This window comes from Carettochelys insculpta, chromosome 25 (genome assembly GCF_033958435.1).
Source record: "Carettochelys insculpta isolate YL-2023 chromosome 25, ASM3395843v1, whole genome shotgun sequence".
NCBI classification, from domain to species: Eukaryota; Metazoa; Chordata; order Testudines; family Carettochelyidae; genus Carettochelys; species Carettochelys insculpta.
Genome location: NC_134161.1, coordinates 10,005,315 through 10,149,493, shown reverse-complemented (window position 1 = coordinate 10,149,493; position 144,179 = coordinate 10,005,315).

Genomic DNA, 144,179 nt, shown 5'->3' with positions numbered 1-144,179 from the left:
CATATCACACGAGTGCCTGTGGCCACACTTGTATGTCAAGGCCCCCTTATGCTATGTACTGTATACACACATAAGGAAGAGATGATTACCACCAAGGACAGCTGGTTGTCTCCAAAATGATCCTATGGAAAGATTACAATGGTTGAAACATTTTGTGTTGGTTCTCCAATTCCTCTGTGTGTCATGCTGCAGGGAAGGTAGGATTGGGTAACCTGAGATGGTTGCTCTGTGTTGGGCCTTTGATGTTGCTGGGACAGGACAAATCAGGAACAGTTCTCATCTGATTAAATAGGGGATGCAGCCAAACCCCACTAGTATCCCTCAGAAACCTGGAAGATGCAAGGGGAGAAGCTATCACATAGGCACCTCTCTGTCCCACATACAGATATAATACTGTGAAATGTGTTGGGTATACCTAGAGATTTGCAGCAATCTGCCCCACATCTATTTGCCACAAAGAAATTTACCCATCTGCCCATGGATATACTCTATGAAGTTGGTACAGATGTTGCTGTTCTGAACTGTTCAACTCTTACCCCAGATGAGCAATGAGAATTTCTTTTGGGGGTATTGCACCCCCTTTAGCTGCTTGAGATGAGGATCAACTCTTCATCCTGTTTTCCTGCTGCACCATTATGAGGTCTCGCACACCCAGGAAAGTGTTAGATTGCAGCCATTTCTGACTTTTTCCATGCTTTCTGGATCCTCTGGAAGCAGCCTTTGTTTGTCTGGGCCTTTCTTTGCTTAGCCTGGGTGAGGCAGATAGTCCTCAATAAATTGTCATGTCTGTTAAGATAAACTTACAGATATCCAAGGAGAAAAACGAAACCCAATCAAAACCATCCCAACTTATTTCAGGTTCATCAAAGTCCCAATAGTTGATTTTTATTTACAGATAAATAGGGTGATCTGCCACATCTTGCACCATTCTGTCAGAACAGCTGCCTCCCACCACTGAATTTATGCCCTGTTTTACAATGGGCTGCAAGATCTATTGCTGCCGTATAAGCCAATATCTGAATTGGATTTCTGGCACCAGACTGGCACAACACTGATGACCGTAGTGGTCTCAGGATGAGGGTGAAATATCTCCTCAAGCTGCAAGATTAGTAAACAAGCCAATCACTTCCCCAGGCAACAGCAATGTCATCAAATTGTCTTCCTACTGTTCTGCATAAATTGAACTGGACAAACATTCTATCCACAATTCATGAGATCAGTTTTAGTGTTCACTGTCTCTCGCTCTCTTTTTCCCTCTATTCCTTTCACAATGTCACCTTTTTCTTTCTTTTCTCCAAGTCCCAAGTAATTTACTTTCATAATGTAAGACCCAGTTCTGCCCTGGGCCCTGCAACCTAATTTCCTTGTAATGAGTTGCACAGGGAGAAATCAGGACAGAATTAGGACCTTATTATTTAGAGAGCTGTAAAAGAGACAACGAATTGCTGTTAGTGGCACTAACATCCATATTTCCTCAGTGCTCAAGCCACATAACTCACATGATCAATAAGAACTGGATGGATAAAAGTCCATTCTGTGACAGAAAAATCAACCATGGTCTTGCTCCTTAATTTATAAGGGCTCATGGTTTTATCTTGATGCAACCTCTGTATGAATACTGGTTTTGGTGGTGTACTAAGTACACCAGTTATGAAGGCTGGGGTAATGTTTCTGTAATTGCTAGGCTCAGGCTACAGCCAGCTTTAGACTTCATAATTATAGCTGTGCCAAACAGACTGTCAGACAGGATGGACAGAGCATTTTAAAATAACTTGAAACCTGACCAACCACAGTGAAAGCAAAAAGTAAAGTACTCTGTTTGGGCCAATTGCTATAGAAAATTAGCCCTTTGCCTACTTCTGTAATTGTCAGTGAAAACAAAAATAAGAAACTCAGGATAGTTTCTCTTGCTTACTCTTGGCTTTTAAGTTGAAATGAGAATGACTTTCTCCTTTAAATGCCCTTTCAGTACTTCAGTTGGCTGAAAATACAAATAACAAAGAAGCAGAAGCTCAACTAACCTTATTTTTCTTATTTTTCCTTTTCAACTACAATATATTGGTATCCATTGGGAGTCTTTTCATTGACTTTATTGCTTCCGACAGTAAATGACTTTGGAGCATGTGAAAGTGGCCAGCCTGAGCTCCCTGGAGAATTAAAGGCCTGATTTCCATATACAGTAAGGATCCTTTATACTGCTAGGATCATGTAAAGGGGCTTTAGTATAACTGACAATCAGGATCTGCATCTTCTCTTAACCCACAGGTAAAGCACTCGAGCATTGACATAATGCTCACACCAACTGGACCAGTATGGGCAACCCTTACTGCTTGGTTTATATATAAAGTCATATTAACTAAAGGTGTGATTTTTTTTAAAGAATGATCAAACTAAACCTGTGCAACTTTGCAGGTTAGCAAGATAAGTTGATATAGCTAGTTTGAAACTGTGTTCACACAGCATTTGACCTTGTTTAACTTTGACTTCTCACTTGAGACTGCCATCAAGAACACCAAACATTGGCAGCTGGGTGGATGGTCTTGTGCTGTGAACAAGAATCCAGTGGGACTTAAGATGAGACCACCAAACTCCCATAAGCCTCTGCAGGCCTTTTTGCTTAAAGCAGGGGCTCCATATATCATTGTGCCTGCATATGCATGCCACCCTCAGTTGATTTTCTTTATGTACTATTTCTAGCTTATTAAAAGCTATGCATGTTCCTTGCAGCCATTGCTCTGTCAACCACATCTCATCACACCCATGTGTGAAAACGCCTCATCAAATCAGGCACTACAAGCTGCTTCCATATACAAGTGGTGTTCACATGAGGGTTTTAAGTTAATTTCCGCTTAGGGCTACAAGTTGTTCAACAGTCCCTAAACATAGCATTAAGAAGCAAGCATCACCCAACAGTTGTAGGTGTATTCTTAAAAACACAAGTAACATGTATGTAAGGCTGCATAGAACAGCAGAGGAGTTAGGCATCAAGAGTTAATTCTGTGGTCTATACTTTTAAAACAAATTCCTATCCACCCCTTTGTACATGAAGTTCATAAAGAAAATGAAAAATATGGGCACGACTATCCATTTTGGTGCAGCTGGGGTAATGATTGAAACATGGGCAAAAAAGGCATGTTTCTTCCCACTGCCACTGCTGTGAATCAGGAATAACACCACTGAAGTCAATTGGGTGACACTTGTGTAATGTAACAAAAGTGATTTGTGACAGAGTTGGTAATAAATGTGCTGACTGCATGCCTGGTGAGCAGCCCTCCAGCTGGCATTGGGGCATAGGGAACATTCACCGAATTCAATCATAATAATGGACAAATTCATAAAATCACAGTGGCAATGGAACAAAAGGTGTTGGCATTCCCTGTGAACCATTTAACCAGCTCTCAGCAATGATTGTATGACAATGGAACTGCCAATGACAACATTGACAAGACTTACCCTAAGCCATTCATGCTCAGAGAGGCCAGCCATTGCCAGCTTTCCCTTGCTTGCAAACTGCCTCAAAAGATGCTTCATGGGACATTATAGATAAGCTCTACACTTACAAGACTCTGCATGCCTCATCTTCCTTATTTGCTATGGGTCAAATCTATTTCTAGAGCAACTACACCAAAGCCAATAGGCTTGCACCGGGGATTAATTTGGTCCAATGTCTTTATCTCTGCAGAGTTACACAGTCACAGCCTCATTTTCTCTGCTGAGGAATTGTCTAGCCCACAGCACACTCCAGAGCCAATGTTTGATTATCCTTGATTTACAGGTTCAAGCCCTCTGAAGTACAGTGCTAGGGAGATAAAGCATTCTGTGGCACTTTGGGCTATGCAGGAGCTTTAGATTTGTGCAGTAATCTTCATCCTGCATCTGACAGGGGAAGGTCAACAAAAATAAGCTTTTTATATTTGGAAAAAAAAAGTTTTCTGTTACATTAACTCTCTTGAGGGTGGTAGAAAAGGTTTTCTGGCGAGCAAGGCTACATGCTGTTAGCATATGTTGGTATAAGTGTGATGAGGAGCCTGAGCAAAGCAGCCCCCATCTGCTGAGTGCTTCATTATCTGTAGGTTGTACAGAAGATGCTTGCTTGTGTGTTTGCTTATGGTGTGTCCATTTGATTTGGAGCTTATCTAGGGGTGGGGAAACTGGGCCAGAGAAAGTAAGCACTCCAATACTTCAATCAAAGCTGGAAATTGAAGCTTTGCAAGGATTCAGAAATAACGTCTAATCAACATTATTGCATTTTTGTGTCATGCTTCTGAACCAATGGCCTGATTCTCATTTTTTCTGAAGCCCTTCACACCCCTGTGAGAAATAAAGCAGGCTTAAAGTGTGCATTACATATATTTGCAAGTTCTTTAAGGCCCCTTTGCACTGCCAGAGTGCAGTAAAAAAGGCTTCAATGTAAATGAGAAGATGGTCCTTATACCCTAAGTCAGCAAATTATTTACATGGGCACATGACTTTGAGCGTGCACTTAAGTCTTTGCAGAATCAGGGTATCACTGGATGATGATAGTGATGATGATGATGATTTGCACTGGGGCACTGCCCAGAGGCACCAAACAGTATACAGGACCCTGTTGTGCTAAAGCGTAGGAAGGTACCTTTACAAGGGCTTGGTTTTTGCCTGATTGGAAACATCGGAAATCTTAATTAGCCAAGTAATGTTTGAGGTTGACAATAATGATAATAAATAACATACTTAGCACTTTACTTAGCACTTGCAAAGTGGAATGCACAAGTGCTAAATATTTATTATTAGCAGTAATGATAATAATAAATCTAATAAAATGTTCTCATGAGTTTTCCATCCAGCCGTCTGAACTCAAGTGGTTCAGATAATTTTGATAATTCAGCCAAATGTCATTCTTATTGTCTGATCTGAACAATCAGACCATTTGAGGGTTAATATCACATGCTACTTAATGAGGCCCAATGCTCAGATCAGGAGTCCCAGAGTGTGGGGTTCAAAATTCCAATTCTGTCACAGCAACCCTGTGCGTCAACTCATTTTCCTTCTCCACTCCAAGCATATCTGTCTGTGAAACGTGGACAAGCATATATATTTCTTTCACAAGGCTGCCATGAGGCTTCATGTGCTTGGGGAAATTCTGCTCTTGGTTACATTGGTGTCAGTGTGGAGCATCTCTGTTGAAGTCAAAACAGTGTAGGCCCAAAACACAAAGGCCATGTCTACACTAGCCCCAAACTTCGAAATGGCCATGCAAATGGCCATTTCAAAGTTTACTAATGAAGCGCTGAAATGCATATTCAGCGCTTCATTAGCATGGGGGTGGCCGCGGCACTTCGAAATTGACGCGCCTCGCCACCGCGCGTCTCGTCCCGACAGGGCTCCTTTTCGAAAGGACCCCACCTACTTCGAAGTCCCCTTATTCCCATCAGCTCATGGGAATAAGGGGACTTCAAAGTAGGCGGGGTCCTTTAGAAAAGGAGCCCCATCGGGACGAGCCGCACGGCCATTTGAAATGGCCATTTGCGTGGCCATTTCGAAGTTTGGGGCTTGTGTAGACGTAGCCAAAGAGGTCTAAAGATGAACCTCTCCTGAGTTCAAGGAGCTCAAAATTCCGGCTTAAGCTCACCTCTAGTTCTGAGGCTCCTTAACTGTACTAAAATCTAGCATGGTCCTTCTGGACACAACTGATGATGCAACATTCACTGTGGACTCAAGAGTTTACTCCCTTTCTTTGGGTAAACAGAGTCTGGATTTGCTGGCTGCAAAGGCAAAAGACAAGGTTTATCAGCTCTCCCTAGAGTGGTAGACTGAGGGTGGCATGAGTGGGCAGAGGAAGAAGAATTTCTTTCTGCAGAAAGTTGGCTGGGGTTAGGCGTATGTGCCGCCTTGGGTACGTACTTCTTAATCAGAACACATTAGTTAAATAAGAACTGTTTGTTAGACACAGTGAAAGTGAAATTTATTGTCACCAAGGGCATCTTGAAACATGCCCTGGCCCAGTGTTACAAGAAAAAAAAATGCTAGTCTCCTTTTTGGCTAGGTCAAGTGACCTCAAGTAATTCCTGACCTGCATGAAAACCTGCAGATTTTGCACTTTCATTAATATTCACACAAACCTGTCCTCCCTTCTGTTCAGCATTTCATGGTCCAGTGAGCAGGACAGCATCTTCCCAGAAGGAAGGTGCACTCATCGCAATTCTCCATTCTTTACATTCTGCTGAAGTGTTGCTAATCATAGACAGGAGAAAGATTCCTGTCCCTGTTTCTCTCTCTCACTCTCATTAGCACACCTTTAGTTTTCAGTGAGATGGCTGATGTGCTCATTGGACCTTGAAGGGATTAGTCAGTTTGCCATCCCTTTAGGTGCCTAAATACTTTTAAAAATCTGGCCTCTGGGGACTCATTTCAGCAGGTGCAGAGTCTCTTCAGCTCCAGAAGATTTCTATGGCGCTTTCAAGTACTCATTGCCTGAGGAAAGCCAGGCCCACACTAATTGCCTCAAGGTTGGGAGCACCCAGAATCTCCGGACATTTTGAAAACGCTGGCTTAAGTGACGGACCCAGCAAAAGGTTGCCAGCTTTTTAATATCACAAAAGTGAACACCCCTGTCCTGTCCCTTCCCTGAGGCCCTTTTGTTGTGGTCCCATTCTCCTCCAAGGCCCCATCCCTCTGTTGCTCACTCTTCTTCACCTTCACTGCACTTGGGCAGGGTGTTGGAGGTGCAGGAGTGGGGTGAGGGCTATGATTGGGTGAACAGGCTCTGGGGTGGGACCAGGGTTGAGAGGTTTGGGGTGCAGGATGGTTACAGGCTGGGGCAGGGGCTCAAGGTGTGGGGTTCTGGTGGTGCTTACCGCAGATCCTGGGAAGCAGCTGCCAGGTCTCCATGTGGTTGTTTCTATACATGCCACCTCCAGTCAGAGATGCCATGGTAATGAGGCAATTCGAAGCAGGCTCGTGAGGTGCATATTCAGCATCTCATTAGCATAATGGTGGCCATGCAAATTTCAAAATGAAGACTTTGAATTGCAGATTGACAGTGTAGAGGGGGCCATCTTCGAAATAAGCGCCCCACTTCAACATTCCCTTACTCTGATCTAATTTTTTGGGAGTAAGAGAATGTTGAAGTGGGGTGCTTATTTCAAAGCTGCCCCCATCTACAATGTCAGTCAGCAATTTGAAATTCGCGTGGCTGCCATTATGCTAGTGAGGCGCACAATATGCACATTACCATCTTACTAGCCTGCTTCAAATTGCCTCATTTCCATGCCACCTCCAATGGGATGTGGCATGTGTGGAAGCAGCCAGTCTCTTAGGCACATGGCTGCAGAGGGAGGCTCCAAACGCTGTCCTCCCATCTCTAAGCACTACACCTGAAACTCCCATTGATTGCAGTTCCTGGCCAATGGGAGCTACGGAGATGGCACTTGGGCGGGGACAGCGCATGGAGCCTCACTGCACCTGGAGGCATCAGGGACCTGGCGGCCACTCCTGGGAGCTGCAGTGAGCAAGGGCATGTAGGAAGCCTGCCTTACCCCCATGTCTCCACTGCACCACTGACCAGTGTTTTAACTGCCAAGTTGGCAGTTGCAACCAATCTCCCTTTTTGACTCAGCATCATGGTCAAAAACCAGACTTCTGGAAACCATAGCCCACCCTCCCACAAGGAGTATGCTCTCCAGACTCCCACTAGGCCATGCTGCCTGCCAGTGGGCTAAAACAACAATAGGATGTAATTTAGCATGTGAATAACAATGTCACAAAAATATCCTAATGGTGAGATGTGTTAAGCTTCACCACTTGGTTTATTTCAGTAAAATAAACTAGACACAATACTAGAGAACTTGCTGTAGGGGCAGTTCTGCATTGGAAGTGGGGTGGGGGGTAGAGCAGGTGACCTAATAATTATTTTTTCATGACAATGATTCATTTAAACTACTTGTTGAGCAGCTGAACAGCACAGTAGTGTAAAAGTTCAGTCCTAGCAGGCACAGAACAGTTCTGACAGATGCTGAGTCGCCATAGGACAAGGGGTTGGTCAGTGCCACGCTGGATTAGGCCTTAAAATCCCAATCCAGGAAGACACTACAAATGTGTTTCACTTTAAGAATGCACTTTAATGCTTTGCTAAATTGGGGCCCTAAATGAACATTTTGCACAACTTGTTTTGTTCCTCAAGCATTTGCTTTTCAAAAACCTTTGAACTACTGACATTTTGGATCCCCTCTTGGCCATCCCTGGATCTGACACCTCCCACCCTGTATGGTTGAATCAGTATAATTCTGTGTTTGCACAAACTGACTACCCCCAGTGGCTGTGTCTACACGTGCCCCAAACTTCGAAATGGCCATGCAAATGGCCATTTCGAAGTTTACTAATGAAGCGCTGAAATGCATATTCAGCGCTTCATTAGCATGCGGGCGGCAGCCGCGCTTCGAAATTGACGCTCCTTGCCGCCGCGCGGCGCGTCCAGACGGGGCTCCTTTTCGAAAGGACGCCGCCTACTTCGAAGTCCCCTTATTCCCATGAGCCCATGAGCTCATAGGGGTAGTCAGTTTGTGCAAACACATTTAGGCTACGTCTACACGTGCCCCAAACTTCGAAATGGCCATGCAAATGGCCATTTCGAAGTTTACTAATGAAGCGCTGAAATGCATATTCAGCGCTTCATTAGCATGCGGGCGGCAGCGGCGCTTCGAAATTGACGAGCCTTGCCGCCGCGCGGCGCGTCCAGACGGGGCTCCTTTTCGAAAGCACGCCACCTACTTCGAAGTCCCCTTATTCCCTTATTCCCATTTGCATGGCCATTTCGAAGTTTGGGGCACGTGTAGACACAGCCTTAGGGCCCCAATGAGCCCATGAGCTCATGGGAATAAGGGGACTTCGAAGTAGGCGGCGTCCTTTCGAAAAGGAGCCCCGTCTGGACGCGCCGCGCGGCGGCAAGGAGCATCAATTTCGAAGCGCGGCTGCCGCCCGCATGCTAATGAAGCGCTGAATATGCATTTCAGCGCTTCATTAGTAAACTTCGAAATGGCCATTTGCATGGCCATTTCGAAGTTTGGGGCACGTGTAGACACAGCCAGTGGGTGCTGGTGATCAACCCCACTCACTCCCGGATGGCCTGGAAATGAATTAGTTTCTATTCAAATTAAACAAGGAAATGCTTTTCCAGGAACCAAGAGGTCAGTTGTGGCTCCAGACCGGCCTGTAAGATTTGGTCTTACTAGAGAAGTGTGGACATGATGATACACAGAGTACAAGATTAACAAGCTTTGACCAAGCTGTACTTTGAGGGAGAATTCCACTCAGCATCTTTCTCTCCCACTACCTTATCACAGAAAATCACTATGTTTACTCTGAAGCTAGTCTACACTACAGAGTTCTGTCAAAAGAAGTCATTATCGACAGATATTTCCTGACAGAGCCTCTGTCTACAGAACATGTCCACACCTAACAGGGTCTCCTCCTGTTGACGGCCTCTGTCAGCACAGAGTGACCAGACTTCTCAGCCCTCTGTCAATAGAAGAGTCAACTGGAAGCTCTGCAAACAGGGCTGCTGGGTGAACTGGAAGCTCTGTCTGTCAACAGAGGGCCCCCTGGAGCATCTACACTATTTTTCTGTCAACAGGATCTGTCTACAGAGGTATTGTGACTCAAACTTTCAAGATATAATCGGCTGGGGAAAAGGTTGCGTTCTGTTGATGGATTCTAGACAGAATGCATATGTAGTGTGGACATTTCCTAGTTTTATAGACAGAAAGCATCTTCTGTTGACAAAATTTTGTAGTGTAGACACAGCTTGAATGAAGTTTAGATTATAGGTGTGTCAGCTGAAAGAGAACACAAGTGCTGCCCACCCTCAGCTCACAATCTGTACCTTTCTGCTGGTGAGAATAATGCTGCTTTAAAGTTTTATATTGCACAGTGGTGCAGAATGGCTTTTTTAGTTAGTCATGCTATTCTACACTTGTAAGCAAAAGGACACTTTGTCACGTGATGTGACTTTGCATGCGTGGTACACGCTGGTCAGGCTGCTTGGAGTATGTCATTTTAAAATATTCTCCATGCTTGTTGGGGCAGGATGGAATTATCCCTTGACCACAGACAGCCAGAAAGTCACATTCAGGGCTTTCATGAGCATGCAATGCATGAAATCCATACCTAGATGGCCTGCTTCCGGTCTTAGTAGTCCCCAGGGACCTTCACTAATATCAAGTCCCTACATCAAAAGTGACAGCTCCTGCTCTAACGAGTTTATCATAAAGAGACATTAAAGTGGTAGGAGAAAGGAAATATCTCAATTTCAAAGAGGGGACAAAAGGCACAGAGAGAGATAAGAAGCGTTGTTCAAGCAGGAAGAAAGATGTTTGAGAGGCAACGAAGAAAGTGTCTAGATGTCCAAAATTTACTCAATGCCTCTCAGCTCCTACTTTGACACCTATGGTCACAAGAGCTCAGTAGTGCCAGCAGGCTTGATGCTGAGGTCTTTTGAAAGTCTGCCACTCCTATTGTAGGGGTCTAACAAACGTGAACATCTGGACAGAAGTGGCTTGCCCAGGATCACACAAACAAATAGTGGTAAAGTTAGGAATTGGGGCAGATTTCGCAAATGCTAATCCAGAACCCTTCCCTTCAAGAACTTTCTTCTGCTCACTGCAAACTCATACAAAAACGTGAAGGTAATACCATTTCCTGCCCTCCATTTTGGGCTGTTTTGCAGGAATTTGGGCATAACTTCTTCTTTTTTTTCCAAAATGTGCAGCAATGAATCACCCCACCCATTGCTGTCAGCTATCTTCATCTTGCCACATTCTTAGTCTATTTTCTCCTCTCAGTGCAGTTTTCTGCCTAATGTTTATCCTCAATTACTGTGTAAGTAAAACACACATACACCATCAACAGCAAAAAAAGGCATTAGGTGAAGCAGCAACGCCAGTGTTAAATGAATGTACTCCTAAAATCATTGTCTCAAGCTGAATGAGAAACTATAAGACATAAATTACTTTAAAGAATATAACTGCACTCTGGTGCCATAACTTTTAACTGATTTATGTTTTATAGGAAATAACAATTGTAACAAGAACAGAACATGCTTTTTAATCTCACTGTAATGTTGATATTTTTAAGCACAAAAAGTAGTTCAAATAAGTATTTTAGGATATGGCAGACACTAAATATCTATCAGCCACAAATCATTGTAATTTTGTGCAAACATTTATTTCCAATTGACACCTCTGATGCGAGCAAGACATACTTTTCCCTCTGAATTTCTGAATTGTCCAGGGCCAGAAAGAAAGGACCAGTTGTGTTCTCTTTATTGCCCACATCCACGCTTCATGGCTCAGAATACAGAATGAGCGAAAAGGGCAGTATCAGCTGTGTGCCCATCTGCCTTGAAGTGATTTGATATCAGTGACCATGTGTCCATCTGTGTTGAGAGTCTTTGCCAAAGGTAACTGTGTCTCTAATTTCCATCTGTCTTCAGCAGAGAAGGGCCAGAATAAAAAATCTAGGGATGAACTTCCCAGAGTTTGGAAAAATTCTAATCAAGAACAAGATCCATATTCCCAGAGTGTACCCAATGATAATCCTGTTCTAAACAACTTGAGAGAGTCAATTGAGGATCAGTTATAAGCTTAGTTATTTATCTTTTGTCCTATAATTGGGCTAGTTCTGAACAAACTTGAGCTTTGGGTTGCGGATAGAATGCCTGCTGGGTCTGTATTAAGGGTAAGTGAAATTTTTTTCACTAACTATTTTATCCATAGAAAAATGACCTTTCTTCAAAAAATGAAACTTTTGGTGAAAGCTTGTCAACATTTTCAAAACAGTTCTGAAATTCTCCTTGATATTTTTCACTGAAATGTATTTAAGCTTGAGGGTTTTTTGGGTTTACTAAAAAATCGCATGTTCTCAGTGAAAACTGAGTTATTAGTAAATGGAAAAAAATTAAAAACGGTACTGAAAATGATAGCAAGAAAAACTGAGAAAAAATCTGCTAACAATCACTGTTCAGCATGACATTATTGTAGCTTGAAAGAAAATAGTCCACTATGTCCCATTCAGGTCATCCCTCATTAGGGTAGGAAGGCTTCCTGCAGTATGTAACTTCTCAGGCTAAGCAACTATATTTTAGAGTCAAATTCACACACCCCTGACTCACACACCTCTGTATTCGTGCAGAGTAGTACCTGACTCTGGCTGTGTCTACACTAGCCCCAAACTTTGAAATGGCCATGCAAATGGCCATTTCGAAGTTTACTAATGAAGCGCTGAAATACATATTCAGCGCCTCTTTAGCATGAGGGCGGCCGTGGCACTTCGAAATTGACGCGAATCGCCGCTGCGTGGCTCATCCAGACGGGGCTCCTTTTCAAAAGGACCCCGGCTACTTCAAAGTCCCCTTATTCCTATGAGCAGATGGGAATAAAGGGACTTCGAAGTAGGCGGGGTCCTTTCAAAAAGGAGCCCCGTCTGGACGAGCAGCGACGCAGCGAACCGCTTCAATTTCAAAGTGCCGCGGCCACCTGCATGCTAATGAGGTGCTGAATATGTATTTCAGTGCTTCACTAGTCAACTTCAAAATGGCCATTTGCATGGCCATTTCGAAGTTTTTGGTTAGTGTAGACACAGCCTCTGTGAGCTGTTCCACTGATTTTTGTGGATTAAACTGTATTTTTAGAAGAGTTGGCACATAACAGTTTCACTCCACCAGCATCACAGGAAAGGCATCATGCCTTAAAGGATTGCTTGCAAGCTAACATGCTCACAAGCGCACTTTGCTAATGTATTATTCCTCTTCCCCCTAATCTAGGTCTGTCTTGTCTTTTCAGATTATAAAATATTCTGGTTTGGGTCTGTCTATCATACTCTGTATTTGTACAGTACGATGGGCTCCATTCTTGGTTGTTTCCTAGTCACTGTTGAGGGAAAATTGGTCCTTTAGATGGCATATCCTTTCTGATGCTCCGAAGGAACAGAGAACTATTTTAAATTATGTACATAAGAAGGAAAATTACTGTCAAACATTTAACTTTATGCTGCCCCCATTTATATTTTGTATCCTGTCTGAGTAACTGGATGAAGAGAACTGGGCTGATGTTTTCTGGTGTTCTGTTCATAGAGGTGTTCCCTGCCTATTGAATCCTTGTCATAGGGTGTGTCTACACTTGCATCCCTCTTTCGAAAGAGATATGCAATTGAGGTAAATGCAAATGAGGTATATATTTACATATTTGATACCTTGTTTGCATATTCTAATTTCAAAAGAGCTTCTTTCGAAATAAGAAAGCCAGTGTAGACGCTGCTCTTTCGAAAATAAACCCATCTTTGAAAGCATCCTTCTTCCCTTTATTTAATGTGAAGAAGGATTCATTCAAAGATGGAGTTTACTTTCAAAAGAGCAGCATCTACACTGGCTTTCTTCTTTCGAAAGAAGCTCTTTTGAAATCAGAATATGCAAATGAGGTTCCAAATGTGCAAATTTATACCTCATTTGCATTTTCGATTTACCTCATTTGCATACCTCTTTTGAAAGAGGAATGCAAGTGTAGATGCACCCATAGGCCATTTCTACACAGACCACTTCCTTCGGAAGTGGCATTCTAATACACGGAGCAAAAGATGCTAATGAGGAGCGGATGGAAATTCCCTGAGCCTCATTAGCATAACATCACGTGATTTGGAGTCCAAAAGACCGTTCTTCCGGACTCCAAAATGCCATGTAAACGTGCGGCCCTGGTTTCCGGAAGGAAGTCCTCCTTCCAGAGGCCCCTTCTTCCCAAAAATTTTTGGGAAGAAGGGGCAAAAAGCACATCCCCCCAGGGCCGTGCTTCTACATGGCATTTTGGAGTCTGGAAGAATGGTCTTTTGGACTCCAAATCATGTGATGTTATGCTAATGAGGTGTGAGGAATTTGCATCCACGCCTCATTAGCATCTTTCGTTCCATGTATTTGCATGCCACTTCCGAAGGAAGTGACCTGTGTAAAAATGGCCATAGTGTTTTATCTGGAACACCACTTTCCTAAAATACATAACAGAATAGTTTAGTGCACTGAAAACTCTCTTCTTTTCCTGCTTCTGCTTTCAAGCGTTGGAAGAACAGCCAGACTATGAAGGAGAAGAATCTCTTCTTTTATTTAGCAGTTTCAGTCTGACAATTTGCTAGAAAGTGGTCTGTCTTTCATTAGAAATGTTATATCTTCAGGACATGTGATAAAGAACTATGCAGCAAAAAGAAGGGGGTTAATTGGACATTTCAGATAAAATAAAAAGCAGAGAGTTAACATTTTTGTGAGGAACAAGTAACAATAAAAGCTAATGGAGTGTCTTTTTTAGAAAAAATATTCAAAGAGAATAAAAATGGTGTAGGATTCATACACATCACAAAACGTTTACGTTTTGTATTTCTTGCTAATTTTACCTCATTGCTGTCTCTAGCTTAATGCGACTTCTGAAATAGTTGTGACTGGGTATGAATGAGCTATTGAGACATTAGACACACGCTTTCAGTTCAACTAAGGGGGTTAGATGAGCTATTCGATGGACATCTGTGGATACCGTGACTTGATCATTTTGACCTTCAAGGATGTAATGCTCTCTATTATGCCTGAACAGGAGACAAAGATGTGCAGCTCATTTAGTGTCCTAAAGTGAAACATGAAGGAGTAATCAATAGGCACTTGCTATCAGTTTACACTTAGCATGCCCAGGACTGATCTCTTGATCTTTTCTCCAAGTTCTTTTTACCTCTCCTTTTCTCTGTCATTCCTGACAAAACCTGCATCCTTCCTGTTGATCAGCTCCATATCCTAGGAATCATGTTTGTCTCAGATCCTTTCTCTTTGTCAACTATCAGGATGCGATCAGACCTTACCACCTCTCATATGATAAATACTTCCAACACCTTTTCTCTCTGTCCACTCAGCCAAAACCTTCACTGAGGCCCTCACCAGCTCCCACCTTGGTTTCTGCAAACTATTCTCCTCCCAGCTTCCTGACACCCAGGGTAATACTTTTCAATGATGAAAAACACAGCTGCTCATCTGAACACATCACTCCCATCCTTCAGTCCCCATTGCTCCCACTCCGACTTCCTCAGTCACAAGCTTCTTGTCCAAACCTCCAAAGCTTTTTATACAGTCCTACTTCCTCTACTTACCTGCACTAATCTGTCATTTCCCCTCTTCCCCCTTGGATCATGCCAACCTGTCCTCTTTTCTCACAAACATCCTCAGCTTCTGTGCCATTACTGGTGCAGAGAGTAGTCTCCCTGAACGCATTTGCAAGGCTCCCTCCCAACATTTATTTCCCATCCTTCCAGATCCATTTCCACAGTGATATGTGATAGAAATGAAATGACATTTAATTAGCTATGCTGAGGGGCAGTTGTGGAAAGTCATCTATCTATCTATCTATCTATCTATCTATCTATCTATCCATCTATCTAATCTAAAAAAGTGCACATTTGATTTTCTAACATAAGTTCCTAACCTGCTTAGATCCCGATTTAGCAAGTGACTTCCTATGGAAATTTGCCCACATGCAGTTCATGGCAGGATGAGGGTCTTAGGTTGTAATTTTTTTGGGCAGGAACTTTGTCTACTTCTTGTTTGTACAGTCCTTAGCAGAATGAGATCCCAGTGCTGAGCACTACCACAATATAAGGACAAAATGGCGGTTAGCAAATAATAGATAATGAGACATCAAATCACTGAATATACAATAATGATAGACCCTGTCAGAGAGTTCTTTTCTTTTATCCCCACAGATCAGTAAAATGTAGGGTCATCATTCATCCCATTCTTACTGGGACAGTCCTTTATTTAGACTGTCTCACAGACATCCTGACTTTTTTGAGAAAATTGGCAAATTGTCCCATATTTTGCATGGCCCCTGTTCACTGGCACCTGACGTCTTGCAGCAGCAGCTCCTGCTGCCAGGGAGCGACTCTGCTGGGAGCTGCCCCATTCTCTGGCACCCCATGGAGGCAGCCCCCACTGCCAGTGAGCTCTGCCAGGGGGTGGCCTCTCAATTCCTTGGTGCCCGCCGACTGGGAGGTCATGGAGCCCCTATCCTCTACTCTCACTCATCAGGAGGCTGTGGCACCTTCATCCCTGGTGCCTCACTTTGGGGCAGCTGCCCCCATCTCTGAGGAGCCCTGACATGGAATGGCAGACCCCCACCCCCAGAGGCCGGTGTCCCATATTTGCCATAGGGCAGTGTGGTCACCCTAGTCAAATGCTGCAGTAGACTCAGGGACAGATTCTGCTGTCACCTATGCCTGTTGAAACTCTGGCATATCTTCACGGATGTCAGTTATTCTAGGTTTACAAAGATGTAAGGGAGATCAGAGTCTAGCTGCCAGTGAGCAGCTCCTCCTCCTGCTCCCATGGAATCACAAACAAATCATGTTTTATTCTCTTTCAGTTTCAGTCCCTAGCAAAGCAGTGTGATTGCTTGGCATTGCTGCAGCTGGAATTTTTACTCACATTTCTATACCCTGTTACTGTTTTGTGAAATCTCCTCAGCAATGTGCTGATTACAGAACTGAGTCTTCAAGCACTGGCATTTACAGATGATTTCAGATATAAAATTGTTTATTAGTTCAATATTTGCTGGATCTGAACTCTAAATTCAAGGTATATCATATGGATATATTCTTTGGGATGCAAAATGCTTGTATGCAGAGGCAATTAGACTGAATATGCAGTTGAACACCAGCTCAGAGATACGTGTGTGCTGCTTTAATCACAGTTGTTCCATGACACATTTTGTGCAGTACAGAATGTGGGAGGCATAGCACAAGCTTTAAATAAGACATCAGTATCTTGTAAAGATGATAGGAATATGTACACAGAGAGAGATTGCCTATTACGTGTTTAAGAACATCACCCCCAAGTGTGCAGGGTGTGTGTGTGTGTGTGTGTGTTGGACTGGCAAAATGATGGAGTAAATTGATATTTTCTCCTCTAATATGTGTACACACACACACATGGAAATTAGAGGGCAAAAACTATTAAGCCATCTTCTCCATCGTTTGGCCAATGAAAAATTGTTCTACCTTGTTCATTCTTCTTCTTCTTGTCAGTCACTCAATAATGATTGGGACATCTTCATGTCACTCTCGTGTTTGTGAGTGCGTTGATAACTGATCGGCCCAATTCTGGTGCTGCAGATCTTATCACAGAAGGGGCAGGTGTTGGTAGCTGTGGGAGGGGTGTAGGATAGTTTTTGATGCTCTTTTCATCTTCTCCACCTCTCCTCATCTGGAGCATGGTGGGACTTCTCAAATTGTGCCACCTCCTCACAAATTACCATTCTCCACTGGCGACAGTCTTGGGCAAGGTTCTCCCAAGTGTTGACACGGATGCTGCACTTTTTAATGCATGCCTTCAGCATGTCCTTATATTGCTTCTGTTTTTCTTCCTCCAGCTAAGAAGACAGAACCTGTTTTGCTACATGCAGATCAGACACCATAACCACATGACTAGTACAACAAAGTTGTTGATGCTGGTCATGTTCGACTCTTCTAGGATGCTTGTGTTCTTGTTCTTATCCTCCCAAGAGATATTTAGGATTATCCTGAGGCAGCATTGATGATGTTGTTCAAGTGCCTTCAAATGACACTTGAATGTTGCCCAGGTTTCACATGTGTGCTTTAGTGCTGGAACAACCACTGCGTGGTATACAAGGAGCTTTGACTTGGGATAGATGTCCCAGTTCTTGAAGACCCTTTGTTTCAGGTGGGTGAAAGCAGAACTTGCAGGCTCTGACGAGGATGGATTTCCATGTCAGTGTCGACTGTAGTTGAAGGATGACTTCCGCTGACTTCAATAGAAGGTACATGAGATTGTAACACCTTCATCTTTTTGATGTTCAGCAGGAGGCTGATATTTTTATATGCTTCAGTGAAGGCACTTAAGATGGTCTGAAGGGCTGTAGGCAAAACAGAAGCAACCACGTTGTCATCTGTGTGCTGGAGCTCCATGATCGAGGTCATGGAAGTCTTGCTTTTAGTCTTCAGTCTCCTGAGATTGAAAAGCTTCCCTTTCATTCGAAGACAATCTTTACACTATCTGGAAGTTTGCCATCAAGGAGGTGAAGGGTCATGATGATGAAGATGCAGAACATTGATGGTGCAATAATGCAGCCTTGTTTGACTCCTGCTTTGACCTCCAAGGGGTCACTTTGGGGTCTGCTGTTGCTCAATACTGTGGCAGTCATATTCTCATGAAGCAGCCTCAATATACTAATGAATTTTTTGGGGCAGCTGATCTTTGTGAGGATGTCCACAAAGTGCTATAACTGAATAAAATACTGTGCTCAGCTCGATGAAACTCAGGTAGGTATAAGGCTTGGTTTCATTCATTACATTTTTCTTACAGTTGCTGGATGGTGAAGATTATGTCTGCCATTCCTCAGAATGGTCAGAAGCCACACTGGGAGAATTTCTTCTGAGAGTGGCAGGAGTTGTTTTGCAAGGATCTGAGCTAAGATTTTCCCTGCCATTGCCAGGAGGGAGATCCCATGATAGTTTCAACAGTCCAACTTGTCACCCTTCTTGAGGAGGCTGATGATCAGCGTGTTTCTGAAATCTCTCAACATCTTCTCCCTATCCCAGATCTTGAGAATCAGGAGGTGCAGTTGTTTGTGGAGCTCTGTCCTGACTTCTCTGAAGACTGGTGAGGATTCCATCTAGACTGGTTGCCTTGTTGCACTTCGTTACTTTGATGGCAGCTTGGACTTCACTCAGGAAAGGACGTGTTGCAAGATTGTCTCTTGGCAGTTGCTGAGAGATTTGTTCAAGGGATTCTAGGGCTATGGTGGAGGGGTGGTTCAAGAGCTCATTACAGTGCTTCCTCCAGCACAAAGTCATGGCTTAGTTGTCTTTCAATAGTTGGGTATCATCCTTTGATCTCAGGGGATTCATTCCATGGTTTCTCAATCCATAAAGAATTTTGGTAACATTGAAGAAACCTCTTGTATTGTAGATGTCTGAGAGATGCTGGAGTTCTTGCACCTTCTCAGTCCACCACAAGTTTTTCACAGTGGTGGACTGGTGTACATGTGTGACCTTTAAATGCCCCTGTAGCCTCTTTGCTATCACAGGAAGCAAGGCCAGAATGCCTCATGGAGGGATGAGCCTGAGGTAGGTCTAGGGGATCAGTGGGCTGGGATAAATGAGTGAAACAGGGCAAAGACAGGAGAGCGAGATCTTGCTGAACCCACAAAGGAGGATGGGTATTGGGGTGAGAGGACACTGCTTATCCAAATGAAGTGGAGAATGAAGATCTCCACTTCCGCTTTCAGATTCATGGCTCTGATCCTCTGCAGCCTGCTCACTCTCTTGTCTTTAGGAGAAGACGGATGACAGCTTGTTTCTCATTATCTGTTTGGAAGGTGTTAGACTTCTTAAAATCTAATGCCTGTTGTTTTTTGGTTTTGGTTCAGTTATACCAGTTTTTCAATGACAAAAATAAAATTGAAAAAAATGATTTTGGAAACAAGGATTGATTTTCAGTTGTCAGTAATTTTTGTTTATGCTTTCTCAACCCGTGTGGGTTCCATGTCCCATAAAAATTTTGAAAACAACATTTTGGGATGGAATTTTTTTCTCAGCGTTTCCCATGAAAAATAATTGACATTTGTTCGCTAACCCTATTTTAGTACCAACTAAATGAGAGCAAGAAAGGCAGATGGGTGCAGGAGGAGGCTAGGAAGAAAGGATGATCGAAGGAAAAAGATTTATCAAATGACAGGCATAATCAAGAAAGGATAAGTTTAGCTTATTAAATAAGAAAAGATCCTTTATTCTTGATTCCTAGACATTTCTTGTAGAAAAGTTTCATTTAATCCTCCTGTTCAGAGAAGAAAGGTTCAATAGGGACAGTTATTAGGCACTAACTAAAGCTCACTAGTGATGTGTTAACTAGCTGAGCAAGTTGAAGCCAGCTGAATCCTCTTAAGGGATCATCAGTCAGATTAGTCAAACTCTTATTCAAGTCTAAGGACTGCCAGAGGGAGGCAGGCAGAGGAGGAGGGATGTATGTAGAAGGGGATAGAGTGATCTCAGCACATTGATTATAGCCTTGTAGTGCTGCAACAATTTGGTGCTCTTGTTTTCTAAAATTACTTTACTTTCCCCATGTGCAAACATGGATAATTATTGGATAAATTTAAGGGGGCTGGCAGATAGCACTCCGAGGTCCAGGATTTTCAATCATAATAGAAATCCAGAAGGATGTGGCATAAACCAGAAGGTGTTCGCCATGATTTCAAACCACCTTTAAACCATTACTTCATACCATTGTTGTAGTCTCTTGAACCCAGTCTTTTGAACTGTGTTAGCCACCTCATAAATTAGTACAGCTTTATGGCTGAAGAATGAGACTGTTTGGACTTGGCTGATTTCTGTTGCTGAAGAACAGCAGGAAGTTGAACCATGAGATTCTTGGCTTGCTGGTCTATTTTCCATAGCTGGCATTCAGCATCATGCACCCGAAAAGTATATAACAAACCCCTACTTAGTCAGAAATAATGATAGCTGCCTGCCAGCGCAACTCTAAAGAGAGAAGGTTCAAGAATAGTCTCTCTTCTCTGTCTTCTCAAGCATTCCTTCAGGTCATCAACTGCAAACAAAAATAAATTATTCTGTGTATATTAGGTACCATTGACAGCCTGGCCATCTGGTGGCTGAAAGACTGGCTCGAACAACATGACTGATGTGTTGCGACGAATGTTCTGCCTCTGAGGCCTGAGGGATCCAGGTATATAGTTGGGAAAATGCTGCATCCCATAGGAACAGTCCAGCCAAAGAATGTGTCTGGGCTGTTTGAAGGATGCCTTAAACACTCAGAACGAGGAGTGCCCCAATTATAATTACTGGGGATTTCGGAAGTGATACTTCCTTTCTTGGTGCAGCGGCACAATCACTAGAAGCAAAGATGTTCATGGGCATGGTTGATATTTACATATGCAGAGCTGTACAAAGTCCTGGAATGTAACTGAGAATTGGGTCCCTTGCCTTTGTGGAAAGAACTTCAACTCTGGGGCTCTGAATCAGAGTATGAGTAAGAGAAAGAATTGGTACTGTGTGTAGCTCTGTTAAATACTCAGTTTTTCTGTGCTTTCATTACCCTTCTTTAAACTGCAGAGACTAATAGGACTAACCTCCTTTTTAGTCCCAGGTTTTAAACACAGCTACAAAGACTCAGGTAGATCCTCTGTGCACAGGTTGGAGAAGAGCAGTTTTGTTAGGAGCTTCCTCGATCTGGATATATAGTTTAGAGATGATATTTTCAAAGGAGGTCAGAGTTGGTTGAACTCCATGTCCACTGAAGATAAAAGGTAATTTTCCCACTGACTTTGATGAGACCAATTTGATCAGAGCTGAGTGCTTTTGCAAGTTGCAGTCATAATCTAGGTGGCATTTATCCACTATGCTTCTGAAAGTATAGCTCCTTCCTCTCGGACAAATTCTCCTTTCATTTACAATAGTGCAACCCCAATAATATCAATGAGTTTGCACTAGGGTAGTATTTCTAGTTGTTTTCTTAGGTCCTTGTAATCCTGCCTTTGAAGAAGTGATACTAGTACAAAGAAAAAACATTGATTTATCAGTTGCTATTTGGGGATGTATCTTGTAGCCTAGAAGGAGAGATTTTGCAGCTTTGGCTTGTGTACCATTGACAATCCATTAAAACAAATACAACCTCTCAACCACCAGGCAAACAATCTTGCAAAAAAGCACAAGAACACACTAAGAACCTGGAGGGACCAGTTTAATTATTTTGGCATCAACAAGATGGGATGGGTGTTAGTGTCTCTTCTGCCCCTTGGCTCTCTGTCTGCAGAGATTAGTGCAGGTTAATGACAAAGGATAAACAAAATGCAATACAGGACATGCTAAGCAGGTTTGCCTCAGGTCTCTGTAAAACAGTGTAGAGAAGTTCTGTTTTCTCATTTGTTAAGGTGTATTTAATATAACTCTGTTAAAAGAGGAGAAAGGAGCAAAATGGGGGAGAGAGAGAGTGCTACAAGCCATTCACTTGGAAACTGACACACTTGTTATTTTCTGCAGTTCCACTATGGTGAAATTGTTACAAAAGGCACTGCAGTACAGGTTGCACCTCCCTGCACCAGCACCCTTGGGATCTGAACAAGGGATTTTGCCAGATCAGGGGAGGTTAATGCCCCCTGGTTCCCCACTCCCTCACCACCGCCACTGGCCCTTTGGCCTCAGGAGAGTTCCTGCTCCTCAGGAGAATTACTGCTCCCTGGTGTCTCATGGCTGCTGTCTTCCCCGTGCTCCAGCCCCAGCTCCACGTGGCTGCCAGGGGACACTGGATGCCAGCGCTCCAGCCTTAGCCCTGCCAGATGCCAGAACTTCAACCTTGGCCCTGAGAGTTACCTGGACAGCTCCTGGGGGTCCTGCTCTCTGCCTGCTGCAGCCCTAGGCCACTTAAACCTGTTCCCTGCTCCATGTGGCTCTCCGCTCCAGACACCAAGGGCTGTGAGAGGCTTCTCACACAGCCTCTGCCCCCTAGCAAATATCTCTCAGCCCCTAATGGCTAGAAACCATAAACCAGCCAATGGGACCTGAGATATTTTGCAAGGGGGCAGGAGCAGTGTGCAAACCCTCCCCCTTGTGCCAGCATCTAACTGAGAGAGCTACATGGAGAGGAAGCTGCTTAAAGCAGCAGCTGGTTTTTCTGTGCCCAAGGCTGCCTGTGGGCTGGACCCAGCAGGTTGGTAGGCTGGATCTTGTCCACCCTCTGTGTTCTGTGGCTCATAGTCCAGCATTTATTTCTATCTCTGTGTCTCTAATACACCCATTCCAATAACTGAATTTTCCATTCCTTCCCTTTCTCCCTTGTGAACACTTCTAATAAATAGAACGGAGCACACCCTCACCTGCCATAAATCAGAGTAGTTATAATCAACTTCAGGTTATGCCAGCTGATGGTCAGACCTGTGTATGTCATTCAGACTTTTGATCTTGGCTTTCTATGACAGATTAGAAACTTTGGCAGTTAATTAGTGAGGTGAATGGGCAAAAAATTATTCTGATGTATGTTTTCAGAGGGCCAGTCCACCTTTACGTGTAACAGGGCTTAGAGCCATCACGCTTGGGGTCGCTCTTTCTATTCAAATCTGATTCACTGCATACCTCTTATGACTGCTCATGGGTGCTGGAGAAAAGGCATCCTAACCAGAGGTACCTAATTAAACAAGCATGTAAACGCCTGTGGCAAATTTAAGTCTCCCTGCTATTAACTTCAGTTTCCATTATTATCGTAATACATTATGAATTAGAAAGTGATTTAATTGGGTTCCATGTGCCAGGAACAGAAAAGGGGGAGGAGAGGAGAGAATGTCATGCAGATAAGTGAAATGGAAGTATGTAAGGCACTTGTAACAAAAATGTTCACGGGCTTTAAATAGTAATAATGAAAGCCAAATATTCTGTCAACACTTATGATTGACTCCTTTAATCCCAGCTGTTCTGTAGCTGTTCCCCAGCATCTGACTGTGAATATTGTTTGGTTCCTTGTTAGTAATAGGACTTGAGCCATGTATTTGTGGCTGAGCATCTGAAAGCTAAATTAAAGGCATAGAACAATTATCACCCCGTTGGTTCCAATATATTTTATGATTTCACGAGGGTGTTGAGATTTTGCGAGCCCTCAAGCCACACAGGTGTCAGAACATCTAACAGAACTCTGACTCCATCAGCATACAGCTGGTTTGACATGCAATGCGGTCTATTGGCTAAAGTGCTAGAGAAGGATCTAGGAGACCTGTGTTCTAAATTATGTTGGTCTGCCACTGACCAGCTGTATCATATGTTGAGCTATGGTCTCTCCAAAACAGGAAATGATACATGGTAAAATAAAGAGGAAGACAAGGATTTCAACTTTTGTTTCCTTGCTGAAATCAGAAGGAGAGATTCCCCCCTGTTTTCTTGGGGGAAGGAGGTATAAATAATACATTGCTTTCACTAATAAAGGGCATGGAGTTCTCAGGGCCTTGGTTGTATGCTACAGAGATTTCTCCCGCTAGAGGTCACATATCCAGAATTGCTCAGGGCCAGATTTCCCAGAAAAAATCAGATTTTCAGATGTGCTCAGCTTCCCCATAGGAACCTAAATTATTGCCAGATTTTATAAAGTGTTCAAGACCCAGTATCTCCCATCACGTACCCCATCATATTGTGGTGTTTTTAAACTTTAGCCGAAGGTCACTGGTAGAAATCCAACTCAGCATGTCAGTGACTGAAACCTGTCAGGATTTGTTGATTGGTGGCCCATATAAAATGTGAACAGCCCATGTCTCAAACCACCACTACAATGAGCAATGATGAACCATCTTGTTGGCAGGCTAGGAAGGGAAGCTGAGGGTTGAATGAGCAATAGACACACTGGGGTTCCCCCTCTCATCCTTGGAAACGATATTTCTGTCAGGAACAGTGCAGAATTCAAGCAGATTAACAAGCACTATGGTTGCCCTTAACCTACCTGTTCTGTGTCTCATGGGCTACGTCTACACGTGCAGCCAACATCGAAATAGTCTATTTCGATGAATAACGTCTACACGTCCTCCAGGGCCGGCAACATCGATGTTCAACTTCGACGTTGCTCAGCCCAACATCGAAATAGGCGCAGCGAGGGAACGTCTACACGTCAAAGTAGCACACATCGAAATAGGGATGCCAGGCACAGCTGCAGACAGGGTCACAGGGCGGACTCAACAGCAAGCCGCTCCCTTAAAGGGCCCCTCCCAGACACAGTTGCACTAAACAACACAAGATACACAGAGCTGACAACTGGTTGCAGACCCTGTGCCTGCAGCATAGATCCCCAGCTGCCGCAGAAGCAGCCAGAAGCCCTGGGCTAAGGGCTGCTGCCCACGGTGACCATAGAGCCCCGCAGGGGCTGGAGAGAGAGCATCTCTCAACCCCCCAGCTGATGGCCGCCATGGAGGACCCAGCAATTTCGGCGTTGCGGGACGCGGATCGTCTACACGGTCCCTACTTCGACGTTGAACGTCGAAGTAGGGCGCTATTCCTATCTCCTCATGAGGTTAGCGACTTCGACGTCTCGCCGCCTAACGTCGAAGTTAACTTCGAAATAGCGCCCGACGCGTGTAGACGCGACAGGCGCTATTTCGAAGTTGGTGCCGCTACTTCGAAGTAGCGTGCACGTGTAGACGCAGCCATGGTCTGGCAATCTGGCACTATGGCAGTAAGATCACTTTAAGGAGAATGTAGAGGGGAAGGAAGGGAGGGAAGTGGAACAGGAATAAATTTGGATGTTTTTAGTTTGCTGAGAAACAAAATACCCAAGTATGCCTAGCTCTGTTTAAGTACATGTAGGGCCTCTATCCAGAGATGTCCCAGGATCCATTTATACATGCCCTCTGTGGGTCAAATACATCAAGCATATGTTGCAGGAAAAGTACTCATTCTACTGCCCCTTGTCACCTTGCTGGAGAGTAGACTTATATTTGTTGTGTTTGTTTGTTGTTTACTTATTCCTCTCTCGTAGCATCTGTTCACTGAGGAAGACACAGAAAACTGTCAATAGAAGCTTTAAAAGCCCTCATTATGTGACTTACTGGATTCACTTTTTCTCCACATTTCTGTATTTGTTGGACTATCCCCTCACTACTTAACCCCCAACCATAAGTAGGGTAAAAGCAACTCAGTGTAACATATGGAATCCTTCCCCAACACTTTCACACACATTTTTTGCCAAAACACAGGCTCTAAGAGGGCTAACCACGGCTGATTTACAGCCAGTTTAATCTTTATTTTTTTTTTGCCTCAACAGCTCATTTGCTCCCATGATGCAGAAAAGATACTAAAAGAATGAGAGTGGGGCAATAATAGTTGTGTTAGCTACTGACATAGAGATCAGAGGCAGTATCAGCTACGTCTACACGTGAAGCCTACATCGAAGTAGCCTATTTCGATGTGGCGACATCGAAACGTCTACACGTCCTCCAGGGCTGGCAACGTCGATGTTCAACATCGACGTTGCGCAGCACCACATCGAAATAGGAGTTGCGAGGGAATGTCTACACGCCAAAGTAGCACACATCGAAATAAGGGTGCCAGGCACAGCTGCAGACAGGGTCACAGGGAGGACTCAACAGCAAGCCGCTCCCTTAAAGGGCCCCTCCCAGACACAGTTGCACTAAACAGCACAAGATACACAGAGCCGACAACGAGTTGCAGACCCTGTGCATGCAGCATGAATCCCCCGCTGCAGCAGCAGCAGCCAGAAGCCCTGGGCTAAGGGCTGCTGCACACGGTGACCATAGAGCCCCGCACGGGCTGGAGAGACAGCGTCTCTCAACCCCCCAGCTGATGGCTGCCATGGAGGACCCCACAATTTCGACGTTGCGGGACGCGGATCATCTACATGGTCCCTACTTCGACGTTGAACGTCGAAGTAGGGCGCTATTCCGATCCCCTCATGAGGTTCGCGACTTCGACGTCTTGCTGCCTAACGTCGAAGTTAACTTCAAAATAGCGCCCGACGCGTGTAGCCGCGACGGGCGCTATTTCAAAGTTAGTGCCGCTACTTCAAAGTAGCGTGCACGTGTAGACACAGCTACCATGATGTAATGGGGCTGAAGAAGTGAAATATTCACAGAACCTGCGAGGGGTTGCAACTGCTTTGGAGGATAGGGTCATAATTCAAAATGATCTGGATAAATTGGAGAAATGGTCTGAGGTAAACAGGATGAAGTTTAATAAGGACAAATGCAAAGTGCTCCACTTGTGAAGGAACAATCAGTTTCACACATACAGAATGGGGAGAGACTGTCTGGGAATGACTACAGCAGAAAGGGATCGCGGGGTGAGAGTGGAGCACAAGCTAAATATGAGTCAACAGTGTGATGCTGTTGCAAAAAAAGCAGACATGATTCTGGGATGTATTAACAGGTGTGTTGTGAACAAGACACGAGAAGTCATTCTTCCGCTCTATTCTGCGATTGGTTAGGCCTCAGCTGGAGTATTGTGTCCAGTTCTGGGCACCGCACTTCAAGAAAGAAGTGGAGAAATTAGAGAGGGGCCAGAAAAGAGCAACAAGAATGGTTAAAACTCTAGAGAATGTGACCAATGAAGAAAGGCTGAAAGAATTGGGCTTGTTTAGTTTGGAAAAGAGAAGGTTGAGGGGGCGACATGATAGCGGTTTTCAGGTATCTATGAGGGTGTCAGAAGGAGGAGGGAGAAAACCTGTTCTTCTTGGCCTCTGAGGATGAAACAAGAGGCAATGGACTTAAACTGCAGCGAGGGAGGTTTAGGTTGGACGTTAGGAAAAAGTTCCGAACTGTCAGGGTGGTCAAACAGTGGAGTAAATTGCCAAGGGAGTTTGTGGAATCTCCATCACTGGAGATATTTAAGAACAGTTTAGATAGATGTCTGTCAGGGATGGTTTAGACAGTACTTGGTCCTGCCATTAGGTCAGGGGGCTGGACTCGATGGCCTCTTGAGGTCCCTTCCGGTCCTAGTATTCTATGATTCTATGACAAAAGGTTCAGGTTAGGAAGCATAGATGAGAAGGGACCCAGTCCTATTCCTTTAGAAGACAATGGGCATTTCGCCATTATGTGCAGAGAGAGCAGGTTCAGGCTCACAAGGAGGTAGCCAGGAGCAGAGAAATGGGCCCAGGTCCTCGTGGATGAAATTCCTCTGGACAAAGAGCAAGACCCGACTAAGTACTCAATAGGGATTTAGTTTGTGCTAGCCCTCTCCAATGAGCAAATTTCACTCTGTTATTGGAGCAAAGTCACAGTGGGTCTGCACCTGGGGTGGCTCTACTTCCAATTTCCAAGTTTTGTAACATCTTTTGCTCTGCAGAGTAAGAGCCAACACTGCTTTCTTTAATCTGGAGTTGTTGTGGGTCTCTCTAAGTCTAGCCTAAATTAGAGAAGTCCCAGGGCTGCTCTGGTTTATGTTCCGCTTCTTATGACCCCATGCACTGTAGGAAGTAAATTATAGTTGTAACACAACATCCTCCAACCATACTTTCTGTTCATCACTGGCCTAAATCTTCTCTTCACTTATGCCAAAATCAGGAGTTGAGAGCAGAGCTAAAGGCCCCTGAACATCAAACCAGAAGGGGAGGCCTCCTATGCAGCGAATATGTTTGGTGGGATATTTCTCAACGTTAAATGTCCATTTTTGTTGCTGGAGGGAAAAGAGGATTTAGTGCTTCTGGGAATTGGGCCACTGACTTTTTTTCTTTCCTGCCTCAGAAGACAGTGATCACCTATGTCATTATTAGGGACAGCTGATTCAAGAAGTATGTATATGGATGCTAAAGTCTTTTCTTATTTTAGTGCAGGGGTGAGGGAGAAGTGGAGAAAATGTTTCATATCACAAGTGCTGAAATAAGACAGATGGTACAGTGTGAGAGGGGAAAGCTGAGAACAAATGCTAGTATGACGGAGATGTCCTGTTCCCTGGGGTAGTGTGTTTTGTTAGGAAACTGCTATAATGCTTTGTTATTTATCTTTTGTTCTCACTGCAGGAGGAAAATAAACATTTCCAACTCCGAGACATGTCCCCAGCTACCTCATTTGTTTTGTTTTGTTTTGTTTTGTTTTAAAGTACTTTGCAGGATGCCAGATTGCAGAAGAAATAGATGTTTTATGATGCTGAGACCAGGTTAGCTGGGGTGAAAGCACAGGGTTAAAAGGAATCCATTATGTGATGGTAGAACAAAGAAAAGGGGCACCGGGATGATCTGCCTCTCATCCCATCTTAGCTATTGAGGCAAGTGTCCAGTTTTCTTCTTTAATTAGCTTCAATTATGTGAGCACAAAATTGACAAGGTATGTTGAACAAACGAACAGTTTCTATCAACTAACTCCTACCTGGGAGATACTTGGAGGCTGATAAGATTGCAGCATGATGTACAGGAGGTTCTGCCCTGTAGACTTAGCCACTCATTGTCGGATATATCTGGCATCTGTGCCATTTATGGTATTAGTTTTTAATTGCTTAATCACGGCTAGTCTTTTCATGTGAACTTGGTAATACTGTTTTCATTCTATATCTCTTTATTTAAAGGGTTTTAGGGCAAACTTTCTGTTTTATCAATTCGTTGAGCCATCTAAATTACCATTCTGCTTCAAATACTGGCCACTAATAGGAAAATAGGAATTGCCAAGCCAGAATACATCAATGATCCATCTAGTTCAGTACCCTGTCTCAGATAGTGGCACAACACTAGCTGCTTCAGAAAGAGGCACAAGAAATCCAGAAAGAGGCATTCATGAAATATTTCTTCCCAATGTCTTCTGATAGAGGTTGTCAGATGTCCTGAAGAATGAGGGTTTAATAATGGCTATTTGCTTGCAAAACAATATGAAAATTGAATGCTATTTACATAAATGCTACTATTGAGCAAAATCCTAACAGTCTTAGTCTAATCAATTAATCATTGGTATTGACACTGAATTTTGTGAGTTTAGGGAAGTCATTTGCCTCTGTCTGCCTCATTTTCTCCATGTGTGAAACAGAGATAACAATGATCTATGGCAATAACAGTAGCTCACAGAAATTTTGTTTCACTCAGTTCAGTAACATTGGTATGAGATTTTGCAATGCCAGGTGCAGGATGGTTCTATGATATGGCATTAGGCTGGGATACAGGAAGTGAGGGTACACCGGTAAAAGTATGGAATTTGTTCCTGGACAATTCAGAGAAAATGGTGAATTGTACTCAATCCTTTGTTCATTGTGAATTGTTTGCCCTACTGATCTAAGGTTAATATTATAACCAAATTAAAAACCCCTTTCCACTTATTTAAAAATTGGAGATGAACTTCAGAGAATTAAAGTATTAAGAATCTGAACCTGAATATGACTTGCAGCTGCTTCTCATCTCTATAATGGACTAAACAAAAGCCAGGAATTTCAGATTGGGTACCACTTTACTAATGAAATAGAGTATCTTGCACCTTGTATTGCCATTTAAAGCTGTGCAAAGCGAATATACTGTAGATATCAGTTGCTACCTCTGGCAAAATTGAATGGATACTTATAATGTGGCATTTTACATATAGTCTGTAAGTGATTCTAAGGTGCATGGTAGTGGAGAATGAGGTCTATCGGCTTTTTAGATATTCATTATTATTTCAAGTAACTTGCATGCCTGTATACAATACTTTTCAACTGTAAATCTTTTAAACATTTTTTGTCAAGCATTATCCAATCAGTTCTCTTAATGGTGTAGCTAATTTTTATTATTCCCATTTTGCTGATGGAGAAAATGTGACACAAATGGGTAAAGTGAGTGACTTCCTCAGGATCACTTGAGTGAGACAGCTGGGAAGAGAACCTTAACTCCCACTCTTCCGATCTTACCCCTAAACCAGAAGTTCTCAAATAGGGGGTGGGGGCGCTACAAACAGGCACCAAGGTTAATGACCACCTTTGCAGGTTCTGCTATAGGGTAGACTGTAGGGGTGAGCAAACTTTTTACATTGGGCCCCACTTTTTGTCCCTGCATTTACAGGGCCCCCCAACCTGTCTAATGTAATCCAAACTGATGGAAATTTCATTTACGTTCACATGAAGGGGGAAAAAAAACTTTTAGCACATGTAAGAAAATAAGTATGTAGAATGTAAAAGCTTCATTCATATGTAAATGTGAATTCATATAAATAAAACAGTTACATATTTCAACATTTTTTAGATGGATGAGCCTGCGATGTGGCAGACACTTATGTTACACTCTTTTGAAACATCATACCCCTCCAAGGGCACCTGCCCCACACTTTGTTCACCCCTAGGGTAGAGGGTTCCTGAATGGGAAAAGCTGAGGAAAAATTCAATACTGTGAGAACTTAATTTTCTTTTCGAAATAACCTTTTTGATGGAAAATTCATGGGTTGTTCTATTCATAACACAAGAAGGGGAATTTCCACTACACTGAAAGCTGACATGTTTGATACCAAAGAGGAGAATACTTTTTCCACAAAAAAATAATCAAACCATGAAGCTCATTGCCTCAGGCGTCACTGAAATCAAAAACTTAGCAAGATTCTATGTCTTACAAGAATATTCAGAATTATATCCAATATTTCCAGAGGCATACCCAAAATCTCATAGTTAAAGTGATAGGAAGACTCATGCTTCCAATCTTGAACCTGCCTCTATAAACTACTATATATATGAGAAGGAGATTTAGCATGGCAGACAGATTGCCTCACATCTGCCTAATGATCATTTTCTTTATCTTTGGAAGCATCTGGTATTGGACATTCCTGCAGCCAGGATCCTGAACTGGATGGATCATAGATCTAATCCCCACTGGCAATGCTGTATGTTTAAATATACATGTGAAGGTCTCTGTCATCCATTTTCCTTGCAATGTGTGGAGTTATTTTTTGTCTGTATAAAGTTGGCTGCATTCTGCTCTCAGTGGCTGTGATGTGCATCTGGTATAATTCAGCTGATACCAGTTGAAGTTATTCTCAGTTTACACTAGCATATGGGAAAGTGGAATCTGGCCCTATACTGTAAAATTTGATGGCAGAAAAATCCTTTTTGAAGGATGTTAGCAATATATATTTCCACTCTTTCATGTAGTGAAAACTAAAAATATGTCACCCCTAAAAAATGTGTCTGAAATTAGTCCACTGGCAACTCTCAGCAGGGGCTCAATTATTACACTTCAGGCGTCCTTAGGAAAGAAGATGGTTCTTCATCATCATCACCACGACCACCACAGGCTCAGCGCCTGTTGGTTTCTGATGCCTCCTTCACTATTTCTCTCCTTCTTTCCCTGTCCAGTGCAGAGCGGCTTAGTTTCTGTAGACTAGCTCTGCACCCCAATCTACAATATCATCTATCTGTATCTGTGGGGTTCTCTCGAATGCCAATATCCTTCTCTTTCATTATCACCCATCTTGCCACTCATCCGTACAACATGCTGCTGAATACACACATTTTCAAGATGCTCAGCTTCATTCCTAAGCTAATCACTTTGCTTTTTTCAAGTCTTATCCATTGCCTTTAAACTTGCTCTTGCTTTTGCTATTCTAGTTGCTATTTTCTTCGTACAGTCTAGATCATATGTTGTGTTGCTACCCAGATACATGAACTTCTCTACGTTCTCTTGTTCGATGCCATCTACACTGATCTTTCTTCCTATTTCCTTATCTCCAAATACCATTGGTTTTGTTTTATCCATGTTCATAATCAGTCCCTACCACTTCCCTTCCTCATTTTGCCCCTACACTACTCTCACTAGCTTTTTTTCATCTTCCTTGATGATAACTATACCATACACAAACCTCAAGTTGTTCATTCTCATCCTGTGCAGCAATATCCCTTCTACCTCTTCTTTGATCTTGTCCATTGTTCTCTCTAGATGCTTGATGAACATACTCAGCAATATCAGATCTATGACTCAGACTGCTACTCGTTCTAAACCAACTTCCCAACTCTCCTCATGATCTCACTCCTGCCTCTGCATTGTCACTGATATCCTTCAACAATTGTATCAGTCTGCTATCCACTCTGTATGACTCCAGCACTGCCCAAATCACTTTCTGAGCTATACTGTCAAATGCCTTCTGAAAAGCAATGAAGCAATTGTAGATGTTCCTGTACTTTTGTCAAGCTTTCTCTGCCATCAATCTTAGTGCCAATATCTGCTGTATGGTACTTCTATCTTTCCTGAATCCCGCTTGCTCATCTGCTAGATGTTCTTCTATCTGCAATCTCAGTCTCTCCATCAGTATCATCATCAGCTCCTTGCCTAGATAACTCATTAGGGCAGTCATTCTGTAGTTTTTGAACTCCAACACACTTCCTTTCTTGTGTATTGTCATTAGCATGGATTTTGTCCATTCCTTAGGTGCCTTCCCTTCTTTCCATGCTATATTATGTGACAAAGCCCTCAACCACCCTTTAAGGGTCTGCACTTCCAGGCAGTTCCTTGTGTGCCTCAGAGACTCACAGAAGTCCCTTTTGTTTCCCTGGGACTTCGTGAAGGCAAGGGCCTCACTTTACCAATCCATTTTCATCACAGGCCAGTCTGAATTTGGGGAGGAGCAGATCCCTCTCCACCAGCCTTGAGCTGCTTGGACTCTGCCCTAGCTGGTCCACACTCCAGGGGAAGTGGTTGGGGGAGTCCAGGGCTGCCCACTGCCTTGGAGTCCAGCCCAGAGACATGAGGGAAAGAGGGAGCTAGTGGGGGCTTTTTGCCCCTGCCCCCTGGCAGTGACATTTCCCTGGGCCTCTTCACCCACCACTACCCTCTGGGGTCTTTTCCTCCCCCCGTACCATGTGTCTGGGGCAGCTGGCCATGCTCTGCTCCGTTCTGGTCTGGTCTTCTCCTCCAGCCTCCTTCTCTCTGGGCAGCACTCCCCTCCCTTTCTGCTGCCTGGGGAAAACTTTTTATAGAAAGTCTGGAGCCCTTAACTGGCCACAGGTGATTTAGTTACGGCCTGTTGCTGGCTGACTCCTGATGTGCCCCAGCTGCTTATCCAGCCTGCAGGATTGCACGCTTTGTGATCCTATGAGAGGAACAAAAAGGGGGTTCCTCCATCAGACACTGATCAGCTGCAGTCTGTGATCTGCCATAATTACATAGTTGGTGTATTTCCTGAATCATACTTTCTCCACTGTATTTGATCATCTGTCCCGTGAGCTTATCATTTCCAGGACTCTTGTTGTTCTATGGTCGTTTCACAGATCTTTCTATTTCCTCCTTCGACATATCAATTGCATTCTCAGTGTGCAGTGAAGATATCTCTTTCAGTTCTTTGATCAGTCTCTCTAAGACACTTGGGTCCCATGGTGCTTTGTACAGATTGGGGAAGTATCTCATCCATCTCTGCATAACCTTCTCCTTGTTCATGAGCACCTCTTCATTCTTGCCTTTGGTTGCCATCTGCTTCAGCTGCCACTTCCTGTTAATATTGCTGATCATCTTACACACCTCCCTGGTCTTACACTTGCCATAATACCTCTCTGTATCTTCACACTGCTCTTCTAATCATTTTGCCTTATCCATTCTGGCCACTTTCCATACCTCATTGCATTTCACTCTATATTTCTGTTCCACCCTCTTGGAAACAACCCTTCTGATCTTCAACGCTCTTCTTTCTCGGACCAACTTCAGCTCCTCCTGCGTAATCTGCTTCTTATTGATCATGTCATCTTCCAAAACTGTCTCCTCAATTGCCTCTTTTTTCGCTGTGCCTATATCTTCGACTCTCTTGTCTATGTCTTCCTCTGTGCCCGCATTCCTGATCTTCTCTTTGAGCACTGCTCTGTACACATTCCCTATTTCTTCTTCACCCAGCCTTGCCATGTCTCTTCTTTTCTTAATTTGTGTCTTATACTTTGAGTTTCATCTTGATGTTTGTGATCACTAGACTGTGGTCTGAGTCTACATCTGCTCCTTAGAAGGTTGGGCACCTCTGTAGTGATGTTACCCATCTCCTTCTTATCAAGATTGCATCTGTCAGGTTCTTGGACTCCCCACTGTTCAGTCACCATGTCCACTTCCTAAAGTCCTTTTGCTGGAATCTCATGTTGCAGATCACCATCTCATGCTCCTTATCAATTCTAGTAGTTTTCTTACCTTGTTTGTTTCTTTCTCAATATCCAGACCTTCCCATGACTTTCTCCCAACCTTTGTTATCTGTTCTGACCTTCATGTTCCAATCTCCTCCAATGATCAATACATCTCTCTTTGGTATTTCCTACAGTGTCTTTGTCAAGTCTTTACAGAATAGCTCAATCTCTTCCACTGTACTGTCTGACATGGGTGCATGCCCTGGAATGACTCAGATGTTGAATGGTTTTGCTTTGAATCTCGCTACCATCATTCTCACACTCACTGGTTTGTATCCCAACAATGGTCCTCTAGCTCTTTTGCTAAGAAGGAATCCTACTCCTGCCTCATGCTTTGTTTCATTCCCTGACCAAATGACTTCACAACTGTACAACTCTCCTGATGATGTCCAACGCATCTCTGCCAGTACAAGCATATCGCATTGGTATCTCTCCATCTCCTTTCAAAGCGCTTCTAACTTTCTGGTTGCCCACCCTGTTCAGACATTCCACATTCAAATTGATAATATGTGTTGGTTGTAATTTTCCTTCAGTAGCCAACTTATTGACCCAGTCCTGATCGCTCAATTGGTATTGTGGACCCTGTTTATCTGGGCAACGTTCGAGCCAGCATCTTTTAGCAGTTAGTTGTACTGGCATCAGATTTCATTTGTATTGCTGTTTTATGATCAGTGCATTGTCACTCATCTGACAACCCTCCTCCTTTATCCGTGCTTGGGACTGGCATGTAACCACTAGAGGCTTCATGGTGGAGTTTAGAAGATGCTTGCAAACACTTTATTCTTTGCCGGATGCTGAAGAGCAGTGAATCTTTTGCTCCAACCTTATGGCAGGACAGTATATGGAAAGGTGAGATGCTTTTCAAGAGGAAGTCACCTCGAGTCTTTTAGGGTCCATGTACAAGAGCAGTCATGCAGAAGAATCTGGCTCCACTGTTTTGCCAAGTGATACATTGGACAGAGAGACAGGCAAGGTAGCCTCTAGCACAAAAACATAATTGAAAAATACAGAAGGAGTCACTTCCAGGAATTGTTTGTTACCGGATGATAGCAGTCTCTTGGCAGGAGGCCAAGATAAAAAGGCCTCCTGGTTCGCTTTTATCCTGGATATAAAAAGGCAAGGCACTCAGAAGCAAATTCCACCAGGAAGTCCAAGCAGACTGTCTCTGCCTAGTTCATGCTGTCTGTCTCTGAGTCGTATTTAAACTAAGTTAATCTCTGAGGCACGTATGTTGCAATCAATACTGTAGTATCCAGGTGCCCTGGAAAGCAGCATGCATTAATATATGGAGATATACCTATCTCATAGAGCTGGAAGGGATCTTCAGAAGTCATCAAGTCCAGTCCCCTTCACTCACAGCATGACCTATCACCATTCCTGCCAGATATTTTTTAAATCTATTGGTCCCAGATCCCTAAATATCCCCTCAAGGATTGAGTTTACAACCATGGGTTTAGCAGGCCAATGCTCAAACCACTGAGCTAGCTCTCCCCTCAAAGGGCCATATTCATAACCACAACCTAACTCCTCCCCGGCTCTCTGAACTTTGAGCACAGTCACTACTTTCCTTGACCTATCCTCCCATACCTCTTCACCCTGCATTCATCTGCCTCTCCCAACCTCTCCAATTCTTGAATTTTCTACAGGCAGAATGGCACTAGGGCCACATTTTCTTACCATTGAGCATTCAGCAGATGATTCATCTTGTCTCTTGTTGTGGCTTCCAGGGTCCACTGACCTGAGTAGCCAAGATCCCTGAGATCCAGCCACAGTTCAGTTGTGTGTGGGTAGTTATTTAATGTGTCCAGCACTTTGGGTATGTGTGTAAGTAATTGGGCCAGACTTGTGTGTGCTTGTACATGTGTGTTCAATGTGGCTGACATTTGGGATATACATATGCGTGTGTGCCTTTTCAAAGGGAAAGGCACTTGAGGGGAGGCAAGAGAAATAGAATATGTGTTTAGTATGTTATAATGGCACCAACTAACTGAAACACCTGCTTCAATGGTTCTAAGCATGACAATAGCAGTCTTGATGTCTACTTGCCAGGCAATATATTCTGGATAAAACAGATTCTACAGTGTGTGGAGAACAGAGACACAGAAGGAATTATGCACCGCAAATACATGAATAAAAATTCTAGCCACACTTCTATGAAAACCTAAATTAAATCAGCTACTGAAACATTGAGGGGAAATTGCTCCCTGACATGCTTGTTTTGCTTTTATTTTAATTGGAGTGCTATCCAAGCTCTTATAAATAAAAGACCACAACTGGAAAAAAGAGAAGCTGTCAGGTGAGATTTAGAAGGAACTGGTGATGCACAGAATGCCAGAATTGGAAGGAACCACAAGAGATCATTGATTCCAGTCTTCTGCACTCACGACTGGACCAAGTGCCATCTAGACGATCCCTGACATGTGTCTGTCCAACCAGCGCTTACATTTCCAGTGCTTAACCACCATGAGAGTTGGGAAGTTTTCCTAATGTCCAACCTAAACGTCCCTTCCTGCAATGTATGCCCTTTGCTTCTTGTCCTGTCCTCAGAGCTTAAGGACAATAGTTTATCTTCCCTTTTAGGTATGTGAAAAGGGTGTTTTAAAAAAAAAAGAGAAGGGGGAAATGTATAGAAAAAGCTTGTGGTTGGGGGGGAACCCTGATGAAAACCCCCAAATTAAAAATAAAATAAGGAACAGAAAATAGGTGTGGAAGTCACTATTGGCTTCTCTGAGGAATTCCACAGGTTGGGAGGTTTCTCCGGTCTTATCTCCAATGTCAACCGCATTGTGCCTGTTTAGCCTTTTTCTCTGCTCTGATATATGTACCTTTTATTTAACTGTGTATGTGCTTAAATTTCCATCACTTCTCAACTTTCCTCCCGCATCCCTAGATTTCTTTTCCTTGATCATTTTTAGTGGCAGTCTTTGGGCTGTTACCATCTGCATATCTCCAGGGAAATGCTGAGATATGGAATTTATCATAAAAGCACAAAGGACCTCCTGCCTAAACAGACTGATATTTTACAGCTGGGGCTGGCAGAATGAGTTAGTTGTTTTCACAGACATAATTCAGCTATGTAGCTTTGTTTTCCCACCCCTTACTAGTAAATAGAATTGGCTGCAAACTCCATGTGCCAAATTGATCTCTTATGTCACTTCACTGACTTTCATTGTATACACTAGGAATCCTCTTGAAAAGTGGGTGCTGCAGGTACTCAGAGGGATAATTGAAGGCAAATCTACCACATGTTTAGTGATGTAGGATGTCTACACATCCAAACAGAGAATTGGCTTTTCATTTCCACATCTGGGTTCAGACTTAAGAGTGAAATTCAGCCCAATGTGGAAAGAGAAATGGGCTTGATGCACTCGTGTAATGTAAGTAGCTAGAACTCCACACAGGGCTGAATTTCATTTTCAGATTGTTAGGAAATGGACACCAGCTGACAGATAGCTATTGGCCTATGCAGATATGGATACACAGATGAAGATAGACTGATAGAGGCACAAACTGAACAGTTCTGACTTTATCACAGTCCACTTGCATGCCACTAAGTCAAAGACTTTGAGAAGATGGGAAAGAAACCAATGCCCCCTCCTTCACTTGACACTCATGCCTGAGCATTATCCAGCTGCTGCCATTTGTGCCTGTGGCTCTTCATTTGCCATCACTGGGCCTTTTAGTTTGCGCTTGGAAATAGAATAGCTGGGAGGGAGCTTTGCCATAATGTTTCTATGGAAACTGTTAGCTCTGCAGCCAGTTCTCCAAAGGGCACAAGCCATGAATGCCTCTGAATAACTGTTACATTTATACACTCCTGAGCCTTATCCCTGGACACCAGCAGATCTCTGTATTGGTTTCCTAGGTGACCATTTTCTCTGCATTGTGAATGGTAATGGGCAAGTTAGTAATGCTAAGTGGTGCTTTCTCCCCTTCTTGCTGCCGACAGTGAAAGGCAATCGAGTGGCGATAGATCCCAATATGGTACACTTCTATTCCCAGAGGAAACATGTTAACACAGACCCCTGGTGCCACATGAATGGGTTTCTACAGGACCTGTGGTGACAATCCACTTCTGTCCAGATAGTACCTGGAGCACTGGCATTGTTTTGCAAGTCAGTACATGGCTCATTGTGCTGAGCTAGCATATTCATTTTGTCTCTCACGATGAATTCCAGCCTGCCTGGTGTATTCCACATGCATGACAGAAGGAAAATCACCATTTGTCATCAGCAGGTTAATTACTGGAATAAGTCATCTAGGGAATTTGTAGAATCTCCGTATTTGGTGATATTTAAGAACAGGTTAGATAAATATCTAACAGGGATGACATAGATGGTGCTTGTTCCTGCTGTGAGGGCAGGGGACTGGACTTGATGACCTCTGGAGGTCCCTTCCAGTATTCTAGGATTGTATTCCCAGCATATGTATGGTAGGTGGAATGCACCCAATATACAATAGATATTCCATATTCAAGCGAATAGATTGCACCTGTGGTGCTGTTAAATACTCCATGCACCTTCCACTGGAATGGGTATACTGTGCTGCTGACCACTCCAGGGTCATCCCATTGGATAAGCCCATGTGCCTTCAATTAGACATCTTTTTGCTGCTAAATATTCCAGGTGCTTCCAGTTAGGGCACAACATGCTCCTGAATGTCCCAGATACCTCAGACTAGAACACCCTTTTGCACTGTTGAAGGGTTCTGGAACATTGAGCTTGAATGTGCCTATAGGTTGAACCTCTCTAGTCCAGCACCCTTGGGACTTAACTGGTGCTGAATGACAGAATTTACCAGACCACAGGACATTAATACTGTCTAGCACAGGGGTTGGCAACCTGCAGCTCCAGAGCTGTGTGCAGCTCTTTCAGGAGTCATTTGTGGCCCCAGTCACTGCTGCCGCTGATTCCTGCTGCTGAAACAACAGTCAGTTGGTTTAATGGCCAGATTCCCTCCTGCTGGCTGTTAAACCAACTGACTCTTTGTTTAGCAGTGGCAGGGCAGTGAGCTGCAGAGGAGTCAGCTGTGGCAGCCAGGCTGTTCCTTGGCCAGCAGCCAGGAAGGGAGGAGGATCCAGAAACAGGGGGGCCTCCTTCCGCAGCACCACATGGCTGCTCCTTCCTGCCCAGGGTACGGGTGCAGCACCAGCCCAGCCTTCTGTAACCTGTGGTGTAGCCACTGGTGAGGCCATCCAGCTCTCTCCATTTCCTGCACCAAGCCCTGGGGCTGATGTGCTCCATCCCTCGCAGGCACTGGAGGACTGTGCTGGTAACAGGGTAGCCTGTGCTGCAAGTGGGTGTCCTGTGTGGGTGGGGGTCAGAGGGTGGTTTACGCGAGGAGCTGGGATGGGTACAGCAGAGCAGAGAGCCTCATGGGAGCTCAGTGGCTCAGTCCAAAGGCTCAGAGCACAGAGAAGCACCCCTTCCGCACTCCCACCCTGGCTTGGCTCAGCGAGCAGCCAGGAGCGGGCAGGTAGGGATGAGCTCCAGCCGTAATCTCCACAGCAGGCATCACACAACAGTCTGAGCACCCCAAGGCAGGAGGTGAGCATGGCTGAGCCAGCAGTTTTGGGGGGTGAGGGGCTCCTTGGCATGCTGCCCTGAGGTCCTTCTAGCTAGGGCTTACAAAAAGTATGGTTTGACATTATTTATTAAGGACTGTCTCATATTCATGTGCATAGCAGCTCTTGAAGTATTGATTTTTGTAACCAAATTTGAAAAAATGGCTCTTCTCATTATTTTATGATTGCAGACCGCTGGTCTAACAACTTTACCAACACTTTCACTGCTTACTGGGCCCTTAGAAGACATTTGGGGTAAATTACAGCGAAATAACAACACAACACTGAGCAGGACTGGTGGCTGTAAACAAACTTTCTGGCATCACAGGAAACGTGGGCACATCAAAAGTGGTCATCCGGCTAAAACTAAAATGATGCCAAATTACAGATGTTGCCAGGCGAGAGTGTGCTGGATTAAAGAGTTTCAACCTGTACTGTGCCGCTAAAGGCCAGAAGCCCTACCATTTCTTGGATTCCAATACAGACTGAACAGGTACTGACCTACCTGCAGTGACGCAGGATGATAAGCAACATAAGGGTCAGGATGGTTTTGGTTAGTTGATGTAATGAATATGCAGCAATGCTAAATTTTCTTTGATACTCTCTCTCTCTCTCTCTCTCTCTCTCTCTCTCTCTCTCTCACTTGCCCTTCTCAGTCCACATGCAGCTTCTTTTTGAAAATTGGTCTTGGGGTTGAGCATCTCAATGAGGACAAATGACATAAATCCAGATGTGATTAATCAAATTCTGAGGGGGATTTCTTCCACACATTTATACTTGAAATTCCTTAACACTACTTTTACCCATATTGCAAAATTCATTTAAGAGCATCTAAGCAAGTGTAATTTATGCAGGGGGTCCTTGTTATAAGTCCAGGTTAGGTACCTAAATAATGCAATTTATAGTGAAATGACTTATAAAGGAGAATTAATATCTATAAGGAATAAGTAATTAACTTGAGATATGTGCCCAACACACATAGTTCACACACGTGTGGTATATACAATGTACCTATAACCCACAAAAAACAATAAATAGAAATAGAATAGAAATAAATAAAGATAAATAATAATAAATAACAATAAGATAAACAAATAAATAGAAAAAGATAAGCCAGCTCCCTACCAGTTCCCTGTGGCTCCCCGCTGGCCCCCTGCCTGTTTCCGCTGGCTCCCCACAGCTCCCCACCTGTCTCTGCAGCTTCCACCTATCCCCAGAACTCCCTGCTACTCCCCGAGGCACCTGCCAGCTCCACACAGCTCCCTGTCAGTCCCCCATGACTTCAGGGCTCACTTTCAGGGCCCCTGAACTACAGAGCCTGCCATGTGGCCACCACAAAGTTCTTTTATGTTCATGGCTTTTGGTCCCATAACCCCTAAACAATGTAAGTGCAGAGCAGTGTGACTTGTAATGGATCTACTTTCCTGAATTACTTAACGATGTATATAGGAAACAACTTATGGCAAAGCGACTTATAACTAAGGCCCCCCTGTATGTGAGAAATGGGAAGAAGGTATAAATTTTGGTAACCTCTAACTTACTTTACCCCTACCTTCTTGCTCCTCCTATGTAGGTTAGAGCAGTGACATCAGTGCAAATAAATCTGTTAGTGCGAGGGAGTGTAACTTACTGAAAGAAGGTGGCTTATCTTTGGACTGCAGAACTTGTGGCTAAGCAAGCCCTGACTATAGGTTGAGCCTTATCTGAGCTGAGTCAAGTGAGTCCCAGATAAAAAGCAAGGTGCTGCAGTAAGAGGGGGAAAATCCAGGCGATGGAGTTATGTTTGGAGCCATTCCAGAGAGTGAGGAGCAAATAGAATGAAAATTAATTCAGCCATTTTCTTCCTTTACTGCTGACTTCTGAACAGACTTGATTTTTACAAATGTATGCATGATTTGAAATTGTTCCAAAAGGTCTTTGTTCAAACTTCTTTCTGCCTTTGAGTTGCTCATGAATGGTGCTTTTTGTGCTAGCTAATGAATCTAGCTGTGTTGCAGAGGTCAGATATATTCACAACCTCCCTACCCCGCAAAAAAAACCAAACAAACAAAAACCAACCAAACAAGAAACACATTGTGGGCCTGTTTCAGTGACAAGGGCTCCATTTTTTTAATTCAAGAAACTGTGTTTTAATCTTGTTTTGACAGGTTTCCTCAGCTATGTGTTCCTTTGAAGCTAATACTTCTTTGAACTGTGTGGGTTAATGTGGCAATTAAACAAAAGTCTTGAAAGTAGGGTAATTTCTGAGGCAAAAATCTTCAAAGTATGGCATTCAGCTCCCTTAACAAGATACTTTGATGTACTTGTGAACTTCAACATACAGGGACTCTTAGGCTTAGATTCACCACTATCTTGTTTATTGTGTTGTCATTTTTACCTATGCAAGATGTGAGCAAGTGCAGGTTTAATGCTGCCATCAGTGTTAGCATGTGGAGAATTCCAATGTGGCTACACTTTATATCAATTTTGTCTGGGTGCAAATAGTTTCAAAAGGCGTGGAGAAGGAGTCTGAAGAAGCTTACACAGTTGAGGCTAAATCTTGCTCTGAGTTAATGGGAACTCGATATTTCCAGATATGGCCTCACTCCATATATACTCATGGATGACTGAAGAAATACAGCTACTACTGGAAGGAAAAATGGAAGCTGTTTGACAATTCATGGCCACAGTACACCAGAACTTTAGATAGAACATGGAAAGAATGTTTTCAGTTAAATCTGTAGGAGGCTTTAGGGGAGGAATGTAGCTGTACAACTCCAAAGCAGGCGTGGACACCCAGGTTTTAATGAATATACCTTGATATTAGGACTCAAAAAGACAACACTTCTTCATCATGGCACCCATTAACTTCATGCTCGGTTCTTGGATTCTGACTCAGAAAGAGGAAAGTCAGCTATTGAATCATTAGCACACAGGTTGTCTTTAAAGGTTTTCCATCACAATACACTGACCTGAGATGATTTATCTTGTCTAATTTTAAATACCCCCAAGAGACAGAGAGAAGCCCGATTTCCTTGAGCATTCTAAGAGCTAGATACAGAGGAAAAACAGCAATGAGAGGAATGGAATGCAGTGTCCTGTCCTGTCATAAAAGCCAACGACACTTGTCCAGACAGGTAGAGAAGTCTACAGTTACTCACAAAAGCCTGTGCCTTTTTTTTTTTTCATCCAGTAAAGCGCCCGAAGGTAGTTATGTGATCAGAGTTGTGCTCTACACTTTCAAAAGCGCCCTGGAGAATCCAACTCTGTTTTGTACCTAATTGCAAGGGCAAGCAGGAGTGTTTCCGGTATATGGCCTGTGACCACAGGCCGAAGGTTTGATGTTGCAAGATTAACCTAGTGATAAAGATAAAAGTGAAAATCCTATACATTTCAATAACACTACCCATCTGAAAGGACTTCATAAACATTGCATGTTGGAATCCAATCACCCGTCACTGAAATGCCACTAATTCAACAATGAAATGTGGAAGTTATTTAACAATCCACAGCAGAAGTGCACAGTTCAACAATATGTAGGAACTTAAAATAGGAAGATTAGAATATGTTATCAGATGTATGCCATGAGCCAGATGCTCATATGGGCTACGTCTACACGTGCAGCCAACATCGAAATAGCTTATTTCGATGTTGCAACATCGAAATAGTCTATTTTGATGAATAACGTCTACACGTCCTCCAGGGCCGGCAACGTCGATGTTCAACTTCGACGTTGCTCAGCCCAACATCGAAATAGGCGCAGCGAGGGAACGTCTACACGGCAAAGTAGCACACATTGAAATAGGGATGCCAGGCACAGCTGCAGACAGGGTCACAGGGCGGACTCAACAGCCAGCCGCTCCCTTAAAGGGCCCCTCCCAGACACAGTTGCACTAAACAACACAAGATACACAGAGCTGACAACTGGTTGCAGACCCTGTGCCTGCAGCATAGATCCCCAGCTGCCGCAGAAGCAGCCAGAAGCCCTGGGCTAAGGGCTGCTGCCCACGGTGACCACAGAGCCCCGCAGGGGCTGGAGAGAGAGCATCTCTCAACCCCCCAGCTGATGGCCGCCGTGGAGGACCCAGCAATTTCGACGTTGCGGGACGCGGATCGTCTACACGGTCCCTACTTCGACGTTGAACGTCGAAGTAGGGCGCTATTCCTATCTCCTCATGAGGTTAGCGACTTCGACGTCTCGCCGCCTAACGTCGAAGTTAACTTCGAAATAGCGCCCGATGCGTGTAGACGCGACGGGCGCTATTTCGAAGTTGGTGCCGCTACTTCGAAGTAGCGTGCACGTGTAGACGCAGCTATGGTGTAAATTAGAGTGATTCCACTCAATGGGACTACTGTGAGTTGCATCATTTGAAGATCTGGCTTTTGAGTGAGAATTTTGGGAAGGCAGAACACATTTAACCAAATTGTGATGTCCCTTATAGCAAAGCCACATACAGTTGGGTAGAAGTGATATATCAGTGTTAAATTTTAAGGCAACCTATAGGATTCTATAGTGGGGTATCATTCACTATTACATTCAACAGTTTGGTTTTAAAATTCAAAAAAAGAACTGTTTTCAAGTTGTCTCAGAAGGGTAGCTGTGTTAGTCCTGTAGTTCCACAAAAAACAAGCAGTCCTGTAGCACCTTATTGACTAACACATTTATTTAATAGATAACGAGCTCTCATGGGTAAGAGCCACTCCTTCAGTTTTAACCAAATCTGAAGAAGTGGGTTTTACCCACAGAAGCTCATTACCTGTTAAACAAATTTGTTAGTCTTTAAGGTGTTACAGGACTGCTTGTATTTAAATTGTTTTTACAGTAATTTCTACTGAACCCTATGGAATTCCTGTAGGTCCTTTGTAGTTTCGTCTCTGTTAAGTGCTGTGGGAACTTTATATTCAGGGTTAGGTATATGACAAGTTTAACTCTTCACTTCAGTACATACTGCGGTTTTTAAAGATCAAAGGCTTGCAAAATGATGAAATCAGGGGCAGTGGAGGGTGCCTGGCAGTTTGCAGGATTAAGTTACAAGAAATAAGGTTTACTGCTCTTGTGCACAGCACTACCACATCATCTCTTTATGTAATGAATGCGATCCACTAAAACACAACTCCAAGCAACTCCTGCATAGCTCAAGGACAATTTCTGAGTTATGATGCAGTGTGATACTGCTTAGCTTATGTGGGTGTGTGATGTGACCAAACTTTCTACTGTTGAAATAAGCACATAAGTTTCAGCATGACAGAGAATTAGGCTACTGAAATCTTGCCACACCTGGAGAATGATGCATTTTAAGGGCAATTTGCTGATCTAGTGTAGCCCACACTCCCAGATGGAGGGAATACACTTTTTTTCCTTCCATCATCTACTGGCTCAGAGAAATGCAAGCTGTGGCAGGGTCCATTAATTTTTAATTTAGCCCTCTCCACATTGTAGTGCTGTTGTGTTTTATGAGCACATTATGCTGAAGTGAAGGCTTGTAAAACAGAAAAATTTAAATTTAAAAAAGCACACTCATTATATCTAATATGCATGCTAAAGTGGAAATACACAGGTATTTATAACATAGACGGCTATTAATTCTTATTATTTATTCTTATTTCATCCATATAACTCAGCTGAAAATTGAGACATAATTTATACCAGAAATCCAGAGGAGTTAAAAGCTGAAGACTTCAATTTGCAGGTGTCATAGATGCTAGGATAAGCTCTGCAGATGACATGTGGAATCTGCAGAAATATCAGTACCATTCTATTAAGATAATTTACCATGCTCTGTTCCCCCCTTTCCCAACTACCAATCCTAGCACAACACATTTACTGTATATGAATGTGTCCCCATTCTGTCCGTCACACAATACCATGCTGAGATAGAAAACTTTCTCCATATACCTTTCCTACTGCCATCCAGGCTGAAAGTGGCTCTGCTCTCCAGGAAAGCAGGCAGTCTCACTATAATATATGCAAGTGGCAGTTATAGTCATAAAACTGTGTTCATTTTACGTCCTGATGGTAAACATGCAAATGATATCAGGCGTTTGCTCTTAGCTTCTCAGCTCTCTGGAACTCTCATATTTCCTGATTTCTTCTCTGGTTCACTTCCCTAGTATTCCATTAGCAGGAAGGCACCAAAAAGATCTTTCCTGATATAATTATATCTGAGATGAAGGGCTGGTAGGAAAAGCACCCCAAAGAAAGTTGAAATTTAGAACCTTTACAGGAGACCGTGCTGGAATCCAAATGTGTTAGGATAGTGAATGTGGGGATTTTAGTCAACAGGGACCGTCTTGTTTTGCCTAGTGTCCATTCTATTATTGTTAATCATTTAAGTAAGGTTAGGGAGCTGGTCATGGTTCAGGATCTCACTATACACTGCTAGGCACTGTACAAATACGAAACAAGGATGGTCCTGCCCACAAGAGAATCTTCATCCTTTTTTCTTTGCTTTTGTCAACCTACTAGTGACAATTGTTTAACAGAAATAAACTGCACTTGTGCATTGCAGGCAGAGCCTTGAGTAGATTGCCACCTCTTTTGTTGTTATTGTTCTTGTTCCAATCTGACCACTGTATGAATGTCCCAAGTTTGTCCACATTGAAGCTACTGGATGTGCAGACCATGCAATTATAGGGTGCAAGCTGTACACACTGAAGAGCTCCAAACACAGTCAGTGTTTCAAGGTTAAAGAAATTGTTTCCACCCAGTTACAGTCATGGGCAGTAGGTCAAAGAATTGACAATCATCGCTGTTACTGACCTGTGGTTATTGGCTGAGATTGCTGGTGAATTTTTGCTCTCAGACTTCAGAGAGCTAAATGTCTTCTGTCTACTACACCAGTGTAAATCCAGAATAGCTCAGCTGAAGTTTGATACAGGTGATTTACAATGGTATAATTCTGGACAGAAATAGGTCCAATGACTGAAGTTTCCCCTAAGCTGTGTGGCCCATTAAACCCTGCATATGGACTTAGGGCTGCAGTAGGGAGAAAGATCTTAAGATGCAGGGGATGGCAGAGGAGAGCCCCTCCCCACTGGCCCCAGCATGGAACTGTTTGGCCCCTCCTCACCATCCCCAGCAGGAAGCCGCCCAGGTAAGCCCAAACTACAACCCCTTGCCCCACATTGAGCTCTTTCCAGCTGTCAGCACTTCCTGCACCACAAAGTCCTCATCCCCAGCCACACCACAAAGCCCGTACCCCCAACCCAGATCCTGTACCACCTATACCACCTTCTGTGCCACATACCTGTCATCTCCATCCCCACCCCATCTTAGAACTCACCCCACCAGCTTCAGCCTTCACACTCTGCATCCCCATCCTCTGCTACAGCTCTGAGGCCCCTCCTGCACTCAGAACCCCCACTTCATCATGTGAATTTTGTTATGTGCAGCAATATCAAGGTGATGTGTCAAACATTACCTCCACACTGGTGCATATAAGAAAATTCTTTCTGCCCAGGGGTGGGAAAAATTAGAAGGAGCACTGTCCATGACAGTTAAAGTTAATAGGATTGTCTGAGAATGGAAGTAGGCTGTGTATGGGCTGGGTCCTACCACTCCTGTTTTCTGAAAGGTGGGATCTGAAATGTACAGATAAGCAGAAAGTCTCATTCAGATCTCACTTACCAGTCTGGAGGTTTCAAATCTGATCCACCTCTTGATTCCATGCATATTCAGGAAATCACTGAGACACATGATTGTGTGTATTTAAGGTCCATTGACTTAGACAGTGAAGTATGTGCTCCAGCACTTTCTTAAATTGGGGCCTTATGTGAGATTAATGGAGTTCTATCATTGGAAAACCCATGTGTGAGCAAAATCAGGCCAAGAAAGTCCACCTTAGTGACACTGGTGTGTATAGTGAAGTTAATGGAGAAAACCCAGGTTCACTCTCATTTGCATGGTGAGAACAGACTCTAGCTCAATGTCTTCACCAACATCTTTAACTATAGTTGCCAGAAGCAAGTAGAAGAGGAATCGAAAGAAAGGAGGGCAAGGCTACAGCTTCTGTGGTCTGAGGTAAACAGTAATTTTCAAGAGGTAAATATTATATTAGAATTGTTAGAGAGCCCAGACTAGTACAGCACATTGCAAGCCACAGGCCTTAAATAAAGAGATGAAACAAAACCGTTTGGGCTGCACAAGCCAAGAAGCACAGTAGAAAAACCTCTCTCTACAAATTGTTGAAAACGTAATGCGATGTCTCCAAGCTTCTAGCTATGTCTAGCTAGTCTGTACTGCTGTAGAAGTCTTTTTAGCAACATTTCAGCTCAGTAAGCTGTAGGGGAGGAAGCTGTGCAGTCAGAAAGCAGATGAAGTCTGTGGTATTTTACTGTCCCTCTTTGATATTCTCTGCTGTGGAATATGCATGCCAGCTGATCCATTCTCTCAAACATTGCTCAGCTCTGAAAATAATTTCTTAACAAAAATGGCTCCAATGGCTGCAGTACTTTCCTCTTTTGCCCTCACTCAACTTACCTCTGGCATGAAATTACTCCCTGATTGATCGTCTCATTGATAATAATTTTCTTAAGCATGATACCTTGTGTAACTTCATTGTATTCACCGAGCATTTATCTATGATTGGCCACCTACCATAAAGTACAATGCTTCTCCATAAGCCATCTGAATAGACACCAGCTTCATTACATGTTGTACAAGTGCAATTTTTCAATTGCTCTGTCATTTATCACAAATGTATGCGTAATCCCCAAGACTGTCTTTCTATCTATCCTAATCTATTAATTTTTAATAGGGGAAGTTATTAATTCTATATTCAAATGGGTAAAATAGGACTGAGTTAATGAAATAATAAAGATATTCAAGTACGTTAACGAATATTCTCAGTGCTTTTTGTGTGGTGGTACTTGCTGGTACTAAGTACCAGCTCTAGGCAGCTCAGCCACGGGTTTGTCTGGGGAGTGGAAACAGGGAGCTGGCTGAGTACCAGCTCCTTTTTTTTTTTTTTTATATTACCAAGAAAGCCCTGTTTATTCTAAGGTTTAATTCTGCAATCATTATATAGGGGGGAAAAAAAGCAATCATCCTCTGAAACCAGTGAGAGTGATGTCCCAACACAGAATTTTGGCCTTAGACCGGGCTGACTTTATGGATTGTGAGCAGTCATAGTTTGGGGCTGGCTATATAAATAAGGAACTGATTAGGTCCACAGACAAGTAATATATGGTGTCAAATGGCAAAATGTTGCCTATTTTATTATATTTTAGTGACTCTAGCATTGATATAGAGGAGTACATCGGTGGCTTGAGGATTAGGGCCTTCTATTTTACTCCAAGGGTAGAACAGCATGGGCTCTTCAGGTCAGGTTCCTCCCAGACCCCTCTCCCTTCACTGCTCAGCCAAGGTGTGATATTACTGCCTTGAAGGGGAAGTCTGTAAGATTCAGATTAATGGCAAGTTGTCCTGCATACCCCATTAATACTTGCTGTCTTCTTCTTAGGTAATTATTTATGATGAAGATATTTATATTACCATGACTGACTCTGTGCAATATAGACAGACTGGATGTCTGCCTTGATGTACTCAGTGCCAGCTTAGCTGTATTGTGCAGACAGCAAGCTCATGGCGTTGGGAATACCTTTTGTCATCCATGTGAATACAAGCATGCAGCACCATGTGGTCCTGATCTGAGAATGGCACCGTGAGGTATACTGTACAAATATATACTGTTGTGAAGAGTGAGGGGGGCAGGTAATAAACAGCATGGAAATCCTGGGGAGAGAAAGGACAAGTGTCATAGAAGTAAAATTATGGAGGTGGTCAGCTGGGACTGAGCCTTGAACTTCTGGATCCTAAACAGCATCCACCAGCATGTGAACAGATGGAACAGAGCGTTTAGAGCAGAGCCCACAACACTTAACAAGCTCTAGAAACAGTCTAGCTATTACAGAGGGACAAAGAGCTGGACTCTGCTCACGTAAGTTTGACAAGTTTGTGTACATATAAATGCACCCCACTGCCCCCAACAAATATTATTCTCTCTGCTTTTGTGATGGTTTCTCTGCTGAGATTGCCAACAAGTGATGATTGTGGTAGTGAAGGTTGTGTACTAAGAAACAGGGCCACTGAGATCTTGGCCAGGCCAATCCAATGCACCTCAGCTAGTGCCTACCCATCAGATGCTAAGCAATCACTGACTTGTGCTGGATTTCAGTTGGCAACCTACAAAGGGCATGATATGAGATGCTGAGACCTCTCAGGTTCCACTGAAGTCCAAATGGACTCAAGGGCACTCAGCGCCTTGTGTAATTGATCCCAAAATTCTATTACTGATCCCCTGAGTGTATGAAGATCGTTCATAACAAGTCTCACAACACCAAAGTGACAGCAAATTAGGTGCAATTTTGTGCACATAAAAATAATTCAGATATAATCTGGACTAAATTAAGCCTGCTACAATAAAGGCCATTAATAACAGAAAATGAATTTAAAGTCATTGATATAAAGCGGAGCTAAATTCAGAAGCCATTAACACTGTCTGATACTGATTCAATGCTGATGCAAATCAGGAATAACCACCACTGAAATCTGTGGATTTAAACATATCCTCAACTGGTGCAAATCAGTGTAGTTGATGGAGTTGTAGTGATTTACACCAGCTGGAGGATCTGATCCATTACTATTTGCATTACTACAGATCTTAAAAGCTCCAAATGAGATCAAAGCTCTACTGTGCAATGCACCATATGTGCCCATAACAAAAGCAACCCTGGATCCAAAGGTCTTAAAATGTAAATGATAACACTCCCCTTGACAGGCTTGTCTATCAGTTTTACAGGTGGGAAAGCATGGTGTATAGAAATTAAGTTATTTAGCCATGGACTGTGAGGATGTCTGTGACAGAGGAAGGAAAAGTCAGAATTCCTGATTGTCCAGCCTTAGCCATAAGGGCATCGGTACCATCTCCTATACCACGCACTGTAAAATGAGTTCAGGAGAGATGAGAACAGGTCTCTTGAAGCTGGGAAAATTCGTTAACTGGGCAAAATGCTCATTTACTTTTGCGAGGGCCTGATCCTGCAAAGACTTACTCATGTGTTTAACCGTGGAGATGAGTGTGGTTCTGTTAAAATCAGTTGTAAAACTCCTTCTCCTTTATACTAGGTCAGAGAGAAACCTTATAATTAGGATTACATGAAAATTTTTCATCAGAATTTAGGGAGGGTGATGGGGCTATAAGAAAATAACCTCTCTGCTTTCTATGAAACTTATTCTTTTCATGTACAAGGTGAAAATGAAAAGCTTTCAGCAGGAAAACAAATTATTTTTATTAAAATCCTGACATTTTCCTGGGGGAAAAATGTTCCAACAATCTCCCCTTATAAGTAACCCATAAAAACCAACTCGACTTCAGTGGGACTCCTCCCAGACCATAAATTTAAGCACATACATTATTGTTAGAAAGATCACAGCTTGGCAGAGGGCTTCTTTCTTTGCTCTTTACCCTTTAGCCTGAGAGGACAAAATCTTCCTGAAGAGGAATTTGGTGTGAGAAGTGTCTATTCTCAGTGAAACATGCTGTTACTCTCAGCCATGTATATTTTATTGAGGTCATTCACAATATCAGATTTCTCCCTCTCCTCTCCCACCCTTCATGTATTACAATTTTATGAAACTGACATTTGTGACTCCTTTGCTTTAGAAAAATAAATTATGTGGGAGAAACTGACAGCAAAATATTTGTCTAGATTTTATTAAGCATGAGGAGAAAAGCTATATAAGATGCCAAAAAAACAAAATAAGCAGAATCAAGTCTTGAGACATCAGAGAGGCCTCCGCTTTCCCACCACATGCACAGGTAGTCATAAGCAAATGGCAGGATAATTTTAAAGCTTAAGGAATACTGGGTGAATGATTTTTAAAAGTTGAGTTGTTTTTCATATAATCTCTGACTAAATATACTGTAATATCTATGCGAGTGTATCTCTCACTGTGCCATACTCTAATATCAACATAACCATAACAAAGGAAGAACTCAAAGCTACCTGTCCCGAGAGAATCTTATGGAATCCCCTTTAGCTGACATACATGTATGCCCTATAACACATAATGGAGCAGATAATCTTTCTAGCCACTAAATAAACATGTACATATGCAAAGCTAATTCAGTTTACTAAAATAATTCCTGATTCCTTCCATGACTACTCCAAATATTTGAAATAGGGGTGGATCTAAACTGTTTAACTATACATTTACATCTAAACTTTCTCTCCATTTGGGAACATCTGGATCAGGTTATTCATCATGAAAGCTACAGCAGTAAATTCAGACCCCTCTTGGCTTGAAGTTTTTCAGTTCAGTCTCATTTCTCATCTTAAATGTATGCATTTTTTATTCTATTGAGTCAAATAAATTCTTAAGGTAAAATCCTGACCCCGTTGAAGTCAAGTGTAAATTTTCCAGTAATCTCAAAAGGGCTGGTAGTTCCACATTAACTGTAATGCACACTGCAAAATAACTGAGAATCAGCTTATATTGAAACTGTATTCGTAAGTTGAATCCATTCAGTTGAATTGGAGCTATGCAGCTTATATAATTAAGAACAGGATTGTCCCCTCTGTTTATATTCCTCTGCTCTGGAGAGCAATTGGCAAACATTAAATAAATAAGCAATCCTGTGAAACAGAGATATTTTAAATCAATTTTATAGGTATAAACTGAGGCACAGACATGAAAAAACTTGTATGTAAGCACAATGGGTGCAACGCATGTCCATCCAGAAGGTTGGCACAAGTCCTGTGCATCAAGTGACTGGCATTGATATGTTCTCCTAGACTAGCAATATGCAACCTAGGTTATTGAGTGGGCCACGTGAGTGGCCCTCCTTCATCTCAGTGGGCTGCCTGGTTGTTGTAATCAAGAGGATCTTCCAGAATAGTGTAGTTTTGCTAACTGTGCTTGCATACCTAGAATTTGCAAGGTGTGCTCATTGAATCAGAGCAGCACTTTGATGGGATGCTGAGGGAGCGCACGTGTCTCATAGTCAATGTTGTGTGCAATCAGCATGCACCTCACTTCACTTTCTCTTGCTTTACGTTTGTGTCACTTTAGTAATACTGGCAGGAAAAAGATTATGCAGACAGAAACAAGTGGAATCTGGCAACCCTGCATGAGAGTCCCATATTGATAAAGTCCTGGCTGGGATGATTTAGTTAGGGTTGATCCTGCTTTAGGCAGTGGGTTGGACTGATGTTGAATCAGGTTTCCTCATCAAACTAACGTCTTGTGCATTTAATAAACCTAGAAGTTTCATTCCAAAGCTAAGCAAGGCCCCCTATGTCTGACCAGACAGACACCTGCTGTCATTTTCCTTGTGTCTAAGCCTGCACAGCTGGACCAGCTAACAAACTGAAGATGAATCCTGCACTTTTTGCCACCCTATCAGATGAATTAAAGATGTCATGGTTACCATGGCAATATTGTTTCAGATGCTGATGGGAGAAACAGTTGTGATTTAATTTTCGAGCATCAGGTGTGTAGTGTCTCTTCCTACCCTCCCATATAGATTTTTCTGGTTATATCACAGCTTCTTGGCTGTGATTCTTTTCAGATGCAAATTGCCCAATCAAAGACTTAGTGGATCCTGAGGATGTGTTGATATGTGAGGTGCTATACTGAATGAGAGGGGCCTGCATGAAAATCTCTGAAGCAGCTAAAGTGCTTTTGCACATGGAACAGGCTTCAGTGGGGAGGACAAATGGCGCTTAGCCTACTACAGACTTTGCTTTGTGGGGTTCTTTGCCTGCAATCATGTCCTGTATGATGCAAGTGTAATGTAGTGTTCTCGAGACAACAGTGATGATGGAAATGAAGATTTCTGGATTCAAAATTATGAGATCCTTTCTGTGAATTAAAAGACACTGGACCTGCTAGCTTAAAAAACTGCAACATACTTCTTAACCTTTATGTTGTCCAATCTCTAGAAGATGACGGAGTCAGACTGCGTGTGTGCTTACTAAACAGGCAACAAGGACCACTGTAAAATGGAAGCTGTCCATCTCCCTGGTAAGCTGTAAAACCAAGGCCAGAACAATTTACTTGCAGGATTCTCAAACTATTTTCAATCACACCTGTATTTACATTATTTTAGATGGAGCTTCTCCCCCTCACAATAGTAGGAAATATACTCACCTTGTCCTTTGCAAAATCCTTCCTAGAGATACATTTATTTGAGGCAGTCCACAGGCACTAACCTACATGTTACTATGGTGTTTTGACCATGTAAGTCATTAGCCTTGGTTTCTCAGCACCACTTCTGTGTCAAAGCAGAGGCAAAACTGCTCTGCCTTCCCCAGAAAGTTTCTTGCACCTTCAGCCCAGTTAAGAACATATGACTTGTCCAAATGCCCTGCTCGAATCCCTGAGAATTGGGTTCTGTATAAAATGGGACTTGGAAATGAAGGATTCTGGCCAAAGCCACCACCCACTTTGACTGAAGTTGAGTAGTAGTTGAATGGAGTTGCCAAACAGTGGCTTACTGTTGCAAACAATGCTGCTATTTACATTGGAACATTGAACTGGGTCTCAGAACTGGATGCAGTGTTGAAATGGAGAGAAGCCCTATCCCTGGGGCATCATGCTGTTCCATCCTCACACATCCCTGCTGCCAGTGTCAGTGGTGGCTTCAGAGGGGTGGCTTGGGGGAAGCAGACAGGAGGGGGCCAAGTACCCCCAAGAGCCCAGGTACCCCTGCCTCAGTCCCTGTTGTGCATATTTGGTCACCTCCCTCTGCAGGATGTGAGGCACATCAACTTGATCCTGCTGCAGAGAGTCATCCATCTGGGTGACCCCGACCAGGTCGTGACTGGATTCGCTGCCCTGGGGTTCCCAAACTGCATTGGAGCTCTCAATGGGACCCACATCCCATTCCGTGTCCAGATTATCAAGTGGCCAAGAACATCAACCTCAATCTGGATGCTCTATGGGTTTTGTCAACAAAATTCTGCAAACTATACATAGCCCCAGAGTTCACAATTGACAAGAATATTCTTCTTTCCTATGGCTTTCCTTTGTGTCACTGCAAATAGTCCCCAGTGGATAGTCGTATTAGGCTACATCTACACGTGCCCCAAACTTCGAAATGGTCACGCAAATGGCCATTTCGAAGTTTACTAATGAAGCGCTGAAATGCATATTCAGCGCTTCATTAGCATGCGGGCGGCTGTGGCACTTCGAAATTGACGCGTATCACCACCGCCCGTCTCGTCCAGACGGGGCTCCTTTTCGAAAGGACGCCACCTACTTCGAAGTCCCCTTATTCCCATGAGCTGATGGGAATAAGGGCACTTCGAAGTAGCTGGGGTCCTTTCGAAAAGGAGCCCCGTCTGGACAAGACGCACGGTGGCGAGCCGCATCAATTTCGAAGGGCCACGGCCGCCCGCATGCTAATGAAGCGCTGAATATGCATTTCAGTGCTTCATTAGTAAACTTCAAAATGGCCATTTGCGTGGCCATTTTGAAGTTTGGGGCACGTGTAGACACGGCCTTAGTGTGCAGCATCACAAAAATGAAGCAGCACATAGCACCTTTCAGACTAACAAATTTATTTATTAGGTAATGAGCTTTCATGGGTAAGATCCACTTCTTCGGATTTGGAGTAGGTAATTAGCATCCAGAGTTTATATAGTGTAGGGAGGAGGAAGGAGTGGGGGCAGGGAAAAGATTGGTGTCAGTGCAATCCATCAGTGCTAGTACCACGCATAGTTCCAGCCTGCCTAATGCACAGTACAGCACTGCTGTGCTCCTGGTGATATAAATGTTATTTGAGCTTGAGTTCTCCCTCTCCTTTTTAAAAATAAAGTTTTGGCTATATTTATCTTTTATCCTTCAGCTCAGCCCTTCATGTTGAGGATGTTCTTGTCAGACATGCAGAACAAGCTACTATTATAGGAGGATTTTGGTTTCCTTCTCCAGAAGGAGATTTAATAGAAAGGAAAGCATCTCAGCTGAAGATGTGACTTGTGTAAGGAAAGAACAAGCAGCATGGACTCTTCTGTGGTACAATTAGTTGAATTCACTTCTTTTGTGGAGAAGAGTCAGAGAGACAGCCCTTGGGACTGAGTTCTCTCTTTACCTTTGAACTGGCAGTAGCACGTCAAACTTCCCACATCCCATGCTGCTCCATCAGTGTAGTGCACCGGTGTTCTAGATAGTAGAGTACACTCTCCATAGCCTACTGATACCTTGGCCTCTGCTTAAACTGCCACCAAGGGGAATGAATATGGCTGTATGTTTGGGTCGGTTGTACATTATTTATTGGTCTGCGCCGACATATTACATAGGTCAGCAAGTTATTCACCACTGTGGCCCAGTTATTAGGCACTCAGGAGAGGAGTGAGATTGTCTAACTCCTGCCACTGACTTTCTGAATTGTCTTAGGCTGTGTCATCTTGCCTGTCAGCCCTTCAGTTTCTACATATGGAAAATGGGGATAACACCCACCAGGGCTTTGGAAGGGAAGTGTGGTTATTAGCCGCCACTGATCTCAGTGACTTTGAATTGAGCTGGAAGAGGAAAGGCTCCATAGTGTAACCAACGTCACACCTACAGTGTAGCTTCTAATACCGTTCTTGGAACAAAAAGCAAAGCTCAATGGAATTGTATTTAATTGCAGTGGAGCTCAAAAAAAGATATTACAGATCTTTGCTTCTGGCTGCTTCAGCAGATGAGAACTGTACTGATGCTTCAGATTGCTTTGGAGACATCCCACATAGCAGAAAATTGCATGAAGAGCACCAGGAGCAGGAAAAAGTTGAGGTTGGACTATTTCCTCTGTGATGAGATGGGGGCTAAACAATGAAGCAAAAGATTAAATCTTTTTTTCACACGCAACGATCTGCAACATTCCCTTTTCCTGGAGCAGCCTCACACCCAGATTCAAACCTGCTTTTCCTGTTTGATGTACAATGTACAGATGTGCAAAAAAGGCTAGGGAATACTCTGCCTCCTTCCTTCCCCCACTGCAAAGGAGAGTGAGCAACATACAATCATGGGAGCTCCTTATTAATTATTTATTCATTATACATGGACAGCATTCCAATTAAACATGATCTTGTGTCAAGGAATTTACAATCTTTGGCCCTGATCCTACAATGACCCCTGCCTATGGGTTCAGGGATTTGCCCACATTGAGTTTATTGAAGAACTGGTGCATAAAAGACAAAGGTTAAACGATTGTCTCTTGAGGAAAGTTATATTGGTATACACTAGGACACACTTGCTTTAGCTGATGTCACTTGGAAAGGGGTTTAAAATAAACTTAAGCTGCTCTTATATCATAATAAGTGTCCAGATGGTGGCTGAGGGGGGCAAGTTATACAAAAAATATAATTAGGATACAGAAAACTTTTCTGTGTAGATAAGCATGAAACAAAACACACTGGGGGAGTCAGAGAATGGTGATAACTTACTGCATTGCTTACATATGATTTGAAAGAGCAATCCAACCTGCTTTGGCATAGTGAAACAACTGTGATTCTGTGGCCCCTGTAATAATGGACCTCTGTAATAGTGAGAATTCAAACTTTTTTATTTTAGTGCTTTAAAGTGGTTGGACAACTGGATAGCAGACACGGGCATTATGACTGTGTTTGCTCTCTGACAAGATGAAGAGCACCGTCATGCTCAACCATTCCATCTGTCTGGAGATGAGCTCAAGTTCTCCAGTAAGCAAACATGGCCCTTTTAAAAAAAAAATCTGCTGCATCTTTTTTTCCCCCCTTTCTAAATGAATCTTTGCAAATAGCAGCATGTTTACCCCTAAGGGTTATGGGAAAAGCTCTTCAAATCAGCTTCCGCAGTGGAGATTAAAAATGGGTTCACTGCATCTCTGAGGCAAAGGCGGAAGGCATTGGAGCAAGCAGTTGTGGTCCAGGGGAGTCATTCAATATGAATGTCCAACATGCTAAAAGGATTTTGCTTTTAAAAATGATCAGAAGGTGGAACAGTGAAAATATTTGGATCCAGCTTTGCATTCTGTGGGCGATTTGGTTCAGATTCCGAGGCTAGAATCTTAGCACACAAACAGCTCTTTGAACTGCATGATGCCAGCAAAGATTAGTAGCAATGTATTCAACCATTCCACAGAAGAGTCACTGATGAGACCTTTACCCAGTTCTGCACCTAACACACTGAAGTCCACGGGGACACAGGAATCTGTCCATGCACAGGTTATTATAGGGGAGAGCTAATTATTCTCAACCCCCCAATGGAACCCCATTTTGGACTTGCAAATATCCCCGTATCCCACAGCACATTGGTCTTATCTAGAGTTCTGATGAAAATGCTGCCTAATGATGAGGACAAGGGACTGAGAGTCAGGAAGCTGTGTGGTTCTCTTTGTGATGATCTCTAAGCATTTATGCTGTCAACATCACTGTGAGCTCTTTATAAATCTTGATAAATCTTCAGATGAAAGTCACAAAGTACACAACATTTTGTGAATTTTTGTGAGTTAAAACACCGGCAGCAGAAATTCAGAATAATTTAGCTGAGCTCACAAAGTATATTAATAATACTTGAGTGAAGGAGGGAACAAATCCATCTCTGCTCATTTATGGGTTTGCTCCACTTTGATTTCTCTGTGTCCCTCAGCTTAAGATGAGAATAAAGGATTTGTGCTACTCCTCCATCAAAGATCTAAAACAGAAGAGTGCAAGAACCCAGCAGCACAATGTAAATAAGACATTCTTTCCTCAGCATATTGATTCTATGGACAGCATAAAAACATTACCTTTAAGAACCTGAATAAATCAGGATAATTGAAAGAAATTTGGCCTGAAATCCCATTCATCAGCCTTGCAAAGAAAGTTTTCACCCGTATCACCTAATTCAATCCTTCTATTTGGTTATGTTTCAAATGCTTATTTAAAAGGAGTGTTAAAATTCCACCTTCTAGTAGAGGGAAGCTTTTTTTAAAAAAAAATCTTTTCTTTTAACACAGAAGTACAATATAAACTCTACCCTGACCTACCTAAACTCTGACTTCTGTGCTCCTCCTAGAAGAAGAAGGGGGAATAGGTCTCTGGTAGATACCAAAATAATTCCTTCCTTTCTTTTTCTTCCTACCCTTAGTACAGCTGTGGTTAAAAATCAAATACAATGATGAGACTGGCCACTCAATTTCCAAGGCTTCTGCTTCTCAGCTGGGATTTCAATTCTAATTTTCAAAGCTGCTGTGCATATAAATTGTGTCACTAGTCACCTCCTGTGTTAATTGGTGAACCATGGCACTTTACAGTGGAAAATTCCTCATTGCCAGCAATTGAGTGGAAATGTCCCGGTACACTCAGCAGCACAAATGCGCTGAGAGGCTAGAGTGACGTGAACACAGATAAGCCTGTCACTCTTTGTTTGCACTGCAGATTTATCAGTCCCTGGAAAAAGGTGACTTTGATTCTGTGAAGCCATTTTAGTATAACATGGATATTTTTGCTTTCCAGAGACTTCTTCACCCATCTCTGCTTTGCTTGGCTATTTCAGTAAGAGAAGTAGTGTCACACAATAGCTGGGAACTTGAAATTGGGAATCCAGGGATCTGTCTTCCACATTAAGTTAACTAGGGCTTGATATATGTTCAAACTTTCTGATTACATGCTTGCTCGCCACGTTAGATTCAGTGGGAGCTACAGGTGCTTAGAAAATGAGAAAATGACCACCGTGCCTCAATTTCCCAACCTGTCAGAAGGGGATAATGATGCTTACCTGAACAGAAGTGTGTGTGTGTGTGTGTGTGTGTGTCGTGGGGGGGCATATATTAGTTTGTTAAGTGCTTTGAGGATGTAAAGGCCTATATACGTAAAAGGTACTAATAATGCAGGGCTAGTCCATGATAAATCTGTTAGAAATAAGTGTGAATGAAGAGAAGAGCTCAAAAGGTTCAGTAGTTTACATTTCTCTGAGCCTACTATACAGATAAGGATGGAAAACTCCTGAGAAGGTGGCTCTTTGTAAGATTTCCAGTATATTCTGGAGCTGGCTAGATTAGGAATATGGCCGAATGCCTTTCTCATGGCCTGCTGGTCCATTGGCTGCTGCCTGTGGCCAGGAGATGAAGAGGAATGTAAAACTGCAGCATGTCCCAATTGTCATTGAAACCTTAGTTTACTTTAGATAAAGTTTTATCCATGCCCTGTGTAAATGTTAAGTTTTAGGGGAGTGCCACAGTTATTGTTTAATAGAGCTGAGCAAAAAAATGGTGAAAGAATAGTTCATTCTCCAATAAATGCAGTTACAAGGTTAATCAAACTATTTGCAACTTTAACACAAATTTGTTGAACATTTTCAGACTTAAAAGCAACATTTTCAGACTTGTGGTTTGGGGTTAGAGCCACAAGAGGACTCAGGCAGAATTCACAAACCTAGAGGAGGAGGAAGTGGAGCTGCCCTGACTACCAGGCTATCTGGCATTCTGGTGGGGCTCTCCCTCCGATTGAAACTATTCCACTTTATACAATCTACTTCAGTAGGCACTGAAGCAAAGAGAGATCATGAGAATGACTCTATTGTCTTATGGTTCAGGTACTCATCTGGGAGGTGGGGAGATAACTGGGTGTCTGTCCATGCCCCAGTGAATAATATTTTTATAAAAAGTGGAACAGGAGAGACGGAGAAGAATTGCTTATCTCAAAATAGTCCATAGCCTGGTGTTAAAGCACTCACCTGAGCAGGACAGAGTTTGATTCAAGTATCTGTTCCAAACTGAAGAGTTGGACTTTAGTCTCCCACACCCTGGCTACGTCTACACGTGCACCCAACTTCGAAATAGCTTATTTCGATGTTGCAACATCGAAATAGTCTATTTCGATGAATAACGTCTACACGTCCTCCAGGGCCGGCAACGTCGATGTTCAACTTCGACGTTGCTCAGCCCAACATCGAAATAGGCACAGCGAGGGAACGTCTACACGCCAAAGTAGCACACATCGAAATAAGGGAGCCAGCCACAGCTGCAGACAGGGTCACGGGGCGGACTCAACAGCAAGTCGCTCCCTTAAAGGGCCCCTCCCAGACACACTTTCATTAAACAGTGCAAGATACACAGAGCCAACAACTAGTTGCAGACCCTGTATATGCAGCACGGACCCCCAGCTGCAGCAGCAGCAGCCAGAAGCCCTGGGCTAAGGGCTGCTGCCCACGGTGACCACAGAGCCCCGCAAGGGCTGGAGAGAGAGTATCTCTCAACCCCCCAGCTGATGGCCGCCATGGAGGACCCCGCTATTTCGATGTTGCGGGACGCGGATCGTCTACACGTCCCTACTTCGATGTTGAACGTCGAAGTAGGGCGCTATTCCCATCCGCTCATGGGGTTAGCGACTTCGACGTCTCGCCGCCTAACGTCGATTTCAACTTCGAAATAGCGCCCAACACGTGTAGACGTGACGGGCGCTATTTCGAAGTTACTGCCGCTACTTCGAAGTAGCGTGCACGTGTAGACGCAGCCCCTATGTGAGAGCCCAGACTATTGTGGGGTGAGGGTGAGTGGGTGGGATGAGGGTGGTGCAACCCCCTCCTTCTCTTTAAAGGATCTTGCCCTTTGTTTCCTTTTCTTTTATTAAAAAAAAAAAAAACGCTTGGAAATAAACTATGGTGTTGCACTCGAAATTCGTAAGGACCTTTTTGGCATTGCTGAAGAACCAACATGTCCTTTATTCACCCAGGTTTGTTATTCAATATTTATTTGCAATAACACTTTAACACCTCCATCTAATCAGGGACCTGTTGTGCTTGGTGCCATATAGACATACAGTGAAAAGATAGCTCCAGCCTGAGAATTTGGAATCATAAGATCAGGGCACAGCTGTGTGCAGGTGACTCCAGGGGTGACAGTAACTTCAGTTTCTTACAAGTACTGTCATATGTCAGGGTAGATGTATGGGAGAGTGCAATATGACAATACCTGTAAGAAATTTAAGTGAGGGGATGTAGTGTGGGGGAGCTCAGGGAGGGGCTCAGGGCAGCGCGTTGCAGAAGTCAGGATGGGAAGTGTGAGGAGAAGCTCAGGACAGAGAGGTGGTGTGCAGGAACCAAGGTTGGAGGGTGGAGCTTGGGGCAGGAAGCTAGAGGGCATGGGGGTGCAGGTTTCAGGGTTGGGAAGTGTGGGAGGTTCAGGAGTCAGGGCAAGGGGCTGGGAGTGTGGGATGCTCAGAGCAGAAGGTTGCAGGGGTGCAAGAGTCAGGGGAGGAGGCTGAGGGTATGGCAGGCTCATGGTAGGGGGCACGGTGTGTGAAAGGATGAGTGCGGGGGGGAAGGACAAGGGCAATATTTTGGGAGGGCAAGGTGGGGGCATGCTGCTGCTCTTCTTCCCCTTCTCCTGAAGATCAAGAATGCACACAGCCTGTGTGCATTATTCCCCTGCCCTGCCCTGCCCTCAGCAGCTGGGAATGAGAAGAATGAAGCTAGCTGTGAACTTTCCCTTTGCTCACTGGCAGTCAAAGGAAAGGGTAGGGGAAGAAGAACAGCAGAGTCCTGGGTACATGTAGCTACAGCTCCCAGCCCCCTCTAAGGGTGCCCTAGAGAGTGGAGGACTTGGGGCTGGGGAAGTCCCAGATGGGTGGGGTACAACCCCAGCCAGCCCATCACCTGCCAGGCTGCCTGCTGCTTAATGTGCTGCAGGAGACCCCTAGGAGCTGTGCTGTGAACAGCTGCTTTTCTGCCCGCAGCTGAGTGCCCAAGTTGGCTGGTGGCTTTTTGCCAGAGTGGTGCACTGGCTGATTTTCGCCTCTGCGTGACTCAGCAAGCAGAAGACACGGGGTAGCAATTTGCAGGCTGCAGTCTCAAACCTTTTATTCTGTAAATCTGGTTTTGCACCCTTTCCTTCCCATCTCCCTAGAGACTGAATCCACTCCTGGATCTCTAGCTAGTCCTTTGAGTGATACAGGGATAATTTCTTGTCTAGCCCTTTATCGTTGGTATACTTGAAAGAACAACCTCCTTTATCTGCCTACAACCTCTCTCCTTCCATAGTCTTCCAATAGTATCTGTCATCGCTCTCATGGCAGATCTAATTCACCATCCTCATTTTACACACCTCTGCACAGCAGTCTGTTTGCCTAGGTGACTTTCAATTTCCTCTGATCCCTATTTTCTGTGTACTATAGTAAGCGACCCATAAGTACTCCTAATACATTGCTGTGTAGGTAACTGTAACAAACTGCAGGGACCAATAAAATTTCTCAAATTATCCAGTGCAAAGTATGTGTTTTACAGAGTACTTCCTTATACTATAAACATCTCCCTAGAGGCTGGCAGAGTAAGGACTGTATGATCCATGGGTGCTTATCTTAGATGTGTGTGGGAGCTACTATCAGAAGTGGCCTTTAACTGCCCTGTCAACCTGGTGCAATACCCCTTCAAACTCAGCAAAACTTGGCAAACCAATAAATTCCAGCATGGGGTTTTAATCACCACCATAGTTTCCCTAAGAGCTTGGAGATAAGACTTGGGTGAGGGTTTATCAGATGTCTTTTAGGCAGCCATTAAGATGACTGGAGAGCACCATATGGTTCTAAATATGGAATATATATTATATGTTTATAAAGTATTGGTTTGACTGACTACATTGCAATGTTTGACTGAACTGGGCCAGGATGGAAACTCTATCAGGATATACTATGTCATAGGAGATGACTCTGTAGGTGTTTCATGGGTCTGAAGGCCTGACCGGTGCCAAACTTCCCTCTCTGCCCATCCCCTCACATGCCTCTCATGTGTCAGCAGTGGCTGTAGAGTGGAATAAAACTTTAATGAGCTTCAAAGATTCAGGCCAAGTTCAGTTTTCATTTTAGTAATGGTTCCCAGTCTTGTGGTACAAGATCCAAAGTGATTTGTTGTCTCCTCTCCAGGACTTGGCATTTGTAACAGTGAATGACCTGGAGGTTGGCTTAGTAAAACTAGACAGGGGATGCACTTTGAATGACAGTAGGCAAGATACTGATTTGCATACAGAAAGCAGAAGCTTTTATAAAGTGAAGATAATGCACATTGTAAAACAGTTACAATGACATTCACTGCAGCCATGAAAACAATTTTACAGCAGATTAAACACACTTAGAAAGAGAAAAGAGATGAGTGCGAAAGCAATAAGAACACTAATTTAGGGTTTATTCAGCAGCAGAGAGGAAATATATGGGAAAATACTTTAACTGCCCTCTTCGGCCCTGTATTTTATGAGTTATGTGAGTTCTACTTTTTGCTATTTTGTTGGGTTACTAATATTTTAATTTGGTTGTCTTTTTGCTCTCCTTGAAATTACTTGAACGTTAATGAAAACTGAAAGACCTGAGATGATCTAGGGTTTGAAAAGAGACTAGATCAGAGCTGGAAGGGTTTTTGTGTTTGCATTTTTGCAGAGAACATCTTATGGAATGAATTTAATAATTTCTCCTTAATTTCCATCAAATCTTCTGTGAACAGATAGATTTATTAAAATCTGTTCATCAGAATGGTCTATACATGCATATTTCAGTCTATAGATTGCTTGAAAATGGTAATCATCATGACAATTGTTTTGAATATTTCTGGCTGGTTATCCCTGTAATATTTTTTTTCTTTTCCCTAATTCAGTGTATCCTGAACTGGGCATACAGAAAGGCTGCTAAATACTTCTGGCATTAATATAAATGGGAAGATTCACATGTGTGATCACTTGCTTATACAAATGTTTGGAGAAAACAGGCTAAATGCGTCACAGAACCACAGAAATGAATGATTTAAAGTGTTTGAATACTCATGATACTTTTCCAGTGTTCAAGTTCTAGAATGGATCAATAGACAATGATTAAGTGAATTAAATATATGGTGGTCACTGAGGAAATGGTCAGAGTTTGGAGTCTGGACTATATATTTGCAGGAGACAGGTTTTCATTATTAGATAATAATTAATGAGAATTTTAATGAAACAACCTAGATGTAATGGGTCTAAACTAAAAGCATTGTTGTGGTTTTAGAGAATGCCATGAGTGCAGACAGAACTTTCCAAATCATCTGCCCTGAGATATTTATAATATAAGCCTAACAAATGCAAAGCATGAGACAATTCAAATGGTAGCAATTCTGCTATTGATGGCAAGGAATTTTCATCAACTTTTACAGAATCCCTATATCACATTGTTACTAAAGATGGGAACACAAGTTATAATGAATAACTTGATAAACAACACCTTGCTGTTTTTCTGTGCTTGTTTTCTAGAAAAAAAGGGCTGGGACTCATGGCCATACCATCCCACTCCCTCCTGGCCCCAGGTGGCTTAACCTCTCGCAGCCCCAAACTAACCCCCTATGCGCCCTCCCCTAAAGCCTAAATTTGAGCAAATATTTACAGGTGTTTTTTTAGACCCAGCTCTAGTTGTGAGCATTGCCAGTCTCCATGGTGAAAACACTGTCAGGAACTAGCCAAGGCTGTTCAGATTGACAGTTCAGCTAAGATCAGTTGGCTATATGGATACAAACAAAGCACACAGCTTGCACAGTGCCTTGGTTAATATAAAGTGGGTAATTAGTAATGGAAGAGCAACAAAACATTCAAGCAATTTACCATAAAAATAAGTTTCGTAATCCTGTGAAGGGAACATGAGAAGGAATCTGCCAGAGGAAACTTTCAGAGCACAAGATTATTTGGATTATCAGTTTTGTAACCTGTTTCACATCTCTAAACCATTTTGGTGGTGAGGAAAACAAAATGGCAAGAAGAAAACAACTGGGTCAGTGTGAGTCTCTTTACAGAGAGACCCTAATGTCACTGGTCTGGGGGAAAGGTGCACTCAGTGCAGGAGAGTTGCATGAAGACAAGATAATTTATCTAGTAATAGGAAAATTTAGACATGAGACTGAGAGTTTCAAAGTTTCTAGGAGATTTAAAAATTATGGGTCGAAGCTCCCATTCACCTCAAGGAGCTAAATCCCTGGGAAAATCCCAACCACAGATTGCCCCTCCCTTTCCTCTTGTGCTTAGTCAGCTGCCTTTTGATGTGACTGATGGAAACATCTAAACATTATTTCTTTTAATGGTGCCCAGCATCATGGCATTTAGACACCAAAACATTCACTGGAGCCTAACACTCTCAGTTTTTTTTTCCTTGGCCAGGTTTATTTTCCTCCCTACCTATCTTCTTTATTCATACTTCCCAGAATTGTCTAACTCTAGTGGCACGGGGTAACCAATTAAATTAGCATGAGGTGAATGAGTGGATGAGAACTTGCAGTGCTTGAGCAGTTCTGCAACCAGAGATGGGAAGGTGGTGACAATGGTTGTGGGGAAGAAAATGAAATAATTGCATTCATGCTGATTTGATCAAACTAGTACTAACTGCGCTGGAGAGAAGGAGTGCACAGAATTTTGCAGCTGAGCCACTCTTCCTGTAATCTTCACCTCTGGACCCTGTTGCTCTAAAAAACATGGCAGAAACTCCTACCCATCCATACACACCCACTGATGTTAATATGGGCTCTTATTTTTGTTCAAGGAGACAAATTAAGTGTGAAAGGCACACTGATGCTTATACAGTCCATGTGAAGATAAGAGTCCACATCTGTGCAGGAGGCAACACTAAGTTAATGTCTCTCCTTATTCTGTTCTTCTCTCACCAGGAGTCAGCAGTTTGGAAATGTTTGAGGGGATCTCCCCTCTAAGAGCAGCCTTCACTATGCTGCTCATAGTGGTTTATACAAAAGTCAGCCCTGGATCTTCTGATAAGCAATTAGTGTGCCCTCTCTGGAAGATTTTTCTAAATTTGTGCATGAAAGTTTAATTTTTCACACACATTTTGGGGGGAAATCAAACCTTATTTCTACTCTTCTCCATCTCACAGCCCTTGACAGCTTCTCTATGCGTCAAATCCCTTTGCATGCATTCAGCCACCCAGATCTCTGTGATTAACCTGGGCCTGACAAAGCAGAGAGCAGAGTCTAGCTCTTACCATCCAGTCTTAATGTTCTTGTTAACTTAATGGAAAGTGGTCCTGGGCACGATTGCCTTAAGGGGTCATCTGTGATGGGCAGTGCAAAAAATTCCGCACTCACCCAGCCCTTTTCTTCTCAAATCCAAAGATCTCAAATCATTTTACAGGTGCCAGTGAATTAAGTACTTGTGATGTAAAACAGCATTATTGACCAGACTTCATAGACAGGAAGATTGAGGTTCAGAGAAGTGACTTACACAGAGGGTGAGTGGCATATTTAGGACACAGGTCTCCCAATTCCCAATCTTGGTATAACACACTGAGGCTACGTCTACACGTGAAGCCTACATCGAAGTAGCCTATTTCGATGTGGCGACATCGAAATAGGCTATTTCGATGAATAACGTCTACACGTCCTCCAGGGCTGCCAACGTTGATGTTCAACATCGACGTTGTGCAGCACCACATCGAAATAGGCGCAGCGAGGGAACGTCTACACGCCACAGTAGCACACATCGAAATAAGGGTGCCAGGCACAGCTGCAGACAGGGTCACAGGGTGGACTCAACAGCAAGCCGCTCCCTTAAAGGGCCCCTCCCAGACACACTTGCACTAAACAGCACAAGATACACAGAGCCGACAACGAGTTGCAGACCCTGTGCATGCAGCATGAATCCCCCGCTGCAGCAGCAGCAGCCAGAAGCCCTGGGCTAAGGGCTGCTGCACACGGTGACCATAGAGCCCCACACGGGCTGGAGAGACAGCGTCTCTCAACACCCCAGCTGATGGCTGCCATGGAGGACCCCACAATTTCGACGTTGCGGGACGCGGATCATCTACACGGGCCCTACTTCGACGTTGAACGTCGAAGTAGGGCGCTATTCCGATCCCCTCATGAGGTTAGTGACTTCGACGTCTCGCCGCCTAACGTCGAAGTTAACTTCGAAATAACGCCTGACGCGTGTAGCCGCGACGGGCGCTATTTCGAAGTTAGTGCCGCTACTTCAAAGTAGCGTGCACGTGTAGACACAGCTTGAATGATGTAACACCCTTCTTGTGGCTGAACCACACAGAATGTAAGAGCCTGACTGTCATTACTAGCTGATTGGGTTACTCTTAACTCAAGTGACAGAGTCTTTTGCTTTTGGTGCTGAAGGTCCTAAAATTAAGACTGCACAGGCAGCCCAAGGGTAGAAATTACTACATTTGTGTTAACTGCTGGACTGTGTGCCTCTCAAATTTCCATCCACAAGCAGTTGATTCCACTGTTTACACAGGTATTTGCTGTTTGACGGTTCAGGATTATCGGGCTACAGCATGCTCAGATGAACACAAAGGAGAATTCTTGTTAGAAACAGAGGAGGGGGGAAGGACACTCCCTATCCAATCGTTAAACATTGTGTGCTTACAATCCACTGTCCGCTTTGTTTAATTCAGCACACATGTACGTGTCGGAGGTTTCATTGATTCATCAGGATTGCAGAGCATTTTAGTTAATATTAGTCTTGTACATCTGACAAGCTACTGGCCTATTGCTGACATAGCAAAATCATCCATAAACGCTCGCAACAACAGGGCATCATTCACTTTCTCTTGCATGTATGTTTGTTTCTGTAGTAGATCATCTCTAGGGAGCATGTGGATAACAGTCATGTTCTAATGTGATGAACTACCTGGTGTGCATGCATGCACACTACCACTTTCGACTGGATGGATTCAAAAGTATTCCACTGTTTCATAGGCACAATACGATTTACAACTAATGGAAACTTTCCTGTTGCTCAAGGTGGCTGTGAAATGCTCTTTTGGGTTAGGTAGGAGGATTTGAGCCCTACCCCGTTGCCACTGTGAAGATCTTCATTGACATTGAGTGCAGCAAAGCAACTGTGTAACTCCTAGGAGTCAGTGAACAATGTGGATACTTACATCATGCCTTTTGAGGGATGCATTCAAGTCACGCCACTTTTATTGGAGACATTCAAAGTGTGTTACAAAAATGAGTTCAATATCTCTATTGTACAGATAAGAAGGTTAAGATACCAAAGGCTGAGTGACTTGCCCCTTATTATTCCTCGTCAGTAAGAGCCATATGAATAAAACCCAAGAGTCCTGCTTCATGCTGTACTGACTGATGTCATCTGAGAGTGGGTGGGCAAAGGTGTTCCAAGTCATACAGTAGCAGTGGACAATGATTGTGTTGTATCTGTCTCCAAAATGGGTGTGCAGAGACCATCCTGCCTACACTTGCCACATGTTGTACCATTCCAGAGAAGGATTGATGCATGCAAGTGAATATCAGTATTTTCTTAGAGTCTCCCTGGAAAAAGCAAATAATTTGCACAAGTGGGTAGTGCAAAGGAAATACTCAGATGGATGAGAAACAGGTTGTAGAGCTGCATAAAGCCATTTAAGATGCCGGTGTTCCTGTGTTCAAGTAGGAGATAGAGCAAGGTGAACAGACACTGTGCCAAGGTCTGAGTCACATCTGTCTTCTCCTTCTTGGCTTTCAAACCCCATTTTAAGAGCAAGATGGACATTACCCCTCACTCTGTAGCTCTGGGTTCTTCTTACATAGGGCAGCTACGAAATGACATTGTCATTCATTCACTGGCACACATTCAGTCATTGTCCTCTTCCTCTGTCTTCTGTTGTGTTTTCCGCATTTTACACAGAATCACCAGCTATGTTCCAATAGCAGAATCACTGTGATTCTTGAGGATTTCAGAGGCAAAAAATAACCCAGCCTGATTTCCAGATCCCAGGTTGAATCTAAAGTGTTTTGGGATGGAATGATGGTTTGATTATAAACTAATCATTTTTGTTCGGAGGTAAGTCATAAGAATGGCTATGGCAGGAATGAGAAATAAGCAATCTGCAGGCTGGACATGGTTCACCAAGGCTAGCCCCTGAAGGGTGGTGAGATACTTTATTCACTAGAGTGTCCACAGGTACAGCTGCCCATACATGCGCTGTAGTTTGCTGTTCCTGGCCAATGGGTGCTGTGGGAAGCAGTGGCACAGACTGCACCACACTTTCCACAGCTCCCATTGGCTGGGAACAGCAAATCATAGCCAATGGGAGCTGTGAGAGGCTTTACCTGGTAAATAAAGCATCTGGCAGCCCACCAAGGGTTAACCCTGAAGCAGGCCCTTGGTGGGGTGGGGAGGGCAAAGGGAGCAACTGCTCTGTTGCCTGGCATTTCAAAGGGGCACCAGAGCTTGGGCTGCCACTACTGCTACTTTGGCACGAGCAGCGGCATGAGCTCTGGAGACCTCTGAAGTGCCAGCAGCACTGCTCCACAAGGTGCGTGGAAGGTGCAGGGCTGATGGCTGCCCCTGGCCTTGGCGTTGCCCCTTCTGAAGCATGGAGCTGGGGCCCGCCTTCCATCTTGTTTCAGGGCCACAGTGATTGTCAGCCCAGCTTCCCTGAAGAACTGTATCTGGCCTGCAGTCTGCTTTTTGCCTGCCTCTGGGCTATAGCACAGTATCATGTCTTCCAACACTGAACAATGGTGTTTCAGAGGGAATGAACAGAACAGGTAATCATCAGGTGATCCATCACCCATCATCCACGGCCAGCTTTTGACTAATGGAGCATGGTTTTGCATCCCTGACCATCCCAGCTAATAGCCATTGATGGACCTATCCTCCATAAACTCATCCAGTTCTTTTTTGAGCCCAGTTATGCTTGGTCTTCGCAATATCTCCTGGCAAATACTTCCACAGGCTGAGTGAGTAATGAGAAAAGAAATACTTCCCTTTTTATTTATTTATTTATTTATTTATTTATTTATGTTCAAACCTGCTCACTCATTTCGTGCTCCCTAGTTGTTATGTTATCACAAGGAGAAAATAACACTTCCTTATTTACTTTCTCCACACCAGTTTTCTGATTTTATAGACCTCTGTCATATCGTCCCTTAGTTGTCTCTTTCCCAAGCTGAAAGGTCCCAGTCTAATTAATCATTTTGCATATGGAAGCTGCTCTATAACCCATAATCATTTTGTTGTCCTTTTCTGCAGCTTTTCCAATTCCAATATACTTTTGTCAGTAGGGGAAACCAAATCTTCGCATAGTATTCAAGAAGTGTGTGTACCATGGATATTTATACGGAGGCACTTATCTTATCTGTCTTCTTATCTACCCCTTTCCTAGTGATTATCACCAGTGTGTTAGATTTTTGACTGCTGCTGAACGTTAAGTGGATGTTTTCAGAGAACTATATAGAGGGACTCCAAGTCACCAAAACAGGAAAGGCTTGGAACCTGTTCCATACCATTTCTTTTATATGGGTATTAGAAGTGTGCTTTCAAGGAGGGTCAACACATGGTAATTGCACACAAAAACAAAATTAAATCACTGATCAGAAACTTCCCAGACAGACATGAGAAAAGTCACCATTCCAGAAATCAAGAGACCAGACAGTACTTTGAAAAGGAAAACACAATTTTCTTCAACTTGTCAGTTGTACTGCTTATTAAAATACTCCATGGCCATCTGAGACAGAGCCCAATTAATGTGATTATGTAAAACATTGTCTGTATGACTTGCAGATAGATATTTTGCATCAGAAAGAAATGAAAGGGATATGTAAGACATTCCTTTTCTAGGGTCTTTTCTTTATCTCTCGGGCCTTTGTGATTTAGGCTTTTGGTTAAAGTACATTTTAAGAGGTAGAAAGAGGGGAGATAAGTTGGGATACCACACCACTAACTCTAAGGAAAAACTTAAACCCCTTCTTTAGAACCATACATATGGGGAGAAGGAGGGAAGGAAGCAGATAAAAGCTTCTGCAACTTAGCTGTATTAACAGGAAATAGGCTGATCTAGGTCTATCTGTGAACATAAAGTCTGCATTTTTATGCCCAATGTGTAGGTAACTGTTCCATAAATTGCTGTTGATTTTCATTCCTACAAACTCCTAGAGGAATAAGGAAGCATGAGCAGCCTGAGACATGTTAATAAGAAGAGACGCCTGGTGTTGAAATTTCAATCCCTTTTCAGTGCAAAAATGAGGCATAACAGTAAATGACAAAAAGGAAAAGTCAGACTTGAAAACTACCAGTGATGTCAGATGTGCTCATTTCATTCCCTGAAGTTGCATGTGATGATATTTGCTGACAGGTAATGGACACGAGCTAAATCATTCCCTTTCTTCCCCCTTCAGACACAATCACTTATCATTTCTAAAAGTAATGGATCTGCCAGACTGAAAAATCCCACAAGGTCCTGATAGAATCAACCTCTTGACTTTTATCTCACCTTCTCCCATCCTTGAGGAGTTTAAACTTTTCTCTGTGTTCCATCTCAGTCATTCTCAAATATATTAATGCATGTTTGCATGTATACACATGTATGTTTGCATGTAAAAACACAAAGAATATAGGAATGTGCATGCTTACATCCACTGATATGAATGCATTCACACATACAAGTGTGCACACATCTACATGCTTCGCACATGCTTACATCAGGAAAGTAAATATATGCATCCCCACCAAGCCACAGCAAGGGCTATGTACTTACTCCTTCATAGATCCAGAGACATGTACCTTCTTGCACCCGTGCTACCAACCCAAATATGTATACAGGAATTCATGGCTAAATGCATTCACACTGCTCATTGGACTTGCACAGAGATGAAAGGTGGCTCAGTCTCTCCCAATGTGGAAGTGATTCTGTGTCTGTCCGTGAAGGCAGGAGGACTTGGGACTCATGATTCATCTTTACCATATTTTCATGCAGCACAAAGCAAGCACAAACCAGTTAAACACAATTGCCATGACTAAATTTGGAAAAAATGAAGAACGGTGCATACAGCCAAAGATTTAGCAAATTTAACAAATATTCATAAAAACCCTCCAGCTGTAAAAGCAGGCAAATGGCTGTGATTAGCAACACTGCTTCTTGCCAATAAAATAATCTGCCCAGGCTGCTCATTTATATTTTCAGTCTCACTGACAATGTCAAGGTCTCTCTAAGAATCTATTCCAAATACTCTGTAGGGGTAACTATTCAATCATCCCCAGTCTAAGCACCTTGGACAGCTCTTACAGCTCAGCAAAGGCCATCCTGAGGTACTACAAAAATTTGATTCCTATCAGAGAACCTGGTCAATCTCTGTAGGAGCAGCTCCCTAACCCACTTTTCCCAGTCCCATTACAAGTGTCCTTATTTGATATACAACCCAAGCAATACTTCAGTTGCTTGGATCTGGAGTACAAGCTTATTCTTTCTGTGAGGACTAGGTATCTAATAATATCTGCATGGAATGCGTTCTTATTCCTTCCATGCAGACATAATAGCATTGCTGAAACTTTCCATTTCACGGTATCTGTATGGACTATGTTCAATACATGAGAGAAATCATTCTCACACAACCATGTATTCGTTCTCATGGAGACTATAAAAAATGGCTTAGCAAATAGGGTGTTGGACAGAGAGACTTGGTCTCTGCTCTCAGCTCTGACACTCTAACATTTAAGATCCCTCTAAAGAAAATCTAATTTAAAAAATCAGAAATGAAAACTTGCCTCTGCTGAGTTGTTACTCCAGAAAGGCAGAAGAGATCCAATGAAGTGCAACAGGGACTTCATTGCTCCTGAATGTATGTGGAAGGCAGTTAGCTGTTATAATGATGGGCAACAGAATGATGCCCTGGGACAGGCAGACAGCTCTGCCACTGACCTGCTTCATGACCCAAGGAAAGTCACTTTACCTCCTCCAAAGCCATTTCCCCCTCACTCTTTGTCTGCCTTCTCCATTTAGGCTGTAAGCTCCTCAGTGCAGATGTTGACAGTGATTAGGAAGCTGGAGTTCTGTGTCTGCTGTTTTTCATACTAACCAGTATTGTCTCAATGCTTCCTGGTTGCTGCAGCCACCTGCTATCTTGGATATTAGTGCTCTGAGGTGGAGGGACCAGGGCTCATGTTGATTATGGTATCTGTGCAGTGCCTATGACAAGCGGGTCCAACAATAGCTGACAGCACTAGCTGCAATGTACATAAATGATAGAATGTTCCTTGTTGCTCTGTTAATTCCATGAGATTTCCCCCTAACCTTGTGTCATTCATTGTAGTTTGGACATGAACACTGTAAAGGAGAATTGACAGTTCTTTGCAGCCCTTTTGACCATTAGCAGACACTCCTGTTTATATTGCCACCAAGCTGTCCTTTTCTACTGTATATCTACTCTGTAAACTCAATCTCTCAACTACAGCAGGTGCAGCTGCAACACTGCCTGTAGCAAAAACTGCCTGACAGCCTGAAGAGCGATAGAGGAGAGCAGAGCTAGGAGAGCAGAGGAGAGCAGGAGACAAATATAGTACATCCAGTCACGATGGAACCCCTCAATCTTCTTAGAATAACTCACGAGTTGGATGGTATATAGGTCTGTGCCTCCCCCTCGTTGCTTGTTGTATTTACAGAGGAGTTGCAAACAGTGATCATGTGGCAACTGAGTATAACTAAAATGTATAACCTTCCTATGCCAGCAGTCTGGTTTTGATGTATTGATTCCTCATAATCCATAACAGCAGATCTTTTATTCCAGTATTTGCCTGCATTCTTTGTACTTCCTGTTCTTATTTCTGCTCACATCAGGCCTGTGATCCAAGACCTTTGTGCCTCAAGAGAAATAAACTTGAGCCAGCTGCCTACTGGAGCTGATTTACTAGTCCGTTTTACTTGGAGGAAAAAAACCAAAGTGACTGGCTATCTCGGTACTTATATGCCCGTTTCCTCTATCACACTCTCCCACCTGTCCATTCATAAACATGATCTCAGTGCCAAGAAGAAGGAAAGACCAGTGCCACATGTTGTAACTGGAAGATGAGCTTGCAATAAAATTAAAGATTGTTCATCCCCAGTCTCAGAAGTAGCACCTTCCCCCTCTTCAGCTCTAAGACAAATCGAAGCTTATCTATGGGGCTACATTTGGAACAGAGTTAACTTGTAGAGCCTTTTATCATCAGTAATAGGTTCCATTTTCCTTCCCACACTCACAAGATTGACAGGAGTTCAATTCTTCGCCAGCTACAAGGATATTCCATTTGATTCTGTCCCACAAAGTGGCTTGTTATAGGAAGAATACTTTTGTCCCAAAGAAGGTGTAATTCAGGGCAGCCAGGGTAATTGCAGGCTTTAAGAAGGGGTGTCATGCTGAAGGGTTCAGCACAGTGGCGTATTAGAATATAAAAACAAAAAAGCAGTCAAGTCTCAATTTAAAGATTAACAAAATAATTTATTAGGTGAGCTTTCGTGGGACAGACCCACTTCTTCAGACCATAGCCAGACCAGAACAGACTCAAGATTTAAGTTACAGAGAACCAAAAATAGTAATCAAAGTTGACAAATCAGAAAAAAATGATCAAGGTGAGCAAATCAGAGAGTAGAGGGGCAGAAGTGTGAGGGGGAAGGTCAAGAATTAGATGAAGCCAAGCATGCGGAAGAGCCCCTATAATAACCCAGAAAAGATTCTGCCATCCCTCAACTCATCTCCCTGGAGCTGAAGGTAACAGTCTGGCTTTTCTTACTAGTCTGCCATGAAATGAGCATCTATCCTTCCATTTAACTACTTCTCCAGTTGGTGCATTTGCTCCAGTTCTGGCAGGGCAGAGCTGACAGAGACCACTGTAGTTCCTTGCTGCTCAGTGTGGGGTTTTTATGTCCTGTCACAGGCAGCCTTTTACTTGGTGCCCCTGACTGGATGTGTAGGATTTAGATTCAGAACTCTTCTGAGCAGGGTTCCTGTCTGTCCCATTATTTTCTGCTAGTTCCCCAACATATATTTGGGTATACTGAGAAAGAGCAGCAACAATTTAGGGGATTTTTTTAAATTATAACAACCCTTGTGTTGGCAAGTATTACACAGAGTACATATGGGAAGCACTATGTGGGATGCTCTCCTCTCATGAACAATGAGGATTAATGGAAGTGACTTATTAGCTACTAATTCTTACTGCAAGCACCTGGCTACAACAGTCATTAAAAAAACAGCTCTGGCATGATGCAGTGTTCTGATATGCTAATCACATTTCCATATGGTTCACCATTTTCCTAAGTATCATCTGAACTCCGTAATTCAAAGCAAATACATATTTATGATTTGAAAATAGCTGGCTGAATAAATTGGACATTTAAGTAACTTCTGTTTCCTTGTTAACAAAAAAAAAGTCATTGTATTATTGCTGCTAAGTAGCAGTAGGGGAATTAATATAATTATTTTATGGAGGTTTTTTCAGTTTCACTCTTGAAACATTTATATGGATGCTGGGCAACTCAAGTTGGAAGAGAGGTGTGAATAACAGGCCCTGGAAACTTAGTTATCCTTTTATGTTGTCTTCAAGATGGTGAGGCTGTTACAGCTTCATTGACAGCTATAGAACCTCACACTTCATCTTCAGGTCAGTAAATAGATGGATAGAGAAGCCTTCAAGGACTAATTTTCAGACTAGGTAGAATCCCACATTCACCTGAATGCTTGTTAAGAACCCCTGAAACTCTTCATGCACCAGGCCTGTGCTACAGAGCTATATTAGTACAACCACATCACTCACGTGTGAGACCGCTACATTCAGAGCAACGTAATTATGCCAACCTGGCAAACCCCTCTCCCGTAGACAATACTGTGTTTTGGGGAAAGCTGACATAGTTATCCCATGGGGAAATGGATTAACTATGCTTTCCTGTCAGCACAGAAACATCTTCACTAAAACGCTCTTTACAGCTCCATGTGAAGACAAGCCCTGTTTTTTTAGCCAGTTCCAGTATGGGAAAATTACACAACACAGAAGTAAATTCTCTGTGTAATTTGTATTGAGTCAATTTTCTTCTTTGCTTCCAATCTATGTTCCAGATTGCCAAGAGCTCCTTAATAGAGAAGTATTCTAAGCTTCATTGATCATATATACACTGCATGAATATTAAGAGAGCACTCACTAACTTCCCCTAATCCTGCCCCAATGTTCAGTGCTGTTCATGTAACACTTGGGATGGTTGTGATTAACATCTTCTTTGGCTTTTCTAAAGCTGTGGTCAGGAATGTGGGGGTCACTACATTATGCTGAAGCATTCATATGAGTCACTTAATAAGCGACTGTATTCTTGCAAGAGTTGGGTAAATGTGTGTTGTGAATGAACTGCCTTGTGTGGATGTAACTGTGCATGCATACTTTTTAAAAGTCAGATTGCTCTGGATGTGATGTGATACTGATTAATAAGTGGGGCTTGAAGTATTTTTAAAAGACTTTTTATGGGAATAGCTCTCTTAGCAATCAAGAGATATAAAGATCTCCAGTTTAGTTGATTTCTGTATGTATTAAAATGCATAGTATGCCTTATGCTCAATATATTTTTAAGGGCATAAAACATGTTTACAGGATTTAGAGCTTGAAACACTGCATATCTGAAGCTTTATTTTTCCTGTGTTTTTCTTATAAATATCAATAGAGAAGTAGCCCTGGATAGTAAATCAAATAATACAAAGCATTCATGTTTTTTGGGCAGCCATGTGTGATGTAATTGTGTTGTAGAGACCAAAGAGTTATAATCTTAGTGACCTCTGGGGCCTGCTATCCCATAAAATGTTGACGGTTTTGGAAGAAGAATGATTTAATATGGTGCAGAAGCACAGATAAACATTTTATTTTGTCTTTAATGATAGTGGATTATGAAGTTAAACACAGTAGATGACAAGATTCTTCATGAGTCTCAGGAGATTGGACATCTGTTCATTTAAAATACCGTGGTTTTCTATGCTGTTAGGAAAAAGACAATCAAATGATTTACTGTATGTTAATGCTACACATTGTGCACTCATGTCCACCTAATGTCAGGTTTTACAGTGTGTAGTTACTGCAGATGTTACTGTGTTACTGTGGATGTTATGGCACCAACTGAAAACATGTCTACACTGGAGCTTAAAAATGTGATCTCCAAGTTGGATAGGCATACCCACTTTATCACTGACCAAGCTGAAGTGCTAAAAATAACTGTGCAGCCATGGGTACACAAGCAATAGGATGGGTTTCAAAAGTACTGTAATTGGAGTATGTAGCCTGTCCCATAGCTTGTGCCATTGTCATAACAATGCTATTTTCACCATTCTAGCATGATCAGCACTAGTGTGGGAATGACTACAAATTGCATCCCTGCCTACATTGTAAACATATCCTGAGACAGACAGTTTGGCCAGCGTGGGATGCATGTGCCTCGTAAATTAGTCCGGACTGATGGATATTATAGATACTTACAAATGTAGGGATGCCATTAGAAACCAGCTGGTGGTCCATTGATGAACTACAGACAGGCCTGCCAATGGAGGTGGAGGGCAATGAATGCAGTTGCCCCCTGGCCTGTTGTTTCAAAGGGGCCTGGATCTGCAGCTGCTGCTACTTCTGCTGATGGCCCCACTGACTACAGATAAGCAGTGCCATTCTCAGAAGTGCCCCATACCTTTCACTCCATGTTCAAAGGTGGTCTCAAGTGGGTATTGCTTCCAGTAGATTTGCAGTAACTACAAGTCCAAGGAGCATCTCTGTTCAGGAGCATCTCTGTAACAGGAAATGTTACCAGAATAAAGGGTAGTTTGTCTCCTTAAAACCACTCTGCACTGCTACTGCTATGGCTCAGCAACGTCATCCTATTTACTGAGGTCCTCTCTTACACATCTGCATAGGGAATGAAGTCACTCCTTCCTTCCATACTTCACTAACTCAGACTAGACAGAGAAAAGCATGGAAGACAAAAGGAGGTGAATTTTTAAAGTGGCAAGGTTCTTAACATCCACAGCACCAGTGAAACCCCATGGGGTAGGTGGACCTTTTTTGAAAAAGATGTCATTAGAATTTTTAAGTAAGCTTTGTTTTTACCCCTACTCGTGAAACTTCAGCATGTGAAAAGTCACAGTTTCTGAAAGGTTACTGAATATTTCATAGCCTGGATTCATGAACCAGTCTTCTACCAAACCCCAGGCTCATTGTGCAGGGCAGAGTAAATGAGTGAAAGTGAGCTGCCAGGACTTCATTCCACTTGAGTGTGCTCCTGATGGCTGCTTCTTGCTTTGTCTTTGAGGTGCACTGGCTGTATTCTGAAGTCTTTTCTTGAGCACGCTGAAGATAATTTAATATTTAATATCTCTTATTTATTGCCCTTGGAGGCTGTTAGTGAAGCACTGAATGATGAGAGGGAACTGGCAGCATGTGGGTGTATGCAAGTGGCAGCTGTTTCAGCTACTCTGGGAAGTTTTTTATTTCCTTTGCTCTTCTCCACTCTTTCAAGTAGAAAAGTTTACCAAGTTCACTGATTGCTACAGAATGCAAACAAAAAGACATCTTTATATTTTTCACCCACTCACTAAGTAGATAAGATTTTGCATGCTCCTTTAGCACCTTTCCACTGGGAATCTTAAAGTCCTTTGTTGTTAAGATCTAGCCTGTCCAACAGAGGCAGGCTAGTGTTATTTCCCATTTCACACATCAGGAAACTGAGGCACAGAAATGCATAGTGGCAAGTGCAGCTAGGAAGACGACTACAGAAGTAGGAATATAACCCAGATCATCTTGATCCTACCCTACAGCATGACTGCAAGGTGGTCCTAGTTTGTTGTAAAGAGAAAGTAGGATACGTTATCACCTGTCAACCTGAAGGGTGCAGAAATTCTTTGAGAGGAATTCCACATGCACCTGTTCCCTAAATGCAGCCACTTCTGATGTTGCAAGCAACAGTTTAAAAAAAAAAACAACTTTCCCAGCAGTGAAACTGTGCAGTCATTTGTGTAAGATGAATGACATGTTGGAATTTGGCCAGCAGAAAGACTGAACATTCCTCTTGTAAGAAAAGTATCATGGTACTGTACCTTTTAAGAGCCAAAAGTAGTGAGGACCTCAGTTTTAGAAATGTCCTTAGCTCCCTTCTGTGGCATTTGTTCAATAGTGGTCCAGTCCAACCATGCTTAGCCTATGAGAGCTGGTATAATCACAGTGTGTAATGGCACAGCTGGTGGCTTTGATGTTCTCTGTTGATATTTCTCTATTTAAAATATACTTGCAGTAGAAAGCAAGTGTATTGAAAAGACGGCTGGTAGTATTAGGCTAATTACTGTTTATCATTGCTCACACAAGGAAAGGGTAAACACGCCTTTTGGGAAACAAGCATGGTAAATGTATCTATTCTTGTGAATAATTCAAGAGAAACATTGACAAATGAACAATTGTGGGCAGAAAAAATTGGAGACTCACAATGGTTTTCATACAATTAGTTTACTCTGAATACAAGGTTGCTGGATAAGCTTGATTCAGTGGTGTTGAAAAGGGATGGGTGAAGCTTTATATAACAAGGCACAATGACCACCTTTCTTGCCTTGTCTGCCTTGTCTGCATACTTTGCATCATCATTACACAGCATGTAAGAAAAATGAGGCATAAGCTCTAATGAAATTGTTAGTCTTTGAGATGCCACTGGTCTCCTCATTGTTTTTGCTTTAATAAACTAACACAGTTACCTCTCTAAAATAGTATGCCAGGAAAGTGCCAAACCAACCCAACTAAAAAATGGATCAGTGGAATCAATAGGTAGGGTGGAAGGAGACAAGTCTAAGTACAGAATTGGTATTGTCTGTCCAGCTTGCCTACTCTTAAATTAAAATGGGAATTAGAGAATGGTAAACAAATAAAAATTTTATTGCTTAGAGGTTTCTGCAACACAGGGCAGCAGAAAAAGGTAATTTATCCAATGTCCTGAGGATAGATTATTAGCTAAATGTAGACAATCTTCTCTCTTTATTTTATAAACTATTTGCATGGACGGTGCAGTACAGGAGTTCAAGTACCTTGGCAGTGTGATAGCCAATGATGGCTCCCTTGATAAAGAAATCAATGCCAGAATCTGCCAGGCCAGCCGGGCACTAGGACATCTTAGAGTGCGAGTGCTGAATCAGCACAATATCCGACAGTCCACTAAACTGAAAGTGCGCAAGGCTGGAGTCCTGACCAGTCTCCCGTATGGCTGTGAAACCTGGACCTTGTACGAAAAATATGTAAAACTGCTGGAGCGCTTCCACACACACAGCCTGAGGTCAATACTGCACAATCGATGGCAGGACAGAGTTACGAACCTGGAAGTCCTGGACAGAGCAAGAACCACAAGCATCGAAGCCATGATTCTGAAAGCCCAGCTTTGCTGGACAGGGCACATCATACAAATGGAGGAGTCAAGAATCCCTAAGCAACTCTTCTACGGTGAACTCTCCCAGGGCAAAAGGAATCAAGGTAGGCCTTACAAGAGATACAAATACTGCGTGAAGGCCAATATTGCTCATGCTGGTTTAAAACCAGATCAGCTAGAGCAGCATGCAAAAGACCAAACAGGCTGGCGTGCTCTTGTACAACACACGTATGACAACTTTGAAGAGCAGCAACACGTATGCCTCATTGATGATCGGGAGAGGAAAAAAGCGACAGCAGCAGCCTCACCAACAGAGCCAGGACAATTCCCTTGCCCCCACTGTGAATGCCCAGGCCATCCAAAGCTTGGACTCCTCAGCCACATGTGAGTCCACAACCGATGAGCCTGTGCAAGCTCAAGATGTCATTGTCGGACCCGACGGACTACCTACAGTTTATCCTTGAAAATATTCTTGTCAATGAGTACATTTCAACCAGTGGTCAGTTCAGTAGAGATATTGCTCTTCAGTTTTAAACAGCTTTAAAAACGTTACCAATATTTGGAGGTGGAAAAATAAGAAATCCTTTAAGACAGAGGAATGGTAAGTGGCTTTGTAGTTTATTACGGCTAAAAGGTGTTAGATTATAGTTCCAAAGACTCATATTCTGTGTAGAGAAAAGTGCAGCAGTAGTTCAGACCTCTCTGCCTGACCCAAGGAGCTTCAAAATTGATTGTATACCTTACTGCAGGGTCCAATATTGGGATGCCTCTGAGAATGCTGTAAGGACACATTTGACAGATGTGGGATATTCTGCCCCAAATGCAGGTGTCACTTTGGTCTCTACTAACTAAAGAAGAGCCCGACTAACGCATGACATTTCATAGTCCTTCCATGTGGCACTTTCTTTCTGGAAACATGAAAGCAAGAAGTATTAGACAGTTTTTTTAGTCTTAACTTTACCTAACAGAGCACAACTTAGAGCTCACTCTTAACTGCAGCGGAGTCCAGAATCTGTATTCAAAGGGTGACCCCTTGAACTCTCCAGCCAGACCTGTCACCCTTACAAAACACTAACAGCTGTCCTTCCACATGGCACCCCTAGAAGCAACAGTATGGAGGATGGAGATATGAGAGGTACATCTTGACTGCTCGTTTCTTTCTTTGACATCTCCACTGATGCCAGATGTGCAGGTTGTGTGAAATGGATTCCTTGCCCTGGACTGAACTTCACCAACATGTTACACATAGTTATCAGACAATGCTATTCTTTTGGAAGCATTTGAACCCATGAGTTAGAAGTAAAAATCTTGATAATCTATTTCGAACCTCTTGAGTTCATTCTAGCTGGTTATCTTACCAACGGGCAAATGAAAGGTATTGTCCAGTGATTTGTTCTTCTGGACTTGTATTTACCATGGACTGTTAGAAACACAACCCCAGTGTCTAGATCCTAGCTGAATTCCTTGGTATGATTTTCCCACCATGCACCATAACCTGGGCTCATGTATTCAGGAACTGCTGGTGGTTTATGAATGTTTAGCACAAATAACCAACATTCAAAAACATTTCTTCTCCAGTTTTTGCTAAACATAATTAATAACAAAACATTTGGGAGTGAGCAGCAAAGACATTTTACAGAAACACTTATTATGCAAATAGCTAAATGAATTGCATATATTTGCATCTGATTAAACATGATGTAGCACAAGTAGCTAAAATGGAGCCAGTTTTATAATATGGTTGCTAGGAAGGCCAAACAATGACTCGGGGGAGGACATGTAGGCTTCAAATGCAACACCTAACCCACATAAACAGCTCCCCTTGAAGAAAGGAAGCTTTGGGTCTCCAGTGAGATGTTGCAAGTTTTAAAAGAAGTGTAATTTTATAATAAAGCAAAGGGTATAGTGTGACTCCCTGCCTTTTAAAAGGCTCTACAATTCTTTTTTATGATCTCTGCTTGGAGTGATACTGCCTGCATCTGCTGTCCTTCCCTCCATGCTGTTTTTTTACCCCTTTATTAAGTTATTAGCTCTTCTGGTTTCTTTAACATAGGATGCTCTCTTTTAATTCAGCTGAAAAATTGGTATCAAATTATTTAATGGATCCTTTACTGCAGGACAGTTATATTATGGGTTAATAGCTGCTCCCACATTCTACCATTCTCAGTTTCACCCTGCCTATGGGTTGTGACCCCCATTAGTAGATTGTGAACTCTTTGTGGCAGGAACTATATTTTATTTCTGTTGTACAATGCCTTCCACAATAAGACCGTGGTCCATAACTTGCGCTCCTGGCTAGTACCACAGTGTAGATGATAGCTAGTATTACAGCATGTAGCCAACCAGGCTCGGGTTCCCCAGAGACGAGGCTGCACCCAGAAGGCGAGTGCTATATTTGGTTTATTGAAAGCGCGTGACACCCACGGCAGGAGCCCCGGAGACGCTGCAGTCACCCGTGGGGGAAGACCCGACGCGCCAGAGCTTCGCTCGGGGAGAGGCTCAGTAACAGGCCTCCTAACACTAGCTGATAAAGCTGAGCTCATTAACATAGGATTGCCTAAAATTGCCTATGCATTCCTTATCACTATCTTTTGTGGCCTACTGCCAGCGTAGCCTTGAAATCTTGGCAAGCGCAGCTTGTTCTGCAGCTGCTCTTATGGCAGTTATTTTGCAGCTTTTCACCTTGCACAGACTGGTCTGTTTAGATTCTCTTGAGGATTCACAGAGGGGTCGATTTGCTCTCATGAGACCATTACAAACTCTTCTCACACCCTACACAGCAGATACAGTATGTTTAGGAAACAGTTAACTGTAAGAAGTCACTTGTCTGTCTTACACATGCTTTTACCCTAAACCTCCATTTCTACAGTTTTGCCAACAAGCAGCAGTCTAGTAATCCCAGGAGCTCTGCAGAAGAGTGGAGATGTCTGCACTTTCTCAGAATATAATCTCCAAAGCAGTAAAATGACAACTGGAGCCTTAGGTTTAGGTTTTAATGTGGCTTAAATTAATGAGACTTACCAGGTTATGGGGGCAGGGATAAAACAAATGACTGCAGACCTCATGCAGATAGCAGCGACAAACAGGTGTTTTCTCCAACAACTGTGGAGCACAAGCAAGGCAAATAAAGCCTTTAAACCAACAAAATGCATGCTCTCTTTCCTGGAGCAAGTGATACCAACTCATGATTTGTGGTGAGTCTCGTGTCATTTGGTGTTTTAGTTAAAGTACAAATTCTGGAATCTTTGAGGTAACAGACTCTGAGCTTTACTTTAAAAGAAAATGTAAGTAGTGAGCCCTCCTGGTGGCAGAGAAAAAGCTTGAACATGAAAGCTTTAGCACCAGAAATACTCGCTCTTCCATGTTAATAGAAGCAATTACTGTAATTAATAGGCAGCAAGTTTAAAAGAAAGTACTTTTTCACACAATGCACAGTCAGATCTGTGGCACTCCTTGCTAGAACACATTGTGAAGGTTAAGGCTATGATGGGGTTCAAAAAAGAGCTAGATAAATTCTTTGGAGGATAGTTCCATCAATGGCTACTAGCCAGAGTGGGAAAGGTTGGTGTCCCTAGCCTCTATTTGTCAGAAGCATGGGGTGGGTAAGAGGGGATGGACACTTGATGACTACCTGTTCTGTTCATAGAACCCTAGAATCCTAGGGCTAGAAGGGATCTTAGGAGTTAATTTAGTCCAGCCCCCTGCCTGAAGCAGGATCAGCCCTAACTAAATCATCCCAGCAGGACTTTGTCAGGCCAGGACTCTAGGCCTCTAGGGATGGAGATTCCACCACCTCTCTAGATAGAGCATTCCAGTGCTTCAACACCCTCATGGTGAGACAGTTTTTCCTAATATCCAACCTGCACCTCTCCCGCTGCAACTTCAGACCATTGATCTTTGTTCTGCCATCTGTCGCTACTGAGAACAGCCTCTCTCCATTCTCTTTACAGCCTCCTTTCAGGCACTAGAAGGCTGTTATCAAATTGACCCTCACTCTTCTCTTCTGCAAAATAAATAAGCCCAGATCCCTCAGCCTCTCCTCACAGTTCACGTGCTCCAACCCCCTAATCATTTTCACTGCCCTCTGCTGGACCCACTCCAATGAATCCACATCTTTTCTATACTGGAGTCCCAGAACTGGACACAATACTCCAGATGAGGCCTCACCAGTGCTGAATAGAAGGAAATAATAACTTTTCTAGATCTGCTGGAAATGCTATTCCTAATGCACCCCAAAATGCCATTAGCCTTCTTGGCTATAAGGGCACACTGTTGACTCATATCCAGCCTCTCAGCCACCATAATCCTGGGGTCCTTTTCTGCTGTACTGCTGTACTGCTGCTTAGCCAGTCGGCACTCAGACTGCAACAATGCTTCAATCCTGAGTGCAGGACTCCACACTTGTCCTTTTTGAACTTTATCAGATTACTTTTGGCCCAATCCTCCAATTTATCTAGGTCACTCAGGACCCTATCCCTACCCTTCAATGTATCTACCCCGCCCACTAGCTTAGTGTCATCTGCAAATTTGCTGAGGGTACAATCCATCCCCTCATCAAAGTAATCAATAAAGATATTGAATGATACCAGCCTCAGAACTGATCATTGGGGCACCCCACTTGAAACTGACCACCAACCAGGTATTGAACCATTGATCACTACCCATTGGGCCTGACCATCTAGCCAGCTTTCTGTCCATCTTACAGTCAATGTATCAAATCCATGGGAGACTATATCAAAAGCTTTGCTAAAGTCAACGTATATCATGTTCATTGACTTCCCCATGTCCACAGAGACAGTCACCTCATCATGGAAGCTAATCAGGTTGGTCAGGCATGACTTGCCCTTGCTGAATCCATGTTGACTACTTTTGATCACTTTCCCCTCTTCCAAGTGCTTCAAAATGGATTTCTTGAGGATCCCCTCCATGATTTTTTTGTGGACTGAGGTAAGGCTCACTGGTCTATAGTTCCCTGGATTGTTCTTTCCTTTTTTAAAGATGGGCACTATATTTGCCTTTTTGCAATCATCCAGGACCATTCCCAATCTCCACAAGTTTTCAAAGATAATAGCCAGAGGCTCTGCAATGACATCTGCAAATTCTCTCGGTGCCCTTGGATGCATTAAATCGAGACCATAAGGATTTGTGTGCATCTAGCTTTTCTAAACAGCTCTTAACTGTTCTTTTCCCACTGAGGGCTGCCCACCTTTTTCCCATACTGTATTGCCTAGTGCCATAGTCTGGGAGCTGACTTTGTCCATGAAGACTGAGGCAAAAGAAAAACATTGAGTACTTCAGCCTTTCCCACATCATCTGTCACCAAGTTACCTCCCTCATCCAGTAAGGGCCTCACTCCCTCCCTGATAACCCTCTTATTGTTAACATGCCTGTAAAAGCCCTTCTTGTTGCTGTTCACATTCCTTGCTAGCTGCAGTTCCAGCTGTGCTTTCACTTCCCTCTGAGGCATCAGTCATTGGTCACTGTCAGAAGACTGAATGCTGGGCTAGACAAACCTTTGGTCTGACTCAGTGTGGCCGTTCTTATGTTCTAAAATAAGGTAACATTTTCAAAAAGCACCTCCATCCTACTTTCTTAAGTGACTTAAGAACATGTCATTGACTTTCAGTGAGTCTTATGTCTCTCACTCCTGAAGTTATTTTTAAAATGGAATTTGGGATCCTAAGACACATAAATACTTTGATAATGTTACCTATAGGTTAAACTTGGCTTTCCTACACCTCTTGCACTGAGCAGTGAATCAGCCATGACTGCACAGACAAGAAGAGCCTTTTAGACATAGTTCCCCAATTAGTTGTCTTTCCCGTTCAATGTTATGCATGGCGTAGGCTGACTAAAATGTTGTTTATGGTGCTGCATTCAGTATGACTTGTTTATAATGACCATAATAATCACTGTAACTATTCACTGATTTCAACTGCTTTCAATGTATCTTTTAAGCAGACCATTATACAGCTTGCCATGTTTCTGGGCTGCTTATTATGTAAATCAGGCAACAAAGTGTTTTATGTTTCATGGGTAAAATGTGTTTTATAAGATAAGGTGTCTGTTTCTCTGCCTCCCCCCATGTCAGAATAAATCAACATAAATGGACAATTGAACCTGAAGCTACTACCTATCACAAAAGGAGGTGTGAGGAATTCAGGACTAACACAATAATGAGAGAAATGTCTGTTCTGTAACCTCAGATTAAAAGGGTGGGAGTCAATAAAGGAGACTGAATTTCTCCCCTTTCCCCAGAAAACTCTTTATTGTGGGGCAGAGAGTGTTATTGATATTTGGTGCATATCAAACAGAATATGAATTGCTCATACTTTGTGGAGCAGGTTTTCAGATTAAGTACCTTTAGCTGATAAAGGCATAGTCATGAAAACTACAGTGGTATAATGGGTTTTATTATCAACTTCACTCAAACCTTAATGATTGCCGTTAAGTGGATTAACTTTCCCTTTTCATTGGTAATTTAGATGTAGTGATAACACTTCTGTACCAAGCTAACCTAAATTTGTACACTCGTCTTTTCCTGAATGCTCATGGGTGGTCTGCAGCTTTTAAAAGCCTTGCATGCTATTGCCCAGCTATATTTCTCTTCTCTGAACACTAATTCCAGAATTAAACCTACCTATTAATCCTAATCTCAATCTTAGTGTTCATACCCTCCAATCCCAAATTTAGTCAAGGCTCTTATTATACATCCTAAGGAGCTCAGATATTTTCTATGTTTTAAAAGTGGTAGATACAATGTTTTTTTAGGATACTTCCACCACTTGATGAAATACTGAGACCTTGTCCCTAAAAAGAAGCTTTCAACTAGCTGATTTCCAAATTGTAAATGTGCAGAAGGCATGTGATCAATTTAACGAGGAAGAGGAGAGAAGGAGAGTGCTATGTGCTTTAAATATACAATAGACATAAATGTATCTAGTCCTCTATTTATGAAAATAATTTAAAAATATAAACCATAGAAATATAAAATATATGGACCCTAACACAATAGCAATGCAGTATTAAAAAACTGGAAATGAAATTGCCTGGTCTAGTCTTGGTATTCAGAAAAATGTAAACATTTCAACAACACACATGTTTATTCTAAGAAGTTAAAGTAGAATTGGGGTGAAGACACAAAGTTTGGACAGTCACCCAAACTTCTCCAAAGTTTGAAGATTTTTGCCTCTGGGCTTTTTGGGTTGAGGATCATTCTTGTTACTCATAAGACTTTTTTAAAAAGGCTTTAAAATGAAAGGGAAATAAACACACAAAAGGAAAGTTAATCTGTTAATTAGCCACGACCAGAATAACAGACTGAAAAAGAATTTCCATATTGGAGATATGTAAACATTGTATGGAAGAACTGTTAAGCACATCTGTTTACTTAGGTGTGATATTTCCCATGAAAGGGTAAGAGACATTTTCTGATCTAATTTACAGCATTGCAAATTCATTTATTTTACGGGAGTTACCAGTTCAGCTGATGCCATGTGTGCAGAAATGAGTCAGGGTTCAAAATCATGAGATTTGCCTCTGAAAGTAGATATTCCTGCATAATCACATGTTTCCAGTAGCTGAAGCTTTAGGAAACACATCAACTTTTCCAAGACTAATGATAAAACATCAAGACTTGGAAGATTTACAGGAATATGCATGTGCACAGGTGATAGGTGTATTGAGATTTGTATCTTTGTGTCATGGGCCAGAGAGTGGTGCAGGAGGCTGGGAAGAACAGGAATTTGTTTGCATGTAATTTTATTTATTTTCTAACTTTTTGTACTATTTTGACACCTCTTGGCAATTTTCCTAAGTGCTTAAATAGCACATTACTGTGAAGGATGTTTTTAAGCAGCTAGAAGTTTAAATTGGGTAAGGCTTATTTACTGTTTGACTTCTGGCTCTGCCTGCATTTATTTTTCTAAACGATTCCTGCCAAATGAGTTATTTTTCAGTTAAATTGAGCAGGTTCCCACTCTTGCATTTTCTCTCCCATTTGCATTTTCTCTCCCTTCTGTCAGCGTCAGTCAGAGAGAGCTCCCCAGACAAATGATGCTTTTACAAGTCAAACACTGCTTGACACTCAGCCTCCTGGGGATGAGGGGTCGGGAGGAGGGTAGGAGTGGGAACTAAAGCGTGGGGAAGAACTTGTATGTATTTTGCTACACAAGTATCTCAATTGCTGTGCTGTATGAGGATTGCAGGCATTTTCTACCTCATCTCTGTTTCTTAGTGATTGAATTTATTGATAAGGGAGAAGGGAAATATCATTATTTTTAGGAATAGGCTTTAGGGTGCCAAGACAAACAGACTTAATGCTGTGATCCCCTTCCACATTCCTGAAATGCTCATTGCACTCTAATAATGTCAGTCACTCAGGTATACGAACAAATTAAGAGGTGCTTAGATATTCATCTGGTGGGGCTGATGGAGTGGGTTTTCCTCTTTCATCATTAAGGCATTGATTCAGTAGTTGCTAAGGGCAGAATTCTGTAGGACATAACATGATCACAATGAGATCTAAAGGACTGGATTGGGAGTGAGGAGATTTAAGGTATGTTCCTGGATCTCTTGCAGATTCTCGTTAGAACCTTCAGCAAATCATTTAGGCACGTCTACATGGGCACCTTCTGTCGACAGAACAGGGCTTCTGTCAACAAAACTCGCAGAGCATCTACAAGGCTAAGGCACTCTGTCTAGAGTTTGTCAACAGAAGCAAGCTCTTTAATTAACAGAGTTATACCTCTCTCTGTTCAGGTATAACATCTCTGTCGACAGTGTTTCTAAAGTAGGAATGCTAGTACTTCATAGGCATATTGTGAGTCTTTCTTTCCAATTGATATATCTGTAAGGACAGCATGAAATTTGTACTTAACATTAGGACTGAGGGGTCAGGCAATCTAATTTATAATCCTATCTCTGCCACGGATTTCTTTTGTGACCATGGGGATATCATAGAATCACAGACAATTAGGGTTCAGTGAGACCTCAGGACCAACCCCAATTGAATCATTCCAGTCAATGGTATAATAAGTCTGGCTTTAAAAAGATAAGGATGGAGATTCCACTACCTTCCTAGGTAACCTATCTGAGTGTTTCACCACCCTCCTAGTGCAATATGTTTTCATAATATCCAACCAAGATCTATCCCACTGCAACTAAAGCCCATTGTTCTGTCACCTGCCACCACTGAAAACAGCCTACTCCATCCTCTTGGAGCCTCTAGTCAGGTAGTTGAAGGCTGCTCTCAAATCCCTCCTCACTCTTCTCTTCTGCAGACTAAATAAGCCCAGTTCCCTCAGCCTCTCCACATAAAACTCATGGGCCATTTCTACACAGGCCACTTCCTTCAGAAGTGGCATGCTAATACAGGGAGAGAAAGATGCTAATGAGGCACAGATGCAAATTCCCTGTGCCTCATTAGCATAATGTCACGTGATTTGGAGTCTGGAAAACTGTTCTTCCAGACTCCAAAACACCATGTAGAAGCACGGCCACCGGGGTGGGCTTTCAGAAGGAAGTCATTCTTCCAGAGGCCCCTTCTAGGGCCACGCTTCCACCTAGTGTTTTGGAGTCTGGAAGAACAGTCTTCCGGCCTCCAAATCACATGACCTTATGCTAATGAGGCTCGGGGAATTTGCATCCACGCCTCATTAGCTTCTTTTGCTCCCTGTATTAGCATGGAAGTGGCCTGTGTAGAAATGGCCATGGAGATCAGGAGAGGTCCAGGGTGACTGGAAAAAAGGCAAGTATAGTGCCTATCTTTAAAAAAGGAAGGAAAGACAATCCAGTGAACTATAGACCAGTCAGCCTTTCCTCAGTCCCCAGAAAAATCATGGAGGGGATCCTCAAGAAATCCATTCTGAAGCACTTGGAAGAAGGGAAGTGATCAAGAGTGGTCAACATGGATTCACCAAGGGCAAGTCACGTCTGACCAGTCTGTTGGAATAAAGTCTGGATACTGTATGTGAAGCAACAAAGGTTTATTACAACCATCTGGCAGAGTGATTCTGAACTTGGTTGAGTTTCAGAATGCACTGACAGCCATCAAGTTGTGATTGGTGATATAGAGATCTGATAGGCAGAGGAAAGGATAGGCGCCAACAGTAAGGAAATGAACATTATCAATGAACAATCAATGAGCAATCCATGTGAATTAACATACAATCTGGGAGTTACAAAGAGTTTCGGTGCACAGTTTACAGAACATTTTATCTACAAACAACAAGTCCTTTGAAGAGTGCGGTACTCAACACCAATGTACAAAGCGATATCTGGTCTGTAATACACTGATATGTAGAGCAGTAATGTCTCGTCTGGCATTCTGATGTAATCTTCGCAGGGATATGATCATTAGTGTTATCGCTACAGAATCAAAGCAAGCGGGCAATGGAGGATCAAAGCAGAAGATAGTGAAAGAATCCTGTCAGACACTCTTTAACTATAGTCCAATTACCCTCCCCACAGGGTCCCTTCCAGGAATGAGACTGCCTAGGAAGCTATTTACACCAGCTGGGATGCCCTCCTCAGCTGGCTGGGGCTGGGGGGGGCACTTAGTAGACTCCATTTTGGAACAAGTATCGGAGGGGTAGCTGTGTTAGTCTGGATCTGTAACAGCAACGAAGGGTCCTGTGGCACCTTATACACTAACAGAAAAATTTTGAGCATGAGCTTTTGTGAGCACAGACTCACTTCATCAGATGCATCTGATGAAGTGAGTCTGTGCTCACGAAAGCTCATGCTCAAAACTTTTCTGTTAGTCTATAAGGTGCCACAGGACCCTTCGTTGCTATTTTGGAACAGTGGTTCTTAGCAAATATCATGGCCTACTTCAAAATTTTATCCTATAAATCTGATTAGCTTCTATGATGAGGTAACTAGCTCTGTGGACATGGGGATGTCAATGGATGTGATATACCTTGACTTTAGCAAAGTTTTTGATAGGGTTTCCTACAATATTCTTGCCCACAAGTTAAGAAAATATGAATTGGATACATGGATTGTAAGGTGGATAGAAATCTGGCTAGAAGGTCAGGTCCAATGGGTAGTGATCAATGGCTCAATGCCTGGTTGGCGGTCAGCTTCAAGTGTAGTGCCCCAGTGATCAGTTATGGCCCAGTGTCATTCAACATCTTTATTAATGACATGGATGGAATGCCCCCTCAGTAAATTTGTGGATGACACTAAGCTGGGGGACAGGTAGATATGTTGGAGGGTAGAGACAGTGTTCAGAGTAACCTAGATAAACTGGAGGATTGGGCCAAAAGTAATCTGATGAAATTCAACAAGGACAAGTGCAGAGCCATTCATGGTGTGGTGTCAAAAACTAAGATAGGAAAGGCAGCTCTGTTGAGTGCACTGCAAGGGCAGCTGTGGGACAGGCATGAGTTTCAGCAGCAAAGCCGTGAGAAGCTTTACACTAGAAAAGCAAAAGGTTTTGAAAGTCAGGAGTGAGGTGTGCTGGCAATTTTGTGCGCAAAGCCTGCACAGCTTAAACCCAAACAGTATCTGGTTCCAGCTGGTGTGGTCATCTCTCATTTTCCTAAGCACACAATTACTTTTGTTAAAGTTGAAAGCATTAATAAGACGATGAGCATGAATAAATTGATGCATTAGCAAAGGGATTTCCTGCTCATGAACCAAGGTGGTTGACTGTAGCTTCATAAAATATTGTGAAGGGCCCTCACAGGGCTGTGAGATTCTGAGTATAGGCTGAAGAGATTTAGCCTTACTGTGTACACAGCTTACTTAGTCTTTATTTTAAAAAAATACATCGTGGAATGTGCTCTAAGCCACACAGTATCTCTTGAAGTATCTCTCTAATAATTATAATCTGTATTCCTTGGTCTCAAATGTAGCAGGCAAGTAAGACAGTGCAGATAAACAAAGAACCTGTCTGATCCTGTTTCAAAAACTTTAATCACACTCAACCATAGAAACATATTTAAAGACTGAAGTTTTCTAACTTCCTCATTTTTTCATTTATTTTTATTATTATATGGAAGAGACAAACACCCATAAATAAGGGATTCCTGTGAGTTTTCAAATGCAGGTTTTTTTACATATAAAATACGTCCAAGACCTTCAAAAATTACTCATGATTTTGGATGTCTTGGTTTGAAGTGTCCAATTTGAAGTGTCATTTAAGGGAGCCTGATTTTCAGAACGCACTTAGCGTTTTCCATTTGAAAATTAGGTCTCTTAAATACATCTCAAGACAGGCATTCAAAATCACTAGTCTCTTTTGAAAATCATGGGCTGCAGGCTCAAAAAAGCATCTGAACATTGGATAATTGTGCCCAATCTGTTTAACATTGCTCAAGATTTGACCTTCCTGACTGCTGCACAATATTGTCCAAGAACATTTGGCCCAACTTACTAAATTCAATTCAGTTGTTTTTGTTGCAAGGAATGCTTATGAAAGTAGAAAATAGCAAATATGCATTGGAGACTATTCAGGGAAAGCAAAATTCAACTTCATAATCCTGAATGTTCACAGTGATCTTTAAGAGTTATTCTCGTCAAACAGAAATCATACTGACTGACCTCTGTCTGAACAAAATGGCTTGAATTTTAGAGATCAGATTTTCTCGGGGAACATGGATGACTGAGTTAGAGAATGAGAACAACTTGCCAAAGAGAAATCAAATCACTATACACTGAAAGGAAAATGGTCTTGTGATTATGGCAGTGGATTATGATGCCCTAAGAGAATTGGATTCAAATTCTAGTTTTGCCAGGGTCAACATTCGTGACCTTTCACTGGTTATTTAACCTCTGGTTAACAATCTCTAAAATAACACAAACTTTCTGTCTTGTCTGGTTAGCCTGTAAATTTTTTAGGGCAGGGACTATCACTTCTTACATTTACATAAAATGTCTACCAAAACAGGGCCCTATGAATTTGTCAGTAATAATTATACACTGTGCACCTCTGATCATAGAGAGGGCCAGAAAGAAGCTGTTTATATGATAATAGCAATGAGATTGCTTCATTTGGAAACGCTCTTTTATAGAGTTACATACCGCCACTCTAAAATACAGCGCTGTAATGATGGTAATTTATTTTGTCCAAGATGTGAAACAACATGGACTAAATCATATTGAAAATAGGTGCATTATTTTCCTGGGCAAATTAAATGCACACTAGCAACTGTGTTTTGCAATATATCAAGGAGCTTTTATGAACTCAATCCTCAAAGGATATTAATGGAAGATATAATCCTGAGTCAATGTAAGTTACTCTTGATCATTTATCAAACTTGAAACGTCTCTCCAATATTCATATTGTGCTTTGTTCTAATTAAGGACGTAATAATTTTTATTAGATGTTATTAAAAATGTATAAATAAACATACTCTTTTATGCTGTTATTTCACATCAGTTAAAGAGTTCATGTGTGACACCCAAAGAGAGAAGTGTGAAGTGATAATTTGATAAATCAGTAGGAAAATGTATTCTTGTCTTATAGTTTCCGGCCTCAGTTGTTCTCTGGAAGTAGCAATTTCTGTTCTCATAAAGTAGAGATCTGAATTTAGGAATTCATTCCAAGTTGATGTCCCCTTCTGCCTTATGAACTGGATTTTGGTGACCTGTGCACTGGTGACGATGATAAATTGGGTTGCATAAAATCCCTTCTTTCCTCCTTTCAAACATTAATCAAACCTCAAAAGACCTTTTCTTGAAAGATTGAAAAGTGCAGGCCACTTCCCCGAATGCATTTCCCCTTTTACTCCTGTGCTTTTCTTTTGTGTAACTTCTGAATTATATATATGAGCAGAATCTCCCACATTTAGGAGGCATACTTAAATTTTATTCTTACTCTGTCTAGCACAGCATTATACACTGCAGGTATTATCTGAGCAGCTCAGAATCATTAGTGGATTTTATTGTCCCTACACCCCATAATGTAAACAAATTGTATCTCTATTGTGGCAAGGTGCCCCTTTGCCTTGGTTCAGGTCCTTCACTTCTGCCCCCGGAGTGCACGCGATGACCATAGAGCTCAGGGGCTGGAGAGAGCGTCTCTCAACCCCTCAGCTTATGGCCACCATGGAGGACCCCGCTATTTCGATGTTGCGGGACGCGGATCGTCTACATGTGCCCTACTTCGACGTTCAATGTCAAAGTAGGGCGCTATTCCCATCTCCTGATGAGGGTAGCGACTTCGACGTCTCGCCACCTTATGTCGATTTCAACTTCGAAATAGTGCTCGGCACGTGTAGACGCGGCGGGCACTATTTTGAAGTTGGCACGGCTACTTCAAAAGAGCCGGCTAGTGTAGACGTTGGTAATTTGAAGCAGCATCACTTGTTCCGCAACACTTTTGAGCTGCTACTGCTTCTCATCTTTTAGCTTGATACAGGAATGCTAGTAGGTTGTACAGCTTTAGGAAAAAAAGGATAAGTAGAAGCCTCAACCTTCCTTCCCTGTCCTCTATCCTTGTCTGTACACACACAGTCGTTTCTATATATAGGATTATATATTTTCAGGTAGACAGTAATGATTCCTCTCCTCCTCACTGATAGTTAGAGTGCACAGATTCATACCTCACTTAAGCAAAAGCTGGTGAGCATAAAATGACACATACATAAAAAAAAACAAAACAAAAAAACCCCCCCACATATCATAGAACTTCCAATGGGGTAGCTTTTGAAGAATATTAATGCCTTTAATAAGAACACTGTGCATGGTTTCACCTGGGCCACCCCTTGTGTTTTCTGAACTGGAAGTTATTTCATTTCTCTCTCCTGTCGCTTCCGTAGCATTACCCATAATAGTTATTGGCAACCATTTCCTTGTCATGCTTCCAGTGCAGGGGATTTCCTTGAAGAAAGCCTGATTGCAAGGAAGTGGTTTGGATTTTCATGCAATGTAATAAAGGTGGGCAATTTACAGACAGTGATTTCATTCGCCTTTGTTAGTGCCTAGTAAAGTAGAAAGCCTTGAAACATCTGTTATGTTGGTCAGTAGCAAGGCAGGCAGGACAAGTATTAGCTTAATACAAAAGAGGAGAACTGATCTGCTGTCTTGCCTCTGTAAGGTATTGCAAACGTCAAGGAAATGATGCTGATCATAATCCCTTTCACTCAATTTTCGATTTGCCGTGCCTAAATCTGATCAGGTCCAGTGGTGGTCAGTGTTGCAGAGCAGGTCTCCTGTGTTCTAGCCCTATTGCTGAGGGAAGTGTGTAGTCTAGTGTAGGAAGGGAGGGTGTCATCTTTGCTCTCCTGGGCTGTATTTTTAATTTTCTCTCTTACCTGCAGCAAACCACTTCCTTTTTCTGTGCTCTATTCAGCTACCTCTAAGGGGAATGATATTCACAGTGCCTATCTTGCTGTCAGGGCTTTTGTCAGTCTTTGCGAGTGCTCTGAGTTACTGGTGGTATGTCTTGATCCTCCAGAATTGTGACTCCAGGACCCATTACTAGCCATAAATTCATGTCATGTTTTTTTTTTTCCTGGGGAAGGGAAGGAAACAACTGGCTGAATGCATTCTGGAGGAGCTACACCTTTCATTAATATGTTAGTTACTAACTATTGTTGGAGTCAGGCTTCTGAAGCAGATGGGGCATTTGTTACTTCAGGGACCCGGTGGGGGGTAGAATTCTATGTTTCCATTTTTGTGCTGATCAAGAAGATGATACATATTTTGAAATGTTTCTGAGGCTAATGAAAAGATTTTCCTCTCATTCTTTCCCTTCCCTTCTGACTAAGATTTTCAATAGAACCAGGGGAAGATTGTTGATTTTGTTTCCTTTAATTTTTTTGCCCCCATAAAGTATTCAGAGAGATCCTTTCATTCAGCTTAAGAAAAGGGAGGCGGGCAGTCCATGGCTGTCTGCAGATGCTTCCAGAATATTAAACCTAGCTGGCGTTTGAGGTGGGAAGTGCTCACCAGGTATCCTCAGTTGCAAAAAGATGGAGACTTAAAAAATTAGGTTATTTCTGCTCATTCAACCCTTTTACTTGATATTCAAAAGCATGGGTATGAGTACACAGAACACACCTGAAATAATGCAGTTAATTGTTACAGAGAGAAAGTAACACATGAACAGTAACAATCCAGTGTCCCACTGGTGGCAGGAAATCAGGCTGGCGTTTGGTGCAATAAATAAATATGTACAAATAGGAAGTGGAGACTAGGAAGATGGTAGGCAGAGGTCAGAGAAAGATACACATGCTTCATAAGCACACACCTCCAGAAAGATTTGTGCTTGATCCTTGCCCAAGAGTAGTGAAATGTATCGTCAGTGAGTTGCTTTGAATTTTTGAATAGCTGTTAAATGGAGCCATGAATCCTCTAGTGATCACACTGGGTAACATGGTATATGTGAGCTCCTGCACTGGAAACTAAGAAAGAATTTCAAGACTGTGGAGAGAAAGGAAACCTGGCTAACTATAATTCCTGATCTTTCTGAAGTCAGTGCAGTCATCTACACTAGAGACTTTTGTCAAAAAAAAACTGCTGTTTTGTCGACAAAACTCACAGAGCATCTACACACAAAATGTGTTTTGTCGACAGAAACCGTCAACAAAAAAGCTGGGTGGACCCTTCAGGGAGCCCTTTTGTGGACAGAGAGGATTTAAAGATCAATCCTCCTTTATGTGTACATGCAACCTGTTGACAGAAGTTTTGTCGGAACATCTCTTTTGACAGTAACTTCTGTCAACAGATGCTTCTAGGGCAGACATAACCTGTGTGGAAGCACTTTGCAGCAGCAGACAATAACTCCATGCCAGGGATCTCTTTTGAGATCCAGCTGTGCACCTCATCCCATCCCCTTATCCCTACCTCTCACTTTGCATTAACCTGGATTAAAGTCTATGTGACTTCTGCCTGATTGAAAGTGCTGGATGCTTCTTCATGGTTTAAAATGACCAGCCTACGTCCAGCAGCCTGTGATTAGGGAGCAGAAGGGATTGCCCTGTTCTACCAACCTGTCCATTCCATTGTCAGTCCCAGTCAGCATCTCCGGCACTGGAGAGAAAGGAACCAGCATGGATGGAGTGGAGAATGCAAACAAAATTACTGACAGCTCAAAACAAGATCTACTATGTGCCTGCCAAATACTTACGGCAGCAGCTGAAATTAAGTATCTTGTTCAGAGTTGATCAGGTCCAAATTGCTGCTAAGGTTGAACTTTTGATTTTGCTGCTTACAGTGTCCTCCAAAACACTGTGAGAGCTGCTCTAATGATAGGTTACAGCGGCACTAGGGTGGCTCTGCCTTGGGGAAATCAGAGGAGGGCAGAACATAACAGGTTCGTCTCTGTGCCAGAAAGAAGTTGAGGTGCTGCAGGTAGGGCTCTTGATTAGGGTCAGGCTGGCAGAATTCCTATCTGATGGGTTATTCTTAGTGCTGCTGGCATTAAATGCTAGAGTTGTGGTTGGCAACCTGCAGTCCACAGGCCACATGAGGCCCATCAGGGTGCTATGTGTGGTCCATGAGCACTTTGTTTACCGTTGCTGACATGCAGGACTGCCAGATTCTGCTGGTTTCTGTTCACATAGGTTTTCCTACTAGTATTGTGAAAGTGCCAAGCATATAAAGCCAAGGCATGTGATGTGAGTACCCTGCTGATTGCACACAACATTTACCATTGAAGTTCTGTGCTCCCTCTGCATCCAATCAAAGCACTGCTATGGTTCAGTTGGTATATCCTGCAAATTCTCTTTACACTAGTGCAGTGAGCAAAAATACCATATTCCAGGAGACTGTCTGGGTTACAACAGTCTTTTGGCCCACTCAGATGAGGGAGAGCCACTCATGGGGCCCACTCACTAGCCTAGATTGCCTATTGCTGTGCTGGAGCAACTCAAACCTTGCAGAGACATTTTTATTATTTAAATCTGAATAAAAATATCTGAGAGAAATCAAAATGCCATGGATTCCACTTCGGCCTTACCAGTGCTATTCTGCTGAGTTTGGTTTTGTTTTTGTTGAAAGTTTGACATTCAGAAACATTCAAGTGGAGCTAATATTTAAACAGCAGGTGCAATGAGTGGTGGGTGACCCCAGAGCTTGGAAAGGCAAGCACCCCCAACCCCACACGTGAGCCCCCTGCCCAATTATGGCCACTGGCCTCTGCCCATTTCTTCCCCACCCCACTGGTCTGCAGCTCTACATAGCAAGGTCCTGGAGCTCTAGGAAGCCAGTGGGCAGTGTGACTGCATCGAGGATTGACCCTAGAGCTCTGGGGAGTCAGCAGACACTTTGGCATAGCCCCCAGTGGAGTATGACTGGTGCCAGGTAAGGAAGTTTGGGAAGGCATTGCCTTCCCCTGCATATTATACCATGCTGTGGCAGATGCCACTGATGGAAAAGCTTGAAAAAGCTCTAGCTAGAAGTTTAGCAACACAAGGCACTGCGAACACATTATCTCAGTGTCCTTATCTCTGATGCTGTCTCCCCACTGAGTACAATGCTGTTCTTGGTCTGTGTCCTAATTTTTAGAGCCCTCCATGCTGCTCATTCTCTTTCTGGTATCACGAACTCACATAATGCTTCAGCTCCATCTGAACCATGCAGTTGTCGAGTAAACTTGGAAGTCTTGTGTATGCAGGAGGGAGAATTTTAGCAGGACCCGAAAAAATACTCCTACAAGCAAAAGTGACAATCGTCCCTTGGTTTTGCCACTTTTCACTAAGCTTTTTTGTCAGTTATTACTTCTCACTCACACACCACACACCCAGAGATATGAAGAAGTGAGCAACTGAAATATTCCTATAAACCAAACAATTTATTTCACCTTCACACTGAGATAAAAGTGGGAGAGGAGCAAGGCAAGTGTTATTTCTGTACTAAAATAATACAGTAGCACTTAGGATTCAGGGGTGATTGAAGACTAGTAAGTATGATGTAGACAGATGCTAGAAATATATTGAAACATTGCTGGTGTTATTGAGATTAGTACATAAAGACTGTGCCATAACTGTGGTTTTGGTTTTGAAGCTGAACTTGGCACTAAACATATGCTAAGAAAACAGTCTGGAAAGGTGAAACATTGTGTTGTTAGATTGCTACTATTTTCTTATTTCATAGGTGTTTGAAATGATTTGACCCAATATGGTTACATTTGTATGGGGAGGAAGGGGAGAAATTTTTGTTTAAACCCCACAGCTACTTAAAGTGCTATTAATAACCCCTGTCTCACATAAAGATCTCTTTCCTATTTATGAACCAGCAGTTAGATTCCTTTGCTGTTGGGGCAAAGTGAAATCTTTGCTTTCTTTTTATTAATAGGAAAAAACTTCAACATTAATTATCCTTTTCTGTTACTTAGCGCCAGCATAGCCTAGTGAAATAATAACAACAACAATAACAATAATGCAATAAAATCTTGAGATACAAGGATAGCAGACTGAGATTTACTCTGTGGGTCTTCCTTTTGCTCATCTACATTCTGGCTAAATTCAGCTACTAGGTGCCAGGGACTTAGGCTCCTGCTCAATGTATGTATATTATCAGCTCAGACAGGCAGAAAGATATGTCTGTTGTCTCTGCTAATGCCTTTTCTGCTTCATGTTCCCCTGCAATAAGCTCTTTTGCAGGTTGCCTCTTATTTATGAGTTCAATCCCTTCTTGGTCTTGCAAATCTGTAGGAAGCCATTATCAGGCTCTGAAATGTCTTGAGATAAGTGGCTAGGCCACTTGGGCAGACAGAGGATAACATCTGTCTGTCAAAATGGAAACCACCATAGTGAAAACTGGCCCCTTATCCCCTCAGGAGACATTAGTTTCCAGCCATGACTGAGGATCATTATTGAGAATCATTCTGACAAGTTCCTGTTATATTCTTCTTTGCCAAATATTTTGCAGCATAAGCACAGCTAAAGGGGTCGCCTAGCAACACTTTTCTGCCAGAGCATTGAAGTGATCCTACAGAATGTGCAATGTTTTTGTACTGATCTCTTTGGGAAAACCAGAAAAGGTCAGGAAAAGGGGACTGAGGCTGAGGGGCTTACATGGGTTTCCAGGGAGATAGATTATGGGAAGGGAAAGCTCAATGGAGGCTTCAGACTTACCTTTCCCAAACTAAGTTTTGGATGGTGAGGTTAAGTGGACTATATGCAATAATACTACTGTGTTTAATCACCGTTATCATAGGTCAGGGTGGGTGTGGTGGGGAGCTGTCTGGAGCAACGTCTATTAGCCCTGCTAGTACGAAGATAGGAACTTTTCTTCTAATTCTTCATTGTTTTACCTAGGGTGGTCCAGGGCTGCTGGAACAATCTTCATAGTCGGGGACTGAGTGACATTGAACTAATCTAAATACAGGGTTTACAAAGAAAACTACTTCAAGCCAGGGGATTCTGCAATACCCCCTGCCACTCCTTATGGGCAGGTGCAAAGGGACCATAGGACAACCATAAACCTTGGTTTAAGTGAGTTTCTTTCCCTGGAGTGCTAATAGATCTTAAGACGGGGTGAATATCCTGGATAGAAACAGAACTGACATTATGGCGGAGTTGGCTTTGTGCTAGCCCCACAGAAGCCCCAGGTAGAGGAGGTGTTCCAGGGTGGAGCAGAGAAAGGTAGGATAGAGGCTCAGATGGACCTATATCCTTTCAGAGGCATGTCAGGGTTGGTGCAAGTCAGGGCAGAGCTTGATAGTCATAGAAAGTGAGGCCATAAGGGATTATAAAGTCTTCTAGTCTGACCCCCGTGTATCACAGCCAGTGTCATGGAGTGTCACCCAATTATCCCTCCTTGAGCTCAATAACTTGTGTGAGTAAAGCTTCTCTTCCAGAAAGGCATGTAATCTTGATATCTTGATCTGGAGACTTCAAGAGAAGGAGTATCCCTGCCTATTGTGGAAGTTTGTTCTAATGTTTAATCACCCTCGCAGTTAAAAAGTTGTGCTTTATTCCCAGTTTGAATTTATCTGATTTCAGCTTCCAGACACTGGGCCTTGTTCTACCTTTTGTCATTTGGGTAAAGAACCTTTTAGCACCCACTATTTTCATTCAGTGAAGCTACTTATACACTATAATGGAGTTACCTTTCAACCTTCTTTTTCATAAGCAAAACAGACTGAGCTTTTTAAAATCTCTTGCTGTAAGGCATTTTCTCCAGCTCTCTGAAAACTTCTGTGGTTTTTTCTTCAACCTTGCCAATATTTCACTGTCCTTTTTAAAATGTGGCCATCAGAACTGGATGCAACTTTGTAATATTGATATCAGCAAGGCCATACACTGAGATAAAATCTCCTCTTTACACTTACTCACTTCTCCCCTGTTTTTACATCCACAGATTATATAGCCCTTTTTGCCAGAGCATTGAGGTGGACGTTCATGCTGACTTGTTTGTCCACTGTGACCCCTACATCTTTTCAGAGTCACTGGTTTTCAGCATACAGTTTCCTATTCCATAGATATGGCTTGCATATCTCATTACAAAATGTTTAACTGTGCTTCCCTACGAATCCATACAGCTCTGTATGACGGCACTGTCATCCTCATTGTTTACCACTCCACCAATCTTTGTGTTAATTAGCAATGGATCTAGTACCAATTCCAGCAGAGCCCCATTAGAAATGTCTCCATTCATCGATGATTTCAAATCAATGATTATTTTTTTAAATCTGTCATTCTTAACTTACGTAGCAAGTGTTCCGTTGATATTGTACAATGCCATATTTGAATCAGAATGTCATGCGATGCTAGGTCTAATGCCTGACAAAAATCTATGTATGTTATATCTATGCACTTATCTTCATTTATGAAAAATATCTACTCACTTAATGAAATCAGGTTTGTTTGACAAGACCAGCTTCCTACAAAACCACGTTGACTGATTTTACCTATATTCCTGTCCTTTAATTCTTTATTAATTGCATCACATATACAGTTTTCTATTACCTTGACTGGGTTTGAGGTCAGGCTATGCAGTAAATACTTACCTGGGTCATCACTATTGCCCTTTGGCACAACTTTATCACTCCTCCAGCCTCCTGGAATCTCCTTGATATTAAATTAGATTTTATTAAAGTTAACATCAATGGGCCAATAACCTTGAATTGGAAAGTACTGCGTCATCCTTATGTGGCACAAACACAGAACAGAAATATTTATTAAATACTTCTGCCTGTTCTGAATTAATTTTGTGAATTGTTAACAGCTTAAGAGTTCACTTTTTACTCGTACGATTTTAAAACTCCTTCTTATTGCCCGTAGCCCTTCAGAGGCATGTCAGGGCTGGTGCAGGTCAGGGTAGGGTTTGATATTCATAAAATATGAGGTCATAAAAGCTGCATCTACACGTGCACGCTACTTCGAAGTAGCGGCAGTAACTTCGAAATAGCGCCCGTCACGTCTACACGTGTTGGGCGCTATTTCGAAGTTGAAATCGACGTTAGGCGGCGAGACGTCGAAGTCGCTAACCCCATGAGGGGATGGGAATAGCGCCCTACTTCGACGTTCAACATCGAAGTAGGGACGTGTAGACGATCCGCGTCCCGCAACATCGAAATAGCGGGGTCCTCCATGGCGGCCATCAGCTGGGGGGTTGAGAGATACTCTCTCTCCAGCCCTTGCGGGGCTCTGTGGTCACCGTGGGCAGCAGCCCTTAGCCCAGGGCTTCTGGCTGCTGCTGCTGCAGCTGGGGGTCCGTGCTGCATATACAGGGTCTGCAACTAGTTGTTGGCTCTGTGTATCTTGCACTGTTTAATGAAAGTGTGTCTGGGAGGGGCCCTTTAAGGGAGCGACTTGCTGTTGAGTCCGCCCCGTGACCCTGTCTGCAGCTGTGCCTGGCTCCCTTATTTCGATGTGTGCTACTTTGGCGTGTAGACGTTCCCTCGCTGTGCCTATTTCGATGTTGGGCTGAGCAACGTCGAAGTTGAACATCGACGTTGCCAGCCCTGGAGGACGTGTAGACGTTATTCATCGAAATAGCCTATTTCGATGTTGCAACATCGAAATAAGCTATTTCGAAGTTGGGTGCACGTGTAGACGTAGCCAAAGTGTTATAAAATCAAAGATTTTTTCTTGGTGTATTTAGCATTTGTTATCAATTTTCTATACTCCCTAGCATCTGCTGATTACTGTCTTATTTATTCCCTTTTCTATTTGTTATATGTGATTTTTTTAATAAAAAATCTAACTGTTGCTTTCATTTTGCCATTTAAGTTGGATTGGCTTTTAGCCAAAGTTATATGTTTCTAGCCTGGGGAATCCTGGCCTTTTAACTATCTAATGAACTCTACTTAATTTTCACTCAAAATTTTCTGGCTGTTTTTTTTATCTAGTCAATTTTGCTCATAGTTTCCCTCAGCTTTGAAAAATTATGATGCACCATGAAGCACTCAGCATTTGAAGAATCAAGGATGCCATCTCTTTTTCTATATTAAATGGGATCAAGCATGATCACTGGTCCCACCAGAGAAGCCCTCTCAGTATGGCAGCGAATTGTTAATAATTACTGAAACTGATCATTGTCTTTTGACTGGCTGTGCACCCATGTTGTAGTAATTTCTTCTAGACGTCTTGTTTCCCAAGTGACAACACCAATGGAGGCTTGTCAGACTTACTCAGCTGCCTCTTAATCCTCCGAGCTCTGGGCAACCCCATATTACTTCTTAAGATCTTTTCTTCCTTACGTTTCACATTACATTAGGACACATCCATTTTTCTCTATGTTTGTCCCACAGTGACCTCACATCCCCATTTGCTCTCTCTCTCTCTGCCATCCTGTGCAGATAATTCTAACATGTGCTCTGTTTCTTCCTTGAAATGAAATAAAGCTACTGCTAATCTTCTCTAGCCTCTGGGCCGTCATCCCTTCTTCTGTTCCACTTGACATCACTGTAACACTTTCTATTGCTTGGGAGCCCAGCTGCGGGGGGGTCTGTGGAAGCTCTCCCTTACCGCACCCCTCACAGCCAGGCTTCCCATCTCTCATTCCATATTTCCCCCTTTGAAGCATTGCTTAAAAAGCATCCCTTGCCCTCCAGGGTTCTGAGACTGCTGTAAACTCTGATTCTTGATGCTTTCTTCTCAAGCCTATCTGATGCAAGTTAAAGTCATATTCCTCTCCTGCTGCTTTAGCTGCCCCCAGGTCACATCATCTTCCTCCTCCCTACTCCAACCTTTTTCTGGGTATACACTATACTCAGTCCTCAAAGACAGTCTTCTCATAAATTGCTCTCCACCTTGCTCCCCTTTGCCCTGTCTACACTTCTGACCTCATTGCTCCATCTGTCTTCTCCCTTCATTCACACCTTCCTGCCTTTTTTCTTGGGCTTCTCCCTGCACTTGGAATGGCACACCTCTTCTCTCTCATTTACTAGCACAACTCCTTCTTTTTGCACAGCTTCCCATCACCACCGCATCCCCCCCCCTCCCCCGCCCGATCTCCTCTCCTCAGCTATCTACCTCTCCCTTCCTTTTCTATCTCAGTGTGTCAGCTTTACAGTTTCAGAACGTGGATGCCTACTCAGGGCTCCTCTTCATGGATTTTTTTTTCAAATTGGAACCCTCTTTTCACTTCCCCACCTTTGTTCATCTTCACAGTCCATTTAGATTATCTTTGTTCCAAAGGCCGGACCATTTTCATTAATTTTAAAGTGTGCAAATTGCCATGCAAAATCACGGGGCTGTACTAATGTTTTATAGCTACTGAGGATAATGAATCTATTGGCGTCCTGAAACAGATACTCCTGTGACCCACCTGTTGATGGGCCTTATACAGCCCTCTGCACAGGGTTTTCTTATTGCTTTGCCATCAATCCCCTACCATGAAATTTTTAACATTTCCAGTCCAAAGCTAAAAATTACGTGGAAGAAAGCATTTGGGAGAGGTATTAAACAAGGTTGTTTTAATCCATAAAACATGAAAGAACAGAAGAAAAAGCAATCAACTCATTCCTGCAGACTAACTGAGGTGGGTTAAGTGTGGAGTGTGATACAGCACCTGCCAATCCCCAAGAAAAGCTAATATGTTATCAGTAGACTGGGCCATCATTCTGAAATGATCCAGGGAGAATACCCATTTCCTCACTGAATGCTGAGGTAGCAATGCCTGAGGCAACGGAAGCTTGTGAGATCTAGTAGTTTAGTTGACTCTAGCTGTGTCTACACGTGCACGCTACTTCGAAGTAGCGGCACTAACTTCGAAATAGTGCCCGTCGCGGCTACACGCTTCGGGCGCTATTTCGAAGTTAACTTCGACGTTAGGCAGCGAGACATCGAAGTCCCTAACCTCATGAGGGGATCGGAATAGTGCCCTACTTCGACGTTCAACGTCGAAGTAGGGACCGTGTAGACGATCTGCGTCCCGCAACGTCAAAATTGCCGTGTCCTCCATGGCAGCCATCAGCTGGGGGGTTGAGAGATGCTCTCTTTCCAGCCCCTGCGGGGCTCTATGGTCACTGTGTGCAGCAGCCCTTAGCCCAGGGCTTCTGGCTGCTGCTGCAGCAGCTGGGGATCCATGCTGCAGGCACAGGGTCTGCAACCAGTTGTCGGCTCTGTGTATCTTGTGTTGTTTAGTACAACTGTATCTGGGAGGGGCCCTTTAAGGGAGCGGCTTGCTGTTGAGTCCTCCCTGTGACCCTGTCTGCAGCTGTGCCTGGCACCCTTATTTCGATGTGTGCTACTTTGGCGTGTAGACGTTCCCTCGCAGCGCCTATTTCGATGTGGTGCTGCGCAACGTCAAAGTTGTGTAGACGTTATTCTTCGAAATAGCCTATTTCGATGTTGCTACATCGAAATAAGCTATTTCGATGTAGGCTTCACGTGTAGACGTAGCCTCTGTTTCCCTGTCTGTCAGTAAATTAGAGATGGCTTCTCCCCAGAGAGACTTTGAATTTTAACTGGTATATGTTTCTATACAGCACTGTCAACCTTGCATAAAGGATAGCTCTGCAGGGCACAGCAATCACAGAACAGGTATAGCACAGAAAACAAATACCTCCCTCCACATTTGCTTCCTACTAAGGTACCTGAAAATCACGCTGGAAAGCTTGCCATTAGCAGGAGGGCAGAGGCTTATTTGGATAGTCTCCATGACTCATCCACTACAGAACACCAGTGGGCATGCTGTTTACACTCTGGACACTGGTCTACTAAGAAATGCCCCCTTTTCTTGGGCACACAGTGGGTAGTAAGAAGCCAGGCAGCCTCACTGGCTTCATGTCCTTGCAGATGCCTAAGCAGATTGAGATGGGCTTTTTCTTTTATTGAGGCTTCAGTTGAATCTGATATTTCCCCTAAATCTCTTCTGATTTGAAAGGGAGGAAGACAAGAGCAGCTCTGTTGAGAGAGGAAGAGTGAAATATAAGAAGCAACAGGGTGGATGAGGTAATATCATTTGTCAGAACAACATCTGTTGGTGAAAGAGACAAGTTTTCAAGTTTACACAGAACTGTTCTTCAGGTTTGGGAAGCTTATGTAGAGTGTTACAACTGAACACAACGTAGAGCAGATTGTTTAATGTCAGTAATTAACACACATTTCAAGGGACCATTCAAATTGAAGTACCTATTTAACTTTTTCCTGACTTGTTAGTGCTTTTGGAACTTGTCTACAGCTGGGCATATGCCAAAGGGTGCATTATCTGGGAATTGGAATGGTAAAAATTGGGACTAGGAATCATGACTTTTAGGTAGAATTTCTAATGTGTGTATTGATTTACTTTCTGCAGCACTGGGGAAATCATTTCACCTCGATGGGCTTTTTTTTATCCATCTGTAAATTGATACTGTTTACCGGTCTTTCAAGGGGTTGTGAGAATTTGGGCGAGATGATGTTATTAAAAATTTGAGTCAAGACAGAAATGCAAAAAGACACAACTGCACTCCCCTTTGTATCAGAGAATGGGCTTTATTTTGCTTTCACTTATGCAGGTTAAATCACAAGCAATTCTGCTAAAGATGGGTGAGGTGCACAGGTTTCAAGTGAGAGGTGATTCAGAACCAATGTCATGCTTTTGGGGTGTAAATATTCAGCCTTTCTTGTAAAAGGAGCACTGTCCCTTTAAAAATTGTGTTGCTCAGCAGAGGAATATTCAGGTGGGAATGTTAAGCTAGCAAAATTGTGATCCTTTGGTAATTGGAAGTTTGCTTCCAAACAATCAATAACAAATGTCATAAAGTACCTATCTATTCAGAGAATTAATTGGAGATACTTAGAAGAAATTAATAATGAATGTTCAAGTGATAGTTCCTTTTTAACCTTGCAAGAATATTAAGACAAAGTAAACAGCAGAGGAATTACACTAAAGCAGACAAACTCAGTGGGAAAATTATGTATGCAAACGAGAGAGAGAGCTGCATAAATCTGCATGTTATTAATGGGAGATGTTTTCTGAAATTACCATACAAGCTGAATATTAAGCATAGTAAGCATAAAACCACAACAAAGAGCTGTTACATTGAGAAGAAAGATGTTACAATGTGTAGGGAGAGAAACTGTTGCAGTCATCCTTCAAGTGACACTAACTTTTCATGCTAGTTTGTATTAATATAAGTGAAGGTGCACAGCTTTTTGTGTGATATGCAGTAGTTTCCAAACTGTACACTTGGCAGGAAATAACTATGTCAAATCAGGACTGGAATAATGGGAGAAAATCCAATTCCCTATGATCACATAACTATTGTTTATCATCATTAGACTATATCCTTGTAAAAGAATTCTGTAGGATGGTTGAAAAACAAGCAAAAATGTTTTTTCTATTTATGTTTTACAAAAAGTTTGAAAGAAATTTCTTAATTTAATACTTGTGTATTTTATAAGACTTTTGGTTAAGTTTAAAAATATATGCAAAGGCACATCTTGGATTCTATCACTAACAACAGAAACATGATGAAATTCAAAGTCTAGGCTAAGACTGGGGGCGGGGGGGTTGCCTATAATCAACCCTTTTGGGTCTGAAGCTGTGAGGGACTAAGAAAGTGAAAACCTACTTATGTTAGAGGAGTTCAGACTTTCAGTGCCTCTCAGAACTGAACCTATTGCAATTTTGATATTTCAGCATCTGAAAACCTCATGCATATGTCTGACCTGTTTAAATAGTGGAAGTGATTGGCTCATAATATGAGCTAATCCTTTGCCAAACTGTATTTTTAAAGAGAAGCCACATCCAAGGAATGGTGCAAAATGTGTTTTTAGAACTCATTACATTTTAAACACCAAAGCAATTCTCATATATCCTTTCTAGTGCTGCTCCATGTGCATGAGTACTTGTAACAGATCTGTTTCTTTTGCTTTCAACATCAAAGACAACGTCAAACTTAGACAGAAATCTGATATCAGCTGCAAATATTCAAAAACCGAGGGATTGAATAAAGCAAGCAAAATAATATGAGAAGCAAAGACAGCAGGGCTTGCGTTGGGGAAAATTCTGACATCATTACTCAGGCAAAACTCCCATTGAGGAGAAGAACAGCTATGACTTTGGGAAGGAACCATATGCTCAGACACTTCAGTTGAGCGTCATGAATAATTTGTGGCAAGCTTACTTGACACACTGAACTTCTCCTTCTGCATGAGAAGAAAGAAAGAAAAAGTGTTTGCTCACGACGAAGTTACTCACTGTGCAGAAGACTAGCACGAGAGCAATGCATCTATTTAAGTCCCATTTAAGCCCTATTTTAAGGACTTCATTGATGCATGTGTCTTGTGCTAGCCCTCTCCAACAGGATGAATTTCACTCTGCTTTGAATTATTTTTCTGCATGATTTCTGCAAAGAAAGGTTGATGAGTAAAATAATGGCAATCAGTTGGGAATACTTGAGGGAAATGAGTGGTTATGGTTATGATTAGGCACCTGACTCCTATAGTACTGTTTTCGTTCCTTTAACAGAAGTAACTCTCTGAACTGGGTCTCTGGTGTGACTTCAGAAACATGACTATTCAACTATCACTATTCAGGAGTGTTCTGCAATATTTACTTAATATTTGCTGTTTCTGTAGATACTGCTGTTAGTGAATTTGGGGTAAGTATACCCAGAGAACCCAAAAGTAGCTTCAATACATCAGAGTGAATACCTGTGTGGTGATGGCAATACAAAGGTATTTGCTTGGTCTTTTATATCTTCATGTCCGAATCTCATTTAAAGGGTTTCAGTTAACAATCCTGGAATCTGAATTTTCCATTATGGCAAAGCTTAGCTCATGTCTTATAGGAACAAAGTCTGTATCTGTGGGCTGGTTTAACATATCAAAAAATTCAGGTCCAAAGATAGAGCTATGCTTGTGTTTTCAGTATCGAACCCATAAAGAGAAAGAGAAACTGCTTCATAAATCTTTGTATATTCCATATTCTACTTTCCGCCATACAGAAGAGAGAGAATTTTGGCGAAGTACTTACACAATAGGTGTCCTGATTTTAAAAAATGCATCACAATCAATTAACAACCACATTGATTGGTTCCTTGTAAAGTAACAGTATTTTAATCCCATGGGATTTAGGAATACATTGTGGGTACCACAGGTATGTTCTTTGATCATATATTCATGTTTGCTTCTTTCCCTATGCACTTATTCTCACTTGTTTCAGCTTACATTTACCTTCTGCCAGGGAGCTGCTGATTGCCAATATTTCCCATCCCCGCCTTTGGTTAGCTTAATTCACTCTGCCCTTCTGGGAATGGGGATGAGTCCACATGTTCACTCTTATGAAAATCTTGTCTGTCTTCCTTCGGAAAAACCAAATTTTCCAAAACCAAGGACATTGTTGCACAGGAAATCAGAGCCAGCGTGTGCATATGCCCCAAGGATATATGACTGATTACATCAAGAGAATATTTATTATATGCAGCAACATTAAGTTATCATATAAATTGTGCTTATGTTGCAATGCTAGATGTTTAATTGGTATCATGCCAGCAGATGTTGCAGGCGAACAATTGCTTCACTCTCACAGACTTATGGACCATGTCTACACTAGCAAGTTCCTTGGGAAAATCTGGCCCTTTTTCAAAAGAACACAGGAATTTCTGTGTACCAAATGTGCTCTTTTGACCTGAAATCGAAAGAATGCAGCTCTTCTTCTGGGAGTCCTCTTCTGCTCCTGGATCAGGAATAGTGCCTCCTTTTGAAAGCTTCTTTGAGAAAAAAAAAAAAAAGCACGTTTAGACATCCTACAGGCCCTTTTTTCGAAAGAGTAGTCCTCACAGTGTCAGATTTTTCAATCCCTGATCTATTGTTTTGAAAGAGCAGGGCCTGTGTGAATGCTCTCTATCATAAGAGTGGATAGATTTTTTTGATCTGCTTTTGTGTGTGTGTACACGTTCTTTCAAAAGAAGTTTTTTGGAAGAGATCTTCCAGATAATCGTCTTTCAAAAGATCTCTGTAGTGCAGACTTGGCTATGTTTTGTGGAAGGGAAACTAGTTGCAGCATCCTAGACTATGTGTACACAGTAGTAGCATTATTTAGGAAAAAACTATTTTGGAAGAGACATTTCGGTATATCTTATTATGAAAAAAGTGCATCTACGCACAAAATGCATATCAAAACAGGGGTCAGCTATTTCGAAATAGAGTATCCACACTAATTGGATGCTGAATTGCATTTAAAACCACCTTCTGAGTAGGGCTCGAGGCCCCTTATTTCAAAATAGCCCCCATTGCCTATCTATACAGCCCCTATTCCAAAAATCTGATTCAGAATAGGTGCTATTCCTCATAGAATGAGGTTTACAGAACTCGAGATAAGCTGTCCAATATTTCAAAATAATTTTAAAATAGTAATTTTGCTGTGTAGACACTCACAAAGTTATTTAGGAATAGCAGCCATTATTCTGAAATAACTTTGCTGTGTAGACATTCTCTTGAGGTACATCTTCACTAGAGAGTTTTGTCAACAAAATTCAGAGAGCATCCACACTAAAAGCTGTTGACAGAACTCAACACTTTTGTCGACAGCCTTCTACCTCTCCCCCATGAGGCAGAATGTCCTTCTTGACAGAAACTGTTGACGAAAAAGTCAAGTGAACTCTCCGGGGGGCCTTCTGTCGATAGGCAGGGCTTCTGGGTCACTGGGCAGGCCTGTCTGCTGTGTTTCTAGTTGGCCGTTCTGTCAAGAGAGTGGTCAGTCAGTTTGGATGCTCTATGTCAACAGAGTGGATTGACAGAGTGATGCACTTTCATGTGTGGCCCCGACCTGTCAAAAGAATTTTCTCAAAAGATATCTTCTGACAGTAATTTCTGTCAACAGCTCACTGTATTGTAGATGTAGCCATGGAGAGGAATTTTACTTGACTTGACTTAAACCTTTGTACTCCAGCAATGTCTACAGTACAGTAATCTGTCGACAGAAGTTACTGTTGGAAGAGATTTTCTGGCAAAACTTCTGTCAATGGATCATGTCCACAGACAAAAGCAGATTGAAATTGCAATCCTCTCTGTTGACAGAGGGTAGCCAGGCTGCCTGGCCACTCTCTCGACAGAATGGCTGACTGGAATTTCAGCAAACAGGGCTGCTCAGTGAACCAGAAGCCCTGTCTGTCAACAGAGGACCCCGTGGAGCATCTACATGGCTTTTTCTGTCAACAGAGGTGTTTTTCCTCATTGTGGAGAGGCAGAACACTATCAGCAGAAGTATCAAGTTTTGTCGACACTGTCGACAAAATGCATTTTGTGTGTAGACATTCCACAAGTTTTGTTGACAAAATCCCAGTTTTGTCAACAAAACTCTCTAGTGTAGATGTAGGTTCTGAGTGGAGCTAGAGGGGAAGGATTTGTAATAATGGCTGATTTTCCTGCTGAAAAGTCTTTGAGCAGTAAGACCATGGGCTGCTATTGGAAGTTTAGGGTTTAATTCTGGGACATATGTTGGGCTTTCTGGGTTCAGTTTCACATACTGACATATAGTCTGTGCCAGATTCTGTCCCCTATTGTTTAGAATAGTACCTCTTATTTTGCAGTTCGTCCCACAGTCTGAATACACAATACTCAAGGAGGAAGGTGTTAGCTAATATGAAAAATTGTGACAGCAACTGCTTTTGTGTGATCTTTGGAGATGGTTGTTTCATCTCTCTGTATTAATTTCCTTATCTGTGTAATGAAGATGTTAATATTTACCTACTTACTTATAAAGGAGAGAACTTTGTCAGTGTAGTTTTGGAGATAATTTCATTAATGCAGACTTGCAAAAGTCCACTCACTTTCATACGTATCTACTTTGGGTGGGCAAGTAGGGAAAAATGTGATCTTGTAAAGCTTTTTAAGTAGATATAGTTAATGTATTGGTGATAATTCATGCCCATTTGATGAGATTAGAGTGAAATTGATAAAGTGGCATGAGGCACAGACAGTATTTCTCTTCTAACATAAGACCACCAGGTAACAGAGAACTTTAAAGTGTCCTGTAACTTTGCAGGACTGTTGTGTTTGAGTTCTAGTTTGAAAAAAACCCAATTCCAAGAAACTGGGTTTTGCTGGAATTTTGGGACAGTCACCTAAGGCCAGTGTAAAGCTCTACTTCATTCTTCAATAAAATATTTTTTAAAAAAAGCTTGTAATCTCTGTGATCCTGACAAACCTAGTTAACTAGAGTTCCTCACAGGTACAATCTGTTGATTAGGCATTATCTGTATGATTTCCAGTCATATTTCACTTTTCCTTTATGAGGGCCAAAACTTTACTGACATTCTTAAGAGGTTCATTGAATTTGGACTTACTTTTTACTTATCACCTTGCTGTAAAGCTGCATAATTCATTACTAACATCCTCTTATTTATCAGTGGTTGCTCGGTGTGAGATATCTGACAATGAAACTGTGACACTTAGGAATTAGTCACAGAGAGGTAGCCGTGTTAGTCCGTACCTTCACAAAACAAAAAAGCAGTCCGTTAGAATCATAGAATAATCGAATACTAGGAGTGGGAGGGACCTCAAGAGGCCAACGAGTCCAGCCCCCTGCCCCAATGGCAGGACCAAGTACTGTCTGAACTATCCCTGATAGACATCTATCTAAACTGTTCTTAAATATCTCCAGCGATGGAGATTGCACAACCTCCCTTGGCAATTTATTCCACTGTTTGACCATCCTGACCGTTAGGAACTTTTTCCTAATGTCCAACCTAAACTTTCCTTGCTGCATTTTAAGTCCATTGCCTCTTGTTCTATCCTCAGAGGCCAAAAAGAACAAGTTTTCTCCCTCCTCCTTCTCATAGAATCATAGAACACTAGGAGTGGAAGGGACATTGAGAGGCCATCGAGTCCATCCCCCTGCCCCAGTGGCAGGACCAAGTACTATCTAAACCATCCCTGATAGACATCTATCTAACCTGTTCTTAAATATCTCCGGCGATGGAGATTCCACAACCTCCCTTGGCAATTTATTCTACTGTTTGACCACCCTGACAGTTAGGAACTTTTTCCTAATGTCCAACCTAAACCTCCCTTGCTGCAGTTTAAGTCCATTGCCTCTTGAACCAAGAAGAACAAGTTTTCTCCCTCCTTCTTATGACACCCTTTTAGATACCTGAAAACCGCTATCATGTCTCCCCTCAATCTTCTCTTTTCCGAACTAAACAAGCCCAATTCTTTCAGCCTTTCTTCATAGGTCACATTCTCTAGACCTTTAATCATTCTTGTCTCTCTTTTCTGGACCCTCTCTAATTTCTCCACGTTTCTTGAACTGCGGTGCCCAGAACTGGACACAATACTCCAGCTGAGGCCTAACCAGCGCAGAGTAGAGCAGAAGAATGACTTCTCATGTCTTGTTCACAACACACCTGTTAATGCATCCCAGAACTTAGAACTTTAGTGACTTATGAATTACTTCTAGCACATTATTGTTAACAGAAGAGATAGGGTTAAATTGATCCTCAGTGCAACTCTAGCTTTTTGATGAAGCTATCCAGGGTGAACTTGATTTTCTGTTGTGTCTGCACAGGAAATTCAGCCCAAGGGGACATATTTTACTCTTCTACATGAGTAATAATTGAGCAGGCCATCTTCATTTCTCACTCCATTGTAAATTCCACTGACTTAATTGGAATGACACCTGATATAAATGAAAGGGGAGTGTGTTTCAGTGCCTAACGGAAATTTGGTGCACAGAATGGTGACAAGACTTGCCCTTTGTTCTCATGTAAGAGAAAATTTCAGCCACTCTGTGTTTTCTGTTTGTTTTGGAGGCCAGGCAGATGTGTCTAGTGGATGTATTACCAGGCTGAACTCTGGCCTGACACTTCGATTATTCAAAAAGCTCATGCATTTGGTATAAGCACTCTGAGTAGAAACAGTCTATTTATTATCTGTACTACAGGAAGCTCCAAAGACCCCAGCTGAGGTCATGGCCACATTTTGCTAGTGTTGTACTCATAAATAGTAAGAAACAATCCCTGATACAAAGTGCTTACAGTTTCAACAGAAAAGACTGCATTATCACCCCCATTTTGTAGACTTGGAACGGAGCAAAGAGAAATTGAGTAACTTGTCCAAGGTCCCAGTGACAACCTATGGCAGAGGTGGGAACTGGCCCTATACTTCCGTACCCCTGTGCACTTGTTTTTGTTCTAAAACAGAAATGTCAAACTATAAAACCTTTTTACAGAACAGAGAGGGGTTTTTTTAACGTAGATTAGGAAATGTTGAAACAAACCAAAAAATCCCTCCCATTTTTATTTACAGGAAAGGTTCAATTTCAAAATATCAACTTGAATACCCGTGATTTGAACATTTAGTAAAAATAGAACATTTCCCTGAGAGGCTATGTCTACACTACAGAGATCGTTTGAAAGAAGTTCTTCGAGAACATCTCTCCTCGGAAAAAAAAAAAAACTTCTTTAGAAAGAGTGCATCCGCACACAAAAAAGCAGATTGAAAGATCAATCCACTCTTTCGATATAGAGTGTCCAGATATCACCTACTCTTTCAAAAGAACAGGCCAGGAATCGAAAAATACGACACCATGAAGACTACTCTTTTGAAAAAGAGGCCTGTGGAGCATCTACACGTGCTTTTTTTAAAAGGAACTTTCAAAAGGAGGTGCTCTTCCTCATTCAGGAGTGGAAGAGGGTTTCTGGAAGAAGAGCCACATTCTTTTGATTTCAGATCGAAAAAGTGCATTTTGTGTGCGAACGTTTCACGTGGTCTTTTGAAAAAGGTTCTGATTTTCCGAAAGAACTTGGTAGTGTAGATGTAGCCAGAAATATCTTGTAGGGGAAAAAACTGATCAAAAATGTCAAGCACTACTATTATTAGAAACCCCTATTTTATCCATGCAGAGGGATAATCACAGTGATCTGAAATCACCCCCATCTTTAATGGGAATGATGCTCTGACATACACGAAATTCTCAAGTGAAAACAATGTTTAATAAGATACCTTCTGGAATTAAAACTCTCCCAAAATAACACATGGAAATGCCATTGAGGAATTGTGCTGACCAAATACCACAAGCTCTGCTCTTCTTGATTAATGGCTTTGCCTCCACCCATTGATGGTAATTATTTCTTGTGTGATAAAGCTTGCCTGTCCATATTATTTTTGTAACAGTGAATGTTATGCAAGTAAAAAAAACCATTTAATTAAATATATTGCAAAAAAGTGCCCAGCAAATGTCTGGTTTCTGATATCATCATTTATAACCAATATCAAATCTCCACAATATGCAGTTTTTTCTATTAAATTACCAGTATCATTTTCATTTTAAAATATATATTAACAACAAAACTTAAGCAAATTAAGGCTTGAGTGTGCTATTTGGAAAATCTTTTCAGCTTTGTGCATTTTTAGAAAAAGAATAATTTTCGGAGACACCATTATAATTGATTAAACAGGAAATTAATCTGTGGATACATTGTATTAAGTATGAATAGATTTAATTTCTCCTGTCACAGATTTAATAATGAGTTTGAAATATGATAGCATTAACGATATTAAAGAAAACAACCTAGATGATGGTGAGAAAGTATTTGCCATGCCATGAATTTGTGAACAAGGAGGTTGGGTTACTGATAAAGAGTCATTGGGCCTTTTAATAGCTCAGAAATATCAAATAACATAGAATAGAAGTTTCAATAGCCACTGCATTAAAACTAATAATCCAATTCTCCTCATGGAAGAAATGTCCCATCCCAGCAATGAAATCATTTCTAAGTGGCAACTTAGAAGCTTATAGATGTTGGCAGCAAAGGGAAATTCAGTAAGGTGGCGGTGGGGAACAACGATTATAACATTTGTTTGTCTAAGTCATAATATCCAGGTATTAATGGGTTATGGTAGCACCACTAAGGGCTCTGTTGTAACTCGTGAATTCCACAGCCGGAATGAGGAAGGACATGGTAAGGCTTGGGCTGATGGCACTGAGGCAGTAAGTTTGCCAAACTGGTATGTAACTTTTTATCCACCGAGGCTCTTGTGCCAGTAATAAGAAAGGTTAGGAATTCAGAAAGTAAAGTCTCCATACGGCAATGTGAGGCTAGTTTGGAAAACCAGGGAAGGCCAGTCCATAGGATTACAAGGAGATCAGATGACAATGAGAGGGAGGAGGTACTTGTGGAAGTGGTGTTTCAGTTTTATTCCTCTGGTGCCATATAGGCGTATGATGCTTTATAGACAAAGGTCTTCAAATATGTCATCTAAACAAGGCATAATGCGATATGATATCATACAAATTCAGATATAGATGGAACAGGTTAAGTGGGTAGAGGGGCAATGAAGCGGAGGCAATGGAAGAAAGCAACCTGCTGGCAGTTCTGTCATTTTGTTTCCATCTAAAGAAAGCCAGGTGCCAATTCTCACCCTAATCTCAAAATAAAATAAAATAAAATTCTCTCTGTGGAATGGTGCAACACCCAGAAGCCTGGGCCATGTAACCAAGCCCGAGGTAATGAAAGCCCATGTCTCATCAGTAAAGAGTGATCTGAAGAATCTAGCTGCTCAGATAATGGCCTATCAGTGGCTTTGATTCATTGGACTCTCAGCAGTCCAGACATTTAAAATAATGTGAGGCTGTCACAGCAGAAGTTGAGCTATCAATGCACTGGCAATGAAGCTCAAAGAGAGAGAGGGCTCTTCATTCTTCTTCGAAAGCTGCAGGTTTGGAAATGCTGTCCTGTGTTGTTGTTTTGCATTAGGAGATACTTCTCTGGTACAGCACACACAGGATATATCTAATCCAAAGCCCAGTGGAAGATTGCCTTCTGTGGGTTCTGGATCAAACCTCTGTGGGTATGTCTACCCTGCAGCTGGGAGCATACCTCCCTACATGGATAGACAGGCATGCACGGGTTCTGCTTGAGCTAGTGCCTTAAAATAGCATTGTGAAGGCTGTGGAATGGCAGTGGCACAGACTAGCTCTTCAAGTAAATACTCACCCAATTCCAGGGTCCAAGCTTAGATGAGTAGCTCATGCAGCTGCCCATCCATACTCTGAACTAATGCCAGCTGTGTCAACAGCTTCCATGGGCACAGGGGGCAAAGAGGAAGTGGACCTAAATCCCTACCCTATAAGGGGTTGGGCTAAGAGCAGAAGGGGCAGAGATGAGGCCAATCAGCCCTAAAACCTGCCCCCCCCCGCTCACACACACACCATGCTTGCTCTGTGGCAGCACAGGAGTCTGCAGTGTTTCAGAGGGGGACAGAGGTCTGGCCACCACCACTGCTACTGTGGTGGCAATTTGAGCTCCAAATGCCTTTGAAATGCTGGACCCAGGCACAAATGTCCCCTTTGCTTGCTCCCCTTGCCAGAGGGCCTGACTATTGCATGTCTGTCTATCCAGGACTGGGAGGCTTCATTGTAGACGTACCCCTTGTGTCACTCTAACTTTGAGTAAGAAGCTGCCCTGAAAAAAGTTAAAGCAGAATTGGGATGGAAAATGCCTTCCAAGCCAGATGTGGCTTGAGACTAAACTATGTGGTTTCATTTTCATGAACACCTAAGTCCCATTTTCAAAATTGATGTAGAACAGTGGTTCTCAATCTCTCCTGACTACTGTATTTCTTTCCGGAGTCTGATTTGTCTTGCATAACCCAAGTTTCACCTCACTTATAAACTACTTGCTTACAAAAATCAGACAGAAAAATACAAAAGTGTCACAATGCACTGATCCTGAAAAATTGCTGACTTTCTCATGTTTACCGTATAAACATAAAATAAATCAATTGGAATATAAATCTTGTTTTTACAACTTGTGTTTTGTTTGTGAGCGTTGCCTGAAGCCCAGTCTTTAGGCAGAGAGGCTGAAACATGCAGAGGTTCACAAGGCCCCTTGTGGAGTGGGACCCTGGGCGACTGTCCTGCTTGCCACCACAATGCTGGTCCCACATTTGCAATCCCTTTAAAGTAGTCACATGACTGCCCTGGGGACAGCAATCTTCAGGCAGAGAAACAGTGATCTAAATAGTTGAGTGCCCTCTGGAAAAGGATTTTGCATACGTGGAGAGAACCATATACTTAGGTAACAGCCAATGGTAACTCCTGAGTGGCTAAGTCAATCTGGAAAATGGGACCCAAGCTTCTGAATTCTCCTAGGATGGGAGAGATGTCCTCTAGCCACTTCATTTTACTTACACTAAACAATTTATTCCAATTGTATTTAGCTTTGTGATACTGGGTACATTGTCCGGAACTGAAGGACAACTCAGAGCTTTAAAGCTTCTCTCTAATCAGTAGAAGCTGGTACAGTAAAAGGTATTGCTTCACTTATCTGGTCTCTGCAATACAATACTGACTAATACAAAGATCGCTGCATGACTGTCTTTCAGAGCCTGGTGCCATATGATGCACTGTAGATCCTTCTCCCTTCATGACAGAGATGCTGTCCTAGGTTATCAGTTGGAAGATTACTCTGCTGGAAAAGGTGGAACAAGGAAATGAAGGGTTTTGACAATGTTTTACATGCTGCTGTTGCTTCTCTTGCGACCTCACCATGGCACCTAATACAGCTGTAAACACGGGGCTGACCCTCAGCTTGTTAATTAATGGGTTTGCTTGGTCTAAGTAGCTGGCCTCCTGCTTGTCAGGTCAGATGGTCTGTAATATCTGGCAAAAAAGAACTGCCTGTCTAATGAACTGTTTGCAATAAGTACCAATTAAAGCATTAAACAAGCTCTGCTCCTGAACCAGCCTGACATTTCACATTTCTGGTTTTTAAATTAGGAAGAGCGTCCAAAAAGCCATTATAGGGCCGCATTTTGAGCTCAGCAGCTCTGCTCTTCTTTGATTGCAACATAAAATGGACGGAAAAAAAAAACCTACAATATTATCTCAGGGAAAGGATGTTTGGACCCCCAACTGGTTTAAATTGGAATAGCATCACTTTGGAACTTACAGTGACCTATACCACTAGCTTTGGGTTTGAGCTAAGGTGTCTAGTGATTAGAGGAGAGGACTGGGAGCTAGAACTTCTACGTGTTTTCTCATTTTATGGCCTCATGAAAGTCTCTTAAGAGCCAAGTGCATCAGCACAGATGTGTGTAAAATGAGCTCAGTAGTGCTAGATGAATGGTGCTATTGAAGTGGAAAATAATATTGATTAACTAATAAAACATTTTTTTATCTATAGATGTCAAAGTTCTGTTCAAAATAAGGCATGTACCATGACCTGCATATCTTGGATGGAGAGGAGAAGCGATTTGCTCAAGGCTACAAAACACATGATAAGCACAGCAGAGAATAGAACTTCAGTCCCTTGACTCCCATTCCAGTGCTAAATCTGGTGCTGTTCAGGACTGGAAATAAATTACACTAATTAAATATTTGGGGTTAAAAAGGATAGCTTAGTGGTTAGAGCACTGGCCTTGTTAACCAAGGATTGTAAGCTCAATCCTCAAGAGACGCTGTCAAGGGTCTGGGGAAGGTTAGATTAAAAAAAATCAGTCAGGGATGGTGATGGGTCCTGCTGTGAGGGTAGGGGATTGGATTCAATTACCTCTGAAGGTCCTGTTCATGATATGATGATGATATCAAGCTATGTCAAACACTTGTAAAAATTCCTCACTCCCCTTGACATTCACCTGGTTCTTCACTAGAACATTGGCTGAAGTTCACAAATCTTAACAGCAAAGCTAGATCCAATTGCAAGGTAATCTTGAACTTACTGAAAAAAGTCAAAATGAAGCCATGAAGAATTCACAAATAAAGGTAACTCTGCTGTGAATTCAGCTGATGTTTGTCACTTTTGTTGGAGTTTCTTGGAGAATTTATTCTGTACATGGGTGGAAGAGGTTAGAGAGAACATTGCATAAGACTTAGGAAGCTCAGTGCATGAGCCTCTTCTGCATGAAGTAAGAGCAACATACTTTTTAGCCAATGCAGTAGCAGGCTCATCAATCTCTAAATGGGTTCGGTGCCACAAGAGAGGGACAGATTGCCACATGGTGTACATAATCACAAGACTTCTTATCTATATAACCAACTGCCATCAGCTAAAATGCCATTTAGAAAATGTGTCTTGAATTGTTTTAGTGCAATTTTGGAAGTGGAAACTTCCATCAAAACAAACCTCTATTTGCTTTTGAATTTCCTCTGCTGCAAAGAGGGTGGAGTTGTGGGGAAGACATAGCTATAATAGAGGTATACTATTGTCCTTTGCTTTTAATTTTATTATCTGGAAATCCATTGCTTATATTGTATACAAGATTGATTTTCTGTAGCTCCTTTTACTCCTAATGTTTATTTGCATAAAATCTAATAAATATGTATTCACACAGAAAAAGTAATTGCAGATAAATAACAGAGCTGAGCTTTCCTTTCCTTCTCTGACACAATCTCTCTGAAATTATGGACTGTGCGAGTGTCATTGAAGCGGAATGCTCAGTTCAGGCCTTTATTACAAGAATTGATTATCGTAATGCTTTGTTCTCTGGATTGCTCAATAATTTGCTAATGCCATTCCAAATACAGCAGTGTTTCTGACTGCAACAAGGAAATATGAGCACATTCCACCTCCTTTAGTTTCCCTGTTCTGGTTACCAAGTTATTTATGATTGATTTAAACAATTCTTTGTGTTTAAATCCTATTTTGGTACTTGTATCCAATTTAGCTCCACAAGTGGTATCACAGAATATCCTGACACTCATCAGCAATCACTCTTGGAAATACCTTTTATATACTAATAATATGGAGATATACCAGTCTCAGAACTGTAAGGGACCTTGAGAGGTCATCAAATCCAGTGTCCTACACTCAACAGCAGGACCTATAATCCCTGACAGATTTTTTTAAAATCTTTTTGCCCCAGACTCCTAAGTGGTCCCATCAAGAATTGGTTTCACAATCCTGCATTTAAAAGGCCAATGTTCTAACCAGCTAGCCATCCTTCCCCCCAGAAAACTCTAACCTGCCCCAGACCCTTGAGAACCCCCTTGAAGGACTGAGCTCACAACCATTGCTTTAGAAGGCCAAATCTCTAACCACTGAACTATCCCTCTGTCTCGAAAAGAAGCATTGTACCAATCTCATAGAACTGGAAGGGACCTTGAGTGGTTATCAAGTCCAGTCCCCTGCCCTCACAGCATGACCTATCACCATCCCTGACAGAGTGCTTTTTTTTTGCTTTTTTTTTTTTAACCATTTTTAGCACCAGTGATGGGCAAATGCCCAAAGGCTTGGTCTGAAGATGCTTCCCATCCTGAAATACATTAAAAATCAGTGTTTGCTGAAATATCAATGAGAGCCAGCCAAACAGTGAATCTCAAAAGCCTGACTAGGAAACGGGATGAGATTTCACCTCAGCAATTTTTCTTGTTTCTGGTTTGGAGCAAATACCAACAAAACCGGAGGCTAAACTGAGAAGAGATGATTCTCAGTAGCCTGGGACTTGGGACACTTAAATTGAGTTCCAGGTTCTCTCACAATCTTCCTTTGTGACCTTGGGCATGTCAATTAATCTCTGTGTTTCAGCTTCCTTCAGTAAAATGGGGATCATCAGACTTTTGTGCCTCACAGGGTATATGAAGATAAATACATGAAAGACTGTGAGGTACTAAGATACTAAAGAAATAGGAGCCAGATAAGTACCTCAGAATAATGAATGAATGAACTGGTTCATGTTCCCTTCTTGGGGAATAATTAAAATCTCCTAAGAATGGGTCTTGTTAAATTTATACTTTGCTTCCAGTCTATCGTAATTTAACCTAATCTGATTTTATCATTTTCTAATCCAAACAAATCCTATCCAAATTGAATTTCATCCTATCCTGTTTAATCAAAAATAATCTTTATTTTCTCTAATCTGACTGTATTCCAATCTTATTGAAACATACACGGCACTTCATTCGTTGATATTCTATCCAGAGACAACTAGGCTGGGTCTACACGTGCCCCTTCCTTTTGAGAGGGGCATGTTAATTAGCAGGTTCGAAGGACCCCCCCCCCAGTTTTCAAAAGCCCTTCTTCCTATCTGGGGCTTTTGAAAACTGGGGGAGTTCTTTCGGACGGTTCCGTCTCCACGGGCGGCGCATGATTCAAAAAGCTGCACTTTTGAATCGCTGCAGCTGCCATTATGCTAATGAGGCACTGCATATTCATTGCAGTGCCTCATTAGCATCTTTCGAACCCGCTCATTAACATGCCTCTTTCGAAAGGAAGGGGTACATGTAGGCACAGGGCTAGAGAGGACTATCTTGCTGTTTGTACCACCCTCTTCCTTTGTTTATGTGTTTAGTTTTGCATTTACGCAGCACTAGGAGTCCAATCCAAAGATCAGCAATGTTTATGGAAAGACTGTTGCTGATTTCCATGGGTTTTGTGAAACAGGTATTTTAAAAGAGAAGACGGAGACATCTCTGGTATACCAGGTGGAGTAGTAGAAGCATGCCTTTGGGAGTGGAGGAGGAAGGCATGGAAGCGGTTAGGAGAGAGGGTTGGCTGGAGGATAGGGAGCAGGGGAACAGGAGAAGATGCAGTAGGTTTAGGTGGAATTATTGATTCAAGCAAATTCCTCTCACCACCCTTTTGTCTTTTTTTATTTCCTGGTCCCTCTTCTAGTGTTGATGATTGTGTGCACTGTATTTCCTCCTTCCCTCTTTACTAGCATTGGCCACTATTCAGGCCTTTTGAGCATCACACTGTGTGGTGTTTTGTTAGCATCATAACTGATTTTAAAGGGCATTTAGAGGAATCTTCATTTTCTCTTTGGCTGGGTTGGGAATGGGCTGCAATGAGTATACAGACGAGTTTAAATATTTGCCTGAAAACTGAATTTTTAATGGTGCTATTAGGTGAACAGTGGCAACACTCAGCTCACAGAGGTGCACACATAACTTGGTATCAAATCTCAAGGAGCCATTTGAGTTGCATGGGCAAAGCCTAGATCCTTGGATGCTGGTGATAACTGGTAACAGGTAGACAAAATGGACATACATTTCCAGCAGAGCCTGTTTACAGAAGATGGTAAAGATCACTTAGAGCAGGACAGACAATGTCCTTCTCGTCTCTCCCTAGGGACCTCCATGTGTACTGTCTGGCTGCTTGTGCATAAATATGCGTAAATATGGGAAAAGTTAGTGAAGACAAGAGAACCCATCCAATGCTTGTTGTGAAATATTAGGTAAGTAGAAGCTCCTAGGTCTGATTTGTGTCAGGATCCTGAGAAATATGGTTCGGGGAGCAGACGCTATCATTTTTATTCACAAAGCCATAAAACACTCCAAATGACATGGCTGTGTTCAATCTGTTCTTCTTAGCTGGTTCTGTTGATTCAATTGTCTGTGATTCTAGATCTGTCAAAAGGTCAATGAGACATACTAGGGCTCTTGCTGTGCCTAAAGAAACTATGAATACCTTAGAATTGGTCTAAATTTGGCCTATAATTCTATGATTGCCCATCTTCCTTCACATGTTACATTGACTCCCTTGTGTTATGGTCCAAACATTGGAGAACAGCAATGAGAAATTTGTTGGACATGTGGCTGAAGGACTCCTGGAGGGATGAAAAAAGGGTTGGTTGAAGACTGCGTGAATGATTGCTCTGCTGCAGCCTCGATAAGTTTGGAGTTGTGGGAATAAAAGGTTGGCATTCTGTCTGGTAACAATGGAGAAGAAGGAGTTTTTGGTACTGCACTCTGACTGGCCTAGTGTCTCTAGTAACTCTCTTGTGAGGAGCTGTAAAACATGGCTTTGGTTTCACACTCCCTCTTCCCTAGTGGGTCTCTTTCTAGCATGTCCTTGTCTGCTTTGATGTGGGGAACATAGGTATACATACTACCAGTATCCAGTTTGGCCACTTAGGATTTCCAAGTGTACTTGCTGGGCTCAAGTGATGTGAAACGTATTGAATGTGTATGAAAATTGGCATAGGTACTACTCCTTCAGAATTATTCCAAGGCACAAACCTCTGATTTTCCTGCTGTGTTTAGCTGATCCTCCAAAATAACTTGTTTGAAATTTGCCCATTCTCTTCTCCCACAAGCTATCTCTTTTCATATTGTAGGAGAGTTTGAGGCTGTACTCTGAATCTTTTGTAGTGCACTTCATCAATACAAAGATCAGGAAGCCAGCTTTTAAGTTACTCTAAATCTTTCTCCTCTCTGAGCATAACTTAATACAGGATCTACCTCTCTTAACTGGAATTTTGTTGTCTGGCAACATCCCTCATCTGAAAGCCTGCAGGTCCAAGCAGGCTGTGCCTGCTGTAAATCACCACCCCTGGCTCCCTGCTTCTCATGCATCCTGGGAGCCTGCAGCTCATTGCAGCCGCTGACCCTGGCTCCCCACGGGTCCTGGCAGCCTGTGGCTGATCGCAGCTGCTGGTCCTGGCTCCCCACTGCCCATGAGTCCCAACACCCTGCACCTGCTGTCAACCACCAGCTGACCAGACCCACAGGTGGTGAGGAGCCAAGAGGATGGCTGTGATCACCTGCAGGCTGCTGAGACCCAGGGGCTATGGGGAATGGGAGCCGACGGCTGCAATCAGCACAGACTGCTGGTACAGACTGGTGGCTGAGATCAGCTTCAGGCAGCTGGGATCTGAGAACAGCAGGAATCCAGGGTTGGTTGGTGGCTGCTAGGACCCAGGGGCAGCCAGAAGACCTGTGGTCAATGGGGAGCCATCAGGGGGGCTGCGAGCTGGTGGAAGATGGCTTTCCCTCATTCAGAAAATTCTCTTGTCCAACTCAGGTTAGGTCCCAAGAGGTTCAGCCTGCATACTGTTTAACTGTGAAAATTATAATGACAATTTCTTTTGCTGAACTCATTTCTCACACTGAAGCTGACCAAACACAAAACTCTTATCTCACTGAGAAATGCACAAAAGGAACATCTGTAGTTGCATAAAAAGCCAGGAATGCTTTTTCCTTCTGAATCAACTTTCATCTGAAGATCTCAAAGAATTTTACAAAATGTGAGTCTCACCCTCGACTCTCTATGCAAAAGTATGTCAGAGCCTCAGCAGGTGTGAAAGGACGTAATTTCATTGATTTACATGGAGCTATATTACATCACTCAGGATCTGGTCATTACAGCCCCTTTACCTCTCAACATGATTATGGATTCCTGCTATCCAAAGGAAGAGAGGGTAGAAATGTGCAGATAAGCGAGCACTGACTCAAAAGAACATGCTGCATCTTAACTCTGAGGATGGTACCACTACTACTGCAGCATGTGTAACCAAAGTCCCACCTAAGAAATAGAGCCACATAGCCCTACCTGTACAAAGCTTTGGATTGCATGAGGAAATCAAAGTCAGTATGTTGACCCAAAAAAGAGAAAGCAAGGTCTTACATTCACATGCCTTGCAATTTGAAGGCTATTGAGTAGTCTGTTAAAGACAATTCCTGTAAGTTAATTGCCATGCAGAGCAATCTCTGGAACTGGAAGTGTTTTTGGCTGTTGGCACGACCGCTCAGTGCCTCTGAGTCAAACATTTACCTCTTTCACTTCATGCTGCTTGCTGCTATATTCTCTGGTGGCTCTTTCCATGATTGATGTTCATTTCCAGTTCCCGTAATAAGATTGCCTCCCACACCTGCTGAGACATACAGAAAATACAGTAACATCTTCCTCCTGAACTTCTCTCCCCTATCTCCCTCATTTCTTGTTTTTGGGGAGAGTTTGTACATTAATTTCTTTCCTTTTCGTGTGTCTGCTCTTGAAAGTGGCTGATGGCAAAACTCTCTCAGTGCTTGAAAATAATAATAAGAAGAAGAAACAAAACTAGCAAGAAAATAAAACACCTCTTTCTGCCTTGAAAATGGCTCTCCTGTACCTCTTAGGGAGTGTAATTCACTCTCCCAGGGATCCTTCCTTGCTAGGATTTCATGGACATGACTTGAAAGTCCACATTTGGCAGCTTTTGTCTCACTGTGGAGCTTTCAGAGCCATCAATTAAGCTGCAATTCAATTTCACGGAGGGTCTCAGCTCTTGACCTCCCAATGATTACAATGTCAAAACCAAGTCAGAATATGAAAACAAGCAATTGGAAGCATGCATCACCATGGCAGCCCAGCTATCCAGCATTAAGTCTCCAACAGAAGCTGGCACTAGAGCAGGAGGAAGAAATGGTGATCCCATCTTTTTTAACATTTGACATCTAACATATTTTCTTCTTCAGGCATTAGGGGACTGTAACCTTAATGTGGATTACTGAATGCAACTCTCCACCTAATGTTTTTCAGTAAACAACAAGAACTTTTACAAATCAGTGAACCTTTCTGTTGAATAACTCATTCTTTTCTTGGTCTCACATCCTTCACCTGCCATAATTTTTTACAGTTTGCTACCTGTGACAAGGAAGAAGGATGACCCTGTGAGTATGAAACTAAACTGGAATGCAGTAAATCATCATTGGGCTCCTTCCTGCCTCTTCCTGTGATCCTGAGCAAGTCATTTAATATAATCAGTTCTCAATATGGAAAACAAAAACCTTGTTTGCTCTGAGACGCCACAGCAATGGAGAGAGGGTATCATGTGTACAGCAATGGAGAAAGTTATTCTTTGAAAAGTGTGAAAAGGCAGAGGCAATTTTTTCAGTACTTGTACAGCTGCTTAGATAAATGTCTGAATACTACATAGATTCCATTCGGTGCCTTAGACAAGATCTGATTTATTGCACTGGAAGTAAGATCCACACAACTCTGCATTCTTCTAGCACCATCATTAGCTAGTGAGAAAGTGTGGATTCTTGCTTTGTTGTGCAAAAATGGATGTTTTCCAAATAAAATGGGGAGAGGAGATTTTATAAAAGTTAATCAACTTTTGTCCTCTTCAGGGATTCCTTTGGATGGAGAGTCTCTGTAGATCAAATATCAGACAGCTTATTTGGAACTATTATAGGGCAATACCTTCCTCACAGTTTCTAGTAACGAGCTCTACATTTATGTTTAAAGGTCAATGCATTATGTCCCCTGCTTGCTTCATTCTGCAGGCCCCAGTGAAATGAAAGTGCAATTGAAGACTGTTTGTATTTGGATAATGGACAGAAGATAAAGCTGACCCAGTGGCCTAACATTACTGAAGCGAGATTTCCAGGCTTCCTTGCCTGTGCTAGATTTCTTGTTCCATAGGCTGATAAAGCTTCAAGAAACCAGAAACCTCATTTGGTTAGAAGGGGAGGCGGGGAAGTGCCTCATCTTATTTCAGTCACATCTTCTCATGGCTGATTTAGGGGCAGACGGATGGGATCTGAAGGGTCAGCTCTCGGTTTGCAGTGCTGGAGTATAAGCGCTGTCATGCAAACTTTCTTTACAGGGAGGAATGAAAATAAGAGGTAGAGAGAACAGTTGATTACTGAAGGTGCACTGGCTCTTCTCCACTGAGCTACTGAAATCTCCCTGCTCTTGGAAGCAATCTGCAGGATGCAGCTACATGGAATCAGATGGATTTTACAAGGATAGAAGGAGGGTCAACAGAGGATCAATATAACCAGTTACAGGTTGAACCTCTATAATCCATAATTCTCTTGTCCAGCAACATACATAATCTAGCATGATCTTAGTTAGCCAGACAACCACTTAACATAGGTGTGGCCAAGTTTCCCATGGTCCCATAAAGTTTGTGGAAGTGTTGGTAATGTACTAGATAATATTGACCTCCTATAGTCTGGCAAATTCTCTTGTTTGGCACCAGTCAGGTCCCAAGGGTGCCAGACTAGAGAGTTTCGACCTGGAGTTTCATATAGAAGGTTCTGTGTATAGTATGTATCAGAGCAGTCAAAACACAGTAATAGGTTGCAATATACTTTTTCAAGCTGCTTTCTATATCCAATGGTTAACTTGATGAAAATCACAGGAAAATGTTACCCATCATTGCCACAAGTATTTTATCATTACCAGAACAGAACAATGGGTTACCTAGGCCATTATCATATGTGGTCAAGTGACCAAGTCTAGTTCCTTCAAACCAGGCATAAAATGCAATTTATCTTTACAATCCCTGTGCAATTCTGACTTCCTGTCCTCATGCAGTAACCATGCTCTTCTGTGCATGAAGTATGTGCCTTCTTGATTTACCATTGATTATTAGAATATATAGCTTGCCTATGGATTGGTAACAAGCCTAAAACCTTGAGATTGCATGGATTTGTGTGTGATGGGTGTGAATTAGAATTCTTTATTGGGGCAACAACTGACCAAGTATGGCAGAGGGGAAGCAGACTAACATAATCTAGATGTTAGTGGAGTGAAGCTGGTGTTTATTTTTTCCTTTCATCTCTAAGTAGCTTTTTCTGGAGAGATTGAGAAGACGTGAGATATAGTTCATCTTGACTGAGTTTTGAAAGGTGTTTGAAGTTATTTTGATGACAGCTAAAGAATGGAGTGATGAAGAGGCCAAATCTTCCTTCAGGAACTGAGGTATGTGAAACTGGGAAGGGACTCCATTACAGAAAATAGCAAACCAAAGTCTTAGGGTCAGGTTCATAGTCACTAGAATTCTATCTGATATATATTGAAGAGAGTTCCTCAGTGAGCCTTTCTGTCTATCTGTTTGATCAAGAGCCCCTCCTAAATGGTAAGAGCTATGACCAACAAATTTGGTACACCGCTTCATAACTTAAAGCAAAATCAGGGATTTTTTTGTGCCAGAAAAATGGGATATGCCCGGAATGGGATTGTTTCTCAGAAAACAGTACAGAAAAGAGAGAGAATCATGAGACTGGTCAAAGGGGCTGACTGTTGATGCCCTCCTGCACCCCCTCCAGTCTGGACTGCCCTAATCCTGAGCCTCCCGCCCTGCCATGTTCCCTTTAAGGAGGGTTGAGGTTGGAGGGGACTGAAGCTCCCCACTCCCTGATTGATACACAAACATTGCTGGCTGTTCACCTTCATCAGGGAGCAAGGGGAAAGTACATAGTTTGCTGCATTCCTCACTCTGTCTGGGAAATGCAGCTGGCAGATGAATCTGGACCTGCCCCAGCTGGGGGACATGTCCCCCTCCATGGCTGTGCCCACTGGGTCTGCAGCCGTGGAAAGATACTTCTCACTGGGCCCCAAGCTGCTGGGATGAGAGAGGGCTGGGGTGTTCCTCTCTCCCCAAGGCAGCCTGCATACTGAACCCCTCATCTCCAGCCCCACCACAAAGCAATGATTTAAATAAAGAAAAACAAGTTAATTGAGTTACAGACTGGAGCAATGCTGGGCAAAGTTTCTGGTCTTCTATAATAAAATCCTTTAAATGGCACAATTTCAAACTGATTTGAACCAAAGACTAGAGAATATACTGTAGCAGCCACTCCTGCACTGACCACGAGGGTTAGATTAGCAGAATCTTCCATCTTGGCAGTTTCTACAACAGCACAGAAATTGATACATGCAATAACTGACATGGACCAAACAAATTCCTGGTGTAACTGCATTGATTTTAGAAGAGTTAAAGCAGGGATGCCTTGGGACCCTGTGAATACAAAAGTGAAAAATGGTATTAGAATAATGGGAAAGAATGAATGTGGCTTCCACATGGATTATGAAAGAGTCTTTTGTTTCTGAATTGTGTCATTTGGGTGAGTCAGATGCAGCACTTTCCCAAAATATCTGCCTTTCCTGTGTCATAATGCCTCAGGCGCTCTTTGCTCTAAGTTCTAAACACTTTTCTTCCTGGCTTGCATTGCCCTGTTTTGTCACATCTGAATGTCTCACTGATTTGTACATTAGCAAATATTTCTCATCCTCTTCCATTCATATGCAAATGTGGGCCACTGCACATTTTTATGAGTATATTTGAGAACTTCTTAGGCATAGAGGAGCAGACCCTCAGCACGTAAATGTGACATGTATTAATTCTATTCTGGTTTGCACCAGTGGAGGGTCTGACTCCAAGCCCCATGAATTAGTAGAAAACAAGAAGTCTCTCTGGCATTGCTCATAGAAGCTGCGTCTACACTTGCCGGCTACTTTGAAGTAGCCGCGCCAACTTCGAAATAGCGCCCGCCACGTCTACATGTGGCGAGCACTATTTCGAAGTTGAAATCGACATAAGGCGGTGAGACGTTGAAGTCGCTGTCCTCATGAGGAGATGGGAATAGTGCTCTGCTTTGACGTTGAACATCGAAGCAGGGCACGTGTAGCCGATCCGCATCCCGCAACATCGAAATAGTGGGGTCCGCCATGGCGGCCATCAGCTGAGGGGTTGAGAGACGCTCTCTCCAGCCCCTGAGGGGCTCTATGGTCACTGTGTGCAGCAGCCCTTAGCCCAGGGCTTCTGGCTGCTGCTGCTGCAGCTGGGGATCCATGCTGCATGCACAGGGTCTGCAACCAGTTGTCAGCTCTGTGGATCTTGTGCTGTTTAGTGCAAGTGTGTCTGGGAGGGGCCCTTTAAGGGAGCGGCTTGCTGTTGAGTCCGTCCTGTGACCCTGTCTGCAGCTGTTCCTGGCACCCTTATTTCGATGTGGGCCGCTTTGGTGTGTAGACGCTCCCCTGCAGCGCCTACTTCGATGTAGTGCTGCCCAACGTCGACGTTGAATGTCGACGGCACCAGCCCTGGAGGACGTGTAGACGTTATTCATCAAAATAGCTTATTTCGATGTTGCTACATTGAAATAAGCTATTTCGGTGTAGCATTCACGTGTAGACGTAGCTAGAGTGTGTTGTCTGTATTAATTACAGAGGCTAGATCTACAATAGAGAGCTTTGTTGGCAAAACTCACAGAGCATCCACACTAAAAATGTGTTCTGTTGACAGTGACTCAACAGAACGCTGAGTTCTGTTGACAGCATTCTGCCTCTCACCCACGAAGCAGAATGCCTTTCTTGACAGAATCTGTCAACAAAAAAGCCAAGTAGACCTGTGGTCATCACTGGGCAGCCCTGTCTGCTGTGCTTCTGATTGGCCATTCTGTCAAGACAGTGGCTGGGCAGTCTGGCTGTTCTCTGTTGACAGAATGGATTAACAGAGTGATTGGCTTTCATGGGTGGCTGCAATCTGTCGACAGAAGTCTTGTCGCAATATATCTTCCAACAGTAACTTCGGTTGACAGATCACTGTGTTGGAGACATAGCCAAGAGATGTGAGATGCTGTAATCATCAGTGGCTTTAGCAAAAAGATGAACATACACCTTGCTAGACTTTTTCCCCTTCCTCCTCATGTGTGCTCCCCATCAGGAAAAAATCAGGCATAAGAGGCTGCCGACAATGGAGGGGTCAGGGGGTATCACTGGCAAAACCATGCTTACACTGCTTTTTTTTGCTGGCAGCAGCCTCTGTTGGGGAGTGAATATGCAAACGAGCAGCTATTTGCATTTTTGAAACCTTCCGTTTGCATACTGCTACCAGAAGTTTGGATCAGTATAACTGCAGCCCCTGTGTTTTTTCATCTAGAAAATGTACATTTACTCTATTCTCCACTTGCCTTTTGCCTTGCACTGTCGTTTATATTTGAACAAAGGAGACTATAATGCACCATGTCTGGCAAGAGTGAACAGTTCTGAGTTGGTAGCGTTACACCCACTTTGTACAGCCGTAAATGACACACAGTGCCAGCCAGTACCCTGTCTTTGGCAGGCTTCAGCTGAGACTATAGATCCTGATCCAAAGTCAAATGAAATCAATGCAGGACTTCCTACTGACTTCAGTGGGCTTTGGGTCAGCCTTATGGGCTGTTTCTACACATGGCACTTTTTCTGGAAGATCCTCTTCTGGAAGAGTGCATCTTTACATCAAACAGGACTCTGAAAGAGCCACCTCTTCTTCCGGAAGAGTGCATCTACACATGCACTGGAACTCTTGCGGAAGAACAGGGCAGGAAACAACACAGATGGGGTCGCACAGCCAGGGAGCCCTTCCGGGGCTGCCAGCCACATGGCCTTCAAAGGGACCCACTCAGACAGCCCCTCCTGGCAAACACTGCCGAGGCCAGCCACATCTGTGCACAGCTAGCTAGACCCAGGTCCCTGTCCCCGCTGACCAGCGGGCATGGACCCCCCAGCAGCCACAGGACAGCAGGCTTGCTCTCACCTGCAGGCTAGCCATCCTCCTGGCCACCCTTCTCAGCCTCTTGTAGAGACAGAGGCCCAGGCCTGTGGCTCCTGCACCCCCACTGCCCCTGCCAAGCCCCCTCTGACCAGTCCAGCATGTCTGGACCCACACCACCAGCATGAACTGGTGGGACAGGGTTGTCATGGGGGAGTGGGACAATGACCTCTGGCTGCAGAACCTCCGGATGAAGAAAGAGACCGTCCTGGAGATCTGCAGCTGGTTTGCCCCCATGCTACAATGCCAGGACACCTGGATGAGGCTGGCCCTCTCCCTGGAGAAGTGCATAGCCATCGCTATATGGAAATTGGCTTCCCCGGACAGCTACTGATCCATCGGGCAGCAGTTCAGGATGAGCACATCCACCGTCGGGGCTGTCATCCTCCAGGTAAGCCCTGCCCCAGACCCTGCCCCACCGGTGGGAGGGAGCAGGACAGAGGGCTCAGGGGACTCGAGGCACTGATTGGGAGAGAGCAGGGCCGGGGTGGGGCAAGCCTAGACCAGAAGGGATACCACATGGCCACTGCTGGAGGGGTCCCTCAGCGTGGGGGGCCTGGTAGGGAAGGAGGGGGTCAAAGGGAAAGGGGGCAGGAACCCCTCTGCATATGCCCATGAGTGCACCTATTTCCCTGCAGGTTGTGAGGGCCATCAACCACGTGCTGGTGTGGCAGCTGATGAGCATCAGGGACCTGGACGCAGTCATTGAGGGCTTCACCATACTCGTGTTCCCCCAGTACTTCGAGGTGATCGATGGGACGCATATCCCCATCGGGACCCTGGACCACAGTGGCGACCAATACGTCATCCACAAGGGGTACCACTCCATCATTCTCTAGGTGGTGATGGACGCCCGTGGGAAGTTCACAGACATTTATGACAGCTGGCCAGGCAGGGCACATGGTGCGTGGATCCTGAGGAATTCCGCCCTGTTCTGCAGGATGGAGGCTGGGACATTTGTGGCCCAGCAGGAGCACGCTGCTGGGGATGTCATGATGCCTCTCTGCATTGTGGGTGACCCGGCCTACCCACTCCAGCCCTGGTTGATGCGCCCATACATGGGCCACCTCACACCCTCCCAGGAGCTGTTTAACACCTGGCTCACATGGACCCACTACCTTGTCGAGTGTGCTTTCGGCCATCTGAAGGCGTGGCTCAGGCGTCTCCTCACGTGCCTTGATGTGGCGGTGGAGAACATCCCGCAGAACATGGCTGCCTGCTGCGCTCTCCACAACCTCATCGAGGCATGTGAGGGTACCCTGCCTCAGGGCTGGATGGCAGATCTGGCCCCCCCTGCTACCAGCAGCTCTCTGTGGCCCCCGACAGGTGGCTTAACCATGACGGGCTCCGGATCTGCAAGGTGCTTCTGTAGGCATTCAGCCTAGGGAACTACTAACCCCCCACCACAGGTTCCCCTTACACACACAGTCATATGCACAACCCCCACCCCCCAAATCCCCACCCTCCCCCACAGTAATCAGGGACACAGGGGGTGCAGAATGCTAACGTGTTAAACCCTCAACCTTTATCAACTGTGAGCAATGTAAATAGTAAATGGTGAATAATAAAAATAATGACAAAAACCTTATTGGGAGTGAACTATATACATGGGGGTAAGGGGGCAGGGGCACTTAAACTTGGACAGGGACTAGGGCAGGAACAGTGGGGTGCCCTAATCAAGGGACAGGGTGGAAGGCTGTGAGCCCCAGCGCCCCTCCCACCCTGCGTGCATGGTCCCCTGCAGGGTGCTGATGGGGCTGGAAGCACCGGCAGGTAGGACCAGTCAGCACCTGGCCCAGCCTCAGCGGAGAAGCCAGAGGGGTGGGCAGATTGTGGCTTGGGTGACCCTTCACAGGGCCCACCGTGGCCACAAGCCATGCTGCAAGGTTCCTCAGTGCAGCATTGGGCAGGCCCGGGGCAGTAGGGTGACCAGGGCCTCACGGTCATGGGCTGGAGCACAGGAGCAGCTAAGGGTCTAGTGGGGGGGGCCAGTGGGGTGAATGCGGGGGGGGCAGCTGAGGGGGAAAACGGGGGAGTTTGGGGGGCAGTAGTGGGGGCCTCCAGGAAGACTGTGGGGGGGGCCTCAGGGGGGACTGTGGGCGGAACAGCTGGTGGGGATGGGGGCTGGACTACTAGGGCCCCGCGCACGGTGTGGAGCATCCCCACCACTTCCCCCCATGTGTTCTGCCTCCACTGTAGCTCGGCCTTGTCAAGGGCCAGCCATCTTTCAGCAAGGGTGTTCTGGTGGTGGAGGGCCGCCGTGTAGGCTGAGACCTCCTCCTCACAATGGCTAAGTTAGGTCTGGTGCATCCATGGCCACCACTCAGCAGGGACTGGTGCGGGCCCAGCTGGTGGGCTGCTGGGTCCTCCAGCCTGGGTGGGGCTGGCAGGCCCTGGGCTCCTTGTCCGGCTGCCCCAGCACTCGGATGGTACCGCTGTTAAGAGAGAGAGGGTGGGAGTAGAAGGGGGAGTCAGTGCCACATCTGGGACCTGGGTGGCATGGCCCCAGTTTCCCTGGCAGGTTACCCCCTCCATGGACTCACGGGACAGGCAGGTGCCAGGGAGGCCGCTGTGCGGGCTTGCGTGCACTTGCTGCAGCAGCCACTGGAACGTGATTCCAGGGCTGGGGTGCTATCCATGGTGGCCCATCCTGGCAATGGGCTTGTGGGCTGGGGCACACTCGGCCATGGAGGGTTCTGGATGCAGCTATGATGGCGAGGGGGCCTCAGCATGCCTGGGGGGTGGTCTATGGGAGAGGGAGCTGGGTGCTATTTGCAAGCATGGGTGTGCCCTGGGCCCTGACCAGGGACAGGGTTTAGGGCTTCAGGGCCCAGGGATGGGGACCAGGTGTCCCCCTTCCCCCACTGTGCTTTTCTACTGTACACACTTACCTGATGTGGCCTCGTATATGTTGGGTGATGGCTGACTGGAGGGGGCCTGGCTGCTGGCGGTGGAGGGCACTGTGATGATGAGGGACCCATGTGTGGACTCCCCATCAGATGGGACATCCACAGTGGCAGGTCCCTCATCCTCCTCCTCTGGTGCAGCAGGGGGCTCGGGTGCGGCTGTCTCTACGGTGGCACAGGGTGGGGAGGCGTCATCCACAGCCAGGAGGTCCTGAAGCTCCCGATAGAAGGGGCAGCTGGCAGGGGCACAGATCGATCTGCGGGTGCTATCCTGGGCCCACATGTACCCCTGCCGCAGCTCTTCACCTTAAACCTGACTTGCTCCAGTGTCCGGGAGGGATGACCATGGGCAGCCAGGTCCTGGGCAAGGCGGGCAAATGCTGGGGCATTCCTCCAGTGCCCACTGGTGTCCCAGAGTACCTCCTCATCATGCCAGAGTCCCAGGGGCCCTCTGTTTTGGAGCCCAGTCAGGGTCTTGGCTGCTCCCATCCAGGTTCCTGGGGATCCCCTGGGCAGTGTGGGGTGCTGGCCTTCTGGCCATCTCTGCAGGTCGGGACTCGCTGGGCACTGCAGGGCTTCCGGGGAGTGTGGCAGGCACCCCTGCATGTGCTGTCTGTCTCACACTCTCAGCTTCCTGCCACGGGGTCTCTGGATCCTTGCAGCTTTAAAGGCTGCAAGGACCTGAAGACCATAGAGGCCCTCTGGGGATGTCTAGAGAGCCTGCACTCTCCAGCAGGCTGCCGCCATGGAGGACTGCTTCTTTCAGAAGAAGCAGTCCAGGAAAGTCTACACATGCCTTCTTCCGGAAGAAGGTCCTCTTCCTGATTCTGAAGCGGAGTACAGAATCTGGAAGAGGGGCCACCTTCTTCCAGAAGAAATCTGAAAGAGCATCTTGCATGTGTAGACGCTCCTCAGATCTTCCAGCTGAAGGCACCGTTCTTCCGGAAGATCTTGCCTGTGTAGAAATGGCCATGGAGAACAGGGCTGGGAAATTCCTACAGGGAAGTATTTGTGGACATCTCTGTGAGTACAAATCACAAAGTCACTTAGGCAAGAGCTACACTCACCCCTAGTGCCAGCAGCTTGATGCAAATGAGCTGTCTCAAAAATGCAAAAAGGCTACTCATTTACATATCTGAGATGTTAATTTGCATATCCACAGCAAAAAACAAACAGTGAAGATGTGGTCCTGCCAGCAAAAATCCCTTTGTTGGCAGCCCCTTATCCCTAATTTTTTCCAGGGGTAAGAGGCTGGTGAGAGGGGTTGTTTGCTGGCAGAATCATGTCTTCATTGCTTGTTTTCTGCTGTAAATATGCAAATGAGAAGCCATTTTGCATTTTTGAGACAACTCATTTGCATCAAGCTGCTGACATTAGAGGTGAGTGTAGCACTTGCCTTAGTGTGGGCATCCCCCAGCCACCACTAGAGTAGCATGTAATCTTGCTGCTTTGCAGTGCTAGTCACTCTCCTTGCTGTGGACAGCTCAGAGATGAGAAGGGAATAGTATCAGCTAGAGAGCTTTGCCCGTCAATTGTTGCTGGCCCCTTAACTTAAAATCACAGCAGAATGAAACTGCTCATGTTTTGGCCCAGCAGTTTTCTTCTCCTTTAACAAGAGCCAAAACAGCATCTTATTGCAAAGTGTATTGTAGCATTTCTATGGCAACTGCCTCATCAGCTGTGAAAAATCTTCCTGACTCTGCAGAGTAGGGACTGCCAAGCCACTTCTCTTCAATTTTGCTTTGGAAAATGGATGGCTTTGCCAACCTTTGTTCTCTTCGCCACCCCTCCCCAGTTCAAATACCACATTGCACTTTATAAAAGCTGCTGATTGGCTGTTGCTTAGGAACCCATGAAATCACTGGTACCATTGAAAACCAGGTCCTTATCCTTTCAGAGCTTGCTTCCCCAAGGAGAGGTGAACCTGCGGAAAAGATGAAATGGCCTATCATTTCAATGGGACAAATGAAAGTGTGGTTGGTATTAACTATTGTATTACTATCAAGGGCTACGGATGGAGAAGAAAGGATAATTTCAGATGCAGATAGAAACAATCAGTGATAAATGGCACTTGGACAGTTTTGATATCAGGTTGAGTGTGAAAAAGTACAAGTTGTGCTTATGAATCTGGGTGTGTGAGAACTAGGGGAATTTAAATGGATATAATCTTCATGCCAAGGGTCTGGAAGGGAGGGGTCTAGAAGGAAAAAAAACAAGACACATAAGAGGTTAAGAAGGCGTGGGTTAGGCTAAGAGCACTGCATTGTTACACAGCTTGAAACCCTCCTGAATATAAGTTACACTAACTCAGCCTTTGCTGGGCTCCTTTATACACACTTGCCAGTGATGAACTTGTACCACCTCTCACACGCCTTCTGAATTTGTATCTTGTTTCCCTTAAAGCTCTTTGGGGCAGGCATTTTGTTTTGAATCAGAATATTTCATCTTCCATAAAAACAGTGTCTTGTTTACAGTGTACATAAATAGTGGTATGCAGATAGTAATGAAATTGCAGTTTGCTAATGGTACGTGAGACACAGTGAGGTTCAATAAGGAAAGCATGAGTTTGGAATTCTGTGTTCTCTTCCCAGTTCTGCCACTGACCAACCATGATGCTGGACAAGGCACTCAACATCTCTGTGCCTTACCTTTATCCATCTGTAAAATGGAAATAGTGATATCTCACTGACCTTTTCGAAAGACCGAGAGGCTTTAAGAGGTCTGAGATCTGTGGATTAAAATAATTGAGTGTTGTCAAGGGTAGAAAATGCTTAAATACTCAAAAGGAAGGTTCACCAAGATTTTGAGCATTGCCAGTTCTACACTATCCTGTGTACCAACCCCCAACTCCAACACACACACTCTTCTCTCCAACATCCACAGATACAGAAAGTTAGTGTGAGAGCCTCTTACACAGTCTTTGGGTTGGTTGGGATCAGTTCCAGTTACTAAAGGGACAGCTGGATTTAACTAAAGATGCAGAGAAGTTGACTTTGAGGTTTCGGTCCAAATTTTGGCAGCTTGCGCCAATCTCCAGTTACTAAAGTATGAGCCAGTTTTCCCAAGTGTCCCAAAACTGAAGGAATTGTTTTTTCAGTCTGTTAATTTCTACAGCCATCTGATAAAGCTGAGGCGGGGGAAGTAATGATTATGGCTACCAAATACTGGTAAATTGTGCACACAGCTGTTCCAGGCTAAAAATTTCCTAATGGTTCTGTTAACTTATTCTCTTCACTGTGCCCAGATCTTTGATTCCTCCACTATTTGTATCTTGTCTTTAGCACATGAATTCTTTAAGGCTGGGCAGACATTACCACTACAATGCCTAGACCATCAACCTTTCGGAGGCAGAGTGCTGAAACTTGACCTCCATGTACAGTCCGAGTGCCGATGATCCTTTTTAAAGTCACTAATAGTCTTATGTACAACAGCTTCATGAATAAGTAATTTAAGATGCAGAGCTTTACCCTTTTGATGGTGGTTGGTAGCATTAGTTGGTCTTTTGTTAATCCACAGGCAGCATGGGTTTGAGGAAGCTCCTGACTACATGGGAGAGGTGGGGTGTGGCTCAGTTTCCACCTTGCAAGCCGATGAAAATCGGTTCATGTGCCATTCTTGGCATACATGTTGGGGGATTGCTGACCACTGGCCTAGACCAATAGGGTCCTGAGTTGGTTGAGACCAGTAGGTGCTAAAGTAGCATAAATGATAGAAGATAGGAATAGAAATTCCAGCCCCACACAAATCTCCTAAATCCTTTATCATGTCATAAATAGAATAAGCCCCTGCTTGCTGTATCCTATCTTTTTCCTATGAATACACAAACCTCTCTCTTCTTGGTACAAAGAGAGATCTAAAATGTACATACCTTCTTGCTAATTATATTCCAGAGTGGTTCCTCTGGGCCCCTTGGTATTGTTAAATAGATTCAGCATCTTGCAAAATTCTTTCCTTTCTCAAATCTGCAATGTCCCAAACTGAACAGAACACATTGCATAGCCTGTTTGCATTTCCATCATCATTGAACTGTTTGTTTAAGCCCTATAATACACTGTTTTCCATGCTGATGTGTTCTTCAGCAGAAGGAGAAAAGGAAAGAATTATTGGGCAGGAGATTTTTGGCTCCACCTTAGGAGGTAATAAAAGAAGCTTTGGGGTGGGGTAAGCTTGCTGCAGGACAGAGATTGCCAAGCTGACACTCTTTGGATATTGATAGAGGTAACAAATATCTAGTGACTGAGCCAAATGTGCCTACCTGCCTCATGTTAATATGAACTGCTGCAGAGATGAAGACATTCTCCATGGAAAGACACACAGGGGTCTTGAGTTTGGCTGGTCCTTGTTGCATTAGACAGCACTGTGACTTTCAGCCACAACTGGACTGATATCCTTCTTAATAAGAGCAGGCAAATGAAACAGAGTTGCTAAGCAAGGCTAGGTTAAAAAAAGGAGAAGGAAATATAGAAACCCACAATTTGTTAATAAAATATTGATGCCAAACTTCTTGAAGAATGCAAATTACCTTCAGAAGGGGGCAGGAGCCCATTACTTCAGCATGAATGTGACTGGGAACTGTCAGATTCTCACCTCTGCCTTACAGAGGCTTTGGAAGGGAGCCTCTGATGTTAAAAATCACTAATTACTCATTTCACGCTACAAACATAGTTCAAAGCAAGTTATTCTGCATATGAATTAAGATGTCCCCAGACTAGTTGCAATAGCTGCCCTTATGTGTGTCGCTGGAGGAGAAGGAGGACAATTGTTTTAAATGTGTCAGAGCCATAGTTCACAGGATATTGTTTGCATTTAGGAAAAAAGAAATCAAAAGTTGCCTCTTGGGGGCAGATATATACTTCTTTTCTTAAGGGCCAGAAGGGACCATTATAGCGAGATGATCAAATTAGGTGCATGACACAGGCAGTAGAAGTTCAGAAGGTTGATAACTGATCCAGTTGAAGGAGGGGGTATTCAGCTGATGAAGCATCTTAGTAGACACAGTGGGCTTGTCTACACTATTACCTCCCTTCAAAGGAAGGATGGTAATTAGGGTGTTGGGCGTTTACTAGTGAAGTGCTGCAGTGCATACGCAGCACTTCATAAAGCAAATTCCCCCCCACAGCAACTTCGAAGTTTTAAACGGGACTTGTAAGGAGACTTCAAAGTTGCCCTGGCACTTTGAGGTACCGGTGGGTGAGCCGCGGCTAGACGCGTGCTGGTACTTCGAAGTTTAAAACTTCAAAGTTGCCGCGGGGGGAAATGTGCTTAATGAAGTGCTGCGTATGCACCACAGCACTTCATTAGTAAGCTCCCAACACCCTAATTACCATCCTTCCTTCGAAGGAAGGTGGTAGTATAGACAAGCCCAGTGAAAGTTGCACTGAAGCACTTAAATGCCAAATGGAAATGGAGGCTTGGAAGAACAGTCTGGATCTCTAAATCCCTCTTTACCCATCAGTCTGTATTAATAACCTGGGAGGTGGAGGCAGTTAACCCTATTGAGGGGTGACATCTGTGGGAGTCAGGAGACTTGAATCCTATTACCAGCCATGCCACCTATTTGTTCATCTGTAGAATAGTGAGTATGATCCTGACCCACTTCTTGTAAAGCATTCTGACAGGTAAACATATTGCACAAGCACCGCTATAGAAGTGCTATGTATTGCTGCCTGGCATTGGGAGCCTTCTTGTCTATAAAACCATTTGAGGGTCTTGGAACACTGCTCTTTGAGTATGAAGTGTTTATTGTAATCCAGCTTCACTGCTTTCTGTGGAGAAAGAAGCACAAAGCTTAGAGGAGAGGATGAGAGTAACAGCTCTGAAGAATAGACCTTTTGCCACAATACATTATTTAAAAAAAAAAAAGTGAGGGAGTTGATAAGAGGGTTTTTACCACTGACCTTCCCTCAGGAAGGACACGCAGACAGAAAAATGTATCAGATACCCTTTCACCGTGGTTGGTTTTATTTGTCTGCTTCATTTTAAAGTTGTTTATGAAGTGATTGAAAACAGCTATTTATTCTTTCCAAAGGGAATCTTTGTGAGGTTTCATAGGCCCTGCTGGGCCAATACTATATTCTCCAGGAAGCTAATGTAACCTTTGTGTTCCTTTAATGCCACAGGAAATGGTGGAGGGTTGGGGAGCGGGGAGAGAGATGGCAATGTTAAAAAAACAAACCTTCTTCTTCCTGGCAGTCAGCAGAAACCAGTTTGAAACCCCATTGATCTTGTGTCTGTTCTCTTTAATGAGCCCACATGGCCCAGGTCAGCAGCAGCTAGCTCTAGTTCCACTGTCAACCAATGGATCATTATATATGCAGATCAATTTGCTTTATTGGAGTGTGGAATAGGCTTGCTACTGTTATGGAGACCCTGAATCTACTCCGTTGTTGCTTAATTTCTTCCACCAAGGTAATTTAATTTGTTTAGTTTGCCATTATCCTGGAAAAGACCATTACTGGATGGCATTTTATGTTTTCTTTCCTCATTTCCCTGTATACTTGTGTATCAGGCTGTTAACAATGACCAAGATTTTAAGAAATGACCACTGGTTTGGGGTGTGTCCATATTTGAAATGTTTAAAAGTGGCTTGATTTTTCAGGGGGAAACTGCTCACTACTTCCTGAAAAACATGGGCACACAAAATCATTAGTCACTTTTAAAAATCTTGCCTTCAGGGAGCAACTAAACCAGTGATGCTCCCACAATATCAAGGTAGAAGTGATGACATTTACTAGGAACATTATTTTCAAAGCACCTAAACTGACTTAGGAGCCTAAGTCAAACTTTCAAAAGTTACTGAGATACTTAGGACTAGAGTGTGATTCTCACTGAAAGTCAGTGTGATTTAAGCATCTACATATTTTTTTACATTTTTATTCTTGTCTTTGCATGCTCCTCTTTCAACTACAAGGAGAGGATCTCCCTAAAACATGGGAGAGGTGTAGGCTGAGCTATACAGTGCCATCTTCAAAGACAGTAGGCCATCTAAACTGGTGCAGCTTATAGATCCATCCAGTCTCCTCCACGTGCACTTTGTGTCAGCTTTATATTGATTTTTTTCCTTGTTGCAGGCAGATTCAGAGGTGATGTGTGAGATAGATCATGCTTCACAATTTTGACTCCTTAGAGCTACATCTAAGGGAGTATCAGGGGGCGTAACTCAGAAGAAGAGATTCTGGAAGAAAGGGTAGCCTTATTTAAGAATAGGTGGCAGCGTAGGTGTAGGAAGCCATAAGAGAATATAATTTTAAAATTACATGTGAAAATGGTGTCCAGATTCTTTCACTGTTTCCTCCAGGTAGTTGTTGGAAATGCTTTAAAAATATAGCCCCATTCTGAACAATTGACTTGTGTCCACAGAGTGCACTTCTAGTCTCTGCAATCAGCATGGTTTCATGCAATGTGCAAAAGTGTCATCCAGCTATTGTGCTTAAAGTAAAGACCTCCCTGTGCCTTAAACTCATGGATACTGTTTGTTCACCCTGTCTGCTTTCTTTTGGCAGGGTACACTGAGCACCAATGACTCTCTGGAGTAAAAACGTGATCACTATTTAAAAACAGCCAAAAAACCCCACTATCAAGTGAATTTCGTACAGCTGAGAGGTGGAGGATAAGCAACCCTGGACAATGACATTCTCTATAAAGCCTCAGGACCCTGAGTAGGGCAAACTTTCCCTTTGATGCATCTCGACTCTTACCTGGAAGATTCTCCTCTCAGGCCAGCCCATTCTTTTCATTCCATTTCATCCTTGGCTTCTC